This window comes from Pan paniscus, chromosome 10, assembly GCF_029289425.2.
Source record: "Pan paniscus chromosome 10, NHGRI_mPanPan1-v2.0_pri, whole genome shotgun sequence".
Lineage (NCBI taxonomy): Eukaryota > Metazoa > Chordata > Mammalia > Primates > Hominidae > Pan > Pan paniscus.
The window spans coordinates 20,052,524-20,176,437 of NC_073259.2; the positions used below are offsets into that span (position 1 = coordinate 20,052,524).

General features: G+C 40.9%; 1 protein-coding gene and 1 long non-coding RNA gene across 2 annotated transcripts; one reads left to right on the forward strand and one right to left on the reverse strand.

The window, feature by feature from the left end:
• Positions 1-4,109: 4,109 nt before the first annotated feature.
• GUCY2C (guanylate cyclase 2C) lies at positions 4,110-87,909 on the reverse strand. Its single transcript, XM_055095429.2, has 27 exons — positions 87,542-87,909; positions 79,118-79,230; positions 77,328-77,392; positions 74,218-74,433; positions 72,532-72,653; positions 70,834-70,930; positions 68,027-68,144; positions 65,800-65,935; positions 64,054-64,139; positions 60,902-61,013; positions 52,229-52,310; positions 47,764-47,869; positions 44,199-44,261; positions 43,206-43,277; positions 42,653-42,757; positions 36,482-36,568; positions 34,829-34,961; positions 32,105-32,242; positions 30,887-30,975; positions 19,640-19,731; positions 16,730-16,888; positions 12,977-13,169; positions 12,029-12,203; positions 10,199-10,297; positions 7,620-7,714; positions 5,859-5,935; positions 4,110-4,284 (listed from the first exon to the last, which is right to left on the reverse strand). The coding sequence occupies exons 1-27, from the start codon at positions 87,756-87,758 to the stop codon at positions 4,110-4,112; spliced, it is 3,222 nt and encodes a 1,073-aa protein (XP_054951404.1). The 5' UTR covers positions 87,759-87,909.
• Positions 55,844-61,170, forward strand: LOC134728432 (uncharacterized). The gene is made up of 3 exons (XR_010108813.1): positions 55,844-56,927; positions 57,089-57,243; positions 59,215-61,170. It is a non-coding gene; the product is annotated as an uncharacterized LOC134728432 (long non-coding RNA).
• Positions 87,910-123,914: the final 36,005 nt, after the last annotated feature.

Here is a 123,914-nt window from a genome sequence, read left to right on the forward strand (position 1 = left end):
TTTCTGTGTATTTGTAGAGTTTCCAAAGTTTCTCCTGTTTTTTTTTTCTTCTTTTTTTTCACATGCCCATGCCCACTGTGTCAAATTCTCCTGTTACTGATTTCTAGTTTTATTCCATTGCAGTCAGAAAAGATACTTAATATAATTTTGACTTTAAATTTATTAAGACTTGTTTTGTGCCTGCATATATTATCTGTCCTGACAAATGCTCCATGCACTGTTGAGAAAAATGTGCATTTTGTAGTTGTTAGGTGGAATGTTCTGTAAAAGTCTGTTAGGTACATTCGGTCTAGAGTACAGTTTAACCTCCATGTTTATTAATTTTCTGTCTGGATGATATGTCTATTGCTAAAAGTGGGGTGCTAAAGTCCCCTACTACTTTTATATTCTAAACAATCTCTCCCTTCAGGTCTATTAATATTTGCTTTACATTTTACCTTAGTATTGGGTTCATATGTATTACAATTACTGTATTCCCTGTTGCATTGACTCCTTTATATAATTTATTATATTATATTATATAAATTATTATATAATTTATAATTTATTAAATTATATATTTATTAAATTATATAATTAAAATTTATGTAATTTATTATATAAATAATATTATATTTATATAATAGCTTTATTTATTGTTTGTATACTATTCTTGACCTCGGTCTATTTTATATGATATAAGTACGGCTACTCCTGATCTTTTTGGTTTCCATTTGCATGGAATATCTTTTCCCATTCCTTTGATTTCAGTCTGCACGTATCTTCAGAGGTGCAGTTTCTTACAGATAGCATGTAGTTAGGTCCTGTTTTTCTTTAAACAAAAATTCATTCAGCTACTCTATATCTTTTTTTTTTTTTTGAGACAGAGTCGCACTCTGTTGCCCAGGCTGGAGTGCAGTGGTACAATCTCAGCTCACTGCAACCTCCACCTCCTGGGTTCAAGTGATTCTTGTGCCTCAGCCACCCGAATAGCTGGGATTACAGGTGTGTGCCAACATGCTGGCTAATTTTTGTATTTTTAGTAGAGATGGAGTTTCACCATGTTGGCCAGGCTGGTCTCGAACTCCTGGCCTTAAGTGATCCAATCACCTCAGCCTCCCGAAGTACTGGGATTACAGGCGTGAGCCACCGTACCTGCCCTACTCTATGTCTTTTAATTGGAGAATATAATCCATTTACATTAAAGGTTATTATTGATAGGAACATGTTTTCTGTTGCCATTCTTGTAAGTGTTTTTTGCATTTTTCTGGTAAATTTTTTATTTTCTTCCTCTCATACTGTCTTCCTCTGTGGTTAAGTAATTTTCTCTAGTAGTATGTTTTAATTCTGTGCTGTTTATTGTCAGTGTCCCTATTATAGATTTCTTTCTTTGTGGTTACTATGAGGCTTACATAAAACATTTTATAGTTATAATAGGTTATTTTAAACGGAAAAGAACTTAGCTTTGATTGCAAAGAAAAGCAACAAAACACACTATATTTTATCATCATTCCCCCTCCACGTTTTGACTTTTTGATGTTTTAGTTTACATCTGTTTATATTGCCTCTCAACCAATTGTTGTAGTTATTATCATCTTTAATAAGTTTTAGTCTCCATAATTAAGATATAATTGGTTTATATATCATAATTACAGTACTAGAGTATTCTGAATTTCTATTCTTACTTTTACCAGTGAGTTTTATACCTTCAGATGTTTTCTTGTTACATGTTAACATCCTTCTCTTTTAGACTGCTGGACTCCCTTTAGGATTTCTTGCATGACAAGCCTGATGTTGATTAATTCCCTCAGGGTTTGTTTTTTTTTCTTTTTTTGGTCTAGGAAAGTCTTTATCTGTCCTTCATGTTTGAAAGATAGCTTTGTTGCATACAGTATTCTTAGCTGACAGTATCTTTTTCTCAATACTTTGAGTATATATCTCACTGTCTCCTAGTCTGCAAAGTTTCTGCTAAGAGATTTACTGCAAGCTATATTGGGGCTCTACTGAATGTGCTTTTTTTTTCTCTTCCTGGTTTGAATATTCCTTCTTTATCTTTGATTTTTGATAATTTGATTATGATATGATTTGGGGAATTCCTCTTTGAATTTGATTGGTGACCTCTGAGTTTCCTGTACCTGAGTGCTATCATCTTTCTTCAGATTTGAAAATCTTTCAGCTATAATATTTAAAATATGGCTCTTTTCTCTCTCATCTTCTTTGGGAATTCTTATTATACGGAGGTTAGTTTGCTTGATGGTATCCTATAATTCTTTTTAATTCTTTTTTTCTTTTCTGATGGGTAATTTCATATGTCCTGTCTTCAAGCCCATTGATTCTTTCCTCTGATTAAATATGTTGTTGAAGCTTTATAATGAGCTTTTCCAGTTTAGCTATTTTATCCTTTATGTCTAAGATTTCTACTTTTATGTGTGTTTTTATATTTTTTTCTTTGTCAATTTTCTCATTTTGTTCCTGGATTGTTTTTCAAATTTCATTTAATTTTTTAAATCTATACTCTTTTGTGCTTCCCTGAACTCTTTAAGAAGGTTTTTCTGAATTCTGTCAGACATGTTACGGGCCTTCAATTATTTTGGGTCTATTACTGGAGCTTTGTTGGTTTCTTTTGATGGTATCATATTTCCCTAAGTTTTCACAATCCTTGTGTCTTTACATTGATGCCCACACATTTGAGGAGATGGTCACCTCTTCCAGCTTTTACAGGTATTCTTCGTGGTGGTAGACTTTTAGTGCTTGATGTTGTAACTTAGTCACTGGTCTGCTATTGCTTCCTGGTCTGGGGAAGCCTTAAGAGAGTGCTAGAATTTAAAGGTTGTTTAAAAGGAAAAAACCTTTTAGTTGTTTCCAAGTAAGAGGAAGGTTCCACATTAGCACCTGGGCTTTGTGGGAAATCTAACCAGGGATTCAGGCTTTCCTGTGGGTTTTGCCTAGAGTAGGACTGTTGCATCATCCAGTTTTCTCAGTATGGCATCTCTGCTGATTGGAGTACAGAGCAGCTGCAAGATCTGCATGTCAGTTTCAGCAATCAGCACCTCCACTTTTCATCCCCAGTTCACCCCTGGTGTTTCAGCCCACCTGGTACTTGCAATGGTTCATGAGACAGGACCAGAGTGAGCTTCTTGTGAAGATTCTCAGACTGGTAGGGAGATCAAACTTCCATCTCCAATTCCCTCCTTTTACCTTGTAAACTGTGGGTCTAAGGAAATTATCTGTGAGTGGTGTTATGCCAGCTTGGGGGAGGGGGTGGCGCAGTCTAAAATGAAGTGGGTATTATAATTCATAATTTACTGGTGAAAGATCAGGAGCCTGGAGACATGGATTACTTTATAGTTAGAAAAGTGCATGCAGTACAGGAACTTGACTTTTGCCTGGGTCCCATGCTTGGATCACTGCCATCCACATTGTTAATTGGACAAGCTGAAGCAACACCTCTGTATAAAGGTCAAAAATTCCCTCATGTGTAGCAAGTGATACTAACCTTCAAGGTTCTCACCCTTGAGCAACAATGCTAGCTTTGCCATACTCCAGTGTGAGTGAATGTAGTCAGTTTTTCAGTAAGCACAAGATGATGTGACTGATGTATTCCAGGAAAATGGGCAAAATAGGTAGAAACGCATACACAGTCTTGGGAAACCTTTAGCTTTTATTCTTGCCTAATATATAGCATATTTTCTGCAAAAATTATGAGTTAAATATACTTTAATGAAGATGGGTATTTAAAATATAATTATGACAATTTAAAAAATCTTATGAATACAGAAGGAAAAAGAGCCAGTAAACAAAAACGATAAAAACAAACAAACAAAAAATAAATGAAATAAGAATAAAATCTTCTCAAGTTCTAGATAGTCTATTCATTTCTTTTCTTTTCCAGGTAGAAGCTCCCTGGAACAACTGCTGGAATAAGGTTCCAGAGTGGAAGGTAGTTATTTCACTGAGAACACACATCTGATTCATGCAAGAAAGTCCATGTTCCAGACAGGGCAGCCAAGCCTAAGTACATTTCTGCTTCATTGAGGTCTCAGGAAAATGTAGGCTTTCAGGACACTTGAGGTCGCTGCCTCAGTGCAGCTGTATTTTAATTTGTGTGAGTCCTTATACCTCATTTAGGTTTAAAAATAGGTGCTCTCCTTGTCTGTGGTATTCAGCTGCAAGTATTCCAGAGTGCCTTTTTTATAGCTGGCTACCCGTCTGGGTTTTTGTCTTCTTATCCCTGCTGCCTGTCTTTTCTGTAAAGAGTTGGCAATCATGTCTGAAAATTCTGCTTGCAAACGCTGTTGATTCTCCCTGGAAACAGAGTGGGAAGAGAAAATAGAACTTCTCAGCAATTCATACAGAATATTCCTTAGCTCCAGAATAATCAGTTCAGTTACTCAGTTACTCTTTGAATGCCTATTCTGTGCTAGACACAGGAAATCCAAAGAATACAAAATGATCCCTGCCTTTGATGAGCTTAAAAAACTGTTATCTCTGCTAGGAAATTAGGCTTCAATTTCAAAGTGAAACAATATGCTGCTGGAATTTGGAGGCATGGTTGGGAGGATCTAGGTTTACATATTGCCACTGCAGGAAGGGGAAAAGAAGCTGGGAGGATGCTAGGCCCCTGCCACACAACCCTGAAAACTCATTGGTCCCACACATACTTAACAGTGTGAGTCTTGTTTGGGGAAGGCTTAGAATGGTGGAGGGGACCACGAGTTTAGAATGGACCTGGAACACTCCAAGTAAAGAGCCAGGTTTCTCATGCCCCAGGGAAGATTTGGGTTGTTTTGGCTTTTCTAGAAGGTTGCCATCTCTCTGGGTCTGCCATCTAGGCCTCTGCAAGACAGAGTTTCTCAACCATAGCAAAAGCCAAGGAAATGGCCATATGGCTGCAGTAACATGTATTGACAGGCAACTGGGTGACAGCTTGAGTCACCTTTAGGAGAAGTGAAACCTGTCAGTTAACCCTGAAACTTTGTCTTCCTCATCTCAGGGAGAACACAGACTTCATGTTAAGACCCAGAACCACAGTCTTGGGGTTGGGGCAGGTCCTGTTTTCATCAGGCAACTCAACAGAAAGATGAAGACAGGAGTGGAATGCAGACAGCCTCTTTGCCCCCAGTATGCTCCACTCTTGTCAGAACAAGACATGCATGACGTGAACTCTAAAGTGTCTTCTGTTCTCCCGAGCAAGCCTGGAACACAACGCTAGCTTTGCCATGCTTTATTGCAGGGCAATATAGTCAGTTTTTCAGCAAGAACAAGATGATGACTGGTACAGTCTAGGAAAGTGGACAGAATAGGTAGAAGCTCATACCCAGACTCAGGAAACTTTAACTCATTCTTGTCTAATATATAGTATATTTTCTGCATAAACTATAAGTTAAGTGTACTTTAATGCAGATAAGGCATTTAAAACATAATTCTGACAGTTAAAAATATCATGAATACAGAGCCAGTAAATAAAATGAAATAAATGAAATAACCAAATCTCCTCAAGTTCTAAATAGTCTGTTCATTCCTCCTCTTTTCCAGGTGGAAGCTCCCTCTTGGGATAAAGGATCCACAGTGGAAAAAAAAAAGGTAGTTTTATACTGAGCCCACACATCTGATTCATGGAAGCAAGTCTATGTTCCAGACAGGGAAGCCAAGGCTAAATACTTTTCTGTTTCATTGAGGTCTCAGGAAAATGCAGGGTTTCAGGATAATCCCCTTCTTGCAGTCTAGGAAGGGAGGTTTCTAAACCTTCTCATGTATAGTCCCTTACTTCTTATGCAATATATGCCACTTGTAAGGCATTTGCCAATTTAAATTGGCTATAACTAACAAAGCCAAGATCTCTAATTTCCTCCCTGTCCCTGCCACACCCAGAAGCTTACACAGTAGGAGGGGTTGGCAGGTTGAATTTCTGGTCCTTCATCCCAGTCAGCCAGTAGGTAGTCTCATTTCCTCTTCCCTGGTAAGACAAAAGAGTTATGTACCACGGAGGCCAAGGAGTCAGTTCAGTTGTAGACCACTGTTCCCATAATGATCCGTTTCTGTGACATGTTTCACTTCCGCATTTCTCATCAGTGCCAATATTTAAGCACATCACACATTCCTGTTATGATTTGCATTATCTCTAGACAGATTTTTATTTCCAAGTGCCTTTTTAAAAATAAGTTTCTCATTCAGCAGACATCCTTTTCTCAAAGTAGAGTTTTCTTTTTTTCCCCAAAAGACATTTTAAAATATCACTCTAGCAACATCACAAGAACTCTAACTTAAAAAGGAAGAAAATTCATCTACAATTCTGCTACGTCAACAAATCCAACTGGTTGTCATTGTCCATATTTCCTTCTAGCCCTTTTTGCAATAAAGTTTTGCTACAAAACTTCTGCTACAGTTTCCCTATCTTATTACAAACACATGTACATCACAATTAAGAACTCATTAAGTGGCATTTCTGGGGCCCATCTGGAGGCTACGGAATGTATGGAAATTTACTGGAATACTGGAAACTCTGTTTTTGCTAAAGCTGGTATTTGAAAAAGAGATACAAAATACATATGGCCCAAACACAGCCAGTGAACCACTATTTTTTAAAAATGAGTTTAATAATATATATCTATAATATATATCAATAATTTAAAAATGAGTGATTGATATATATGTATAATTGATATATATTGTTAAACTCATTTAAAAAAGTAGTGGTTCACTGGCTGTGTTTGGACCATAGTAATCCATAAACTGGTTCTATTTTGGGGTAAGTGTTCTTTGTAAAAAATGTATTTATGGAGGACTCAAAAAGCAAGTGTGATGTTAGGACACTTTTACGTAAAAGGAGACTTTTCCAAGGTGCAATCCAAATGTAAAGGCCAGAAGCATTATGGCTACCGGAGACAGGTAACTTACAGTTAATAGCTGGCTTTGCCAGTTGTGAAAAGATTCTAATAACTTTGGAAAAGCAGCCTGAGAAGCATTTGGAGACAACTGATGGCTTTGGAGGGCAGCTGTTTTAAATGTGAGGAACTGCATGAAGAATCTGGAATAGCGATTCTCAAATATTAGTGTGGTCACAAACACATTATCTTGTTAAAAATATAGATTTCTGATCTACACCCACAGAGAATCTTGCATAGTAGGCCTGGTAGAGTGTCCACACATCTGCATTTTAACAAGCTTCCAGATGAGGAAGAGGAGGAGAATGGGGCCACACCTTGTCATTCACTCCTTGTGATTCTAGAGCTTCCGAATAGTAAAGCAACTGGCAAGAGAGGTGACCTCAGATCATAGCAGCGGTGTGTAGTAAGAGTAGGGAAGTAAGTGGGGGGACAAGGGTTTTGATTCAAATTAAATAAGTCCTGGACCAGACTGTATGTAGCTCTTGTGTTTGGAGGAGGAACTGGAGACAAAAACTGGATATGGCAGAGGAAATGCTGGCAGAGTTCAAAATCTCAAAAGGGCTCTTTGGAGTAAAGGAAAGTTTTGAGTTCACATTTTTTGGTGGTCATTTCTCTTGCAGAGGATGGAGGGTGCTCATCGTGATGAGTACAGAAAAGGATTAGCATGCTCAACTTTCCTGGCCAAGTCTCAAAGGAGGTGGCCCAAGCGTGTCTGAGAGCTTTTCCTATGCATTGTCTCTGTGGACTCCTTACCTTTAAGTATGTTTCTCCTCTCACTTCATAAAGGAACTGGCACTCAGTTCTCTTCAGGATGGCTATGGTGGAGCCACTCACGTGAATTCTCAAAGCTGGAAATGCAAAATAGACAAATAAAAATCTCAGCTAGTACACGGCCTATTTGTTTCCCGTTGATTCAGGATATCAACAACACCTGAGACAAGAATCCTAAATCAAGAAGAAACAATTGTGGCTATTTTAATGAAAGAACACTTAAAAATAACATCAGAGAGATAAGAAATGGTATAGTTTGGATATTTGTTCCCACCCAAATCTCATGTTGAATTTTAATCCCCAGTGCTGGAGTCCTGGCCCCCCACCAGGTGTCTGGGTCACAGGGGTGGATCCCTCATGGCTTGGTGCTGTTTTTGCAATACTGAGTTGTCACAAGATCTGGTCGTTTAAAAAGGTGTGACACCTGCCCCTGCCACTCTCTTTCTTACTCCTGCTTTTGCCATATGAAGTGCCTGCTCCTGCTTTGTCTTTTGCCATGAGTGAAAGCTTCCTGAGGCCTCCCCAGAAGCAGATGCAGGCGCTATTCTTCCCATACAGCCTGCAGAACCATGAGCCAATTAAATCTCTTTTCTTATAAATAACCCAGTCTCAGGTTTTTCTTTATAGCAATGCAAGAATGGCCTCACACAAGAAATATAATCTCACGTGGGAAGAAAGAAGGCCTGGCATCAGTTTTCAGGGCCCTGAGTGATGTGATGGGGATCCCTAGGTTTTTCTCCATAGATTCTCATTCCAGCTCAGAGTAGTAGCCTGCAGGACCTAGTTTTAGATTTGGCTTGTAGTGCCAAGCTTGGGTGTTGGAGTTTGGTTTTGGGTCCCTGTGGAAAAGTTCCAATAAATAGCTAAAGCCTTGTGGGCAAGGTGAAGATTCGGGAGAGTTGAGGGGTCTTGATTTTCTCAAATTTCCTTCTTCTGGAACATTGTTATCCTTTGACAAAAGAAGTGGTAAGGGCACGCCCATTCACAAGTCCATTGATGTGTATCACCTTTCCCAATATAGGGGCCTAATAGCAATACCACAAACAATTACACAGTAAGAATAATGACAATCCCAAATTGTATACCTACCATGTACCATGATTGCTAAATGCTTAACATGACATCATCCCAAATTATTTCAGAAACCCTCTTGGCACGGTTGGTATTCCATTTTCAATTTATATCTTTATCTTTCTGAGGGCTAGAAGGATCAGGTAGCTTTCTCCTCAACTTATACTGAGAATGATTAACATAATTTCAATTGTAACCCAAGTCTGTCTGACCCCAACCTTATCCTTTTCCTTGCCAGCATGATTTGCCAGGACAAACTAGTATCACATTGTCAGTACACTACCAAAATACCATCCTGCCTCCTGTGGTTTTGTAAGCCCCAGGCATGTCTACCAATGCTTATTTTCTCTCTTCTATATATTTCTACTGCTACCACTGTCATCAATATTTATTGAGCATCTACTTCACGCAGCACATTGTGCCTCTACCTTGCCAAGCAAATGCAATATATTCCTTTGTATATGACAAATGCTTAGATTTTTCTTTACTAAAATCAATTCTTGGTTGGGTATGATGGCTCTTGCCTGTAATTCCAACACTTTGGGGCTTTGGGGGACCAAGGCAGGAGACTTGCTTGAGCCCAGGAGTCTGTGACCAGCTTAGACAACATAGAGAGACCACACCTCTACAGAAAAAATTAAAAAATTAGCTGTGCATGGTGGCACGCCTGTAGTCCCAGCTACTCAGGAGGCTGAGGTGGGAGGATCACTAGAGCTGAGGAGTTCAAGGATGCAGTGAGCTGTGATTGTGCCACTGTACCAAAGCCTAGGCGACAGAGTGAGACCCCATCTCAAACAAATAAACAAAAATCAATTTCCAGAAAAAACGAATATGCTTTGGGAGGCCAAGGTGGAAGGACTGCTTGAGGTCAGGAGTTTGAGACCAGCCTGGGCAACATAGTGAGACCCAGTCTCTATTAAAAATTTAAAAATTAGCTGGATGTGCTGGTATGTTCCTGTAGTCCCAGCTACTTGGGAGGATGAGGTGGGAGGATCACTTGAGCCCAGGAGTTCAAGTTTACAGGGAGCTATGATCGTGTCACTGCACTCCAGCCTGGGTGACAGAACGAGAGCCTGTCTCTAAAAAACAACAAAAAAAAGCAAAACCAAATAAGAGGGAAACAGGAATGTGAACCAGAGTGTGTAGTTCTTACCTTGCCTACTGATTTTTTTTTTAACTTTCATGAATCTATGGTAAATGCCATGACTATTCTAAGTAGAATATCCCCAGATTCATTGTATATGAGCCAAAAAAATAGAAATAGTCTAAAACTGAGCAAAAGTGGAAGAATAAAATAATTATCAGTAAGCAACAATGAAAGCAAATGTAGCAAAAGGTGGATTGACACTGGTTTGTGTTCAGCTAATGTGAAGAATTATTCTACATCTCACTGGCACTTTGTATCTCCTTATTGTGCATTTAATCTCACAGTTGCCCTCTGCTGGAAAACAGCATCTTTGTCCTCTGAGAAAAACAGTCTCCCTTCTTACGGAGGCCAGTGGATTCCATCCTAGAGGCTGTGTTGACCGTATCTCCAAATAGACAATAACGAGGCATCTTGATTCCCACAACTCCAGCAGCACAGGGACCTGAAATGAAGGACAGAAAGCAGGAAGTGGAGGCAATAGAAATTGCAGAGTAGAGTGAAGACAGGTAAGCCTCTCTGTATGGTCACAATCCTGAATACTTCCTGTCATGGAGAAGTAGCTGAGGATGTGAAATGTGAGCTGGGACTTTTGGTTTAAATGGATGAATCCAATGAAGCATCATTATTCAATGCATGCGATCATAAAGTATTTTGCTCTCGCAAAGAAAACGACATTTGTAGCAAATAGCAAGGCATCCAGAGATCCAGATCACTAAGGTGATTTTAAATAGAAGGCTCTCAGGAAGGATGAAGATGAGCCCCACTGCTTGCTTACTGTGCCAAACCACACAACCCTGAATTTCACACTGCTGGAGGGCACTGTAGATTTGAAGCTTCAATGGCTCAAGTTTGTTTTATTTTTATTTTAAGGTGGCATTTCTGGGATTGGTGCCATGACAATGGAAGACAGAAGACAAGACAAAGGCATAACTTTCCGTAAGCATTTCATGGACCAGGCGAATGCAGCTGGATGGGGAAGCCTGTTGCACAAGGAGGTTCCAACAAGCAGAACAAAAGCCCAGGCTAGACTATGCGCTGTGGCATATTAGGTAGGAAATAAGGGTTATTCAGTCATGTATTTGCATAGAATGACTGAGTGCAAGGTGTTAACAGTTTCAAAAGTTAAAGATTAACTCAAAAACGGCAAAGCTGAGTTTTAAGCAATGCCTGGCTAAAGATTCATCTAGATGACTTCTGAGTTCCTCTCTTACTATGTTTTTCTATAACACTTGTAACTCATCTCAAATCTTGATGTTCAAGGCTGTTGAATTAAACTAAGTTTGGCCTGAGGCTGCCTCTTAGGGGTCCCTACAAAACAAACTGCAACCTAGCTTGGTACATAAACAAACTAAAAGCCTAACTAGGGTATAGTTACGTTATAGATAGCTGAGTCTCAGCCAATCGCAGTAGCTGAGCTTCAGCCAGTCACAGGCTGTCAACTGATGGGACCTTGACCAAATCAGGGTAACACAGAGGTGTGACCAATCAAGTTGTTTCTGTCCCTCACTTCTGTTTTCTGTCTATAAACATTGCCCGCCCACCTTGCCCACTGAAGCTCTCTGAACCTCTTCTGGTTTTAAGGGCCATCTGATTTGAAAATTATTCTTTGCTCAATCAAACTGTGTTAAATTTAATATGCATAAAGCTTTTCTTTTAACAAGGCTATGTAACTTTCATGGTCTTTGAAAGTGACTCATGTACTTTCTGTATAACTGCAGTGGCAGGGAAGGGAGGGGGTATAAATATTATAGAAATTTCACCATCTGTTCTTTATTTCCCCTTGTAGATAATCTAATCCACTTAAGATACTATAATATTTTAGCGGGAAAATATATTGAAGTTGGGGGTGGGGAGAAAGGGAATGGGGAGGAAATAAATGAAATCATAGGTATGGTGATTTAAATAGGAGTCCAAAGCTTCTTGTTTTTGTACATGTTTGGTGTTTATCATGTCAGCAGTCAGTGGTGCCCTCAAAGGTCTTGTTCTTAGAGCTCTCTAGGAACTGGGTCTAAATATCTCAGGATGCATAGTGGGACCTCACATTTGGCAAAAAGAATTAAGAGTAAACATTATGTGAGGTTGATCACACTTGAAGACCTTTTATCCTTTCTGATTTAGTTGGTGCACAGCAGTACATATGGTTCCCAATTTGCTAAGATGCTCAACTCCATACCAGAGTGAACTCCAATGCGAATCCATATTGGGAGGCCAGGAAGATGCTCCAGCTCAAAGGTCCCCATGAAGCTGAGGATTTCCAAGGCCATCTTGGCAATGTCTATTGCATGCCGATTGCCATTTCTCTTAGGCAAACCACTAGCCACCATGTAGGCATCACCGATGGTTTCCACCTGTGGAAACAGTTTCTCATGAGTGCCTCTGCTCCTTTGAAAAGTATAGAAAGTAAACAGAAGCAGTTAATCACATGTCAAACACAAAAAGTGATTTGGGAACACAGTATGAGCATAGCCCTTTACACTTTTTCTGGGGCCAGTTCAATCAGTTCTATGCTGATTTCTTCAGGGTTTTTATAGTCCAGTTAATGGGTGATAAAATAGCTATAAAGGAATTTATCCCATAATTATATAAATTGTCCAGATGTGGTGACAGTTCTAGAAATGTTCAAATAAATTACCTGAATGGTTTTATGTAATTTGAGGAACACCCTTAGTTTCCTGAAAATTAATCCTTTAGCAAATGTCAACATACTATTTAACAGAATATTGTACTTTGTAATATGTAATTGTATACATTCTTGTAGTATGATTTTCTATTTATTATAACCCCAGTGTCTTCTCTGCTTCATTTGCAGTCAGCCTAAACACTGCCCATTTTTTGGAGGTGATTTAAGGTATGCCATTTTGTCTAAAGTTAATACTTCAAATTAATTCCTGCTGAACTTCCTGTTGTACCTTTTTTGCTGCTTCTTAAAGTTGAATGGTAATTTTGACTTCTCACTCCTCTAATCCTTCTACTTCTCTTCACTTTTAGCTCAGATTCAACCACCAATTCACTAAATGTGAAACTAGAGTGGACAAGAGTAGTAACAGAAACAACCAATTCAGGCTCTGATGACCTTGAGTTGTACAATTAATGGTTTCAGCCTGTTAGGTAATGTGGTTACCTTGTAGACATCATGATGATCAACAATGTGGTCAAAACTCTTATAGATGTCATTAAGCATGTCCACCACTTCCATGGGGGTGCTGTATTTGCAGATAGTAGTGAAACCTACAATGTCACTGAAGTAGATTGTAACTTCCTCATATAGTTCCGGCTCCACAAAGCCTTTCTCCTTCAGAGACTTTACCACTAGCCTAGATGAACGAAGGGAAAAAAAATGCCTTCAACTTCAGCAAATTTCTTCTTGTTTCACATAAATCTTTCAGATAGTAGTGATTGTCTACCAAGAATTCTAGGATTTGAGACTTCCAGTGAATTGAGTGAATCGGAAACAGAGAGGTTGTGTATATCATATACATGAACATATTACACAAATACACATATAATGCATGTTGTGAACACAGATGAATATAAGCAGGTTCAACATTAACTTAGTGTTTGATTATTAATCCTAATACACATAAATAGATAACTTTAATATCCTCAAAACTCTCATACATATACATACTTGTCCACTTTTTGCTTCTCTATTGATAATCAACTTCTTACAGATGTGGCTCTACATGCAGAAGCTGAGGAGAGTGTGGTATTACTTAAATCACCACAGGTATCAGATCTGAATTTCTCAACAAAGTTGATAGTTTTACTTTCCTGGCATATGTAACATGGCGTTGCTTAATATTACTATGAAATAATGATGCATTTAAATATAAATTTTGATATATTCTGAACCAGAGTTCATTTGACATTTTGAACCAGATTTGGGTCCTTTGTAAAGCAGAATCAATCATGTAAATAAATTAAATCATGCTAAAACTGTAGAAGTCAAATTAAAGCAACTTTTAGAATATCTTTGCTGAATGAGGAGCAGCATATCAGATTCAAGATTGAAGGAAGAGAACCAGAAGAAGGGACTCCATACTTGGTGTGCCAAGTTACCTCTTCATTGAGAAAAGGAAGTGAGGGCTGACATGAAGTGGGATGCTCCCTGTCTGCCCTTGGCATTACTTTGTAGTGGCCCTCAGTATGGAACCACTAGAATCAGAAACTGGAAGCTGGGAGGTTCCACGGAAGTCATTGAAAAGAAATCTTTATTTTTACAGATGAGAAAGTTGAGGTCTAAAAAAGTATGACTTCCCTAAGTTCCCACAGCCGATTAGGGACAGAGCCAGGGCTAGAATTCAGGAAGCCTTCAGTCCCACCCATCAGTCTTTTTTTGCATTACATTCCCTGCACAACCCAGGCCTTGGATATTCAGGAAGATGGTGAAGATTTGGAGGTATGCTGACTGCAACAAAGGAGGTGGGCTCTCCCAGAAAGAAAACAACCAATCAACCACAAAGATTTCTAACACTCATTTGGAGAACCTCCAGAGCATCCGGAGAAACCTTTTTAATTGGTGCAATGACAAAACTTGGAGCCTTTGAAAAACATTCCTTTGGTGTGGCTTGGATTCCTAGGGACATGACTGGAGTGGTTATTCTTGACATGCCCTGTATAAAGTGCATAGTATTTTGGAGGCTACATAGATGCAATGACAAAATTGGATATTCTGCCATATTTGCAATTCATTGTACTGCTTATATCTGAAAAGTCACATGAGTTTGGTGATACGGTTTGGCTCCGTGTCCCCACCCAAATCTCATGCTGAATTGTAATCCCCAATGTTAAGGGAGGGACCTGGTGGGAGGTGATGGGATCATGGGTGCAGATTTCCCCATTGCTGTTCTTGTGTTAGTGAGTTCTCATGAGATCTAGTTGTTTGAACGTGTGTGGCACCTCCCCCTTTGCTCTCTCTCTCTCTTCCTGCCATGCGAAGAAGGTGCTTGCTTCCCCTTCACTCTTCCACCATGGTTGTACATTTCCTGAGGCCTCCCCAGCCATGCTTCTTGAACACCCTGTGGAACTGTGAGTTATTTAAACCTCCTTTCCTCATAAATTACCTAGTCTTGGGTAGTTCTTTATAGTAGGGTGAGAATGGACTATTACACTTGGAAAATAGTGTGTTATCCGGAGAGAGAAACTCATGTTGTAAATAAACGAAGGAAGGGCTGGGAGTTAACATGATGAGCTTTGATAACAGGTTGTTGCTGACATAGATAAAATTAGTATACAGAGTAGATCTCTTAGAAAGTCTTCCCAGAAGAAAAAACTTCTGGCCAGGCACAGTGGCTCACACCTGTAATCCCAGCACTTTGGGAGGCCGAGGTGGGTGAATCACCTGAGGTCAGGAGTTCGAGACCAGTCTGGCCAACATGGTGAAACCCCCTCTCTACTAAAAATGCAAAAATTAGCTGGGTGTGGTGGCAGGCGCCTGTAATCCCAGCTACTTGGGAGGCTGAGGCAGGAGAATTGCTTGAACCCAGGAGGCAGAGGTTGCAGTGAGCTGAGCTCATGCCGTTGCACTCCAGCCTGGGCAACAAGAGTGAAACTCCATCTCAAAAATAAATAAATTAATTAATTAAATAAAATAATAAAAAAGAAGAAACTTCTATTTTAATGTATTTACCCCAAGGGGTACTATTCAAATAAATGTCTAAGTGATATCTGGTTCCTACATGCAATCTTAAGTTTATTTGCCCTTTGCTACACATATTTCTTTTTGATTCTTCTAGTTATTGCTCATGCATGTTTTAGTTTTATCTTGCGCATATAATTTTTACATAAATAACCAAAGTGAGTTGTGCTGAAGCCATGGTGTATTGTAGCTCTTCAAGAGACTTGTGTGATATAACCTTTGGAAATCCAATAAAAACATCTACCAACTAGTAGTCCAAGTGGCATATTGAACTAAGGCTAGGAAAAAAGCTGAAATGGTGAGCCAGCTGATTCAAACCACTTGAGTGACATTAATGGTTAAAACCACCGCCAATGAAACCCTGGGAAGGCAGCCAGATAACCAGGATATTGTTTTTGTCACAACTCAGCATTAAAGATCAGGCAAGGAGTTATGCATTATGTACCTAATATTTATGGAGCTGTGATAGAAATTATCATCCTTGAAGTGAATATGAAGGGTTCCCTACTGTTCCCAGGCACTCTGAGGGCTCATGGGTTCTGCCCTTCTATCACAAGGTTGCAAGACACCACTTGCCAAGTGTGTTCCAACTCCTTTCCCCCAAGCTGTGATCCGCCTCCTAGTTTTCTTGCAGGTGATTTGACTTTCAGAGGTTTGAGATTTTGAGGTCAGAGTTACTAAAGGAGATCAGGGGCTCCGGCTCGGGCTTCTTGGGTAGAATCCCAGCTCTGCCATTCACTGGGTGACCTTCAGAACATTACTTAGTAGAGTACAAACTGGAACAAGGCTTAGCAAAGTACATGCATTTTTTTTTTTTTTTTTTTTGAGACAGAGTCTTGCTCTGTCGCCCAGGCTGGAGTGCAGTGGCGCGATCTTGGCTCACTGCAAGCTTCGCATCTTGGGTTCACTCCATTCTCCTGCCTCAGCCTCCAGAGTAGCTGGGACTAAAGGTGCGCACCACCACACCTGGCTAATTTTTTTTATTATTATTTTTAGTAGAGGTGGGGTTTCACCATGTTAGCCAGGATGGTCTCGATCTCCTGACCTCATGATCCACCTGCCTCGGCCTCTCAAAGTGCTAGGATTACAGGCGTGAGCCACCGTGCCTGGCAGTACGTGCATTTTAAAACCAATAATCTACTGAAGAATATATAAAAGGAAACAAATCCTATATAGATACAATGAAAAGCAATGCTAGAGGGATTTCAGCCTCCACATCAGCAAGGCTTGCCTTACCTTGGAAGCAACATAAAGTTAAGTCTGTCAGCCCTGTCCCTCTCTGCCTTGTACAGCTGTGTCCTTTCCTCTACCAGATGTTCCAGGTTTCGAGAATATAGCTGTAGACGTCGGATCAAGGTATCCATATAGCTTTCATTTTTTTGGTCATGAAAAAGTCTGTAGGTAGTAATAGATAAAGAGCTCTTATATATTATTAAGAAAACATGAACATCCAATAAAACAATGGATGAACAGATCCAATAAAACAAATATGATGAACAGATAATTAAACAAAGAAAAATAAAAGCCAACAAACATAACAAAAAAACTCAACCTCATCCGGGCACAGTGGCTCATGCCTGTAATCCCAGAACTTTGGGAGTCCGAGGCGGGAGGATCACTTGAGGTCAGGAGTTTGAGACCAGCCTGACCAACATGGTGAAACCCTTTCTCTACTAGAAATACAGAAATTAGCCGGGCATGGTGGCACTACTCCAGAGGCCAAGGCAGGAGAATTGCTTGAAGCTGGGAGGCGGAGGTTGCAGTGAGTCGAGATCATGCCACTGCACTCCAGCCTGGGTGACAGAGTGAGACTCTGTCTTAAACAAACAAACAAACAAAAAGCCCAACTTAACCTCAGGACAAGAATGAGATTAAAAAAGGGAAAACAAATGTTAAAATGATGGTAATCAACGTAGGAGAAGGAGGAAATACATATAGTACAAAACCTTCCTGAAGAGCAATTTGGTAAAAATATATCACAAGCTTTAAGAATGCATATACCAATCAGCTTATAACTCTACTTCTGAGAATTATCCTAAGGAAACAATCATGAATGTGTTTAGAGTTAACAAAAGAAAAAGTCACAGTATTCTTTACAACAGCAAACATTTGAAAATAATCTAAATGTATAACAAAAGTGTGGTTAAAATATGATGGGACAATGGAACATTAACATTCTAATTTGTATCATAAAATACAAATTAGTATAGTTGAATACTCAGAAAGACACTCCCTCTGTATTATTAAGTGAAAAAGTCAGTTTATAAAATAGCAAAAATTATAATCTCAATTTTATTTTTTGAAGACTGGTGGTCACCTATTGGGAAACAGGTGACGTTTTACTTTCTTGCTTTCTTATTTGTATTTTCTAAAATACAAAAGAAACAATTTGCAATGAAGGAAAAATCTTTTAAAAGCTGGTCAAGAAGTGATAAATGAAAGTGTAGGAGAAGGACTAAGAAAAGCCAAGCTGAGCCTTAAATTATCTCCTCATTACAGAGAGCCAGGGTCCTAACTCTGGATTATTTTGTCAGATCAAGGAGACTTAGTGAGATGCCAGCTTTGTGTGACACTGGGAGGTATGACAAGCCTTGGTGCAGAGGTCAGGGAGGAGACACATTGAGTTCTCCTAGCATTGTGAGGATCAGAGATAATGTTCATAACATCTAAGGCACAATTGAAGGTGCTGAGTAAATAACAGTCATTTTACTATTACAAGAATAACAATCACTTCTGGTCTCAGGAGAAGATGGCCTGCATCATCATCCCCTGGGATGGGGAGAGATGTTTGTTAAAAATCCAGTACATTTTTGTGCCCTACCCGAGACCTATGTGACTGAAAATTGCTAGGCTTGGAATGAAGAAACAGAATCGTTTAACAAGTTCCCCAGGGAATTTTTACTTGAAACTGCCAGTACAGAGTCTAGTTGGGTAGAATGGATGTGGGAGCAGGTGTAAGAGATGAAGTTGGGTAATCTTACTCTAGGATGAATTGATTCAATTAAAACAGTTGCTCACCTTTGACTGCATATTTTAATCACCTGGGAGCTATTAAAAATCCTGACACCTGTATGTACCCCAGACCAATTACATCAGCCTCTCTAGGGTAAAACCCCAGTATCAGTATTTTTAAAGTTCCTCAGGTGATTCCAAGCTGCAGCCAAGTTTGAGAATCATCACACACATTAAAGGCTGAGTATCAAGGACCCAGTTTCTTCATGAGCATACATTTTATCAGTCACATATAAAGTCTCATCCGGACAGGACAGCGAGGAGAAAAAAAAAGGGCTAGAATTAATTATTATTTCCTGCTCCATTCCCACAACTGACAGCTTAGTTCTACTAATTAATGACCACACGTTCATTAACTTCACTCCACCTCATCTCCTCCAGCTCTAGACTTTTAGTCTCATTAAGTATCTGAGTCTTTTGACCTAATGAGAACTACAGAAAGACCTGGAAAAAATCATAAGAATCATCTTGTTCAATCCAATTTTTCTAACAAGAAAATTGATACCCAGTGAGGGTGTTTTGCCCAATGCCCCACAGCAAACTCTTATCAGATCTTAGTCTAGAAATTGGATTTCCTAACTCTTAATTCAGTGTTATTTTTCTCATTCTGCAGTGTATTAACTGAAAACATGGGGTATCTAGAAATTAATCTCAATCAGATAATTGTGTACTTTTCTCCCCCAACTTGAATTATGCTCTGATTCACGACATGTCTTAAGTACCTAGGGCCAAAGCTGGAGATTTTAAGACTTTAAGATCCTAAGAACATGCTGATGTTAATAATTGTCTAGGAGCTTTACAGATTTTCAGGACTCACGCTACACTTCTAAATCCTAATTACCCACAGAAGGACCCAGAAGCTCTGTTTTTAACAGACAAATTTATAATCAGCTAAAGTTTGTTTTTTAATCAGAAAAGTTTTGACCTTGAGTATTTAACTTTTCAAGTGATTATTTCCCTGGGAAAACGGTCTAATAGTCTCCATATCATTTTAATGTTATGAGGCAGGTGTTGGTTGCCACCTGGGATTTTTCACTGGAATAGACATTCTCATTCTTAGGTGCCACTGAATGTCAACTATAATTTTTTTAAAACCCTGAAATTAGTGAATAAAAGTAAACATTTCAGCAATACCCAAATATCTTGGCAAGTGTAGTCTCAATTTTTTTGAAATCTGGTCTCTTTTCTGGATCTTCCTCCCAACAGTTTTTTACAAGTAGGTACACCTGGAAGAAAGAAAAACGGGCAAATTAGCTCAGGGGATAGTAAACCAAATCAAGAGAGAATTCTTATTCTCATTGATGGGAGTGATTAAGGCAAGGAATAGTTTAAAAATATCTTCAACTCAGTACGGACAAGAGATCCCCAGCTCTCTGGTTTCTGTCTCAGGCGTGACCACCTGCATTATCTTATCCAGTTATTCCCTTGGGTGAAATTAATGAAATATGTGATACCAATTTAGATGAGGCCGGGTTGATACGGGAGACTAAGTGAATTTACAAGAGCTTGCAAGTTTTACGTTGGAGAGAGAAAAAAATAGTGAAGGTGTGGCAGGCCTCCATAACAACCGTTTTAGTACTGACTGAGTGGTTAAGTTAAATATTAAAAGCCAGTGCCCTTATACAAAGGCTGGAATGTAACAAAAGCCCACCAAGAGTTTTGCCTAGGCCTTTCCTGGGCCTTAAAACGTGACAAAATAACGAAGGAATTCTTCTTAACCGGACCCATTTAGGATTAAACAAGTTTTATTGGGGGTCTGAAGAAACTCCCCAGGCCTCCACAAAGAAGTTTATTGGGGGTCTGAAGGAACTCCCTAAACCTCTGTAATTTAGCAGGAGACAAGATAAGGGTAATCACTCCAGCACCTGGACTCCCTTCGATTAAGTAAACTTACTGAGGCTCCAGGAGAAGGTCTTCAGGACTCAGACCTTAGTTGTAGATTAAAAGAAGTTAATCACGTATGTCTTTAAATGAATGCATACTTACATGTAGACATATAGCTTAGAAGGTATATAAGCTCTGAAAAAAAATGTAATTTTCAGTTGTTCTGGTGATAATTTCCAGGCCTTCTCCCTGTAACTGGTTACAGAAATAAAAACTCTCTTCCTCCTCAGTTCATCTGCATCTTGTTATTGGGCCACGAGAAATATCAGCCCAACCCTCAGTTTGGTGGGGGAACAAAGGCTCAGTGAATATGAGGCAAATGGCTGCAAATGGAATAAAAGCTGTACTGTCCATGGTTCTAACTTACAGCAAACAATAGTATCACCTGGGGAGCATCTGCACAATTTCTTATGCCCAGGCACCACCCTAAGTCATTCTGATTTAATATATTTTGAAGTGGTCTTAGTAGGGTTCCCAGATTTAGCAAGAAAAATAAAGGACATCAAGTTAAATTTGGATTTCAGATAAACAATAAGTAATTCCTTAGTATAAGTATGTCGCAAATGTTGTATGGGCAAAGGGCAGTGGTAGATTTTTAAGCTCTTTGGTGATTATAATGCACAGCTGCAGTAGAGAAGTGACATGGAAAAAAAGGAGGTATGGAGGAAGAGGTAGGGAGACAGGAGGAAGCCCAACTGCTCATCTGCTACCACCTGTTTGCAGCTTTTTTTTTCTAAATCAAAATGTGTGGTGAAAACCATTTGTTTTAAATAAAGTTTGTTTTTCACTCTGGCTAAAAACAAGATCATAAGTGATACTAGATGCAATCCCTGTCCCTGTACTTTGCCTGAACAATTCCCTGGGAAGGAACTAGAGCCGCGGTATAGCCTGTGGTGCCAATATTCACCACTAGATGATGCTCCTGCCTTGGTAAGTCATCTGCTGACTACCTTAGAGCAGAATAGGCAGAAACAGCAAACTGGGCCGATCCTGTGCCACAGAGTGAAATACTGTCAGACCTCTGTCTCCATGGGTTCTGCATTCGTGGATTCAACCAAATGGGAATGGAAAATGTTTGGAAAAAACAGGATAGTTTTGTCTGTGTTGAACATGTACCGACCTTTTTTTTCTTGTCATTATTCCCTAAACAATACAGTACCACAGATATTTACATAGTATTTACATCATGTTAGGGATTATAAGCAATCTAGAGATAATTTAAAGTACATAGGATAATGTATGCAGGTTATCTGCACATGATATGCCATTTTATATCAGATCCTTGAGCCGCTGTGGATTTTGGTATCCACAGGGGTTCCTGGGACCAATTCCCTATGGATGGAGGGACGACTCTACTGGGTGTTTCTGGGGCATTGCTGAGTGATCTAGTTTCGACTCTGTATTCTGTTGGAATCAGTTACTTGACATGAAATTTTATTCCTCATTTCTAATTCCAGAACTGTCCAACTACACAAATGAATTAAAGATGATGCTGTTTTAGTGAATAAGGTTTTAATATTTGGATATACTCAGATTAGAAAAAAAGGGCTTGAGAAAGGATATGCTGATTGTGTGGAGGAATCCTGGAATTCAGAAAAGCAGGACGAAAGAAAGGAATGAGGAGAAGGCAGGGCTAGGAGCAGCTGTATTTCGGAAAGCTGTATTTCAACATACTATTACTATTGAAAAAGAAAGGGAAGGGGAGAGGTAAAAATGACCCACTCATGCCCTGCAGAGTCTGGCCATAAAACTCATCTGGCAGTGACTTTGTAAATGGAAGGAAAATGTTTCTATTTTTATCCCACAAGGAACAAAAGATGTTTTTGTTTAAAGACTATAAATATCTTTTTTTTTAATTTAAAAAAATTTTTTTATTTTTATTATACTTTAAGTTTTAGGGCACATGTGCACAATGTGCAGGTTAGTTACATATGTATACATGTGCCATGCTGGTGTGCTGCACCCATTAACTCGTCATTTAGCATTAGGTATATCTCCTAATGCTATCCCTCCCCTCTCCCCCTACCCCACAACAGTCCCCAGAGTGTGATGTTCCCCTTCCTGTGTCCATGTGTTCTCATTGTTCAATTTCTACCTATGAGTGAGAACATGCGGTGTTTGGTTTTTTGTCCTTGCAATAGTTTACTGAGAATGATGATTTCCAATTTCATCCATGTCCCTACAAAGGACACGAGCTCATCATTTTTTGTGGCTGCATAGTATTCCATGGTGTATATGTGCCACATTTTCTTAATCCAGTCTATCATTGTTGGACATTTGGGTTGGTTCCAAGTCTTTGCTATTGTGAATAGTGCCGCAATAAACATACGTGTGCATGTGTCTTTATAGCAGCATGATTTATAGTCCTTTGGGTATATACCCAGTAATGGGATGGCTGGGTCAAATGGTATTTCTAGTTCTAGATCCCTGAGGAATTGCCACACTGACTTCCACAATGGTTGAACTAGTTTACAGTCCCACCAACAGTGTAAAAGTGTTCCTATTTCTTCACATCCTCTCCAGCACCTGTTGTTTCCTGACTTTTTAATGATTGCCATTCTAACTGGTGTGAGATGGTATCTCATTGTGGTTTTGATTTGCATTTCTCTGATGGCCAGTGATGGTGAGCATTTTTTCATGTGTTTTTTGGCTGCATAAATGTCTTCTTTTGAGAAGTGTCTGTTCATGTCCTTCGCCCACTTTTTGACAGGGTTGTTTTTTCTTGTAAATTTGTTTGAGGTCATTGTAGATTCTGGATATTAGCCCTTTCTCAGATGAGTAGGTTGCGAAAATTTTCTCCCATTTTGTGGGTTGCCTGTTCACTCTGATGGTAGTTTCTTTTGCTGTGCAGAAGCTCTTTAGTTTAATTAGATCCCATTTGTCAATTTTGGCTTTTGTTGCCATTGCTTTTGGTGTTTTAGACATGAAGTCCTTGCCCATGCCTATGTCCTGAATGGTAATGCCTAGGTTTTCTTCTAGGGTTTTTATGGTTTTAGGTAAAGACCATAAATATCTTAAAATACTTTACTCACTATCTTCTTAGATTATTAAGGCTCAGGTAAAATGCTAAAAGGAAAAATAATTAGAAATTTTTCACAGGGCTTCAAGGCCTGTTTGAGGGACAATTACAAAAGCAAATGTAAAGAGCTTTTGCTCCATTTCCTTCAGAGGAAGGATAAAATGAGTGGAAGTACATTTCTCTATTCTTTTTAGATGTTGGCATATTTCCTTTTAAATCATTAGATGGTATTTATAAGTCTAGTAAGTATACCGCATGGACACCTTGTTCATTGAGCTTATAAAAATTGAGAATGACCCCTGCCTACTGAAGCCAGTGCCTGTACACACCACAGGGTGGGGACTGAAGACAGGTCTCAGGACAGGTCCACCTGGCTCACTTGCACCCTCCCAGTGCTTCAGCCTACCGTGCAGGGGCCCTAGAGATCTCCTAGCCCAGTCCACCACTGTTGGCACCTGAGTACATCTTCTGGGGACCACATAACCTGCTGCTACCACCACAGCTGGTACCCACCAGCATATACCACTTGTGGACCTGCAGACTGGCCTGCCAAGCCTGTCACAGCCACTACTAACACCAGTGCAGACTGCTTGGGAACCAGAAGCTTGTCCTATCATGGCTACTTCCACTACTCATGCCATGCCTGCTGCCCAGGAACCCGGGAATCCACCCACCAGCCTAGGCCACTGCTGCTACTGCTGGCACCTGAGGAAGTTACTTGGAGGCCAAAGAATTGATCTGCCTAGACCCACTAACACTGGTACCAGATAAGCTGTCCTGGGGCCCAAGGACAGCTTATGCTGGCACCAGTGCCTCCAAGGGGCCCTGAGGACCAGCCCACCTGGCATTCCAGTCTTCAACAAAACGTCACTACTGCCTCCACTAACAATGACATCCTAACCCATTAGGGAAATAACAGACCCACTCACAGATGAGTAAATTATGTGGAGACTACACTACTGCATGCACCCAGAATCAAAGCCAAAGTGCCTCACCCAACCAATACTATAGATACATCTTCAGGAAAAAAGTCCTCCCCTATGAAAGCAAATGTTAAAATTTGGAAGAAGTAATTGTTACACCAGATGCACAGATATCAACATAAAGACAAAAGAAGCATGAAAAAGCAAGGAAATATGATACCTCCAAAGAAACACAGTAGTTCTGCAGCAACAATTTCCAATGAAAAGGAAATTAATAAAATTCTGGAAAAATAATTAAAAATAATATTAAAGGAGCTCAGTGAGATATGGGAGAATACAGAAAAATAATACAAAGAAATAAAAAAAATTCAGGATATGAATGAGAAATTTACCAAAGAAATAGATACCATAAAAAAGAATAAAACAAACTCTGGAACTGAAGAAGTCATTCAATAAAACACAAGATACATTGGAAAGCTTCAACAATATGCTAGATCAAGCAGAAGAATTTCAGAACTTGAAGACAGATCTTTTGAAATAATCCAATAAGACAAAAATAAAGAAAAAAGAACAAAAATGAATGAGCAAAGCCTACATGATATAGACACCATAAAGTGGCTAAATACTTAAAATTTTTGGTGTCCCAAAAGGCGAAGAGAAAACAAAAGGAATATAAAACCCATTTAACAAAATAATAGCAAGAGATTTAGACATTCAGATACAGGAAACTCAGAGATCCCCAAATACATATAATTAAAAAAGATCTTCTCCGTGGCACATTATAGTCAAATTGTCAAAAGTTAAAGAGAAAATTCTAAAAACAGCAAGAAAAAAGCATCTGGTTACTTATAAGGAAACCCCCATCAGATTAACAGTGAATTTCTCAGCAGAAACATTACAGGCCAGGAGAAAAGGGATGAGGTAGTCAAAGTGCTGAAAGAAAAACCAAATTCCAGTTAAGGATACTATATCCAGCAAACTTATCTTTCATAAATGAAGAAGAAATAAAGGCTGTCCCAGGCAAGTGAAAGCTAGGGAAATTCATCACCCCTAGACCTCCCCTACAAGAAATGCTTCAGGGCGTCCTACGCCTGGAAGTGAAAGGATGTCATCTACCACCATGAAAACACATGAAAGTATGAAACCCACTAGTAAAGCAATCACACAAAGAGGGAAGAGAAGGGTCTCAAAGGTTCCCACTGCAGAAAACCACAAACCATAATGATAGACAAGGGAAAGAAAGGAATAAAGGATGTATAAACAACCAGAAACCAATTAATCAAATGAAAGGAATAAGCCCTTACATAATAATAACTTTGAATGTAAATGGATCAAAATTTTTCACTTAAAAGATATAGACTGGTTCAATGGATTTTTAAAAATGACCCAACTATAGGCTGCCTACAAGAAACTCATCTTATCTGTAAAGAAATATGTAGACTGAAAGTAAAGGGATGGAAAGATATTCCATGCAAATGAAAACCAAAAGCAAGCAAGAGTAGCTATACTTATATTAGGTAAAACAGACTTTAAGTAAAAAACTATAAAAAGAGACAAAGGTCATAGGTCATTATATAATGATAAAGGACTCAATTCCGCAAGAGGATATAACAATTCTAAACATATACACACCCAACATTGAAGCATACAGACATTTAAAGCAAATACTGTTAGATCTAAAGGAAGAAGTAGATTCCAATCTAATAATAGTTGGGGACTTCAACACTCCACTCTCAGCATTAAACAGATCATAAAGACAGAAAATTAAGCAAGAAACATTGGATTTAAACTGCACGTTAGAACAAGTGAACCTAACATTTACAGAACATTTCATTCAATAGCTAAAGAATAAACATTCCTGTGATCAGCACATGGAACATTCTCCAGGATAGACCATATGTTACGACACAAAACCAGTCTCAACATATTTATAAAGAACCAGAATTACATCAAATATCTTCTCAGGCCACAATGGAATAAAAGTAGAACTCAATACCAGGAGGAACTTTGGAAACTACACAAATAGATAAAAATTTAAAAACATGCTTCTGAATGACCATTGAGTCAATAAAGAAATTAGGAGAAATTATAAAAAATTAAAACAAATGAAAATTTAAACACAGCATACCACAACCTATGGGATACAGCGAAAGTACTGCTAAGAGAGTAGTTTATAGCAATAAATGCCTGCATCAAAAAATCAGAAAAAATTCAAATCTAACAAGGCACCTCAAGGAATTAGAAAAGCAAGAACAAACCAAACCCAAAGTTAGTAGAGGGAAAGAAATAATAAAGGTCAGAGTAGAACTAGACAAAATAGAGGTTGAAAAAATAATACAAAGGATCATTGAAATAAAAAGTTGTTTTTATGAAGAGGTAAACAAAGTCAATAAACCATTAGCTAGACTAACCAAGAAAAAAATGAGAGAAGATCTAAATAAACAAAATCAGAAATTAGAAAAAGACATAAAAACCAATTGCACAAAAATGTGAAAGATTATCAGAGACTATTATGAACAACTATATACCAGCAAACTGAAAAATATAGAGGAAGTGGAGAAATTCCTGGATAAATGCAATCTACATAGATTGAATCAGAAAAAAATAGAATACCATAGAATACATGAACAGACCAACAATGAGTAATGAGACTGAATCACTAGTCTCCCAACAAAGAAAAGTCCAGAACTGGATGACTTTACTGCTGAATTATGCCAAACTTCCAAAGAAGAACTAACACTAAATCTCTTCAAACTATTTAAAAAAATTGAAGAATAGGGAATTCTCCCTCATTCTACAAGGCCAGCAGTACCCTCATACCAAAACCAGACAAGGATACAACAAAAAAGGAAAACTATGGGTCAATATCCCTGATGAACATAGATGCAAAAATCCTCCAAGAAAAAAAATACTAGCAAACTGAATCTAACAACACATCAAAAAGATAATAAGCCATGATCAAGTGGGATTTATCCCCAGGAAGCAAGGATGATTTAACATATGCAAATCAATAAACATGATACATTACGTCAACAGAATGAAGAACAAAAGCCATATGATCATCTCAATCGATGCAGAAAAAGCATTTGATAATATTCAACATCTCTTCTTGATAAAAACTCTCAAAAAACTAGCCATAGAAGGAACATATCTCAACATAATAAAGGCCAGCCATATATCACACACCCACAAAATAATAAAAGCCATATACTACAAACCTGCCAATATCACACAGAATGAGGAAAAGCTGAAAGCTTTCCCTCTAAGAACTGGAACTAGACAAGGATGCCCAATTTCACCTCTCCTATTCAACATAGTACTGAAAGTACTAGCCAGAGCAATTAGGCAAGAAAAATAAAAGGCATCCAAATTGGAAAACAGGGAGTCAAATTGTCCCTCTTTGCAGATAATATGATCTTACGTCTAGAAAACCTAAAGCTTCACCAAAAAGCTCTTAGATATGATAAATTCAGTACAGTTAAAGGATATAAAATTAACATACAGGCTGGGTGCGGTGACTCACACCTGTAATCCTAGCACTTTGGGAGGCCAAGGACGGTGGATTGCCTGAGCTCAGGAGTTCGAGACAAGCCTGGGCAACATGGTGAAACCCCGTCTCTACTAAAATATAAAAAAAAAATTAGCTGGGCTTGGTGGCAGCTGCCTGTAATCCCTGCTACTTGGGAGGCTGAGGCAGGAGAATTGCTTGAACCTGGGAGGTGGAGGTTGCAGTGAGCCGAGATCACTCCACTGCACTCCAGCCTGGGCAACACAGTGAGACTCTGTCTCAAAAAAAAATTAACATACAAAAATCGGTAGTGTTTTTATATACCACCAATAATAAACTCAGCAGGAAAGAAATCAAGAAGACAATCCCATTTACAATAGCTACCAAAAAAAAAAAAAAAAAAAAACCACCTAGGAATATATTTAACAAAGAAGGTAAAAGACCTCTATAAGGAAAACTACAAACACTGATGAAAATGAAGAGGACAAAAACAAATGGAATGATATCCCATGCTCATGGATTGGAAGAGTTAACATCACTAAAATGATTATACTGCCCAAAGCAATCTATAGATTCAATGTAATCCTATCAAAATACCACTGTCATTTTCCCACAGAAATGGAAAAAACAATCCTAAAATCCATATGAAACCAAAAAAGAGCCCAAATAGCCAAAGCAATCCCAAGCAAAAAGAACAAAGCTGGAGGCATAACATTACCTGATTTCAAAATGTTCTATAAAGTTGCAGTAACCAAAACAACCTGTTACTGGCATAGGAACAGACACATAAACAAATGGAACATAATAGAGAACCCAGAAATAAATCCACACACTTACAGACAACTGATTTTCAACAACGGCTCCAAGAACATACAATGGGGAAAGGACACCCCATCTCTTCCCATATACAAAAATCAACTCACGATAGATTTAAGACTTAAACAGAGGACCTGAAACTATGAAACTATTAGAAGAAAACATAGAGAAAAGACTTTAGGACATTGGTTTAGGCAAATATTTTATGGCTAAGACCTCAAAAGCACAGGCAACCAAACCAAAAATAGACAAATGGGACTATATTAGACTAAAAGGCTTCTGCACAGCAAGGGAAACAACAGAGTGAAGAGACAACCTGTTGAATGGGAGAAAGTATTTGCAAACTATTAATCTGACAAGGATGATATTCCAGAATATACAAGGAGCTCAAACAACTCAGCAGTTAAAAAAATTCCATTAAAAAGTGGGCAAAACTCATGAATAAACATTTCTCAAAAGCAGATTTATAAATGGCTAACAGGAATATGAAAAAATGCTCAACATAACTAATCATCAGGGAAATGCAAGTCAAAACCACAATGAGCTATCATCTTACCCCAGTTAGAATGGCTATTACTAAAAAGCCAAATAATAACAGATGCTGGCAAGGATGCAGAGAAAAGGGAACCCTTACACACTGTTGATGGGAATGTAAATTAGTATAGCCACTATGGAAAATAGGATAGAGATTTCTCAAGACACTAAAAATAGAACTACCATATGATCCACCAATCCCCCTGCTGAGTATTTATCCAAAGGAAGAGAAATCAGTGTATCAAAGGATGCCTGCACACTTACATTTATTGCAACACTATTCACAATAGCAAAGATACAGAATCAACTTAAATGTCCATCAGTGGATGAATGGAAAAAGAAAATGCAGGATGTGTACACAATAGAATACCATTTAGCCATAAAAATAATGAAATCATGTCATTTGCAGCAACACATATGGAACTGGAGGTCACTATGTAAAGTGAAAGGCACAGAAAGACAAATATCACATGTTCTCACTCATGCAGGGGCTGAAAAAGTTGATCTCATGGAGGTGGAGAGAATAATGATAGCCAGAGACTGGGAAGGGTGTACGTAGGGCAGGGGATGAATGAAGAGAGGTAGGTTAATGGGTACAAACATACAGTTAGAAGGAATAAGTTATAATGTTTGATAGCAGAGTAGGGTGACTACAGTTAACAACAATGTATTGTACATTTCAAAGCAGCTAGAAGAGAGGACTTGAAATGTTCCCAACACATAGAAATGATAACTACTTAAGGTGATGGATCCCCTAAATACATGACTTGATCATTACACATTCTGTGCCTATGACAAAATATCACATATACCCCACAAATATGTACAAATATCAATTTAAAAATAGAGAATGAGGCCAGGCGCGGTGGCTTACACCTATTATGTAATCCCAGCGCTTTGGGAGGCCAAGGCAGGTGGGATCGCTTGAGGTCAGGAGATCGAGACCAGCGTGGCCAACATGGTGAAACCCCGTCTCTACTAAAAATACAAAAATTGGCTGGGTGTGGTGGCAGGCGCCTGTAGTCCCAGCTACTCAGGAGGCTGAGGCAGGAGAATTGCTTGAAGACGGGAGGCTGGAGTTGCAGTGAGCCAAGATCCTGCCACTGCACTCTAGTGACAGAGTGACAGAGCAAGACTCCATCTCAAAAAAAAAAAAATAGAGAATGAGATGTGTGCTTTAGAAGCCAGCTCATTCCTGAGTTGGGGAGTGGTGGAAGGGCATGGAGAATGTGGTAGGCTGAGGCTGGCTCCCAAAGACATGCTGCGTCCTAATACCTGGAACCTATGAATGCTACCTTATTTGGAAAAAGAGCCTTTGCAGATATAATTAAGTTACAATTCTTGAGATGAGGTGATTATTCTGTATTTTCTGGGTGGACCCAAATGCAATCACATATGTCCTAATAGAAAGGTGACAGAGGGAGAATAGACAGAAGAGAAACTGTGATCAAGAGGCAGAGATTGAATTGTGTGGCCATAAGATAAGAAATGTCAACAGCCATCAGAAGTTTCTGGAAGAAGTAAGGAATGGATTAGCCCCTTAGCTCTTCTGGAGGAAGTGTGGCCTTGCTGAACACTTGATTTCAGACTTCTAGTCTCCAGAACCGTAAGTGAATAAATTTTTGTTGTTTTAATCCATTACATTTATGGTAATTTTATAGCAGGCCAAGGAAATGAATACGGGAAAATATACTCACTTCTAGCTCTTTTTCTTCTGCTGTTTCCAAGAATAAATCTGGGCGGAAGGGTTTCATTCCGTTGGAATTTTCCACTCTGAAAATCTTCTCTGGTTGGGTGAGAAAAATTTAAATTACAAAGAAGAATACAGCATGAAGAAATGGAAGGAATTTCAACAGAAATCCAGTTGGTTCACTCCCCTGGATGGCTCTTAGCTCAGTGAGAGTGCTGCAGAGCCTAGACCAGCACTCAGTAGACAGGTGTTGATTCAATGAGGCACCCAGTGAAAGGGTCTCATCCCACTTATAACCAGAAGGTTACCTTAAGGATAGGCTACCGGGTGGGGCACAGTGCCTCAAAGCTGTAATCCCAGCACTTTGGGAGGCTGAGGTTGGGGTATCACTCGAGCTCAGGAGCTCAGTCTGGGCAACATGGTGAAACCCCGTCTCTACATAAAGTACAAAAATTAGCCAGGTGTGGTGGTGTGCACCTGTCGTCCCAGCTACTTGGAAGGCTGAGCCATGAGGATTGCTTCAGCCCGGGAGGCAGAGGTTGCAATGAGCCAAGATCACACCACTGTACTTACTCCAGCCTGGGGGTGACAGAGCAAGACACTGTCTCAAAAAAAAAGAAAAGAAAAGAAAAGAACAGAAAAAAAGAAAAAATGCTACTGTCCCTGTAAAACTCAGCTCAGGCACCACTGCCTTCAGTAGGCTGCTTCTGTCCATACTTTGACCCACCCTCTCCACATCCCTTAGTCACCCTACTCCCCACCAAACAGTTAACAGTTAGCACGTAATAAATGCTCAGTAAGTGAGGATTGAATGAATGGAATGAAGCATTTTCCCCTGAGAGGACGTGTGGCCAAAAACTATACATCTACCCTTAGTAAGAACTAAAATATGTATGTCATCCTGTTAGAGTGATCTAGTTTAGATGTTAAGCAGGTACATTCTCTTATTGGAATCAAAAGGAAAGAGGACAATTGTAAAGGAAGATTGTTAACAATAATACTGACAATAATAACACCTGGCAGTGTATGTTGTCTTATGCTTTTCAGTGCACTCTAATATTGAATCTTCCTTTTATTCTTATAAAATGCATAATGCAGATGGGAAATCATTAATTTCGCATTTGAGGGAATTGTGATGTGGTTACAGACAGATTAGGGTCTCAGTAAGCCTAGAAAGCAGGTTGGCTCACTCCCAGAGGGGACACATGAAGGGGTTTAGATGTACCATTCCGGTCCCGACAGCTCAAAGTGTAGAAGGTTTCTTTCCGCAGGATGATCTCCTGTGCGATGATCCCATAGCTGTACACATCTCCTTTCTGAGAGATGTTGGCTTGGCGGAGGTGCTCTGGAGCTGTCCACAGGTCTGTAAATGCAGCCATTGAGATTACAAAGTTGAGGGGGGTGAGTGGTTCATAGGCCTCCAACCTGCTTTTGCTCTCTAATTCCCTACACCATCCACTCTAAATATGGGTGATAGCTTATAAGTGGCCTTGAATTGATATGATTCCAAATTTTTTTTTTTTTAAATTATACTTTAAGTTTTAGGGTACATGTGCACATTGTGCAGGTTAGTTACATATGTATACATGTGCCATGCTGGTGCGCTGCACCCACTAACTCGTCATCTAGCATTAGGTATATCTCCCAATGCTATCCCTCCCCCCTCCCCCCTCCCCACCACAGTCCCCAGAGTATGATATTCCCCTTCCTGTGTCCATGTGATCTCATTGTTCAGAAATTTTTGAAAAATTTTTGCTAATACTGGTGATCAAAGGTAGAACACACACCTTTTAGACTAACTATGAAATGTTAGGATTTGGGTGAGGTCATATGGCAATATGTTATTTAAAACTGCTAGGATCATAGTCTTGAAAACTCTCAAAGTTTACCTGGAATGGGGTCTGATTGTGGTAAATGCTCAGTAAATATATGTTGAATGAATACAGTAGAATATGAGAGGTTGAGGAATTTAGTAGTTTATGGGACATATGGAATGAACCTATGAAAGCCTTCAAAATACAAATTTTGGCCAGTCGTAGTGGCTCACGCCGGTAATCCCAGTACTTTGGGAGGCCAAGACAGGTGGATCACGAGGTCAGGAGATTGAGACCAGCCTGGCCAATATGGTGAAACCCTGTCTCTACTAAAAATACAAAAATTAGCCAGGCGTGGTGGCGGGTGCCTGTAGTCCCAGCTTCTCAGGAGGCTGAGGCAGGAGAATCGCTTGAACCTGGGAGGTGGAGGTTGCAGTGAGACGAGATCACACCACTGCACTCCAGCCTGGGTGACAGAGCGAGACTCCATCTCAAAAAAAAAAAAATACAAATTTTATGTGTACTAAATTTATTTTATTTAAATTATTATAATTTATTAATGTGTATATATGCATATTTAAATATAAATTTACCAAAAGAAGATAAAGACAGTACATTAAGACAAAGAGACTATGGTTGATATTTTCAAGGCATAACATACTGGCAGCCTGCAACTCAGCTAGGGTCCACAGTGGCGTTTTTGCTGGTTCCCACAGTATTCTTAAAAAAGTATCGCATGTAATTTACTCACAGTTTACTCCTGTCCCTGCCACTCCCTAGTGTTTACATCTAGTTCACTCACTTCACATGAGTGCAATGCTGTATTTAGCTCCTATAGATACTCGAGTTTTGAATCCTTATTACACACCTTATTTAGTAATAACGGGCATGCAATTAATTTTTCTTCAACATGCTTCGTAAGTTTTTCAGGATCACCTAGCTCCTTATAAACTTTTTAAGACTTACCTTCAACAGTTTCAATGAAACATGTATAGATTCATGTTGTTAGGTGCGATAATAATGTTTATGATGATGCACACTTTCCTTATTTGGTTCTCTGTCCAAATGTACATCACCTTTTTGAATTTGTGTCTTGTGAATTTTTGTGACTTGTGATTCATGCATAGTTGATCAAAAAGGTTAGGGGTTGTAGAAAAGGTAAGTAAATCTACTTATGCTAAAATTTTAGGTAACTGATGCCATAGGTAGGTAGGTATAAGCAAGTGCTGTTTAAGATGATAGGATTTGACCTGTAATTTATCTGATTTGTGTCATGCTAGGTTATCTGATGACGATTTGTACTACTATGTCATGAACCATGCTTGGCACAGGTCTTCAATAAGAAATTATTAGATTGAGTTCAATATCATATTATGCTTGAAATGGCTGTGGATGTAGGGACAGAATTGCAATTTTCCTTTTATTAAGGAAAAACGAAAGGATTGCAAAGTTGAATTAGAAATATAATTTAGTGTTTGGATCTAGGTAGTATTTTAAGGCAACATGAGTTCTAGATATCTGAGTCTGTTTAACTGTGAGTCATAGTAAAGAAAGGGTAAATGTTCAACATGAAAAGCCCTTTATACTTTACAAATCCGTTTTCTTTATGTTATCTTTTTTGACTCTCACCACAATCCTGAAAGAGGTAAGAATATATTTTACTGGTTAGAGTTTTTTCCTTAACATTTCTTATTACCACACATAAATGAATGATGTCTTGAATGGGAAATGGGTCTTCTGGTTTGTACTCTACCTTCTTGGACAAATCTGAGTCTCAGTGCTGTCCTCTATAAAGGAAAAAGCTTAAATTAGATGATGTCTAAGGTCTCTTCCTGCTCTAACCTTCTATATTTTTTTCAGCTAGTTCTGCTCCCACAAGCCATTAAGTTATTCATGATTTCTCAGTGGTAGCAAGGGACACATGGATGAAGGAAATCCACAGAGGACATTTGTTTAACTCAGGAAATACTCATTGACTGACAAGTGTGAAGTTCTGGAGAATGAGCCCGCTCTTAAAGTCTCTTGTGGCTTTAAGTGCTTATCTTCTGATCAGTATTACAATTTCCTGACCACGCTACATGGGTTTGAAAAAAAAATCAGTTAGGAAACTAGTGAACATTTCACTCATTACAGACCCTTTTTTGGAGGTAAAATGGAATTACAGCCAAAATCAGTGATCTTCACCACCATTCTACTGTCCACTACGCAGTTGGTAGATTTCAGACGACCATGGACTTCTGTCTTACTGGAGTGCAGATATGACATTCCCTGTAATTTTTTAGATGATAGAAAAACAGAAATGTGACACACTTCAGCTGCTTGATTATTTAAAAGAAAAAAGTGACATTTGGAAACCATTTCAGCAGATGGTCACACCATCAGATTTTAATTTTAGTCCCACTATTTTTACCTTAACAATATTACTGAAGCCCTAATATTTGCCTACACTTTATATCTAGTTTCAAAGTCTGTTTAAATGACAGAGTAAAAGGGAATTGTCTAAAATATCTGCTTAGGTAGTTGTGTATAATATGAGGCAAAGGGTTGATTTTTTTTAAGTGTTTCTGTTTACCACTTATTTGGTCTGTGACCCTGGGTAGGTCTCTGGTCCTGTTTTACATGAATTTAAAATAAAAATATGAATAATAGTGCCTTGCTTTTCCAAAGGGGCAGGGTGCCAGGCTAGATTATTTCCTAAAGTGGAAGTGGTTTCATCCTATTTTGAAGCAATGTTTCATTCGTTCTGTTTCAAAAGGGGAAGCCTGGCCCCCGTGATGGCTCATGCCTGTAATCCCAGCACTTTGGGTGGCCAAGCTACTCAGGAGGCTGAGGCAGGATAATCGCTTGAATTCGGAAGGCCGAGGTTGCAGTGAGCTGAGATCGCGCCACTGTACTCCAGCCTGGGTGACAGAGTGAGACTCCATCTCAAAAAATAAAAAAATAAAAAAAGAGGAAGCCTGTTTTTGGCTGATGTGCTTCTCTTTTGTGGTTAGAGGGTGTCTCAGCCGAAGCTGATTTTCAGCCTGGATCACAGGAGTGACGTGTGTGGCAAATCAATTTTCATAACACATTTTTCAAACTGATTCTGAACCCATATAACTTTCAGGTGAGTTAAGACTGTATCAAACAGCTCCCTCTCACAACCAACTTGTCTTCTTTCTTGAATGAAGCCCTGGTTACTGGTGTCCACTCTGTTTTCCTATCACGTCTCAAAATATGCATGTCCACATTTATTATTGATTCCTGCAAGATGGTTTCCTGTACTTAAGATTTTCTCTTGTAAAGTTGAGGATTCAGTTGTCTTTTTTTTTTTTTTTTTTTAATGGAGTCTCACTCTGTCACCCAGGCTGGAGTGCAATGGCTCGATCTCGGCTCACAGCAAACTCCATCTCGTGGGTTCAAGCAATTCTCCTGCCTCAGCCTCCCAAAGTGCTGGGATTACAGGCTTGAGCCACTGCGCCCAGCCCAGTTGTCTTTCTTGTAGTTTTATATGATTTTGATTTCTGGAAAATCTGTGAAACTGCATGCTTCACACCCAGACTACAAAGAATATAATAAAATAATAATAACTAATAGATATATATTGAACATGTACTTGTACCTGGTCTTGTTATAAGCACATGCATTATTTCACAAAATCCTCATAACCTAAAATCCTACAACCCTATGACATAGCTATTATTATCATTTTACAGATGAAGAAACCAATGCACAGAAGGTTGAATAACTTGTTAGATCTGTTTTCTTATATTTAATTTTCATATTTTCTGTGTGTGTGTTTCTCTTACCTTAGCAATGTCATACAAGACAGAGATCTTAAACTCCCAATCCATGAATGTGCCATCAGGGTAGGAAATTGTGTCATTTAAAACTTCCTGAATAGGAAAAAAGAAGAAGAAGAAAAGTTGTTGCAAGAAAGGATATTGTGGAGAGACTATTATGAAACAAATAATGATCTTCAAATTATGAAACCTTAGGATCAGGAACAAATTGGAATTCCATTGTCCGGGATTTCATGAACCTGTTTTTTTTTCCTTTTCTGCATAAGAAGCATTGGGTGGTTTTTGCCACCTGGATATGAGCAGGAGGTACCCATAGCATCCCAAATTTCAGTTCTTCCATCAGACAGGTGTAGAGGAATAAGCAGCAGGCAGGGAGACTGCTTAACAAGTGACTGCCCTGCATGTTCTGTCTCATCTAAATTGGACCCATGTTTTAAAACAGGCAATTGCTATAAGAAAATTCCTTCATTAGGCTTGTGTTTTTACTCACATAATCAGTTATATAAATTAGCTTAATTGCTCTTTTTCTTTTTTGAGTTTACTAAGTCCTCTGTCAATAAGAGAGATCTTGGATTTTTTTGTGAATTGTATGACCTGGAATTTTCTTTGCTTTTTTTGTTTTGTTTTGTTTTTGAGACAGAATCTTGCTCTGTTGCCCAGGCTGGCATGCAGTGGCACAATCTCAGCTCATTGCAACCTCTGCCTCCGGGGTTCCAGCGATTCTCCTGCCTCAGCCTGCTGAGTAGCTGGGATTACAGGTGCATGCCACTATGCCCAGCTAACTTTTGTATTTTCACTAGAGATGGGGTTTCGCTACGTTGGCCAGGCTGATCTCGAACTCCTGGCCTCAAGCAATCTGCCTGCCTCAGCCTCCCAAAGTGCTGGGATTACAGGCACAAGCCACCGCGCCCCGCCTATATCTGGAATTTTCAAGTCACTATTTTAATATGATGATGGTTCTACCAAGTTGCAGGATTTTAATTAAGCTAATACATAACTGTTCTTCATGGTAGAACTCTAAACAGGACTCTAACTGATAATAGTTTCTTATTTTAGGAAAAAGCCCAGTTTGATTTTTAGTTTTAACTCAGGCACTGTACCAAGAATTTCCAAGGAGGGGTCTAAAGTCCTTAATCATTTCAGATAAGGCTGGTTGGGCTGTGGGTACCAGGCCAAGTTGACAGAGGGGAGTTAATGGGCAGACAGACTAATTCTTTTCTATGCCTTCTCTCCCTTTAGCGCACCATTCACCCATCCTACCCTGTTCTCATCTGCCAAATTGTAAAAAGCATATTATTCTGTTTTGATGATAAAAGGAATACAAGTTTACTATAAAAAATGTGGAAAATTTGCACAATATAAAAAAGAATATAAAATTATTGCTAATTGCACCATCTAATTTATTCTCATTCTGGTATTTTCTTTTAGTCTTCTTTAATGTAGATATGGAAAGTATATGTAATAAATATTATAAAAGTGGGATCATAATGTATATGCAGATTTATATGTTTTTTTCTGAGCAATTTTAATAGGTGACCTGCATATTTATTCTTTAAAATTATTGAGTCTTATCTCTAGAGCAGGGACTGTGTTAGTGCTGGGATTATAAGGGACCTGTTATAGGGTGCACAGTCTGGTGAAGGAAACTGACACTCATAAAGTAATCAGGCAAATAAACATAAGATTATAACTGTGATAAGTACGAAGAAAAATTGCCTAAAATCTGGGGATTTGACCCCTAAAATCTGGGGTTTGTTATGAAGATTAAAGATGGCTTCCTTCAGGAAATGGCTGTTGAGCTGAGATCTAATGAAGGGAGGCAAGAGTTTTGGGAAGAGGGAACAGCATGGGAAAAGAACCTTTTGTGGAAGAGAGAATGAAAAGGTCCTATTATCTCAGCACCATTTCTTAAATTACCCTTCTTTAGTTATATTTGTCATATACTTAATGGTATTCTTAGCCCACGTGTTTTTCTTCCATAAATCATCTGCTTGTTCATGAGCTGTCACTACACCACCTTGATTATAATAACTTTCTGACAAGTGGCCTCTTCATTCTCTTTTTTAAAACTGTTTTAGTTATTATTGCTCATATATATATGTGTGTATATATATGTTTTTCCTGATGATCTCTGTTAATTAAGCAAAGTCTTTGCCTTTGATTGCAAGTTTGTGGTTTTCAGAAGAATTTATACATTTTCAATGTGAATTTGTTGGTATAGGGTGTCGGTAAATCGGCTCTCTGTTAGCAACAGCCCTGATTTATAATATGCTTGCTGAGTACGATGTGAAATATTTCCACCCTGAATGATTTCAGCTTCCAAAAGTTTAACACTGACTGGCTGGCAAATTCTTGAATAACTTAACAATCAGCTCTGAGCTAGTACCAGCCAGTTCCAGCACATCATTCATTCCCATCTAAGAACTTGACTAAGTTCTGTTAAGATTTATTTAATGTCTTAGAAAACTTTCAGTGTTCTTAACTGATTCTTTGCATTTCACGCTGAGTATTTTCAAATAAATATTTTTGTTAAAAATATTAAGGAGGATTTTTTGAGTTGTATTTTCTGACCAATTTGGCTAATATATATGATATATACATTATATATGTAAATTATTTTCTGTACACTTATTTTGTTTCTAGTCATCATACAAATTTCTTATAATTTTTAGTATTTGAGGCTTTTGCATTTTCTAGGTAAACAATCATATCATCTATTTATTTATTTATTTATTTATTTATTTTGAGATGAAGACTCGCATTGTTGCCCGGGCTGAAGTGCAATGGCGGGATCTCAGCTCATTGCAACCTCCACCTCCCGGGTTCAAGCAATTCTCCCACCTCAGCCTCCCAAGTAGCTGGGATTACAGGTGCCCGCCATCATGCCCGGCTAATTTTTTGTATTTTTATTAGAGAGGGGGTTTCACTATGTTGGCCAGGCTGGTCTCGAACTCCTGACCTCGTGTCCCACCCGCCTCTGCCTCCCAAAGTGATGGGATTACAGGCATGAGCCACCGCACCTAGCCTCATCTTTAAAAAAAAAAAAAAAAAAAAAAAATCTATTCCTTTTGTGAAAGTTGTCAAAATCAGAATGGAGTCACAAATGTTGAAAAAATCCTGACACATACAGCCAGAAAAGGCCATGAAAAAGAGGGTTGTCATGCTTGTATCCTTCCTTCATAACAAAAACTATCAGAAAAGACTCTACAGAAACCTCAACCTTCCACAAAGGCCATCACAACCTCACACACAAAAAGTACGTATACAAGGACATCTGCCCAACAACTGCCTGTCCAACCTCTGACTGGCATCATCCTTGCTACTGATCTTTGTAACACAACAATTATGTAATCCTCTTTGTTTTTTTCCCCCTTAAAATCCTTTGTCTTCCTTTATCTCTCTGAATGTGCACATAATTTACGATGGCATATGTATTCCCATTACAATGTTCTTTTCCGAATAAATATCTTTCTTTCAGAGAGCCACTCTCTATTTGTTATTTATGTTGATACCTTCCAATAACTGTATATCTTATTTCTGTTTCATGCATTAGTGCTTTGGTTAGAACTTTCAGAAGTTAACTAATAGTAGTACAGGGGTGGGACTAGGGAGTCTTTGCATTAATACAGATGAAGTCAGTTGTTATTTTATGACAGACAGTCTTTGCAATGTTAAGGAAGTATTGTTTTATTTTTAACTCTACAAGAGTTGTTATGGGGGAGCCTAGGAATATTTCTGAAATGAGGTCTGAGACTTCTCTGACATATCACCATTTAATTGCTGTTTTCCTTGTTGAGAACAGGTTGCAAATACTAAACCTGGTTTCCTCTTCCCTGAGCTATGGTTTCACAGCTTCATTTCATGTGGATCTTACTCTAATGTCATCTTGCCAGAGAAGTCTTCCATGGCTATCATATCTTAAGTAGCATGACTCAGGTATGTTTGAAAGGGGGTTACTATAAATAACAAAAGAGCTTTTCTCACCCCCACCACCCAGTAAAAACAGGTGTTTCAGGAGCCAAGAATGAAGACAAAATATATTTCTTACTATTTCATAATATTACATTAGTAACAATAGAAGAAATTATAATTCCCATAGAAAGAATACCAGATTCAGCTTAATTCTTCTAACGTTGAAGTTTAGTAACAGTAGTTCTCATTATCTATACAAAAACTATTTTAAACTTAAACAAAAACATGAACATACTCCAAATTCATTTAACATTGAACAAAGTCAGCATAGGATTGAAACTAAAATCTATAGTTGTGAATATAGATGAAGAAACGTAATAAAATACTAGAAATGCTAAGCCAGTTGTATACACAAAAAGCATAACACAAATAATTGGATATGGTTAATTCTATGAATGGAACAATATTATTATAATGTACCAAATCAAAAGGTCATAGGAGAAAAACCACATGAGCATTTTAATGGATGATTAAAGTGATCATTTTAATTGATACTGATAAAATAAATACAAATTTCTAGGAATAATAATAACTATTTCAGGTCTTTCAAAATTAGAAACGTTTTTCACATGAGGTCTAGACCTCATTTAATTTCAATGAGACAGAAATTTTAGAATACCAATTAATAGAGCCTAGTCAAAGGGTTTCACGTGGCTTATTATTCCCTGAACCTGATTCAGAATTGGCCTAATTAAATATTTATTTTTTTGAAACAGATTTCATGATTATATTGCTTCTGAAACTTTCCCTTTTTAAAGATTACAATTTAATAGTCATGAAGTATTCTTTCACAATTAAAACATCTTTTCACTGCTTTTTTATTCCCAATTTTGTGTATTTGCATGTTTGTTTTAAAAATAATAACTAGAAGTGAAAGGCTTGTATGCTTTAATAATTTTGTTTTTTAAGTAGCAAGTGCATTTTAAAATTCTATCCTATTTTATTTGATTTAAAATGATTGATATTTAATAGTTTCCTTTCCTTATGTTATAGTTATTCTTTAAAGTTTGCATTAGATACTTAGGATTGGTTTATTATTATTATTATTCATTTATTTATTTTTGAGACGGAGTCTCGCTCTGTTGCCAGGTTGGAGTGCAGTGGCGTGATCTCGGCTCACTGCAACCTCTGACTCCCTGGTTCAAACGATTCTCCTGCCTTAGCCTCCCAAGTAGCTGGAATTACAGGCACGCACCACCATGCCCAGCTAATTTTTGTAATTTTAGTAGAGATGGGGTTTCACCATGTTAGCCAAGATGGTCTCGATCTCCTGACCTCATGATCCGCCCGCCTCGGCCTCCCAAAGTGCTGGCATTACAGGCGTGAGCCACCGTGCCCAGCCTTGTTTATTATTTTTAAAGAACTTTTACCTTAGCACCATTTTCCTCTTTGATCTTAATTCTCCTGGCCAGCCCCCTGCTCAAGATTTCTCTACCACATTCCATTACATTAGTCCCTCACGGGCTTGCTTTCCCTTCTGCTATACAGCAAATGAATTCTCAAAGTGTTAAATATAGTTAATGGCTTAATGTATCACTTTTTCCTTGTACCACTGTTGAATTTCATAGGGATTAATCCAAAGAAAGAGCCCTCAGATGTTAGAATAACAAGCATGAAATAACTTTTAAAAGAGATAGTAACATTTAGGGCTATGTTTTTTTCTTGGAGGGTAGATTTAAGTTTATACCGCATAGTATGAAAGCTAATATTCTTGCTTTTTTTCTTAGTTCCTCTGTTTGCTTTGGACTTGCTCAGTCCAAATACCTGACCTCATCTGGCAACTCCCAGATGATCCTCAGTCCAAGAGTGGAGTAATAATTTGGACAGCAGCAGAACCAAGAATGATGACCAAGTCTTCTAATGCTTATTTGGTGCTATCATAATGATTATCCATTTCTCTTTTAATACAAAAGCAAGTATTCATGTAAAATAAAATGTATTTGGAGGTAATCACTCATTTTTCCACTTCCATTCTCTGTTTACTCCCCTCCCCAAATCTATTATCTTTTTCCTGAATTTTTTTTTTTGCTTGTTGATAAAAACATAATAAGACTGAAAAAATCTCGGGGATCTAGTTTGGAAAGCATGTGACCCCACCAACTTTCCCTGATTTTCTCTAATATTATTTTACTCGGTAAATATTTTAAAAGGCCTGCTGAATATTTTTATATGATTAGAAAATTGGAAATGACCATGGTTTCTTACCCGGAGGGATCCTCTCTCACAGTATTCTATCACCCCGAAGATCATGGTATCAAGTTTCACTGTGCCGTAGAACTTGGTCAGGTTGTAATAGTCAATCTGAAGCAACTAGAAGAACATGTTTGTTTACAAAGCAAATTAGGCAGAATGGGGTGCCAAAGTAAAAATTAATATGCCAATAAAATGTGTTTTGTTTCAGATCTTTGAGAAGATGTGTTGCTCTTAACAAATTGAATGTCAGTACCCATTGCTTATCACACATTATATCAATCTCATTCAACAATCTTTCCTTTGTCAGTAAGAGGCCTTGAATACAAACTTTACTTTCAAATAATATCAGGTCCACTTTCCAGGAAACACTAGTAGATTTCCAGAATTTTTTACACCGTCAACCTCACTTTCCAATATCTCTTGGTAGAATTTTCAACAAGAAATATAGTCACCATTTCTTGGCCTGAGGGCTTTTCTGTCAGCCTCTTACTCCACCAGCAACCTCAGTGATTAGACGAAATGAAGTGAAGTTATTTCTCAAGGGTTTGAAGTAAGGGCTACATACCTTGTTCAATTCTATCTTCTGTTTTTCAGTGAAATTACCATCATTGTGCTTGAGATCTTTGAGAATCACTCGCTGCAAAAATCAATGAAATTTAGGAGACACTGTTGTGGTGTAACTCTTTACATGAATATTATAACAGTTTGTTTGTGTGTCTCACTAGACTATAAACTTTTGAGAGCAGTGACAGTATTTGATTGATTTTTTATTTTTATTTATTTATTGATTTATTTTTTAAAGACAGAGCCTTGCTCTGTTGCCCAGGCTGGAGTGCAGTGGTGCAGTCTCAGCTCACTTCAATCTCTGCCTCCTGGGTTCAAGCAATTCTCCTGCCTCAGCCTCCCCAGTAGCTCGGACTACAGGCATGCACCACCATGCCCAGCTAATTTTTGTATTTTTAGAAGAAATGGGGTTTTGCCATGTTGGCCGGGCTGGTCTCAAACTCCTGGCCTCAAATGATCCACCTGCCTCAGCCTCCCAAAGTCCTGGGATTATAGACATGAGCCATTGTGCCCAGCCTTGACTGATGTTTATATCCCTGGTGCCTAGTACCTGGCATATGGTAAGTTCAGTCTCGAATGTTTCTTTAAGAATGACTAAATGGAAGGAAGGCAGGTAGAAGGGAGGGAGAGAAGAAAGAAGGATGGAAATAAGATGCAAAGCTCTCATATGAGATTGTTGTATTTCTCAGCAATGAGCCAAAATATAATACTAGGGTTGCCCTGGACTATTCTGAATATCTTTGATATTTAATTTTTCTTCCTACACTCCACCCTTCCCCAACATTCTATTTGTCTTCCATTTTCCCCAGGATTGTGAGTTTTGTAACCCTTGAAGCAGGGCCCTGCCCATCCCTGTGAAGCTCTAAGAATAGCCCCTAGGAACAGACTGGGGACTCCCACCACTGTGATACTGACTTCAGGGGCCAGGGCAATGAGGGGTCAAAAGGCCCAGAGCATACCCCAGTGGAGAGTTCAGAGAAGTGGGAGAGGTCACCTTTTTGTCGTATTTGCACTGTCGTAGTCTCTGGATTGTATCTCGTCTTTTGTCATCATCGATCTGGCACAAGAAAAGGCTAATTATTCCAGAAGCTCCATATCTCATCCTACTCACTGCCTGTCAAAGGCTGAGAGGCTCTTCCAGGTGGGCTGCATCTGTTTCCTCAATAACATGCTGGGCAAGCAGGCTTCCAGAAAAACTGTTGTAATTGACTTACTCCCTCTCACTAATTGGACTCCAGCAACATGTTTCCAGGTATCTACTGCGCTTATGCTTAGCTATGGGTCTCCTCCCTTCCTCTTGTGGCCCTACTTCAACCAGGGATTTCCTTTGCTCCCTTCACCCCAACCCTGTTTTCGTGGGAATTGTTGCCTGTAGCTACAGATAGATGCTCTTGGGGAAGGATGCTGTACATTTGAGTTGCACACTCATGCCTAAAGGCCCAAGTAGCAATGCAAATGATTAAACTGGGCCAGGTGTCTAAGGGAAGCAGTCCTGTCAGCTCTGGGTTCAGCCCGAAGTTGCTAAATCATCTTATTTATCAAAGGAAGCTGGTAATAAGAATTCTTGTATGCTATCTCGTGACATTTGTATGTTGGCAATTAATTTTTAAAATGTCAAATATTGAACAAAACACACGCACACACATAGGCACTCACAACTGCAGGCCTCATATGGCTCTTGGCCTTCCAGTTAATGACTTCTGGTCCAAAGACAGAGAAAAGGTTGGGAACAATTGCATCTTTCGATGTGATTCTCATAAAAACCTGAGATGTGTTATTATCTTTGTTAAAATGTACCTTACAAGGCCATTTTGAAATGCGAGTGAAATGACTCTCTGAAGGTCCAAGGATGATGCCTGGCACATTGCAGACTGACAAATGTCAGTTATCATCATTTCATTTTCTTCTCATTTAACAAATTAAGTATAGAAGGGTTAAATAACATTAAATGTCACATAAAAAGAGAATGGCAGAACCTAGGCTTGTCTTCTTGCCTAACGCTCTTTTTATTATTTCAGACCTTGATGACATCATTTAAACTATTTGGACCTCAGTTCCTTACTGCACAATTCCAACTCATAGAAATAGCTGGGGGTTAAATGAGACAAGGTTTGTGAAATTCTCTTGCTAGCTAAAAGACTTCTCTTTTTACCCTCAAATGAATGATCATCTTGATTTTTTTTTTCTGTGTTACTCTCTCCCTTTGACTTTCCTGATTTCTTTTGTCTGGAATCTTTGGTCTGATATTCTGACCCTTCCTGTTCTAGCAGTGGGATGTTTGACTCTCTATTATCTCATCTCTTAGTCTTGCTTCCTTATTTCTGCATTCAGTGAGTATCCAAACTTGAACCACTACCTGTCTGGTTGTAGGTATTTTCCACCCTTGCTGACTTTCGGTGACCTTGGGTTTTCTCCATGTCTACCTGACTCTTAGCACCTGATGAGCTCTCTGTATAGCCAATTTCTGATCCACCTGCTTCCCAGCCTGTCTAAAACTCAGAGTAACAATGATCACATGATCAAAATCATTTTGAACTTCCCTCCTTTGAGTTTACTGTCCCAAAGACCTATTTCCTTGGTCAGGTGACTCATTCATTCCGATGAACTAATAAAATCTGTACTCATAAAAATTTTGTAAAGAAACTGACAAGAAATGGATGAATTATACTTCTAGGAATATTTATATTTTAAGAAAACATACAGTGACACATGTTTTGGGCTTACTCCAAAAGAGAAAATATGAAATATGGGGTTTTGAGGCAGTGGGGAGGTGCTTGAGGAATGACACCAAGGCTGGACTTGTGCAGAGGTGGAGCGTGTGGGAGCCCATCTGGGAGAAGATGAGAGACAGAGGTGCACACGCTCCTTCTGAAAGTCCCCTCTCCTCTTCCTAGTGTTATATTAAATAAGCAGGAGACCATTGGCATGAGGCTGTCTTTGTATTATGAGTTCCTATAAACTGCAACCTAACTTAGTATATAGGCAAACTGAAAACTAATTTAGGAGTCTATTTTTGTCACAAATGGCTGGGTTTCAGCCAATCACAGGAAGCTAACTGAACAGACCATGCCCAAATAAAGCAAATGCCTAGCTGTAACCAGTCAAGTTATTTGTGTACTTTACTTCCTTGTACAACCTATGAAAGCTCACTGCCCATGCTGCAGAGTGGAGCTTTCTGAACCTCTTTTGGTTTTGAGTGCTTCACAATTCATGAATCACTTTTTGCTCAAATAAATTCTATTTTGTCTGTCCAGTGTTTTTCTTTTAACACTAGGTACTTCCAGTTTGTCATTTAGGTCAACAAATTCTCTCTTTGGAAATTCAGTAGTCTTAAGGTCATTTACACCTGACTGTGAATTACTGTTAAATTGATTTCATCCTGACACTTAGCTGAGACAGATTGGTCTTTGTGAATAGAATTTTTCTGTTGAGGTTCAGAATGCACCAGGAGGGTCACATTGGAGCATGTCATATTTCTGAAAGAAGGGAAGACCTGGTCTTTGGATAGACATGAGGGGATTGGAGCTATTAGAGAGCAGCACACAGGACTTGGGGAGGAGGGTCAAGAGCTGGTAGAGAGGTTCCAGAGACAAACTTAAGCCAAATGCAATTTTATTCCTGCTGATTTTAAGCAAGGAAGCATCTCAAATCACACTACACTATCAGTTTGGCCCTACTCTGAAGGAGTCCACGAATTCCCATCTGTGGAGGTCTTGGGTCTCCATATTCTCTTAATACGCTTTGGTATAAAAACTAGGATAATTATATGGTATATGGAAGGTGTTACAATCTCTGGCTTTACAGTTAGACAGACTGCGTTTAAATTGTAGCTGTGTTCCTGGAATTTCCACCCTGCTACTTCACAGTGCTCAGGAGAAGATGAAATGGGTTAATGCATGTGGTGCATTATAAGTGCTCAGTAAGTGTTAGCTATTATTACTTGTCGTTATCTTACTCATTAGTTGTATGTGTCCCTGCACTGTTTCTTAAGCTTTTGTCCTTCAGTTTCCTCATCAGCAAAATTATGATAATAAAGCTTAATTTTGGGTTCCTGTGAGGAATAGATGAGACAGCATAGGTCCTGCATTGACTGTGCTAAATGGAGTAAGTTATTATTGGCTGCTGCTATTTCCTGGTTGAAGGTAAATGTGAGCAAATATAAGCAGAGGCCTCTTTCTTCAGGAATGAGTAAGACAAGTCATAGGCCCTTAGTATGGATAGATTAGCATCCAAGGTTTAGGGGAACTCAAATGCTCTGCCCATTCCTACATCCCTTCCATGGCAAATTCCCAATATGTGTATTTCTATTCTGGATAAGATGCAAAGAACGAGAACACACCATGTCTCAGCCTCCAGGGAAGTGCTCATTGGATTAACTAGTTGACATGTAGGAGAATGGAGAATCAAAGGGAAGGGAGAGAGCTGAAAATTACAAAGCATCTAAGTCTTGCTTTCTAGAACAACTATCCCTACTTGGCACATATCCTGCAATGCTACTTAAGTCTTGTCAAATACCTGCCAAATTGCACCCATTCTTCAACAGGTAAGGTAGGCTTTACCTTGAGGCTAACATGATTGGTCTCATTGGTCTCCAGAGGAAAGATATTTTCAGGAGGAATGTGGGACCATTTTTTCTGACGAAGTTCATAATCTTTTTTATATTTTCTGTGAAAGGAATAAAACTGGTCAATAGGTTTTTATTAATATCCATGTCATTCAGCTTCTGAAGACCGGGAGAAGTTTAGAACCCTGGTATGCTCAGGTAGATATGCGTGAGGGAAGGTAGCCCAATGACAGAACACCATGTCCTCCAAACTGAAAAGCGCTTACTGCCAGTGGACCTGCAAGGATTTCTGATGGGCTTTTATAGCAGTGGCCCTCAACCTTTTTGACACCACGGACTGGTTTCCTGGAAGACAATGTTTCCATGGAGGTGGCAGGGAGTGGTTTCAGGATGAAACTGTTCCACCTCAGATCAGGCATTAGATTCTCATAAGGAGTGTGCAACATAGATCCCCTGCATGCGCAGTTCACAGTAGGGTTCACGCTCCTATGACAATCTAATGCCCTGACTGATCCGACAGCAGGGGGAGCTCAGGCGGTACCGCTTGCTCACCCGCTGCTCACCTCCTGCTGTGCGGTTGGTTCCTAACAGGCCATGGACTGGGGATTGGGGACACCTGTTTCCTAGTCTTTCTTTTCTTTTCACTTCACTTTCCCAGGTTTTTCACTAAGGCAGTCCTTCACTATAGTAAAGGATTTAAACTGATGACATAGAAGGAGTGAGGAAAAAATACAGGAAAAAAATGTAAAGTTGGTGACGTTGAGAGGCAAAAATGTTAATTTTTAAACCAGAGAGAATACACCAGATCCCTAAATAAGCCAGTTCCTCTTACCCATCTGTGCCTTTTCAAAAAATATGTTTAAAGAAAATGGAAAAGTACAGAGAAAATGTAACAACACCTATCTCAACTACAAAATGTTAAAAATATATAGTTTCCTTCAGATAGTATCGGTCCCCAGATAGTGTAGGTTGGGGATTAGGCCCCCAACCCCTGGGCCATGGACTGGTACTGGTCCGTAGCCTCTTAGGAACCAAGCTGCACAGCAGGAGGTGAGAGGTCAGCATTACCACCTGAGCTCCGCCTCCTGTCACATCAGTGGTGGCGTTAGATTCTCACAGGACCGCGAACCCTATTGAGAACTGCACATGTGAGGGATCCAGGTTGTGCACTCCTTATCCTTATGAGAATCTAACTAATGCCTGATGATCTGAGGTGGAACAGTTTCATCTCGAAACTCCCCCCACCCCCAAAAATTGTTTTCCATGAAACCAGTCCCTGGTGTCAAAAGGTCGGGGACTGCTGGTATAGATGAAGCAGAATTCTTGGGCTATAGACGATGTACGCTTTCGACTTTGCAGATATCACCAAATTGCTTCCCAAAGCAGTAGTTATCAATTAATTTACCTTCTTATCTTGAGAATTCCCATTTTCTATATTCTTGTCAACATTTGGTATTGATAAACTTTTTTTAAACCTTTATGATGAAGGTGAAACAGTGTTTCATTATTGCATTACTTTGCATTTTCTTGATTACAAGTGATATTATCCTTTCAAATATTTTCTAGCTATTTAATAGAGTATATAGACTCAGAATTATATAGAATTATGTATTTATAATTTTGCTCATTTTTTCCTAGTGTGTATCTTTTTCTTATCCTTGTTAACTTACATAAGTTCTTAATATATTTTGAGAAATAAATCCTTTGTCCCTTTAGTTTTCAAATACCTTTTCCTAGTTTATGACTTCCTTTAACTTTGTTTTACAGAAAGTTTTGATTTTATTATGGTCATATTTATGTATTTTTTCTTTGACTTTTCCTTTTTTATCTTGACTGAGAACTACTTTCCTAAACTGAGATCATAAAGTCATTTTTATTGGACAGGCACAGTGGCTCACACCTATAATCCCAGTACATTGGGAGGCCAAGGTGGGTGGATCACTAGCGGTCAGGAGTTGAGACCAGGCTGGCCAACGTGGCGAAACCCTATCTCTACTAAAAATACAAAAGTTAGCCAGGTGTGGTGGTACACGCCTGTAATTGTACCTACTAGTGAGGCCAAGGCACGAGAATTGCTTGAACCCAGGAGGTGGAGGTTGCAGTGAGCCAAGATGGCGCCACTGCACTCCAGCCTGAGTGACAGAGTGAGACTCGGTCTCAAAAAAATAAAAATAATTTTAAAAAGTCATTTTTATTAATTTATTCTAAGTTTTGAAGCTTGATTTTCACATAATCAAACATTTAAAACATTTAAAACTCCACATAAACTATGCATTAACATTTAAAACTCCACAGAGTAAACTATGTCTTTGTGTATTATTTTAGATATATAATAATAATAAAATACAACATAATACAATATAATAATAAAAATAACTATTTTCATTTATATAATGCTTAGTATATGGTAGTTTGTGTGCATGTTCCATTTCTAATCCCTACAACAGCTCAGATGAAGAAATTGAAGCTAAGTTACCTGTTTTAATTTTGTTTTTTACATGTGGAAAGCCTACCTTACCAACATCATTTCTTTTTTTTTTTTTGAGATAGAGTCTTGCTCTGTTGCCCAGGCTGGAGTGCAGTGGTGCGATCTCTGCTCACTGCAACCTCCGCCTCCCGGGTTCAAGATCTTCCTGCCTCAGCCTCCTGAGTAGCTGGGATTACAGGCACCTGCCACAATGCCCAGCTAATTTTTTGTATTTTTAGTAGAGACGGAGTTTCACCATGTTAGCCAGGCTGGTCTTGAACTCCTGACCTCATGATTCACCCACCTCGGCCTTCCAAAGTGCTGGGATTACAGGTGTGAGCCACCGTGTTCGGCCACCAACATTATTTCTTAGCTGTCACATACTGTCATCTTTGTCATATTATAAGTTCTTGCTTGTATCTGATTCTGGAACTGATATTCTTTTCTATTGACCTGTTTTGTCCCTGTTTGCCTTTGCTTTTTGGTTATTTGACAAACTCATTCTCACCTTCTCAAGGCCATGCCTTCCTTAATGTCCCCTAAGCAGAAATGATTATTCTGTTTGTATGCTTCCATCTAAGTCTGAGTATTCTTCAAGTAAATGCATGTAAAATAGCATATTACTGACCCTAAGACCTGGAGGCAAGTAGGATGAATATCAAGACCTTAAAGGCTCTTGGGTTCTCAGCTCTGTACCCCAGGAGACTCTTGGGACCCAGCAGAGCCAACTGTCATTCATACTGAATTAGGGGATTTCTTAAATGGTTTGTTAGTTTTCTTGCATAGGCTGTTGTAATGGCAAACTGCATGTGTACCACCTGTCTGCCAGGCCCCCTCATGGGCATAGCATTGCACTGGCCATTAGGAAGCTCCATCTCTGCCTGCCATGTTTAGAGACAATGAGAAACACCTGTTATTATCTTTGATCTTGTGATTTACCCTATCTTAAAGTGATTCCCATTTAGATTTGCTTTTGGGGGAAAATTTTGGTTTCTTCTCACTCTTCACTAAATGGTCACCACACATTGTAGACCATCACCTGTATTTCTGAGCAACACAGTTACAGGAGCCAAGCGGTGTTGTCAGATTGAAGAAAATAGTCTACTTCCTTTTCTGGAGAAAACATCAACCAGTATATGGCAGGCTGGACATTCACATGAGAAAGTATAATGACACACAGACCAAAGTGTGTAATACACAGATAAAACTGTTGTCTTGTTTAGCTAGGAAATGCAAGTGAACCTGGTAATATAATACAGTATTATAAGTTTGGCATTTAACATATGCAGATTAGGATGTAGTGTGGTATTTACTCACTCATTTATGTATTCAATAAATATTTCTTAGTACACACAATGTCTCTGGCTAGGCATTTGGCAGACCCAAGTTGAGCAGAAAAATCATGGAACTGATGGTGAGAAGGCTTGAGTTCTAGTTCTGGCCCCACCGACTACCTGGTGATAAGACTCTAGAGAAGCCATTTGACTTTCTGGGTTCTCTTTCCTCAAGCTAAAATAGGAGATTTGGAATAAATTGTTTCTAAAACCTCTCCCAGTCTAAATATGTAATTTAATGAGTTTGATGTCTCCTACAATATACCAGCATAATAAAAATAACTATTTTATCTATATATGCTTATTATATGGTAGTTTGTATACATGTTCCATTTCTAATCCTTACAACAGCTCAGATGAAGAAATTGGAGCTAAGTTACCTGTTTAAGTTGCTAAGTAACACGCTTAAGACCACAGAACTAGTAACTCAGAGAACTGGGATTTGAGTTCAGGCATCTTTGTCTCCAAAGCCCTAATCTATTCACTCAATAATATTCTGCCCTTCAGTTAGTATTTGATGCAGAATGTCTTCATTATCTTAGGTCAGTCTGCAGGCTTCTTTGTGAATATTCATCATCATCAACAGACAACAGACCTCTCCCACTTTCCCTTCCTGCCTCTCTGGATACCGAACACAGGCATGATAGAGGCGGCTGTACCTGAGCATCAGGAGAGCGACGAGCAGGAGCAGCACCACAGCTCCAGTGAGGGTGAAGACTGCAATCATCAGGATCTGAGGGCCTGTGGCGGAAAATGCGTTAGGAAGGACCTTAGACAAGAGAGCAAAAGCATTTCCAAGATTCTAGCTGTACAATGTAATTTGGGGAAGGGAAAAGAGAATCCTTTAAAAAAATTTATCTTGTATTAATTTCTCTCTGGTAATATAAGTCCTGTGTCCTTACTCTCTGACAGCCTTATCTGGCATTGTACCCAGGGAAAGTGGCTTAATTTTGGCTATTCTGACAGCATATACATCTCTGTTCTTTCTAATAAGAATCACCAAATGTTACACAAACATAAAATAGTTTAGAGCACGTACAAAAAAGTTGGTGGTAGAAGTCTACCTGGTGTCCTTGAAACCAATATACCTAAGAAGGGTTCATAGAGGATGAGACATGTATTTTTTTTTTCTTTTTGAGACAGAGTCTCACTCTGTCATCCAGGCTGGAGTGCAGTGGCGCAATCTTGGTTCACTGCAACCTCTGCCTCTCTGGTTCAAGTGATTCTCCTGCTTCAGCCTCCCGAGAAGCTGGGATTACAGGCGTGCCCGATAATTTTTGTATTTTTTATAGAAATGGGGTTTCACCATGTTGCTGGCCATGAAATCCTGGCCTCAAGCGATCCGCCCGCCTCAGTCTCCCAAAGTGCTGGGATTACAGGCATGAGCCACCATACCCAACTAAGACAACTTGTTTTTAAATACAGAGCACATGCCGGGAGAAAAGTAAGTCAGTATAGAATATTAAGTGACAGTGTTGCATGCTGGTTCTTTCCAAGCTCTCCTGGGTTAGTGAGGGAAGTCAATGAAGAATGGGATTTTATTTACTAGAACACTAGTGGGTGGGTGGAGTTGTATAGATGGAGTAAGTTGAAAGACTCTCAGAAGAGTAAGTGGAATCCAGGAAAATGTGGATCCAACCCAAGGAAGCACTGAGGCAGTGTCTGAGTATACAAAGGAATACTCCTACACAGAGAAGGACAGCAACAAGAAGACTGCACCGGAAAGTCGTGGTTCATATATGCCGCAATGAATCCCTATTAGGAAGTCAGTAGGTTCAAGAAGAAAAAATGGAATAGATTCCAAGCAATAGACAGAATGTGTAAGAAGCTGGGAAGTGATAGGAGTATGGTGAAGAAGACATGTTTCTTTATACAGCAAGGAAAGAAAAGAGAAATCCAATCAGGAATTCTAAGGAAAAAATGTTCAAGGAAGGCATAATCCAAAAATGAAACAAAGTAAAATGTGCCCTGACTTTGAGAATTAGGTATTAAAAAAGGAGAGAAAATCAATTTTCCTTTGTGGTACAAAAGGGAGACATTGGGGCTATATAGAAAGATGTTGGCCGGGTGCGGTGGCTCATACCTGTAATCCCAGCACTTTGGGGGGGCTGAGGGGCCGATCACCTGAGGTCAGGAGATCGAGACCAGCCTGGCCAACATGGCAAAACCCCATCTCTACTAAAAATACAAAAAATTATCTGGCCGTGGTGGTGGGTGCCTGTAATCCCAGCTATTCGGGAGGCTGAAGCAGGAGAATCACTTGAACCCGGGAGGTGGAGGTTGTAGTGAGCCAAGATTGCACCACTGCTCTCCAGCCTGGGTGAAACAATGAGACTCCGTCTCAAAAAAAAAAAAAAAAAAAAAGAAAGATGTTATCACGGTATACAATTTAGCTTTATATAAATAATATTCACATAATGAAAATGTTTCCTTGTTTTCAACTTATAGAATCAAGTTATAGGTAAAGAACAGAGGTCTTTATTTTGGTTACCAAATAAATATTATCAACCCTGGCAAAGAAAAATATAGGAGAATTTTGGAGATGGGAAGGAGGTAGAAGAAAGAATTGTGGCACTAACATCTTCATCTTACAAAGTGGGAGGCAAGATATTTTATATACAATTGATAGGACAACACTAGGAGCTCATGCATATTAATTAAAATGAAAAAGGTGTTCAATAATTGTACCGACAAAAAAGATATAACTATATGGGAAGAAGTGAGAGAGGGCTAGCGAAGATGAGCTAAATCTTCATGTATCAATACAAAAAATTAATAGATAACTGCTAAAGCTTATAAATCAAGAAATAGAAGCATATTATTTAGATATGCAAAACAGTAAAAGCAGAAGTGACTGAGAGAGCAGAGATGCACAGAGGTGGGATCAGGTGCATTCACTTTCCATTATGAACACATCTGCTACTGGATTTTAAAATCATGTGTGTGAATTTTTCTTTTTATTTTTCTGAGACAGAGTTTTGCTCTTTTTGCCCAGGCTGGCGTGCAATGGCACGATCTCGGCTCACCGCAACCTCCACCCTCCAGGTTCAAAGATTCTCTTGCCTCAGCCTCCCAAGTAGCTGGGATTACAGGCGCACGCCACCACGTCCAGCTAATTTTTTGTATTTTTAGTAGAGGTGGGGTTTCATCACGTTGGCCAGGCTGGTCTCGAGCTCCTGACCTCAGGTGATCAGCCCACCTTGGTCTCCCAAAGTGCTGGGATTACAGGCGTGAGCCATTGTGCCCAGCCATGTGTGAATTTTTCTGTGCTAAAATATAATTGATGTAGGTGCCCCGAAAATGAGGTTTTAGGACTTCTTTATGAAAGCAGAATCCTAAACCTTCACACTGTATTCTCTATCATGACACCATAATCTAAACTCCTGGGGGCACAGTCCATGTCCTACTTATTCATTCCTGTTCATCCTTACACCTTTGGCACCCAGCGCAAGACCTGGTAAAGTATCAATAAAAATGGCTAATAAAAAATAATAGAAGAAAAACCTGGCCCTGGTCATCTTATTGCCTGAGAAGAGGCAAGGAGAAGGTGCTTGGACATTAAAATACATAAATAAATTCATATAGAAAGACTCCTGTGCCATTAGGGGTCTCATGTCATATGTATTTTAAAACTGTTTTTGTTTAATCATATTATGTCCTTCTGAAGTAGATGGTTTAGCTTGGGGTAAACACTACAGCTCCTTTGTATAAGGGCTGAATTTGAAGGGTTTATGCTTTGCAGACATGTGACTTTGCCTCTATTACCTTGTTTTGTGTTCATGGGAAATTTTCAATGGTGAAAATGTGAACTTTGGATTTCTACTCTCATCGGGGCAGAAATAAATTCATACTTTGGAGTTGAACTTGCATTATGGGCACATTTAACTGGTGAATTCTGTTTGTTACTACAATCACCACTTCCATCACTATCACCACTATTGCCACTCCCACCATTCTCACGCCCTAAACCCCAGAAAACGAAAGTGAGTACAAGAAATACATTTTCAACAGTGTAGATAATCCCACTCACTGGTCTATCAAAATTGCACATCCCCTAGACTAGAGTATAAACTGGAGGGAATATGGGGACTCCTCAGCCCACCTCAATTCTCTGCCTCCTACAGTATGAACACCTCACTGTATTAGATGTAATTATAATATTTATATATAGTATTTAAATATACTATTTAAATGTAGTCATTTTTAATTAAACATGCTTTTTAGTTTTGCCTTTTAGATAAACGCAGTATGACGTTCTAAATTCCAGGGTTAAGCTTCTGCTGCCTTCTGGTGGCTGCTGTAGTTATCACATTCTATTTAACTCATCTCACAATGAATGAGAGTTTATAACCTCAAGGTCATATGATATTACGGTTGGAAGGAACCTGATAAACTTCTTAATTTAACAGGGGAAGAAACTCACACTTAGAAAACAGAAATAAATTGACTGAAATTAACAGAGTATAGATGAGTGCTGGAGTCCAGAGTAGAAATAAATTCAGTTATCTCATGTTGTCATTCATTCATTCATTCATTTATTCATTCCAAGGCACTGTGCTGGGGCAAGGAAATATGAATAAGAATAAGCCCTGGGGGGGCGCGGTGGCTCACACCTGTAATCCCGGCACTTTGGGAAGCCAAGGCGGGTGGATCACGAGGTCAGGAGTTCGAGACCAGCCTGGCCAACATGGTGAAACCCCGTCTCCACTAAAAATATAAAAATTAGCCGGCCGCGGTGGCAGGTGCCTGTAATCAGTTCCAGCTACTTGGAAGGCTGAGGCAGGAGAATCGCTTGAACCTGGGAGGCGGAAGTTGCAGTGAGCCGAGATTGGGCCACTGCACTCCAGGCCGGGCAACACTGCGAGGCTCCGTCTCAGGAAAAAAAAAAAAAAAAAAAGCTAAGGAAAGCTGAGATTCCGGTTAAATCTTGAGGATGAGTAGATGTTTCCCACCTCTATGGAGAAGTGATAAATTCTATTCAGAGGGAGTAGCATAAATAAGGACACAGCGGCATAAATTTGCATGACGCTTTAAGGAAGTAGGGAGGAAGCTGAGAGCATGGGGGAAGGGATAGGTGAGTAAAAGATAAGTAGGGAGATTACGGGCACTTTGTGCTGTATTAAGTAACTTGGACTGTATTCTGTAGGTAAAGCAGAGTTGCCAATTGACATGTTAGCAACAGTGCAGTGACATGATTGGACTTGTGCTTTCTTTCTGATAGCAGGATGGGTTGGATGGAAGTGGGCAGGACTAATGCAGGAAGTCAGTTTGACGTCATTTTTGTGATACAGGAAGCAGATGCTGAGGACTTGGATGAGGACGGGCACCAAATCTGCATTGTCCATTGCTATTTCCCAGGTGCTCAGAACATTGTCTGGCATTAAATAAGTATCTTTCTTAAATAAATGAAAGAACAGGGATGGTGTAATCTCCTGGTGAAATGTTTTGTTACTTAGTAGCTGTGTACACACAGATGCAAGTTCCAGTCATGCATATCTTATTTCTATACTATTTCAAAGGTTGAGTTGCTGAAGCGGCTTCATTGTCTGGGGACATACCCATGGTTCGTCATCACGTGACGAGAAGATTAAGGACACAGACGCAAACACGGAGCGGGTCAAGTAGCGGAAAGTTTAATAGGCAGGAAAGAAGAGAGCAGCTCACCGGTAGAGAGGTAGGAGGGCTCTGAAGGGAAAAAACCATGCTTGTGGTGGGAAGCAGTAGGTTATATAGGGAGGCTTCAGGAGGCGGTGTCTGATTTATATAGGGCCCAGGGGATTGGTTTGACCAGTGTGCCATTTACATAGCCCTGAAGAAACTGGCCCTCTCACCCTAATCTTTTATTATGCAAATGCGGCCTCTACCTGGCTGGCGCCATGACACCCACACATGTGGCTTTACCCGGCCAGCACAATGACACCCCCACACATGGCTACAAAGAAAAGGGAGGGGAAATCGCTATATTGGGTGGACCTGGCTTTTAGTACAGCTGCGGGCATTCATCTACGCAAGCTTCCAGCTTGCTTATTTATGCTTGCAGCTCAGCTTTTCAGGCTGCTTTTTGCTAGAAAAGAAATGGTTTGGAGACTGTTTTCAATTAAAAGAAAAAGCCTGGCTGGGCGCCGTGGCTCATGCCTGTAATCTCAACTTTGGGAGGCCGAGGCAGGCGGATCACGTGAGGTCAGGAGTTCCAGACCAGCCAGCCCAACATGGCGAAACCCCGTCTCTACTAAAAATACAAAAATTAGCCGGGCGTGGCGGCAAACACCTGTAATTCCAGCTACTCGGGAGGCTGAGGCAGGAGAATCGCTTGAATCCAGGAGGCAGAGGTTGCAGTGAGCCAAGATTGCACCACTGTGCTGCGGCCTGGGTGATACAGCCAGACAATGTCTCCAAAAAAAAAAAAAAAAAAAAAAAAAAAAAAAAGAGTAAGAAAAGAAAAGAAAAAGCCTTACTGAGGACTCCTGTACCCTCACTACCTGCCTAAATAATTTCTTTTTAACTCCTATATTATTGCTTCATTGGTAAAGTTTAGAGCTAAATGTAGTAAGTAACAGTTAAGTATTGAAAAGCTCTGGCTAACTGAGGTTGTTAGTTAACTGAGGCTGAAGTAAAGTTGCTCAGGATAATATAACGTCCCTGTAGGATATAGTATGAATATTTAATGTGATCTGTTTTAAGTAAAGAGAACTCTCTCAAAAAGTACTTTTTGAGAAGTTCAGCACTTTAGAAATCACAGACCTATTGAATAACCAAAATACCAAAAAACTTGAAGGAAATACATTAAAAACACAAACCTAACTTTGTCACTGACAGTTATAATTAAGAAGAAAGAAAAAATAATTTGAACTCAAAAAGTTACAAAAGGAAGAAGTTGAGAGTTGCAGAAGCCCATGAGAAAAGAGATATATTTCAGAAGTCAAGTTTGGTTTAAAACTAGAAAGCTTGAAGATGGTTCCAGAAATAGTTTTAAAAGCTTATTAAATAAAACTCGACTTTAAAAAGCAATCATAGCAATAAATCTGAAGTCAGCTCAGGATTGCTTATTGTCTAGAAGAATGCCATCTTCATTCCACCCTCCCTCATTGCGTTAATCAGCTGCTAATACCTGTTGGATAAAAGTACAGGAATCATTTTGGACTTAATTTGACTCATGGAGTGAAAGAAAACTAGAAATGCAGTTATAGCTCTGACACAAGCAAGCCCTTCAAACCAGAAATGTTCCCTTTATATCAGATCAAATTTTCAGAGTTTCTGGCTGTAGAGTGGGGCTGGTATAAAAATATTTGTAGCTTATAATTTTTAATACTTTTTGAAAATAAACTAATACAGAGTCATTGTGGAAATTTTGGAAAATTCAGAAAAATAGAATAAAGCAAACAAAATCTTCCAGGATCCCATCAGTCAGAGGACACCACTCTTAACAGTTTAACATATTTCTTTCCAGTCTTATTTCTATGCATTGTTTTACAAAGTTAGAATCTCATTAAATAAGAAGCTGTACTTTTCTATTACTTTACATCATAAGTTTTCCCATGTCATTTAACATTCTTTGTAAATAATTATTTTTAATTGGTTGTCTGATGCTCCATTTGTGAATATATCATAATTTTCTTTTTTTTTTTTTTTTTTTTTTTTGAGGCAGGGTCTTGCTCTGTCATCCAGGCTGGAGTGCAGTGGCACAATCATGGCTCACTGCAGCCCCAACTTACTGGGCTCAAGTGATCCTCCCACCTCAGCCTCCTGAGTAGCTGGGACCACAGGTACGTACCTCTATGTCCACTAATTTATATATATATATTTTTGAGACAGAGTCTTGCTCTGTTCCCCGGGCTGGAGTGCAGTGGCGTGATCTTGGCTCACAACAACTTCTGCCTCCTGGGTTCAAGCGATTCTCCTGCCTCACCCTCCTGAGTAGCTAGGATTATAGGCACGCACCATCATGCCCAGCTAACTTTTGTATTTTTAGTAGAGACGGAGTTTCACCATGTTGGTCAGGCTGGTCTCGAACTCCTGACCTCATTATCCACCCACTTCAGCCTCCCAAAGTGCTGGGATTACAGGCGTGAGCCACCACTCCCAGCCTTAATTTATAAATTTTTGTAGAGATGGGATCTCACTGTGTTGCCCAGGCTATCTTGAACTTCTGGCCTCAAGCAATCCTCCCACCTCAGTCTCCCAAAGTGCTGGGATTACAGGCATGAGCCACCACGCTTGGCTCTAAATAATTTTATTGATGGTATTTCTACTTTTTTTTTTTTTTTTAAATCTTTGGGCTAAATATCTGTCCAGATTTAAGACTTTTTCTTAAAGATTTTTCCTAGTCACATGGAATTACCGCTCATTATGGCAAGCCCTGGCCAAGCCAGTCATGGACAGATTGTCCTGAGGCCTCGTTGCCCAGGAGATCCTGAGTGGCCCTGCCTGCTGCTGATGGTGAGTGTGCAGCTTGCACGGGTGAAAGCTGGCCAGGTCATGTTAGGGCTATTCATGACATGATAGGACCTAATCTTAAGTAGGTAGGTAACTATCATTGCAACCCAAATATGTGTCCAGTATGGGAACAGGGGAGACTGTAAAGGCCAGGATCACTGGTCACCCCTCAGCCTGATATGTCAAGTATTTCTTGCTGAAATACACAACCTTTTAGCTTATTGCAGTAAAATGTAAATGGAGTAAGAATATATGTCTCTGTGCTCATTTTTGCCAGTTGTCAAACCCGGTTTTCTGTGGAATAATTTATGTCAAATGGTAGGACATATTTTAAAGATAGGTATAGCTAAATTAGAATAAGAATGTTTTCTTTCTTTCCTTTTTTTTCTTTTTTTTTTTCTTTTTTTGAGACAGGATCTCACTCTGTTGCCTAGCTGGAGTGCAGTAGAACAAAGATAGCTCATTGCAGCCTCAACTTCCTGGGCTCAACTGGTCCTCCTACCTCAGCCTCCCAAGTAGCTGGGACCATGGGTGTGCACCATTATGCCTGGGTAATTTTTTTTTTTTTTTAGTATTTTTGGTAGAGACAGAGTTTCACCATGTTGCCCAGGCTGGTCTGAAACTTCTAGGCTTAAGCAGTCTTCCTGCCTTGGCCTCCCAAAGTGCTGGGATTACAGGCATAAGCCACCATGCCTGGCCAGAAATCACTGTTGAATCAGAACTATAATATCATTCATTGTGCAGGGAAGTAAGGACCACATTTACAAACCCAGGAAATCAAACTGGGACAGCAGACAAAACACAGCAAAAAGCACAGGCTAATTACATAAACAATAGACTTTACTTTTCTTACCAGGAAAACAGTGTCAGGGAGAGAAAATTCATTAGGGATATCTTACCCCGGCCTGTAATATCATTAGGAAGTTTAGAGTTCTTCCAAGTGAATGTGGGGCTCATATCCACAGGATAGGTCTTATTTACGTGGGTATCATAGGTCAAAAGAACCTTGTACTGTGTCAGGGCACAAAAAAGAAAAAGGATGAACAGTAAAACATTATAGAACAAATTATGGTGAGATTAATGATTCTACTCAATGACACTTGATTTCCATAACAATTCTCAGTGAAAAAAGGCAACTGTTAACCAGCCAGTTAGGATCATTTATTGATTCCCAGCATGAACACAGATATAACTTCAGATGGACCGATTAGTTTCCTATTTCTTTATGCTCATACACTACACCATTAACTCCTGTCTGTCCAGCACAGATTCTGTGGGCCTTTAGTGAATCAGTTCAAGTCTTTCATTTTTCAAATGTTAAACTAGAGGCTAAGAAATATTAAATGGCTAGCTCCAAGTCACATGATAAATGAAAGACTAGTGTTTTCCACAATATTAAGTTGCTTTTGAAAAAAGCTCTCAAGAAAATGCAGCAGAGCTAAAATCCATTATGTCATTTTGATACATATCAAGGGGCCCTGAAATAACTACATTTCTTAACTTCTATCCATTACTTAATTTTCTAATCTCTTCTATTCCTTGGCTCTAATATGCTTTTCTTGTACATGACATTAATTAGTTTCTAAAATAAAAGATTTCATTTTCAAGTAATTTGCCAATGGAAATATTAATATATCCTTAAATTACTGCTGCATATATTGAGTCAATTTTGTAAGGGAGATCTGAAAGATGACTGATATGGTTTCGCTGTGTCCCCACCAAAATCTCAACTTGAATTGTATCTCCCAGAATTCCCACGTGTTGTGGGAGGGACCCAGGAGAGGTAATTGAATCATGGGACCGGTCTTTCCCCTGCTATTCTCGTGGTAGTGAATAAGTCTCAAGAGATCTGATGGTTTTATAAGAGGTTTCCCCTTTCACTTGGCTCTCATTCTCTCTTGCCTGCTACCATGTAAGATGTGCCTTTCACCTTCCACCATGATTGTGAGGCCTCCCCAGCCTCGCTGGGGAGTCCATGAAACCTCTGAAAAAAAATTTTTTTTCTCTTTTTTTTGGAGAAGAAAAGGAGGTTTAATTTGACTTACAGTTCCACATGACTGGGGAGGTCTCATAATAATGGTGGAGGGTGAAAGGCACTTCTTACATGGTAGCAGCAAGAGAGAATGAGAAAGAAGCAAAAGTGGAAACCCCTGATAAACCCGTAGGATCTCGTGATACTTATTCACTATCACGAGAATAGCATGGGAAAGACCAGCCCCCATGATTCAATTACCTCCCCTGGTCCCTCCCACAACACGTGGGAATTCTGGGAGATACAATTCAAGTTGAGATTTCGGTGGGGACACAGCCAAACTATATCAGTGACCATCCTTTTAAATTTACCAGTATACCCTCAAAATGTTCTGGACAGCAAAGTTTTATTTTCTTTCTGCAACCTCTGCCTCCCAGGTTCAAATGACTCTCCTGTCTCAGCCTCCCAAGTAGCTGGAATTACAGGCATGCACCACCATGCCCGGCTAATTTTTGTATTTTTAGTAGAGACAGGGTTTTACCATGTTGGCCAGGCTGGTCTCAAACTCTTGACCTCAAGTGATCCGCCTGCCTCGGCCTCCAAAAGTGCTGGGAATACAGGGGTGAGCCACTGCACCCAGCCCAATGTTGTATTTTCATAACTTTACTCTTTCTTTCTTTTTCCTTTATATTAGGATGTGGCATATTGAATCTCTATTGAGACCTGTCCTGGATATAGATTATCATCCCTTTAACCTTACATTTTGAGAAGATCTCTGATTTTCCCAAATATACATGTTATATAGCACAACCGATGGTAGTACATTATTGAAAAATTCACCCGAATTTGCTTATAGAGAGAATAAATGCACAGAGCAACATTTTCCATTTTGAAGTATAGTTATGAGACTGACATTAGATCTCACACATTTCTGCCTCTCTCTGTGAAGATCATGGGCATCATCCCAGACGCAAATAACTCAGAGAGGAATGCAAGTACCTTTGTAATCGCTATTAGTAACTGAAGTATTGATGGGATCTTATGTTAAGGTATTCTTACGGAATGTATGCGAAACATAACATTATATTGAAGGTTCAATATAGTACCTAGAAACTACGAATTACATTTATGGAATGCTGCTAGCAAATTTCTAGTTTAGCTTTCTCAACCTGGACATCTTTTCTCTAGCTTTTCACATTTTCCATTGCAGATATCTTTTACAAAGCTGGGTTGATGTACACATTTAGTATATGACTTAGACTGTCATAACACTCACATTGGAAAATGAAAAAAAAATGAATAAATTTTATGTTATGTCAGGACCTGACCTCCTATATAAACCTTTTTACTGACCACTTGGTTGGCTGGAACAGTGGCTTTTATAGTTTGGATGGATACAACATTGGATGACATGAAGACAGGTGTTTTTTTGTTTTTATTTGTTTGTTTGTTTGTGATTAAATGCTGACCAGCCGTCAGTGGTGTGCCAGATAAGAAGCTATGCACTGAAAAGATGGAGAGGTGAGTAGACCACTTATTTTCTTTAAAGAACCTACTATTTGGTGAGGAAAAAAAAGTGAATATAATACGAATAAAAGCATAGCATTACAGGGCTGTTTATGTGGGGCTCAGGTTTACACATTTAATGATTTTCCTGAGAGTTCAAATGGAGATAACAGGGAATATTTCATTGAAATCTTTAGTTGTGAAAATGAGTAAACAATTCTTAGGAAAGACTTGTGATCCTCTCATTGGTATCCCATCAATAGTCTTTTTGTTATATTATGTAATTTATTCTGGGTGGATATTTAAAATATCTATACCTATCTATATGGATATAGATATAGAGGTATAGATATATTAATAGTAAATACAGTGGATATTCTGAGTAAGAAGTTTTATGGGTCAAAATGCTTAAGGAATACTACCCTAAGTGGGGCATAACTGTGAAGTTGAAATGAACTGTCTTCAGATCCTAAACATAATTTCTCTAATTCTTTTGCTAGTGCTCCTCTTCCAAGTTACCCCTCCTCACCCAGTCACAGCACCCTGAATTTTCTGATAAGCAGTGAGACATACTTTCTTGGTGTCCACAGAGGTATACAGAAGCACCATGGTACTGTCAACGTCCCCCCAGTCATCCAAGGTCACTGGACCATCATACCCTAGGGCAAGATCAGAGTATGTTAGAGGCCATTCTTGATTTTTGCCTGACAGATAAGTTGAATCATGACAGAGAATGTAAAATGGGTTCAAATAGCTCTGTTTCAAATTTACTGAAAACATTGTTGACATTAATAGTCTAATCAGATGGCACCTGGATTGGCTTCTTGGCCCAGAGATCTCTGGAGGGCATTTTTATGGGAGATGTATTTATTTAGAAAAAACAAAAAACCTTTTCATTGCATTTAGGGTGGCACTAAATGTAATGAGTCAATAAGTCCCTCGATTATTAGTGATACATTTTTGCTAAGAATATTTCCTGAACTCCTAGCATAGTGTATAGGGTCACTGCACAATCTTAACATAGATTGTAGGAAGATCAAAATTTTTTCACTGTCACTCGTTTGCTGAAGACATTGAATAAAATTACTTAAGTTTTCTGAGTTTCAGTTTTGTCATCTATTAAATAGCAATATAAGATAAAACTAGGTAAAAAAGTGATCAAATTAGTAACTTCACATGTTTCGACATAACAGTGAACATTTATTTCCTGTTTACAATATACCAGGCTCTGTGCTAAGTGATTTATATGCATTATCATATTATTCTTCCTGGAATATCATGATATAGAAACTATTATTATCTCCGTTATATTGGTGAGAAATAATTTATTTAGTCAGAGATATTAAGGGTCGTACGGCTGGTAGGTGGCGGGAACAAACATTTGTTTGTTTCCTAGTTAAATGTTAAGCCAAATGTTAAGCCTGTGCTAATCCATTAAAATGCTCAACCGTGGTCATGGAAGTGAGGAAATTAAGAATGCATATAAAGTGCCTGGTAGAACTTGGGACACATGGGATGACCAACAAATTACTGTGTCTCCCTCCCTGCATCTTCAGTGAAGCAGAAGTGATCTCTTCCTGCCATTGTCATACACCATAGCCCCTGGTGCAGCCCTCAGTCCTAATGCTGGGCATCTGCTGCCCTCCGAAGCCTACAGAGAAAGTCACTTACACTGCAGTAAAACAAAGGTTTCATAGAGTAAGACTCTGAGGCAAGTTAGAAAAGGCCACTATCATTTATCTTTGACTTAGTATACATTACATTTAGAGGAAAATTTCTTCATAGTCTCAGGATGAGATCTGGGAAATGAAAGACGGGAGTTTCACTAGGGGCTTGTAGGAAAGGGCAACATTGATCCATGCAGTTCAGGAGGTTCGTGTTGTTTTGGAGGGTATTATTTTGTGGAGTTTTGATAGCTAAAGGTTTTAACACAGGGTCCCAGATCCTTGAAGGATAGAAAAGGAGATATGGAAGGACCCAAATCAAACTGCAAATATGTATCCTCTTGTTAGTCTCCAAGCACAGTCAGGACATTACTGCTCAAAATGCCTTATGATGAGTTTTTTCATAAGTACAGAACCTGCGCTGCCTGCCCTTTTCTGTGACATCCAAAGATTCTAAAAGACTGAAGCATAAACCGGAGTTCAGTTATCAATAACAGCACCCTCAAAGTTTATGTAATGATGTTTGCATCCAGTTGAGTTCGAAGGGATTTAGCTGTGGAATCATCTATTGCTAAACCTTCTTTGTTGCCCCAAATCCACTCAGAAAGCCCATATTTCTTCATCTTGGGGTTATTTGCTCTTAGTAGACCAGTACCTTCAAAAGTGAGATTCCTGAAAGCATGAGCAAATTTGGGGGTGGTAATATTTTCTTCATTTTCAAGAAATATCTTCAGCATATGTCCAAAGAGCAGGATTCCATTCAAATAGGCAAGAGCAAAGTCTCGTTTTGTCTAAATAAAAAAGGAAAATATTAAAACGGGTCCTTCAAAAAAGAATCTTGTCTTGAGCCTAGAACAAAAGGTTGTTGGGATCAGCAGGGTAACTGGAAAGTTAAAGGGATATCAGGGGAATTGAAGGGATGTTATTAAAGGAGACTTTTAGAAAACTCTTCCTTGGAGGCCGGGTGAGGTGGATCATGTCTGCAAACCCAGCATTTTGGGAGGCTGAGGCGGGCGGAGCACCTGAGTTCAGGAGTTTGAGACCAGCCTGGCCAACATGCAGAAACCCCATCTCTATAAAAATACAAAAAATTAGCCTGCTGTGGTGGCACATGCCTGTAATTCCAGCTACTCAGGAGGCTGAGGCAGGAGAATCACTTGAACCCAGGAGGTGGAGGTTGAAGTGAGCCAAGATTCCACTGCACTCCAGCCTGAGTGACAGAGTGAGACTCCATCTCAAAAAAAAAAAAAAAGAAAAAAGAAAAAAGAAAGAAAGAAAGAAAGAAAAAAAACTCTTCCTTGGGTCAGTGTTCTTTATGATCCCATGTCACAATTCTGTCTTCTCTTGGAATCAATAAAATGAGGGAAGCAACTATAAGCAGTTATACTTCATTCCCATGATGAAAAACACACAAATGCAACCAGGAAAGGCAACATGAAGCATTTTCATAATTCTTATAAGATTTTATATAGAAATAATGTTAGCTTCTAGTTGATTGTTTTTATTAAAATGCAAAAGAGAAACCCAAAAATCAAAAACCAAAAACAATCCCTGCATTTAAGTATTCTGAATGGAACATGAGCAGTTTTGATTGGATGATGCCACTGAAATTGCTTTGAATAGAGTTCTGATTGGGTATTACTTCATGCCCCAAATGCCTGTCCTGGGAAAAATAATGGAGAGGGTCAGAACTGCTGTGCCTCAGCAGTTGGAGAATGGTGACCTTCTCAGGGCTGAGTGATGAATTAAAAGCCCTTGCTGAACTGAGACCAAGTGGGTTCTATTACCTCCGGCATGTTGGACTGCCCATTTGCAAAGAATCGTATTTTTGCTAGAACCATGAAGACGGTCAAGTAATATCCAGATATTACACTTAGAATTATATTTGCTGGAAAAATAAAACTTTCATTGGTTTCAGTTTCTTTTGCTGAAAACATTTCATGAGGTAAAAAGAATCCAGTTAACACCCAGCTCCAAAAGAGGATGCAGTCCCTAATTTTGGCACGGTTGTAAATGAGAGGACTTAGAACTTCTAGCTGGGAAAAACTGTGACACCCCAGAGGTATCCATCTTTCTTTGCAGCTTTTTGGGCCTGGCCCTTGACTTGCCATCCCAAAGTTGTTTAAGGTCATCAGCATTGCCTCTTCCTCCTCCTCCCATCCCAGCCTGCTCTCAATGGTTTGTCTCTGTGGGCAGAATGCATCTAATAGATTTAATCATATGAAAGTACAGGGACTGACAAAGCCCAATATACTATTAGAATCAGGAGCCCTGCATTATAATAAGGTGGCCATGATTTAGTGTTCAAATGGAGGCTCTTTTTTCTGCACAAATGCTAAACCAGATGGCATAGTGGAATAACAGGAATACACCAAAACTCTCCTGGGCAAATTTGGACAATGGTCAACTTAATTATAATGGAAGACAATGTCTTAACCTAGGAATATACATTTCTAAAGGTAGGATTTTAATATCAGTGACAGGAAAATTTTGCTTTAGGATGTAGGGAACTTTCCAGTAACCCTTGCTTTATTTTACATTATTTAATTTCTACCTCTTTTAAGTGTAAGATTGACCCTCAATTGCAGGACTTCTTCCTGTCTTTCCATATTGTTACTTTCATGCCAATGTTGCGGATGTGTCCACTGTTGGACTGTTCTATAGTCTAGCAGAGTGACCTATAGGTAAGAGCTTTGATAGGGATCCTGCTGTTTCAAAATGCTGTACATGTAGTTGGTTTCAGTTAACATTTGTTGAATGAATTAGAGCGCGTAAAAATAATTGCTCATTTTAGAATTTGGGTCCTAAATGGAGAAAAATTATCTTACCCTTGACAAAATAATAATATATAATTTATACTATAACATAAAATAATAGCTTACTGGTGATAGATTCCTGGAGAAAGAGCTATTTAGAAGGGAATTCCCAGGAGACAGCGTCAGAACAAGGACATTTTTCATATAGTCAGGGGCTGTGACATTGTCCTCAAAGTACTGGTCACTGTAATAAAAAGCACAGGTTCCTCATGAAAATTAGGAAAAATAGAGATGCATCTTCTACAGTTCACACAAACTATACCATCGTCCTTGAAAATAGTTTAAAACATTTTTTTCATTAATCTGCAAAACTTTCTACTTTCCCCAGATAGAATTGTTTTCTTCTGTGCTTGTTAGATTAAATAAGAGAATTTAAGCAATTGTGGTTAACATACACAAAAGGAAAAGAAAATCAGAATACAGATATTTCTTGATTTCTTTGAGATTTGGGGGGGCTATGGACATGTGAGCTCATGCTTGCTTTTAAGGCTTGGTTTATAGGTAGAAACTTTCTTTTCTTTAAATGCTTTTAACAATTTAGAGATACTGAGACATGGTAGAGAGAAATTTTATCACTAAACTTATGTTTTAGATGGTGAAACATAAGCATAAAAGACTAAACATCTTCTCTAACATGGTAAGCTTCTTGATATGTGGAACATTAGCTTATTGATTCTTGTATCCTCAACTCCTAGACAATGCCTGGCACATTGTAGACTCTCAGTACTGTCTAAGATTGCTCTGCAAATGCTATGGTTTATTTTTATTTTTACTTTTATTTTTATTTTGTTTTATTTTATTTTTAGACGGAGTTTCACTCTCATTGCCCAGGCTGGAGTGCAATGGCATGATCTCGGCTCACTGTAACCTCCGCCTCCCAGGTTCAAGCAATTCTCCTGCCTCAGCCTCCTGAGTAGCTGGGATTACAGGCGCCCACCACCACGCCCAGCTATTTTTTTTTTTTTTTGTATTTTTAGTAGAGACAGGTTTTCAGCATGTTGGCCAGGCAGGTCTTGAACTCCTAACCTCAGGTGATCTGCCTGTCTTGGCCTCCCAAAGTGCTGGGATTACAGGTGTGAGCCACCACACCCGGCCTCAAATGCTGTGGTTTCTAAGCTTCCTATTATTTGGAGGTTTGAAAATAATCTGGTATGTTTGAACTGCTGCAATTAGGCTGACCATTATTTAATGTTTTTATTTAAAAACTTTTTTTAGGAGACAAGGTCTTGCTACATTACCTAGGCTGGTCTTGAACTCCTAGATTCAAGCTATCCTCCCACCTCAGCTTCCCGAGCAGCTGGGACAACAGGCATGCACCGCTGTGCCCAGCATATTTAATATTTGAACACATCTACTATGTGCTGAGAACTGTATTGGATATTTTACTCCTATTATCACATTAATCCTAGAAGTACCCTTATGAAGAGGACATTTTAATTCTCATTTTACAAATGAGAAGATTTAATCTTAACATGCTAAAAAAATCCAAGAGTCAAAACAACCAGAAGTGTCAGAATTAGAATGTGAACACATTATGTCTAATTTAGTCTCATGAGCTTTCCAAAACATAGCCAGGTGTCCTTTGGGAATAGTGACAAAGGAATGCCAGCACTTTGGTGGTTTATTGAGGATTTCTGAAAGTAAAATTATACCAACCTGGCTACAGTAAGGACTCCTTCCAGGGGCAAAGCAGCTATTGAAATCAATGAGGTTCTTGGAGTGAAATATCGGTAACTCTGCCCTCTTTCCTGTACTTCTGTAGTTAAGAGTCTAGTTGGTTAATTAAATTACCTTCATGAACGTGTAGCCATCAAACAGGCCTGCAGTTCCTATACTTCATTTCCATTCATGCTGTGAGAAGTATCGTTAGTGTGGGTGAAATGATCAGGCAAATATGGGAAAGATCTAGACAGTAGCAGCCTCTTGTCTGAATACAGACAGGTAATGATTAATGGCCCAGTCAGATAAGTGAAGTCACGTGATCTGGCTTCTGGGGGCAAGGGGCATGGGCATGGCAGTGACACCTTCTTCAAGCCTAACTTGACTCAAATATTACCTTGGCACAGCTTGTCAGTGGGGTCTCCAACCATTTCAGATAATTAGCGATTAAAAAAAAGATGGGATGTGATCAAAGGTGCTCTCTACGCCCCAGCATTTTTTCTCTTTGGCTCAGAGAAATGTGGAGGAAAAGATCACCACCTAGTGACTACGCCACAGAGGGTGAGGAATAATTGTGTATATCAGACTCATACAACTGAAACTTCAAGCTTATCAGAGGTGGTTGAAGGAAAAGTAATCTAGGACCAAAGGCCATTAGCAACTGAAGGAAAAAAATGGGGCTGACATTACCAGGAACAATATTATTGAGTCTTTAGTTGATTTATCATTTTCTGGACAAAGACTTTAAAATCAGGCTAGAGGTCAGGATCGTATGTTTTTCCTTTCTTTCTTTTTTTTTCTTTTAATAGAGATGGGGTCTCACTGTGTTGCCCAGGCTAGTCTGAAACTCCTGGACTCAAGCAATCCTCTTGCCTGGGTCTCCCAAAATGCTGGGATTACAGGTGTGAGTGACCATAGCCAGCCAGGATTCTATGTTGACTGAGCAGGCCTCAGTCATAAATGGACATGTGGGTTCAATGGGGCTATAATAAACCTTTTATATTTACAAATGGTGAAGGTGTCAAAGGAATGCATCTCTGCTAAAGCCACAATTAGCTAAATAAGAATGACAGTGTGACAGAGTTCAAATATTATCATCATACTTAACCCCATAAGGGGTTGTACAAAGCAAGAGAAAAGAGAATGTGCCTCTGGAAATCCTTGGAATACTTCCTTTTTGAAAGGAGGAGGGTTTTTCCAAATGTTATACCTACTTGAAAAGATCCACTAGAATAATGACAATGTCTTCAGCCACTGCTCGGTCACCCTTCAGCTTGTAGAGGAACTCTGGACCACCACACATAATAATCACTGGAGGAGAAGGTAAGACAAGGAGAGAAATATATGACAGTCTACAGACAAACAGGCAGGGAACCAGTTGCCTGAATTTGAATCCAGTATGTTAATGTTAAATTTTTTAAAGATAAACTCCAATTCCTTAAATTCCTCCTTCCTTTTTTTTTTCATTTACAATTATAGAGTCAGAATAGAGCTGAATGGGATCTTTTTTAAAAAAATCATCTCGTCCATCATTCTTTTAATTTTATAGATTTAAGGAGGCTGAAGCCAAGACGTCAAAGGGTCAAAGAACTAGTAGATGACAAAGACAGCTCTGACAGTCAAGTTCAGTGCTTATTCCGTTATGCCAGGCTGGAGTAATTACAGAATATATTGTCATAGATAAGTGAAGTATACCTCACCATTTGTAAAAGTGGTTGAAAAAGATATTATAAAAGTGAGAACTGAGAAGAATTTATAAAGTCTCCCTAAGCAACTTGGGCTTTATCTGTAGCCTCTTAACTCAAAACTTCATCTTAGTAACTCCAATGCCAGAGTCCAGTCTGAAGTCTACCACTAATTTCTGCTAGCTATCCTGAATGCAGTTTTATGAGTGAGAGGAGTTGGGGGGGACTTCATTAGATCTTTTTAGATGCTGTGCCATTATGCTGCCCTGTTGAATTGTAAACTCTTTAGGGACATAAATACTTATATATTTCTTTCCCACCATATCTTGGTTAATGTTTTTGCAACTGGTAGGCCATTAATATAACAAATGCTTGATAATGGCAATAAATGATGATTTGAATATCAGGAAATCCACCAAGCAAGTATCTTTCCTTGTAGAAAATTCTCACAATGGATTCCTTTGCCCCTGACACATTCTTGTTTGTCAAGAGAATTCTGTGGAAAGTGCAACAAATCCCCTAATATCTTAGTGAGGATGACTTTTTTTTATTTGAATAGATTTTTGCGGGAACAGGTGGTGTTTGGTTACATGAATAAGTTCTTTAGTGGTGATTTCTAAAATTTTGGTGCACCCATCTCCCAGGCAGTGTACGCTGTACCCAATATGTGGTCATTTATCTGAGGATAATTTTATATCCAATTAGGCTTTCCTACTTGGTCTCTAGCTGGTAGATCACTGGGCAGGTGAGATACAGAAGGAATAGGAAAGTGAGATAATCTTTGCTTACGTTGTAATTTTGCATGAAGCTATGTAATCAATAAATTCATCCTCTTGGTCACCAGGAGGACTGGGGCTCAGAATGTGTGAAGATTGGTCACAAATCCAATAATATGTTGGATTGAGGTGAATTTAAAAAAAGAGTCTGCTGAGGGTGGGTCATAATATCATTTGAGTTTATAAAAGCCGGATTTTAGCATTATCGTTATTATGTTAATATAATTACTCAATAATACTTAGGTATTTTCTCTCAGAGGATAAGGTTTTTAGTCAATGAAAGGAACAATATAATGAAGTTGCATGCAATTATAGATCTCCCAAAATATACAAAATATGTATGAGTAAGGATGATAGCTCTGCAGTGGAGGATTTGTTGAAATGACTTATAAGGAGGTGGTAGTCATAAAGAAGAAGTTAGCAAAAAACAATTATCTTCATGTCTTCTTACCATTGCTTTTCCTGTTGTGGTCCATTAAGATATCCTGAAACTCCTTATCTTGTCTTAACACCACCTTAAAGCCGAGTTCGTGGGAGAAATAGGAAACGCTAGCCTCCAGAGCATTAAGGTACCTGGAATAGGAAAAAGAGAAACTAAAACAGCTTACTTCCCTCATGGCCTTTCATGCCTTTCACTTCTTATTTGCAGATCTGTCCTGGGATTTGTTAATCTAAAATTCATTTCTGCTATTAACACAATAGACAGCACACACCATGATACCACTAGTTTAGATTGTAAGATCTAAATTAGTGAAAGGATGGGGGAACTTTTAGGGATCTTCATGTGTACATGTAAATTGTTATCCCCATAATCACAGTGTATGTTCTAAACACACTCTAAGCAATTTTGTGAATATGTGGCTTGGTTACTTTGATTTAAAGTGAGTTGTCATGATATCTGACATTTGGTGAGTCATTTGTGATGGTTTCTGGCTGCTTGCAGGAAGAGGGTTCTACTCTGCTCTATAAACTAGTCCCATTATAGATAAGTTGAAACCCTTGAATCTACAGTACAAAAATTCAGAGTTGATAGGAATAATTTTCTGCTTCTGTTTAAACCTCACATTAGATACTGTGGGTTGATTCCTGTGGGTCCCTAGACGTGCATCCCTGGTGGTATCCCATCTTAGTCTTTTGCTTACTTAGATGGAGAAAGAATGCAGAATTAAGCAGCATCCTGGAAGTACAGGCAGCAACCCAGCCAGAAGATTTCCTCTACCACCTTTGTTGGAGTTGAATGAATCTTTCCATTTTATTTTAGTAATGATACCTGATATGGTTAGGCTTTGTGTCCCCACCCAAATATCATCTTGAATTGTTATCCCCATAATCCCAATAATCCCCATGTGTCAAGGGAGAGACCAGGTGGAGGTAATTGAACCATGGGGGTGGTTTCCCCCATGCTGTTCTCATGATAGTGAGTAAGTTTTCATGAGATCTGATGGTTTTATAAGGGGCTCTTCCCTTTTTGCTTAGCACTTTTCCTTCCTGCCACCTTTTGAAGAAAGTGCCTTGCTTGTCCTTCGCCTTCTGCCATGATTGTAAGTTTCCTGGGGCCTCCCCAGCTATGCGAAACTGTGAGTCAATTAAACCTCTTTCCTTTATAAGTTACCCAGTCTCGAGCAGTTCTTTATAGCAGTATGAAAACAAACTATTATTAATACAATACCCATTATTCCTGTTTCTCCTCTACCTCTAGTTCCTCTGAAGAAATGTGAGATCATTTTTTCTAACTAATTGTAGGTATAGGCAAGATACATGTTCTCTGGTATTGTTTCTTACACAGGAATGTGAAAACATTAACTCCTGGCTTTCATTTTCCTTATCTATAAAATAGGGATCCTATTAGTTGTTTTATTTTCTTCAGATAACGTACTGCAGGAAATCAATAAAACTGATGTGAACGTACTTTCAAAACAGTAAAGAGTGTTGCAGATGCAAACTATACTGATTATTTTTACAACTCTATATTTACTTAGTCCCGTTTGCTTTTATTTCTGTGTGAGAAAGTGAACTGATGTCTATACCCAATGCTGTTACCAGTGGAAGGTGCATCTGGTAATAACTAGGTGGCCTGCATGATCCTATGGCTTCTCTCCATGGCAAGTGCTAGTGAAATATTAATGATCCTGCTTACCAGAAACAGTCCTCAGTTTCTGTACCATTCTTGTAAACATACGAAGTGCTCCAGGAATAAGTTTTGAAGGGCAGATCGTTGGTTTTCCAAAAGTTAACCAAGAAGTACATCAACTTTCTAGCTGGAGACATCAGCCTGGTTAAGGTTTCTTTATAGTCACATGACAATCCAAAACTTCCAGCTGAGATCATGGGGTAGCTCAATTCTGTGTCAAGGCTATGTCAAGAGGTTGAGGAAAAAAGCCATTGTCAGTATTAACTTAAGTAGCACAAATAAGATCCCTCTTTAACCTGTTTCAGCATGTATGTATAAATGGTAAGAATGAAATCGGGTCATTAAAGCAGGTTTCTCATGTATATAGGTGTCTTTCTCATACAGCTAAGCTTAAAAACATTTATTGAGCACATGCTATGTTCTAAGCACACTCTAAGCAATTTTGTGAATATGTGGCTTGGTTACTTCGATTTATTCTAAAGTGAGTCATCATGATATCTGGGCTGGGATACAGGGGAAGTCGGGCTAAGAAAAAGGATGGACCACCACAGCCACCATAATTGTTGTAAAGCCAAAAAGATGCCATCTACACTTTGCCATGCATTGCCTTCTCCCCAGCTTGTTCACCTCGGTATCTCCAGTCATCTAGGCTTGTATGTAGATGCTTAGTATGTATTTAACGAAGGAAGGAAAACAGCATCCCCTTACATCTTCAGTGCTCCATCAAAAGGTTTTAGTGGGCTTCCTGCTTGCATCTCAAACTACAATGTTCACAGTCAGAATTCTCTTTCATTTCTGTTCCTCCAAACTGTTTTTCATTTATTTTAGTGTTTTGAGATTTTTTCCTTTATTTTAGTGTTTTGAGATTGCAAAGGCTTCTTTGACTACTTTCCATCTCTCACCCAGCATCATACCATTGATTGATTCTACCTTCAAATATCTTTGCAGTTATCCTCCCTTTCTATGTCCACTTCCTTCTTGCTAATCCAGGCCCTCCTTCTCTGCTGACTTTCCTGTCATCAGTCTGCCTGTGTCTTTCCTATACACTGTGGTCAATCATTCTTCTGAAAGTTGGCTGCTTCTCATGGCATTCCCAAGCTTAAAACCTTAGTGATTTCTGATGTGAGTCTCATTAAATGCAACTTCCTTCACCTGGACTTTCCTCCCATGAACTTCCAAATATGGTCCTACTTAATTTTCCTAGTCTTATCTCTATTATTCCCCTATACATTTCCTGAACTCTGGTTAATACAGAGTTCTTCATTTCCCTGCTTGTTTGCTTTTACACGTACTTCTCTCCCTCTGCCTGGCTAGAAAGCTCATCTCCTCATCTCTCTACTCATTAAAATTTTACCCATTCTTCAACATGCATACAATCGCATCTCCTTCATAAGTTTTTTTTCCTCCATTGAAGCTTAGTCCCCTCAAGCAGAGGTGACCCTTCCCTTCTGTGCACTCTATAGCTTCTCTTTTCTTTTCTCTTCTCTCTCCCTTCCTCTTTCTTTTTCTCCTCTCTCTCTTTCTTTCTTTCCCTCCCTCCCTCCCCCCCTCCCTCCCTTCCTTCCTTCCTTCCTTCCTTCCTTCCTTCCTTCCTTCCTTTCCTTTCCTTTCTTTCCTTTTCTTTTTCTCTTTCTCTCTTTTTAATAGGATCTCACTCTGACACTCAGGCTGGAGTGCAGTGGTGTGATCCTGGATCACTGGAGCCTTGACCTCCTCGGTTCAAGTGATCCTCCCATCTTGGCCTCCCACATTGCTGGGACTACAGCCGTGCATGACTACACCTGGCTAATTTTTTTATTTTTAAACTTTCTGGAGAGCAGAGTCTCACTATGTTGCCTAGGCTAGTCTCAAACTCCTGGGCTCAAGGGATCCTCCTGCTTCGGCCTCCCAAAGCCCTGGCATTACAGGCCGGTGCCACTGATCCCTGCCCTCTGCAGTTTCCTGTTTCCATTTCCCTGATGGCATTGATCTCACTGTGCCTTGTATTGGTCAGGAGAGTCCTTGTCACCTTCTCTATTTGGGTGGACAGGGGCTGTGTTTTACTTAATTCTCTCTACTCTGCCACAGCTAAAATGCTTCTTTGCACGTAGAAGGTCTTCATAAATGGTGAATCAATTTTTCCAATCCTCCTTTGCTTTTGAGCATACTCTGTAGCAATATTAGTAAGTGATCAGGTTAGATGACAGTTGGGAACAAATACAAGGAAGAGTAAGATTCTGGATCTGTCCGCATTTTGGTATGGAAGAGAAGCTGAAAAAGTGCTCAGTGAGCCTCAGCATCTGAGGCTGTTTGTAATGGTGGGTGTGAGGTGACAAAAGCAAACTTTGCAACAGAATTTTCAGAGGTCTAATGTTTACCCTCCAAAATCCATTGCAAGTGATATTCTGCACAGTTTTCTCTGTGTCGATGAAGCGTGATTCTTGATTCAGGGTCAGATTGAACAGGTACAAAAAAGGAACTTGAGCAGGATTTTGATTAGGGAAGGTGTAATTAGCAGAACAAAGTATTTTTTGGTGATAATTACATTGTGTAAAATGAATGGAAGAGATGAGGGTGATTTTCCCAGAGCCAGAAAAATATATTCATTCTAGAATATACTGAGAGCTTTGTTCTAAGATAGTAAGGGCACTGTACAAAGGACTTTAACATGTCATTTATATAATTCTCAAATAACATGAACTAAATATATTGTTATTTTCCCCACTTTTACCAGACCTACAGGATAGAACAGAACCCTACTAGTACCCTGGGGTGTTGCACTTTCTTTTGTGTTTCCCAACCCTCTACCCATACTTTTGTGAATATTTTATTTATTAAACGCCTCAAATTATCCAATTTCACTGTCTTTCCTGCTTTCTCTCAAAACTCTGACTTTTTACCCATACCATGTTTTCTCTCAAGGTCAGATGTTAATGACTCAACCTGAATGGCTACAGACATTCACTCCATGCTGAGCAAGGGAAGTTACCTGGATAAGAGAATGACAGTTATGGGGAGATGGCAAAATACTAGACCTCAACACCTCTGATTGTGTTGCCTTGACTAGACTGTTGTTTGATGAGTCCTTTAAGTTGCAATATCATGTCCTGACTTCAGTTCACAGTAGTATTACTTACTACATCTGGAAGGTGGAGTATGTACATGAGGGCCCTATGAGGACACAGCCCATCCGTTGTGCATTCTGTAGGAGAGAAAACAACAATGAATTCCTAGAACTAAGAAAAATACTCAGTGGACAGGAAAGAAGTAGCAAGGGGAAGGCTCCCAGAGGTTTAGAAAGTGGGGCCTCCCAAGATTCTCAAACTCAGAGCAGCATAGGGTGCCTTGGTCTGGACAAGGATCAACTGAGGCATGGAGAGGTTCGAGAGGGAAAACACACTACAGGGAGGAAAGGTATTTTACAAAGGTGAGCTGACTGGAGGTGAACCTGGCTTCCTTCTCAATGCAGGATGGGAAGAGGCAGAAGAGGGACTGGGAGGCTGTAGCATTAGTAGTGTCTGTAGGCCAGATAGTGGTGAGATGAGATTTGGAGGTGCTTTGAAGGGAGAGGGCAAGTTTCAGTTGTAGAGAGAACTATAAAACAGGGCTGAAGTGAGTAAAATGCTATGCAATTGATTGGGTGATTATTGATCTTATTTTCTCCTGTTTCTTAAGGGGAATCTGGTTGGGACCATCTCATCCCTGGTTTTGGAGAGCCAGGTTATACTTCTCTCTGTAGAGGCAGAGAAAAGCAGCATATATTTCTGAAATTGTGATGTGGAGTTTATTGAACTATGCTTGTGCACACCTTACCTTCCCAAGATTGAGAATCACTGCTGTGGTTGCCATTGTTCCTGATGGGAGTGTGGCCTGCCTGGTTGGTGTGATGTTATTGATTAAAGTTTAGAGCCGTGGCTCTACTCCCAGTGCTCTGCTGCTCAGACAGCTTTTTCTTTAGTTTCTGTATTAAGGGGGTGCATTGCACATCTGCTTGTCTCTAGAGAGCTTTTAACCCTCTTTATTTCCTTAAAGCTCTGGTTGGGATTGGGGTTTGGGGATTAGGAGGAGGAACTAGGCAAGAATCTCCCTCTTCCCATTTTCATCCTTTGACATTGAAGTTACTACTTTAAGTTAGGTGGCAGATTCAACGCTTAAGCAATTAACTATTATCTGATATATGGTGATGATTTGAAACAGATTTCTGGTGTGGGGCCTTGAAATATGTTTTTAAACATGATTTCTCAGGTATTTCTTGAGGGACACAAAGGCAAACCAGTTTATACTAACATTTAAATAAAGAAACTTAAAAACTGGCTGGGCGCAGTGGCTCATGCCTGTAATTCCAGCACTTTGGGAGGCCAACGGGGGCAGATCACTTAAGCTCAGGAGTTTGAGACCAGCCTGAGCACCGTGGTGAAACCCTGTCTCTACAAATAATATAAGAAATTTGCTGAGCATGGTAGCACATGCCTGTAGTCCCAGCTACTTGGGAGGCTGAGATGGGACAATCACCTGAGCCCAGGAGCTCAACCTGCAGTGAGCCATGATTATGCCACTGCACTCCAGCCTGGGCAACAGAGGGAGACCCTGTCTCAAAAAACAAACAAACGAACACCCAAAAAACAAAACAAAACAAAATTTTAAAAACAATTTAAAACAAAAGAATTCCTCTCCTTACAAATGAAAGTGTATACACACAGTACATAGCCAAGGCTTTCCTCACTTTTCTGGATTCATGGAGGGCCCCTGTCATTTAGGTAATCTGTAGGGGTAAAGCCAGAGTCTCCTGCCTGGTACTCGGCCACTCATTCAGCTATGTGGCTAGAGATGATGGGAGAGCTGCTTCATGGTCATGTGCCTACATTTCACACTGGGATTATCCTGTGCCCAGAGGCCATGAGCTGCATCCACAAAAGCAAATACTTACTGAAATTTTCCTGAGTAGGTCGAGGCCTTCACAGGTGCTACTCCGGCAGTCGCCTGAGTTATGAATCAGACCATCCGAATACATGAAAGTAGCATTCACAGTCACATTTAGGCCTGTCGCCCAGAGATGAGGGAAAATAGAACACTAGTGTTATTTTTCAGTAATTTATAGCAGCCATGAGATTGATTCTGGGAAAAAATGGATATCCATTTTCAGGCCTAGGAATATTTACATCCTGAGCCCTTGTTTTACTCCTGGTCACTTTTTTCCTCTGTGTGTCTCTGTCTCTCTGTATCTTTTCATCTCTGTTTCTCTCTCTCTCTCAACAGTTTTATTGAGGTATAATTTATCTATCATAAAAATCATCCATGTTGAGTTTACGATTCAATGACTTTTAGTAAATATATATATAGTTGTGCAACCATCCACACGGTCCAGTTTTAGAATATTTTCATTGTGTTCACTGCCCTCTTCATCTTTTCACAACCCTAGATGCAGCAGGTCTCCTGTATGGACTGGAGAGTGTTGGGAAGCAAAGACACAGACATTATGATAACCTGTTCTTTCATGGTCCCCAGGTGCTATTTGCTGCCAACTTGCAGGAGGCTGCAGTCTTCCTTGGTCTCTGATCTTTATCCATCCAGTCAACAAACAGTTATTAAGTTCCTGCTATGTGTCAGGCGCTCTTCTTTGCGCTCATGATACAGCATTGAACAAAAGTTCCCCCTTTCAATAGGCTTACATTTTCTTTGTGCGTTACACAGAATAATGCATTTCTGATAGGGTGGTCATGGAAGCCCTAGTGGGAGCTGGGACCTGCGTGAAGACTGAGCCATGCAACACATGGTTTCTCTGGTCAGAGGGAACAGCAAGGGCAAAAATCCCAGGCAGGACCCTTCTTGGCATTTCAGGAAGAACAGGGAGGCCAGCGTAGTCCTGACAGAGTAAGTGAGAGGTAGTATGGGTGAGATGTGAGGTCAGAGTGAGGCCACACCGTGCATGACCATGTGGACGTTAGTAAGTGCTTTCAATTTATTCCAGGATAAGATGTTTTGGAGGACTTTGAGCAGAGAAATGATATTGTCTGACTATTATTTTTAAAGGATATCTCTGGATCCTGATGCAGAGAATAGATTGTGGGGAACAGAAACAAATGCAGGGAGACTAGTGAAGACACGATTCATAACCTAGGTTAGATTGGACTACAGTAGTTGGAGCAAAAGTAGAGAAAAATGCTTGCATTTAGGATGTATTTTGAAGGTAGGAAATTGATAAATGCAATATGAAGTATGAGAAAAGAGGACTCAGAATAAGCCAATATTTTTGGCCTGAGCAAGGGGGTGAAGGGAACTCCTATTGACCAAGATGAGAAAGAGTGTGGGTGGAGCAGGTTTGCTAATGTGGAGTGTGTGGTGATGGAGGTGGACATGTCAGGTGTGAGATGCCTGTCACACTTCTAGATAGAGAGGACTCTAAGCAGTTGAAATACACCCATCAGAAATAGTTATTAATGCAATCATTCTTATTGATAAAAAGCTGTCACATCTGTGGCTCAGATTTATCATTCTTGCTCAAAAGGGGTGTCTTGGTCAGTTTTCTAGAAATCAAAGCCTGAGACAAAAGCTTTATTGAGTTTGTCTTACCAGAGTCCCATATGCAGTAAATAGTGGGATCTGAAATTGAAGCTCTGATTATCTCATCCCAAACCAATTGTACATTTCTGATATCTCAAGTGAAAACTCACGCATGAGGGAATGGCCTTTTACCAGCTTAGTGATGCACCAAAATGTTAAATCCAAAGTTTATCAATGGGTATGATTGTTTGTTCTCAATGAATCTTGCTGTATTACAATTTTTAGACCCTGTCTCTCCTGGAGCATTCAAGATACTGAGTAAATAGTCTATGAGAAAAATACCTGCATACCCTCAGGAAGTTCCCTGCAGCTGTACCCACACTTCTCACATGAAATGAAAACGGTTAACAGTCTAATTATCATCTATTTTTCCTAAAGAAGGTGCTGCAGAATTCTGTTTTCTTTCTTAGTAGACAGGGAAGGAGATTGTGTAACATTACAAAATTGCCAGAAAACCCCTTTGTCTTTAAAATACATCCTCTTACTTTAAATGTTTCTAATCAAGGATAAAGAAAACAAAAATGTGTTCATTAGTGTCCTAAATTAGATGAGAGTTTTGTTTGGATTTCACTCTGACTCACACATTTCTCCTCTTAGAAAGCAATACAAGAATTGAAAACAAGTTTCTCTTCAAAATATCTGTTTGGTCACAAGGATGGCTGGCCTTACTGACCAGAACACCACTCCTGGTGTTAGGCATTTCCTCTATGGGCTACTCCCAAAGCCAAAGTGAATTATGTTCATCCTGGCTTGAGGTCTTTGTATAATGGAGAACTCCCATATTTAGATGAAAGCAAGGGTCTTGCTGGCGATATCCCTGGGGACTGCTAGGCACCACGTTTTAGAAGGGAATAGCAGAACCATTTGACCACAATCTATTACATTTTGGTTCCTTCCAGTAAAAAATAATCAGGACAAATGTCTGATTCCTAAGCAGGGATGTTCTTTTTTTTTTCTTTTTTCTTTTTCTTCTTTGAGACAGAGTCTGCACTGTTGCTCAGGCTGGAGTGCAGTGGCGCGATCTTGGCTCACTGCAAGCTCCATCTCCCATGTTCACGCCATTCTCCTGCCTCAGCCTCCTGAGTAGCTGGGACTACAGGTGCCCACCACCATACCCGGCTAATTTTTTGTAGTTTTAGTAGAGACAGGGTTTCATCGTGTTAGCCAGGATGGTCTCGATCTCCTGACCTCATGATCCGCCCACCTCGGCCTCCCAAAGTGCTGGGATTACAGGCGTGAGCCACTGTGCCCGGCTGCAGGGATGTTCTTAAGTTTGCCAAGTCTAGAGGGAGTCTGGAAACCTCAGTCCACAGTCCGGCATTATGAGTGATTTCTTATGTGTTCTTGTACAAGCCATTTTAATTTCTCTCACTTAGTTTCTCGCATGTAAAATAAGGTTAAAACCAAGTTTGTAAAATGGGATAATTTTTAATAGCACCTTTAAAAGAGCAAAGCATGTCTATAATAGAAGTTGTTCTTCTGAACAAATAAGAATGTTTTTAAAGGTAGAGACTTGTTCTTTCAAAGAATGGAGGAGTCTTTGCACTTCTACAGCCACTTGAGAGATGTCTACCAACTTTGCTTTTTTAAGTTCGAAAACACTGATACTTTATTCAGTAAGAGAGCTGATTGAGAGATGTCAGTACTTTGGTAGGACTAGCCAAATAGGAGACTTCAATGTAATTAGACCAGTCAGAGATATCTAATGGAAGAGAAGTGGGGAGTGATGGGTTTAATAGCAGTTCACACTTAATTGAGTGTAACCATGAGTCAGCTTCAGTACTAAGCCCCATATGCCTTTTATTTAATTTTCATGACAACAGAAAGGATATAGAGAATTTGAAACCAGGAGAACAGAATGAATGAGGCTACAGTGGACCTGGGGGAATGGGAGAGGGCGTGTGAGGAACTGTAGAAAATAGGGTTGGAGAGGGTCTTGGAACACTGCAAGAGGAGTCAGAAAGTGATGTGGAGGGCAGCACACAGTCACATGAAGATGGCCACACTTGCAGCTCCTCTCTCTTGACCTCCTGTCTCTATGAGGGCTTTGTTCTGTCCTACCACCATGAGGGACAGTGAAAATGACACTTAAAAATCCAATGCTCCAGGCAGCCCATGACTGACACAGCTAAACTCAAGTAGAAACCCTGGCACAGTGCCTGGGAAAAAGGGAACCAACATCTGTTGAGTGTGACCTCAGACAAGTGACTTCCCTACTAGGCCCCAGTTCCTCATCCACTTGTTAATAGAATAGAGCCAGATGATCTCTTTCACTATATGCCTAGCTTTGGGCTGTGATTTTTTACAGGTATTATTTCACTTAATCCTCTCTGAATCCTTCAAGGTAATATTTTGTCATCCTCATTTAAACATGAGAAAATGGAGGTCTGGAGAGGTAGATTAACTTGTTTAAGGCTACACAGCTTGCAAGTAGTAGCGCAGGGATTTGAACCTAAGGAAGTCTAATTCTAGAACTTTGATATGCTGTAGAACAGCAGTTCTCAAAGTATGAGCCACTGAGGTACCCTTTAGTCCCTTTCAGGGGATCCATGAGGTCAAAGTCATTTTTATAATCATACTAAGACATTCCTTATTTTTTTCTACTCTCTTTCTCTCATGAGCATATGATAAGTTCTCCAGAGGCTATATCACATATATTATTGCAACAGATTGAATGTAGAAGCCAATATGAGAATATAGCTATCTTCCATTAAGCTTGACATTAAAGACATTTGCAAAAGTGTAAACCAGTCTTCTCACTCGCTTTGTTTTTTTTCTTTTTTGGCTTGAGAAATATAGGTTTTCTTTAAGAAAAATATTATTTATGCTAACAGATATTTATTTGTTATTTTTGATGAATTTATAAAAAATGTTTAAAATGTTTCTCAGTTTAGTTTTCAATACAATCAATACTGATATATGTAGCCACATAAACATAACTCTTCAGCACCCTCAATAATTTTAAAGAGTTTAAAGAGGTCCTAGGCCAGGTGCGGTGGCTCACGCCTGTAATCCCAGCACTTTGGGAGGCCGAGGCGGGCAGATCACCTGAGGTCAGGAGTTCGAGATCAGCCTGACCAACATGAAGAAACCCCGTCTCTACTAAAAATACAAAACATTAGCTGGATGTGGTGATGCATGCCTGTAATCCCAGCTACTTGGGAGGCTGAGGCAGGAGAATCGCTTGAACCTGGGAGGCGGAGGTTGTGGTGGACTGAGATCATGCCATTGCACTCCAGCCTGGGCAACAAGAACGATACTCTGTCCCAAATAAATAAATAAATAAATAAATAAAGAGGTCCTAATACCAAAATATTTGAGAATGGCTTCTATGGAGCATAGTATAATATGCTGCCTCTCAATATTTTACTTTTATGTATACTGCTTTCTCTTATTTTTAATTTGGTGGGGGTAATGTCTTCCCTTTTATCACTCCAGAACTCAAGTGATTTTTCTAGAAAATACTAAACATTTTTCAGACAATGACATAACTTCAAATCAAAGGTTTACTTTTAAAATAAGCCATTTCCCCCATGCTACTTTTCATCCTTTCCTACCGGCACTCTCTACCCCACAATGATATCTCATTCCTGGGAGGATGGATGGAAAGCTGAACAATATGGGGCGAGCTCAGAACTCTCTCTTCCTACCTGAGGGTTTAAGGATGGGGTTGGACCAACGTGGACCAACATGAAGCTAAAACCTTGGTGCTAGGGTCTAGGAGTGGGACCAGCTCAGCACGAGGGAGCACACACAGGGTATGGGTCATGTGATTAGCCTTGGAACCATACAGCCTCAGGGAGGTGATGTCATGAAGTCGAAGGAATCTCTTTTTTTCATGTTCTTTCCCACTAGATCCTGAATGTTCTTCAAGACCCTCAAAGCTTTCCTGATTCCTAAAAAAAAAATTGATCATTTCCCTTTGAACATCACATATAACGCTTGAACTTTTACTTTTCCTCAATGTAACCCTGAGATATATTGCCTTATAATTTTTCCCAAATAATGATGCTCAACATGTTTAGAACATGAGCTGTCTCTTCCCCAAAAACCTGTACCTTTTGTGTTTACTATGCATGCATATTCATCCAACAAAATGCACTAACAAATGTAAAAGTCTGGGCATCACAGCTTATTCCTTCATCTCCATAGAGCTCTCCACTTAAATGATCCATTTAACAACCTGCCCACTAATAACTGTATTTTACAAATGACTTGAGTGAAACTCGGAGATGATAAATAACTCACCTAATGTCACTCAACTGTAAATAATGGAGCAGGAATTCAAATTCAGATTGTATGCATCAGGGACCAAGGCTCTAACTAACATACTATTTAATTATTTTAGGTGCTTGGTAATGTGTTCTAGCAGTAGCAACAGCACAGAAACAATAAGAACAACTACATTAATGTCAATAACAACAACAGCAACAACTACCATTTATTGAGTTCTTACTATGTTTCAGTCAGTGAAGGAGGTACTTTATATGAGTTTTCTGATTGAATCCATATGCTATTCATATGGGGTAACTACCACTTATTCTAATTTATAGGTGTGGGAACTGAGGTTCCGAAAATTTAACTAGCTGCTTAAGGTCATACCTGTTGTGAATGGTCTGGCTGGAAAATAAATCAAGATCTGTCAGGTTCCAAATATCTGCTTCTAACCATAATGTTCCACTGCCTTGTTTTAATTAGAAACTTAGTTCACACTGGGTAAAGATATTACAATGGATTCCAAAGAGTGACCCATGTACTCCCTGGGATCAGACAGATGTGCGTATGAATTTCACTGCAAACAGACAACCTATATGACCTTAGCAAAGTTGTTAAACCCCTGCTGTGAAACCAGTGTCAACCACGCTAACCTCACAGAGCTGTGGTGATTAAAGAGGTGATGTAATTGAAGTACCTAGAACTTAGCTACCCCATGACAGGTACTTACTAACTGAAGAAACCAAGGCTCAGGGAGACTAACCCAGGATCACAGAGAGAGAAAACTTTGGGGCAGGGATCCCAATCCAGGTCCTCAAAGGACAAATCAAGTGTTCTTTCCATTGTGCCACACTGCCTCGGTAAATAAGGGGATTTTACTAAATAACCTCCTTGTTCCATTATGGCTCTAGATCAAATCCGTTCACTTATGTGTGAATCTAGTTTCAGAATTGGAGAGATGTTGTGTGTGCACAGAAGTAACTTATTATTCATATCTGAACAGCTGCCCTACTTCCACAGAATTTTAAATAGAGAAAATTAAGACATACCATCCTTAAAACCACAAATAACCATTAAGATGCATTAAATACTCATTGACTCAATAAGTCTATTTCTGGTAATCTAATCTCAGGGAATGCAGAAAATGAAAATGTTCATTGAAGTATTATGAAAATAGTAATGAGAAATTTAAAACAAATGAAATATCCTACATCAGAGAATTATTTTATATATATCTTATCATATATATCCCCCAAATTAGGTAATTTATATCCAGTGGATATGATACATACTGGATATTATAATATCTGGTGGATATTATATATCAATTCACATGATGACTAGAAAGGCCATGACGCTCTAGGAAAGTCACTTGTGCAATAATGTGAAGTGAACCAGAAGGATCCAAAACTGTTTCTATGCCATAGTGATCACCAACCACGTTCTTAAAAACAGGAAGCTAAGAAGCACATGAAAACAGACTGGAAACATCCAGGTGGCTGGGAATCATGGCTGCTTTTTTTCCCCCTTTATTTTACACATTTCATGTAATGTTATAAAATTTATTTTTATAACTAAAAGGTACAATGAAGAACTGCAACAATGAATTTGACTGCAAATGTTTTATATTAACTATGTCTAGTAATCACAGCCACAGGAAATGTAAAGAGTGAACAGACCACCCCCTCTCTACTAAAAATACAAAAAATTAGCCGGGCGTGGTGGTGGGCACCTGTAGTCCCAGCTACTCGGGAGGCTGAGGCAGGAGAATGGCGTGAACCTGGGAGGCAGAGCTTGCAGTGAGCCGAGATCATGCCACTGCACTCCAGCCTGGGTGACAGAGTGAGACTCCATCTCAAAAAAAAAAAAAGAGTGAACAGGCCAGAGACAAATGTCTTTCTCTGGATAAAAGGCCCAGAGAAAGATTTGGTGTCTATGTGAAATTGACTGTTTTAATTCATCTTCTTGATTAGTATCCCTGTGAAATCTTAGGTCTAGACCAAATCTTACCTCTGAGTACAGAAGGAAACATAATGCCTTCCTGGAACTGGGCAATAAACTGAGTTTATTTTTATTTATTTTCTTTTTGAAGAGATGGACTCTTGCTATGTTGCCCAGGCTGGTCTTGAACTCCCGGGCTCAGTGTCCCTCCTTCCTTGGCCTCCTAAATTGCTGAGATTACAGACATGAGCCACCACATCTGGCCTAAACCCAGTTTTAACTGGGACGTTTCACTGCCGTGAACATTTTACATTTCCTGAGTCAGGGCTAGTCCCAGAGCAAGGTGAAGTGTGAGTGAGCACAGCATAATAGGGTTCAAATTCTTCTCTCTAAGGAGCTACTGTCATGAAATAGAAAGGGGTTTAGGGACAGTCCTTAGAGAAAGTTGTATGATCAAAGAACACAAGGTCTTTGCTTAGCAACATTTTGTCCCCAGAGGTAGTAACAGAGTGGAGGAAGATTCTATTAACATTTTCTTCCCAGAGGTAGTAACAGAGTGGAGGAAGGTTCTATTAACATTTTCTTCCCAGAGGTAGTAACAGAGTGGAGGAAGATTCCATTAACATTTTCTTACCAGCATTTTGCAGACGTCCTCTCACTATTTCCAGCCCCTCATTCACCGCATCTTCCAAGTTTTTCAGGGGCTCTGCAAAGGCTGAGTTGTCCATCATCAGGACGCTGATTTCATAGCTGCCATTGTGGCAGTTCTGACTCACCTTGGAAGTCAAGGACAGCCACCCGGGCTGGAAGAGCAGTGACCACAAAGCCAAGTCCAACAGCAACGTCTTCATGACCCCAATCACGTTAGAACCATACTCCTTGTGCCCACTTGCTTTGCTCTGTTGGGCTTCTAGGGAGGCAGGGAATCCAGATGGACAGCCTCTAGTGGAGTCCCTCAGCCCACTCTTCCCCACGCTTCTCTCTGGTCATGCCCAACTGGTCACATGGGCCGTGGAACACAGCCTGCTTGCCAGTAATTAGCAGCTACATTATGGCAGGAGATAAACCAAAGTTCACTTTGTGTTTGCACCCAGAAAGGTCAGAGCTATAAACAGAGAGATTAGCTGGGCCTCACCCAATAAAAATGCAATAATTTGTGATGCATCACTGGGAAGAGGGAAAAGAGAAAGAGGGCAATACATCATATATGTAACAAACTTTGTGAAGTGGAAAATAAAGGTCAAAGGGCTTTAGGAAAACACAGCTACAATTGACTATTAGTGCTTAAGTTTTAGCTGCACATTGAAACGAAATCCTTAACTTTATATATATATATATAAAGTGTATATATATATATAAAGTATATATATATAAAGTGTATATATATATATAAAGTATATATATATAAAGTGTATATATATATAAAGTATATATATATAAAGTGTATATATATATAAAGTATATATATATATATAAAGTGTATATATATATATATACTTTAAGTTCTGGGATACATGTGCAGAACGTGCAGGTTTGTTACGTAGGTATGCACATGCCATGGTGGTTTGCTGCACCCATCAACCCGCCGTCTACGTTAGGCATTTCTCCTAATGCTATCCCTCCCCTAGCCCCCCACCCGACAACAGGCCCTGGTGTATGATTTTCCCCTCCCTGTGTCCATGTGTTCTCACTGTTCAACTCCCACTTACAAGTGAGAACATGCGGTGTTTGGTTTTCTGTTCTTGTGTTAGTTTGCTGAGAATGATGGTTTCCAGCTTCATCCATGTCCCTGCAAAGGACATGCACTCATCCTTTTTATGGCTGCATAGTATTCTATGGTGTATATGTGCCACATTTTCTTTATCCAGTCTATTATTGATGGGCATTTGGGTTGGTTCCAAGTCTTTACTATTGTGAACAGTGCTGCAATAAACATATGTGTGCATGTGTCTTTATAGTAGAGTGATTTATAATCCTTTGGGTATATACCCAGTGATAGGATTGCTGGGTCAAATGGTATTTCTGGTTTTAGATCCTTGAGGAATTGCCACACTGTCTTTCACAATAGTTGGACTAATTTACACTCCCACCAACAGTGTAGAAGCATTTCTATTTCTCCACATCCCCTCCAGCATCTGTTGTTTCCTGACTTTTTTAATGATTGCCATTCTAACTGGCATGAGATGGTATCTCATTGTGATTTTGATTTGCGTTTCTCTAATGACCAGTGATGATGAGCTTTTTTTCATGTTTCTTGGCCGCATAAATGTCTTCTTTTGAGAAGTGCCTGTTCATATCCTTTGCCCACTTCTTGATGGGGTTATTTGTTTTCTTCTTGTAAATTTGATTAAGTTCTTTGTAGATTCTGGATATTAGCCCTTTGCCAGATGGATAGATTGCAAAAGTTTTCTCCCATTCTGTAGGTTAAGCAGCAACTACTTATTAAGATTTGACTATGTGTTGAGCATTGGCAAGGCACTGAAGATATAGCCATGAACAACATAGATACATTAATGTCCTCATGGAACATGCAGTCTAATGGGAGAAGGCAAACATTAAATAATTATGTTTATTTTCTATTTTTATTTTTTAATTTTAATTTTTTAAAATTTTTCTTTAATTTTTTTTTTTGAGATGGAGTCTTGCTCTGTCACCCAGGCTGGAGTGCAGTGGTGCAATCTTGGCTCACTGCAAGCTCCACCTCCTGGGTTCACGCCATTCTCCTGCCTTAGCCTCCCAAGTAGCTGGGACTACAGGCGCCCGCCACCACGCCTGGCTAATTTTGTTTTTGTATTTTTAGTAGAGATGGGGTTTCACCATGTTAGCCTGGATGGTCTCGATCTCCTGACCTTGTGATCCGCCCACCTCGGCCTCTCAAAGTGCTGGGATTACAGATGTGAGCCACTGCGCCCGGCATTAATTTTAATTTTTAGGGGTATGTAGTAGTTGTATATTTTTATGGGATAAACAAATATATGAATAACTAAATTCAACAATGAAAAAAATTCAGAGTGCTATGAGAGCATTTTGCAAATTAACATAACCTTTTCTAGAAAGTCAAGGAAGCATCCCTGAGACAGTGTCCACTAGCTAAGACAAGAGGATAAATGCATTAGCTGAATGAAAGGTAAGGAGGGCATACCAGGCAGGGGGACAGCTTGTGCAAAGACCCAGATGTGAGAAGGGGCATAGCATGTTTGAGAAACTGAAGAGCTACAGCCTCGTTGGAGTGGAGAGAACTAGGGGATCAAGAGGCAGTAGAGGATGCCAGAAGAGTAGGTGGGAGAGGGCATGGACTTTCCTGTAAGCCAATAGGGATTTGGGACTATATCCTAAGAGTCAAGAAAGGGACATGAATTTTGAACAGACTGCTTAGACTTCCATGGAAGAACTGTCCTGGAGAGAGGCAGGCATAGGAACAGGGAACTGATGGGGAGGCTGTTGCTATAGACAAGTGAGAGCTAAAGAACGCCTGGATAAGGATGGTGGCATTGGAGATGTGTTCAAAAAATATCTAAAAGGTAAAATGTGGGACCAGCCTGGGCAATATAGTGAGATCCCATCTGTACTAAAAAAAAAAAAAATTAGCTGGGCATGGTGGCTCATGCCTGTCATCCTAGCACTTTGGGAGGCCAAGGCAGGAGAATCATTTGAGATCAGGATTTCAAGGCCAACCTGGGCAACATGGAGAGGCCCCGTCTCTATAAAGAAAAAATTTTTAAAAATTAGCCAGGTATGGTGGCCCATGCCTGTATACCCAGCTACTCAGGAGGCTAAGGCAGGAGGAGGATTGCTTGAGGCCAGGAGTTCAAGGCTGCAATGAGCTGTGATCATGCCACTGCACCCCAGCCTAGATGACCGGGCAAGAACCTGTCTCTAAATAAATAAATTAAATTACAAAAAAAGGTAAAATGGATGGGACTTGGTATTTGACTGGATTTGGGACATTAGGAAGAAGGAGGAATCAAAGATGACCCTGATATGCTCAGCTGGTTACTGAGCTCTAGAATTCTGGAAGGGGAGCAGGTTTGAGGGAGAAGATAATGACCTCTGTCTTGGGACATAGGGATTTTAAGGTGTCTGTGCAGTTGTGAAAACAGTCCCCATGGAATTTTGAGAAGAGAATCTGAACTTAAATGGGAGTTGGGAATTAAAATCAGAGACGTGTGATTGATCAGATAACGCCATTGTTTACAACACTGACTTGACCATTTATGGCAAAATTTATGTTTTGAAGTTAAAATTGTGAAAAATAAGTGTGTTAACTAGTACTATAACTCTTCCCTGGAAGCAGCTGCATTTGCAGTTACCTCACCAAACAAAATATATCAATTGTTGATAAGTTCAACCAATCCAAATAGAAGTAACCCAGCAAAAAAAAAAAAAAAAATTCTTTAACATTTAGACTGCAGCCACTCATGAGGACACTTGAGTGGCCTTTCAGGGACCTTCTGTTTCTCAGCTGATAGCACCTTGACACTGGGAGCTGCATCTCCCATTGCAGGAGGATGGACTCCTCAGGCCTCGGCTGGAACTGACTGTATGAGTGAGGATTGTGGGATTCTGCCTCCTAGGGCAGGACAGGGATTGCTTGATATAACACAAGTTCCCTTAACTCAGCTTAGCTGGTCTCACAGTCCAGCCCAGGTAAAAAGGGGATTACTGAAGCAAACACTTGGAAGGTAGTGTTGGAGTTAGAGGGTAGATTTTCTACATTACTGATTTGAACAGTTCAGGGAGGCTAAGAGAGGGAAGAAGAAAATGACTTTGAACCAAGGAGCTCAAGGAACTCAGAATCTAGTTATTGGACAGGTCACGTGTTGAGTATTGAAATCAACCAGATTGATAGTAGGTGCTTGCTGGAGAAGACGATCTATCAATGCAGCAATAGATGAGGGAGAACAATCAGGACCAATAATTGACAGTGACTGATGAAAAGGGACTGAGCGTTATGGTTAAATGACATGTGCCTCAAAAGAACAGAGATTGTGTTTTTATAAAATATTTTAAAATGAGGAAGCAGATAATGCATATAAAGGCTATATGTAATGAATATGTACAGATTAAAAGAATAAGAAAATGAACACTCATATATCCAAGTTAGAACCTAGGACCTCCGCACTCCTATGTCCTCTATCCCCGAAACATCATCCTTTTCTGCTCCCAATGTAGCCAAGAGGTGTAGGGAAGAGTTAATCAAGAGATAAAGAATATTGAGGCATTTGTTGACCATAGCATGGGTATTTCAGAAGGCACTGTTAAATGTTTGAGATAAAGAATGGGAAGGAAGAAAGATCAGGGGGAGAGAAAACAGTATGAGGGTGAAAGAATACTGGAGGAGACACGATGCCAAGGGCTGTTGTTTTGGAGATGGTTGATGTGGAACAGGATGGGTTCAATCCCGGGTCTCCCAGAGAGAGGACGGGACCTTCACAGGATTCAGCTTTGATACAGAAGAAAAGTGCTGTGATTATTTTATGGGGCAGGATAGGTTGTGGTGGGTGATTGACAGGACTGGGTGCTGCATGGGGATTTGTAATGGATGTCAGTAAGAATGGAATACCAGGCTGAAGAGAGGCACACGGCCATCACAAGGATGCTCAGCCTTTGCTACAGGTAACGATTTTCTGTGTGGCACATTGGTGGCCAAGTTTGAACTCAAACACGGTTTTCTAACTATTAATTTGTTGCTCTTTCCACTTCCTGTGGCAGGAGAAGGAATAGAATACACTGTTTTTATTTTTTAAAAATGTGGTCCAGAAATTACAAGTATAAAAGAAAGCCATGTGGAGGGAGTTGATGAGATAGATAAAACTGCTAGGTGCTTTGATTCAGCTATAAAGACAGTAGGTAGGTGCAGTTCTGGGAATCCTCTGATTATAGCATGTAACCAGGATCATAATTCCAAATGTGAAGGATCAAAATAGCAGTCCTTCCTGAATCCCTTAAGACAAATAGTGTGTCTTCTTTGTGTCATAAAACTATAAACATGCAGATCATAATTAAATGTAGGCAGGTTCTGCTGGGAGAGTTTCAAGAGTCAAAACCAAATAATAGAACATTTGAGTTGGCAGCTTTAGGAGACATATTCTTGGCTATGGTCTGAATGTTTAGGTCTCCCTCAAATCCATGTGTTGAAATCCTAACCCCCAAAGTGATGCTATTAGAAGGTAGGGCCTTTGGGAAGTGATTAAGTCATAAGAGGAGAGCCCTCATGAATGAGATTATAAAATCTGGGGCCTCTTTTATAAGAGCCCCAGAGGTCTTATAAAACAGGCCCCAGAGCGACCTCTCCTCCCCCTACCATTTGAGGACACATAAAAAAGGCAGCTGTCTCTGAGCTGGAAAGCAGGCCCTCACCAGACACTGAATCTGCCAGTGCCTTGATCTTGGACTTCCTCCATGTAGGCCCTGTGATGGGGGATGCAGCTCCCAGGGCCAAAGTGTTATCAGCTGAGAAACAGAAGGTCCCTGAAAGGCCACTAAAGTGAACTGATGAGTGGCTGCAGTCTAAATTTTATAGATTTTTTTTTAATGGGTTACCTCCATTTGGATTGGTTGAACTTACCAACAATTTGTATCTTTCGTTTGGTGAGGTAACTGCAAATACAGCTGCTTCTGGGGAAGAGTTGTAGTGCTAGTTAACACACTTATTTTTTACAATTTTAACTTTAAAACATAAAACACTTTCTGAAGTTTATAAGTCACCCAGTTTATGGTATTTTGTTATAGCAGCCCAAACAGATTAAGACACTCTTCAATACAGAACAAGATCCTTTAAAGATAAGGGAAAAGAAAGAGGCTGGGCGCGGTGGTTCACACTTGTAATCCTAGCACTTTGAGAGGCCGAGGCAGGCAGATCACTTGAGGTCAGGAGTTTGAGACCAGCCTGGCCAACATGGTGAAACTCCATCTCTACTAAAAGTACAAAAATTATCTAGGCATGGTGGCATGTGCCTGTGATCCCAGCTACTTGGGAGGCTGAGGCATGAGAATCGCATGAACCCAAGAGGCAGAGGTTGCAGTGAGCAAAGATCATGCCACTGCACTCCAGCCTGGGCGACAGAGCAAGACTCTGGTCTAAAAAAAAAAAAAAAAAAGGAAAAGAAATTACTCCACATGGGAAGGGGCAGCTAAGCAAGTCACCTGTGTTTGCCACTCTTTAGTTTCTAGCAACACTTTGGGTCTCTTTTATAGCCTTTCCACTACAGTGCCCTTCCCTCCGTTTGGCCTGTGCGAACACATGCATCTCCTCAGTCTATTGCAATCCTAGTCTTCCCTTGTCTCCTTATCTCACTGGAGAAACAAAGATGATTTTTCAAAAGGAATTTTACCAAGGAACTAATTGAACTAGAACATGAAAGTTCTGTGCTAAACACAGTGGTGGAAATTCTGATCGAAATGTATTAAAGCACAATGACTGCAGTAAAGTATTTCTTAACAGATGATTTAATAGACTTCACCAGATTAACAGAAATAGGCACTGTATGCTTGCAGTCAGTGGACACGTGCACTTTTGCTTAGTCCAGTTAAGTCGTATGCTTACTAAAGCTCCCTTCTGTTTGCACCCAAATTTGACAATTTATTATTTCATCATGTCCTTAATGAATGTAATTAAATGGTGATCTAATAAAATGCATACGTAAATTGTTGGAAATCTTAAACAAAGTCAAATTACTAAGAAAATTACCGTGGCAAGACTGTGTAAAACGCTGGAGAATACTATATAAAATCTAAAAAGATTCTGTCCTTAGAGTGCTTGTCAATTGTTTTAAAACATCAAACACTGAGGCCAGGGGTGGTGGCTCACACCTGTAATCCCAGCATTTGGGCGGCCGAGGCGGGTGGATCACCTGAGGTTAGGAGTTCGAGACCAGCCTGGCCAACATGGTGAAACCCCATCTCTACTAAAAAATATACAAAAAATTAGCTGGGCATGGTGGCGGGTGTCTGTAATTCCAGCTACTCGGGAGGCTGAGGCAGAGAATCGCTTGAACCCAGGAGGCAGAGGTTGCAGTGAGCCGAGATCGCACCATTGCACTCCAGCATGGGCAACAAGAGCGAAACTCCGTCTTAAAAACAAAAACAAAAACAACAACAAAAAACATCAAATACTGAAATAGATGATGCACTACGGGTGTGGTTTACTTACAAAAGCTGATTCAGAGATCCAATCAGGGCATCCGTGCTCAAAGAAAATTCCTTGGCCTGACTTCAATAGATGAATAAATGCACATGAATATGTTTCGAGACAAAACTTTTCAGGAATAAATTTATAATTTTTAATGATTCCTGTTTTAACTGATTTTTTTTTTCCTGTGAAAGGAATACTTACTGGTCCTCTTCACATAGGGTAAAATAATGTCAGATAAGTCAGGCAGCAAAAAGGATATATGATTTTGTAGAGTTCTCACATGGATTTGGATAGGCACGGTGGCTCATGCCTATAATACCAGCACTTTCAAAGGCCAAGGCAGGAGGTTCACTTGAGGGAAGGAGTTTGAGACTAAATGGATTTACATATGCAAACTTTCTGAGTTAGGCATAAATAAATATGAGCAATCCAAGAAGAAGGAGGTTAAGGGGAAAGATGGAGAAAAAGGAAGAGATAAAACAACAAAATGGCAAGAGGTGAAGAGCTACAAAGAAATAAATGGCCAGTGAAAAAGACATAATGGGAAGTGGGTTGAAGACTTTTAATAACAAGGATGTCAGCCGGGCGTGGTGGCTCACGCCTGTAATCCCAGCACTTTGGGAGGCCGAGACGCGTGGATCACGAGGTCAGGAGATCCAGACCATCCTGGCTAACACGGTGAAACCCTGTCTCTACTAAATATACAAAAAATTAGCCGGGCGTGATGGCGGGCGCCTGTAGTCCCAGCTATTCGGGAGGCTGAGGCAGGAGGATGGCGTGAACACATGAGGTGGAGCTTACAGTGAGCCGAGATAGGGCCACCGCACTCCAGCCTGGGCAACAGAGGGAGACTCCATCTCAAATAACAACAACAAAAAACAAAAAACAAAAAAGCAAAAACCAAGGATGTCTAAAATACATATGAAGTTGCTTTTATTTTCCATGAGGAATAATGCCTACTTCATTCATACAGCAGGTATTTATTGAGAGCCTTCTAATTGTTCTCAGCATGAAAGTTATAGCACAGACAAACAAATTTCTGCCTTCATGATCATTGTATTCTAGTGGGAATTTAAAACTGATAAAACATGACAATATAGTTAACTTTTCCCAAACCTTCAAGTCTGTGCCATATGCAGCTTGCCTAATATGTGGGAACAATGGAAAGGTGACCAGATCCATGTCTAGACTGATGGGATAAGAACAGGAAAAGGATGTCAAGATGATTCACAGAAGCAGGAGTTTAAAGTCAGAAAGGTGATCAGGGTAACTCAGGACTTCAGGGACTTGATCAAACATTCGTGTATTAGTCCATTTTGCATTGCAGGTATAAAGGAATACCTGAGACTGGGTAATTTATAAGGAAAAGAGGTTCATTTGGTTCATAGTTCTGCAGGCTGTACGAGCATGGCATCAGCATCTGCTCAGCTTCTGGGGAGGCCTCAGGAAGCTTTTACTCATGGCAGAAGGTGAAGGGGAAGCAGGTGTGTCACATGGCAAGATAGGGAGCAAGAGAGAGAGGATGAGGGGCCAGGCTCCTTTAAACAAGCAGATCCTCCATGAACTAACAGAGCAAGAACTCACCCATTACCATAGGGAGACCATTCATGAAGGATCTTCCCCCAGGGCCCAAACACCTCTCACTAGGCCCACGTCCAACATCAGGGGTCACATTTCAACGTGATATTTGCAGGGGACAACCATTCAAACTTTCATGCATGTCCGTGTGAAGAGACCACCAAACAGGCTTTGTGTGAGCAATAAAGCTGTTTATTTCACCTGGGTGCAGGTGGGCTGAGTCCGAAAAGAGAGTCAGCGAAGGGAGATAAGGGTGGGGCCGTTTTATAGGATTTGGGTAGGTAAAGGAAAATTACAGTCAAAGGGGGTTTGTTCTCTGGCGGGTAGGAGTGGGGGTCGCAAGGTGCTCAGTGGGCAGGAGTGGGGGTCGCAAGGTGCTCAGTGGGGGTGCTTTTTGAGCCAGGATGAGCCAGGAAAAGGACTTTCACAAGGTAATGTCATCAGTTAAGGCAAGGACCGGCCATTTACACTTCTTTTGTGGTGGAATGTCATCAGTTAAGGTGGGGCAAGGCATATTCACTTCTTTTGTGATTCTTCAGTTACTTCAGGCCATCTGGGCGTATACATGCAAGTCACAGGGGATGCGATGGCTTGGCTTGGGCTCAGAGGCCTGACATTCCTGCCTTCTTATATTAATAAGAAAAATAAAACAAAATAGTGTTGAAGTGTTGGGGCAGCGAAAATTTTTGGGGGGTGGTATGGAGAGAGAATGGGCGATGTTTCTCAGGGCTGCTTCAAGCGGGCTTAGGGGCGGCGTGGGAACCTAGAGTGGGAGAGATTAAGCTGAAGGGAGATCTTGTGGTAAGGGGTGATATTGTGGGGATGTTAGAAGAAACATTTGTCGTATAGAATAATTGGTGATGGCCTGGATACGGTTTTGTATGAATTGAAAAACTAAATGGAATAACAGAAGGAGAAAAACAGGTATAAAAGGTCTACGAATTGGGACGACTCGACGTCTGATTAGAGAGTGCTTAAGGAGATTTGGCATAGTCCTGCCAGCAAAGATTATTTATTTACTTCAAGAGTTAAGAGTGGCAGTTTGGGGATAGCACCAGGAGATATCAGCTGTGATGGCTTGGAAAAACAGTGTAAACTGGCAGTGTAAACAAGAGCAGGGCATGTATGAATAGTTGAGAAGGGTGAATAGGAGTATGACTAGACAGAAAATAGTAGGGATGACGTTTTTTTTTTTTTTTTTTTTTGAGGCACAGTCTAAGTTGGTCTGGTGTCTGGAATGAGACTGGGGCCTAATAAAAAGGAGCGTCTATACAGGACCTTAAATGGGCTGTACCTTGTAGCATTCTGAGGACAGGCCAGAATTCTGAGAAGGGAAAGTGGTAAAAAGTATTGTCCAGTCCTTTTTAAGTTGGTGGCTGAGCTTGGTGAGGTGTGTTTTTAAAAGACCTTTAGTCCATTCTACTTTTCTTGAAGATGGAGGACCATAAGGGATATAAAGGTTTCACTGAATACTAAGAGCCTGAAAAACTGCTTGGCTGATATGACTAATAAAGGCTCGTCTGTTATCAGACTGTATTGAGGTGGGAAGGCTAAACTGAGGAATTATGTCTGACAGAACAGAAGAAATGACTTCGGTGGCCTTCTCCGACCCTGTAGGAAAGGCCTCTACTTATTTTGAGGGCCTCTAAAAGTATTAAAGCAGCGGCAGCCACTGCACGCAGACATGAGGGCTAGGCTAAAACAGTAAGGTCAAGTTGTTTGGACAGAAAGGCTACAGGGTGTGGTCCTGGCTCTTGTGTAAAAATTCTGACTGCGCTAACCATGCCTAGGAAGGAAAGGAGTTGTTTTGTAGAAGGTGCTTGGGTTTGAGAGATCAGTCGGACACGATTGGCAGAGAGAGCACGTGTGTTTTTATGAGAATTATGCTGAGATAGGTAACAGATGAGGAAGAAATTTGGGCTTGATTGAAGTAATGGGGGCTGTCTGTGAAGCTTTGCGGCAGTACAGCCTAGGTAATTTGCTGAGCTTGATGGGTGTCAGGGTCAGTCCAAGTGAAAGCGAAGAGAGGCTGGGATTAAGGGTGCAAAGGAATAGTAAAGAAAGCATGTTTGAGATCTAGAACAGAATAATGGGTTGTGGAGGCAGGTATTGAGGATAGGAGAGTATATGGGTTTGGCACCACGGGGTGTATAGGCAAAACAATTTGGTTGCTAAGGCGCAGATCCTGAACTAACTTGTAAGGCTTGTCTGGTTTTAGGACAGGTAAAATGGGGGAATTGTAAGGAGAGTTTATAGGCTTTAAAAGGCCATGCTGTAGCAGGCGAGTAATAACAGGCTTTAATCTTTTTAAAGTGTGCTGCGGGATGGGATATTGGCGTTGAGTGGGGTAAGGGTGATTAGGTTTTAATGAGATGGTAAGGGGTGCATGATCGGTCGCCAGGGAGGGAGTAGAGGTATCTTATACTTGTGGGTTAAGGTGGGGGAATACAAGAGGAGGACGCAAAGGAGGCTTTGGATTGGGAAGAAGGGCGGCAATGAGATATAGCTGTAGTCCAGGAATAGTCAGGGAAGCAGATAATTTAGTTAAAGTGTCTCAGTCTAATAAGGGAACTGGGCAGGTGGGGATAACTAAAAAGGAGTGCTTAAAAGAGTATTGTCTAAGTTGGCACCAGAGTTGGGGAGTTTTAAGAGGTTTGGAAGCCTGGCCGTCAATACCCACAACAGTTATGGAGGCAAGGGAAACAGGCCCTTGAAAAGAGGGTAATGTGGAGTGAGTAGCCTCCGTATTGATTAAGAAGGGGACGGGCTTACCTTCCACTGTGAGAGTTACCTGAAGCTCAGTGTCCGTGATGGTCTAGGGAGGGGGCTTCCGAGGTGATCGGGCAGTGTCAGTCTTCAGCCGCTAAGCCGAGAAGATCTGGGAAGGAGTCAGTCAGAGAGCCTTGGGCCGGAGGTCCAGGGGCTCTGGGAGTGGCTGCCAGGTGAGTTGAACAGTCCGATTTTCAGTGGGGTCCCACACAGATGGGACACGGCTTAGGAGGAATCCCAGGCTGCGAGCATTCCTTGGCCCAGTGGCCAGATTTCCGGCACGTGTAGCCAGCTCCTGTGGGAGGAGGTTCTGGAGGAACGCCTGGCCGCTGCGTTTCAGGCGTTTGGAAGTTCTTGTGTGCTGGAGATGTGGCTGGGGTTTGTCTCACAGTGGAGGTAAGGAATTGCAACTTTTTTCTATTATTGTACACCTTGAAGGCGAGGTTAATTAAATCCTGTTGTGGGGTTTGAGGGCCGGAATTTAATTTTTGGAGTTTTATTTAATGTCGGGAGCAGATTGGGTAATAAAATGTATTTTGAGAATAAGACGGCCTTTTGACCTTTTAGGGTCTAGGGCTGTAAAGCGTCTCAGGGTTGCTGCCGAACGAGCCATGAACTGGGCTGGATTTTTATATTTGATGAAAAAGAGCCTAAACGCTATCTGATTTGGGATAAAGAAAAAGGAACATTAACCTTGACTATGCCTTTAGCTCCAGCCACCTTTTTAAGAGTAAATTGCTGGGCAGGTGGGGGAGGGCTAGTCATGGAACGAAACTGTAAGCCGGACCAGGTGTGAGGAGGGGCGGTGATAAAAAGATTATAGGGTGGAGGAGCGGAGGCTGAGGAAGAATTGGGACCTAGCTCGGCCTGGCGAGGAACAACCTGGGGAGGAAGGGAGAGGTCAGATGGGTCTGTAGAAAAGGAAGGTTAGAAAGACTCAGCGACGCTTGGGGTTGGTACTGAGGGGACAGGCGGGAGGGAAAGAAGGAAGATTTGGGACCAGTTGCACTGGGCACAGAGACTAGGAAGGGACTGATGTGTAAAAGAATGCCTGGACGTCAGGCACCTCAGACCGTTTGCCTGTTTTACGACAAGAATTATTTAGATTTTGCAGGATGGAAAAATTCAAAGTGCCATTTTCTGGCTATTTGGAACTACTGTCGAGTTTGTATTGGGGTCAAGCGGCATTGCAGAAGAAAATAAGGCATTTAGGTTTTAGGTTAGGTGTGAGTTGAAGAGGTTTTAAGTTTTTGAGAACACAGGCTAAGGGAGAAGAAGGAGGAATGGAAGGTGGAAGGTTGCCCATAGTGAAGGAGGCAAACCCTGAGAAAAGAGAGCATAGAGACACGGAGGAGGGGAGTGGGGTTCTTGCCCTCCAGAAAAGCAGAGAAGGGGTTGGGACACGGAAATAAGGGATTGGGGCACAGAGATAAGAGGTCAGGGTGTGGAAATAAGGGATTGGGGCGCAGAGATAAGAGGTTGGGGTGCGGAAATAAGTGATTGGGGGGTTCTTGTCCCCTAGGAAAGCGGGACTTGCCGCTAAGGGTGAAGGAGAAGGGGTTGAGGGGTACTTGCCCCTGCCCCAGGAAAGCGGGACTTGCCGCTAAGGGTGAAGGAGAAGGGGTTGAGGGGTACTTGCCCCTGCCCCAAGAAAGCGGGACTTACTGCTAAGGGTGAAGGAGAAGGGGTTGAGGGGTACTTGCCCCTGCCCCAGGAAAGCGGGACTTGCCGCTAAGGGTGAAGGAGAAGGGGTTGAGGGGTACTTGCCCCTGCCCCAGGAAAGCAGAGAAGGGGTAGATACAAGGAGAGAAGAGGTTGAGGTACTTGCCCCTTCCCCAGAAAAGCGGGACTTGCTGCTAAGGGTGAAGGACCAAGGCAGGCGTCCCTGCATGGTCTGACACCCTTGAAATGTGGCTGAATGATCAGAGAGGCCGTCCCTGCAATGATTAAACACCAAGGGAAGGCTGCCTTCCCAGTCCATGACCGGCGCCAGAGTTTTGGGTTCATGGATAAAACATGTCTCTTTTGTCTCTACCAGAAAATGAAAGGAATTGAAATTAAGAGAAGGGAGAGATTGAAGTGTGGCGCCAAGATTGAAAGGAGAAAGAGGTTGAGGGATAGTGAGGGAGGTTGGAGAAAAGAGTAAAAAGAGGCCGCTTACCGGATTTGAAATTGGTGAGATGTTTCTTGGGCTGGTCAGTCTGAGGACCTGAGGTCGTAGGTGGATGTTTCTCACAGAGCAAAGAGCAGGAGGACAGGGGATTGATCTCCCAAGGGAGGTCCCCTGATCCGAGTCATGGCACCAAATTTCATGCGCATCCGTGTGAAGAGACCACCAAACAGGCTTTATGTGAGCAATAAAGCTGTTTATTTCACCTGGGTGCAGGTAGGCTGAGTCCGAAAAGAGAGTCAGCGAAGGGAGATAAGGGTGGGGCCGTTTTATAGGATTTGGGTAGGTAAAGGAAAATTACAGTCAAAGGGGGTTTGTTCTCTGGCGGGTAGGAGTGGGGGTCACAAGGTGCTCAGTGGGCAGGAGTGGGGGTCGCAAGGTGCTCAGTGGGGGTGCTTTTTGAGCCAGGATGAGCCAGGAAAAGGACTTTCACAAGGTAATGTCATCAGTTAAGGCAAGGACCGGCCATTTACACTTCTTTTGTGGTGGAATGTCATCAGTTAAGGTGGGGCAAGGCATATTCACTTCTTTTGTGATTCTTCAGTTACTTCAGGCCATCTGGGCGTATACGTGCAAGTCACAGGGGATGCGATGGCTTGGCTTGGGCTCAGAGGCCTGACACAAACTATATCAGCTGGGGAGGGTTATTGGATCTTCTACAAGTATGAAAAGAGATTCAAAGTAGTCTTAGCTAGACAACAATGTGGAGTGAACCCAATGACACAAAATCATTCCTAGTGTTTTGCATCTAAACCTAGTGCTAGTGTCTGGGATGCTTCAAACTGACAGGCTTGTTTCTTTTCCTTGGTGTACCAGTGTCCTGGATTCTCCCCTCCCCCATTCCAACTCTATTCAATGCTTGAGCAGTGTCTTCCTCTCCCTCCTTCCCAAACCTTTTAAATACCGTGTTCTCTGTGCTCCAGAAAGGTTGGAGCAGGGATTGTTACACTTGTCAGGGATAGATGAAAAATCTGTTAAATTTTCTTCTGCCTCTTGGATTGGCTCTTCTGTCCAGGTGGTTGTGTTTACATACTAAGGAAAGTGTGTTTGGAGACAGTAGCAATATGTCTCAGCTATAATAAACTTGTCTGTGTGCTGGAAACACTTCCTGTTTTCTCCTAAATCAAACACAACATAAGGAACAGACACTGTTCACTCCCTAGGGTGCCAAAGCGTGGTTAGTTGGGCTGATATTTCAGTAGTTATAAAGAAACTCTGTATTATTCATAGAAAAGTCAGCTAACAGTCTTGTTTTTGCCCTTTAAGGCAGCTGAAAGATTACTTCCTTATGTAGGTTAAAATGATAGCTTAGAAAAGAAAGACTGTGATTATTTCTCTGAAGTGTAAACAGAGAAATGGTGAGTTTTGTTTATTGACGTATCCTTACTTATTGTGGTTAAAAAGGTAGGGAAAGCATTTAAATAACAGAATGGCATATCTTGAGACAAAGAGGAGCTTCTTTGAATTCTAGAAGACAGTTTTACACACACACACACACAACTTGGAGCTGGATTTGAACCTTGTTTTGGCTCTTTGCTTAGCATATGAACTTTGGGCAGGTTACCTATATTTGCCGATCCTCAGTTTTCTCATTTCTAAAATAAATTTACTTTCTGTCCTAACCAATTTTCCAGCTTAGGCCTAAGCTGTGACCCTTGCTGGATTTTGGACATGGGTAAGTGTGCAAGGCGATTGATGGGATCTGCTCAAACAAAATCCAAGTACCTGTGGTTCAAGAGTAAGTAATCCATTCTAAGAAAAACAGGCAAGCATTGACGTGTACAGATTAGCTGTCGTATTACTCAAATCTGTCTGCAGTTCAGCCCATAAATTCATACCTTAGTTTAAGGGAGAAAAAGGCCTGGAATAAAAAACTGGAAGAACAACCCAATAGGGCACTGACTGAATATTAAGACATAGATATCATTGCTTAGGGCCCCTCTACCAGGCTCCATCACATAAAGGGGAGGCTGTTGTTCCTGGCCTGGGCCCTGTTCATCAGGCCTGAGCACCACCTGATGAATGCTCATGCTCAGCGGGTCCATGGCAGTACCCAGCATACGTAGGCAGATTGGACAATGTTCAAAACATGCCCAGCAACTTCTAGAAATACAGGGTCAACAACAAGTGAAAATAAGTTACTACTCTTGCTATAAACTTTGCAGATCCCAGTGTGGGGAAATTTGGGTTCATTACATCAGAAAATGGTATCATAAAGTTCCTGGCACCTAGCTGAGTAGGTGCTCAACAAATGTTAATTATTGTTATTCTTCGATGCCTTTCTCTACACAGCAGAATAGATTACTCCTTTCTTTTTGAGGCTTTTGTACATTATAGATATTTCTTACCTAACATTAAAAATTTAATTGAAACTAATTTAATTGGAATTTTAAAATATATGCCAATTTTATTATATTAGAAAAGAATGGTAGTGGGAAGAAATTCTAGTGATATTCAAGAAATGACAGGCTAGAAGTGATTTAAAAATTATTTCTAAAACAAATCTTTAGAATCTATCACAGGAACAGAAGTTTAAGCTATATGTCTTTAGATATATCTATTTGTTGTCTGAAATATGTTTACAGCAAACCAGCAGAACATATCTGAAACAAAAACAGAATTTAAGAAATATAAAATGGTACATACTCCTTTTCATGTTATGCATGAGATTAGGAAAAAATAATTTCTCTAATGCTTAAAACTTGGCAAAATTATTCAAAGGATGAACAAATGTCTGATGGAAAGAATCAGATTTAAAGTGATAAGATCAACAAGGAGAAAAGACTTCTTAATCCTTCAAGATTGCAAAACCAGTTGCCCAAAGACTCATTAAATCAAATGTATTAAATGCAGTCACATTCCACACACATTATTTTTCTGTTAAAAATAGAAAGGAGTTGTACAGTTTTGCTGTTGGAATAATAAATTAGTTTTGATTTTGTAGTTATATGGCAAGAAAATAGGGTCTGGAGGCAGGGAACATAAGGCCGATTCACACTACAGCTATGACAAGAAATATCCTCTCCATAGGGCATACACTGAGTAAATGACTTTGTAACTTTACTTCATCCTCTTCATTTACATAGGGCGTACCCCAAGTAGAGGGTATTTAAACTCACAAAAACTCTGTAACAGGGTCTTTGAGCCCCTATGCTCAGGCCCGCTCCCACACTGTGGAGTGTACTTTCATTTTCTATAAATTCCTTCATTCGTTGCTTGCTTTGTTTGTGCATTTTGTCCAATTCTTTGTTCAAGATGCCAAGAACCTGGACACCCTCCACCGGTGACAGTTATATTTGTGTACTTTGGACCCAATACTTTTTCCCCTAGCTCTCAAACATCATGTAGGCTTTTAAAATTCTCAGAGACCAAGACAGTGATAGAGTGATCCTGATGAGTAAGGATGGAAAATAAACGGAGGCCAAGGCCATTTACAGCTGGCGCTCACAACATCCTTGTGAAATAAAAGGGGAGAGTATTTAAATTAAGGCATTTGCAAGAGAAGCAGAAGCTAAGAGTCAACAAAATACAAAGCTGTAAATTTTGGGGGAAAAAATACAATTATATAGAAAATGTGAATGTGGAGGCTAGTGAGAATTCTTGGAAAAATTCAGAAATTTGCAAGAGCAGGTTGTAACATAAACATGAAGTTAGCAAGAATGATAACTGATACAGGAGGTTTGGTTTTTAGCATGAGAACATGGAGGAAGTCAGATCATGAAGTTTCTGGTGTCAATTTTCTTGTGTCTTCTTGCTGTGTAACTGCCATGCAGAAGGCATGTAGACTTTTTACATGACCCCCACAGAAAAATTGGAGACAAAAAAATAGTTGGGCATTTGCTCTTAAAAGAAGGATGGTTAGCAATAACATAATAGTTTTACAGCTCAAAGTTTTCGAACCTAATTCTAAAAATGGAAGAAGTGATGACAGTAGTTGAGATGCAGATTTCAAATTCCCTCTCTTCAAGTTGAAGTGTTCCTGGAAATGGTATGCTCAGACAAAGAAAAAATAATTCCCAAATCAAAACATGTAAACAGCATGGTGAAGAAGATTGCTGAGAAGGGGGAGAGGGCTGAGGATCTAAAATGGACCTTCAGGAAAGTTCGACGCAGGAAAGTATGAAACTATTGAGACCCTCCCAGAGAACAGAGGGTTTGACTTCATCTGACTGTGTCTCCTCTGCTTGTGTTTGCTTAATAAATGTCTGCATGTGAGGCAGACAACATACAAAAATCGATACTTAAAATAGAAATGATTGGGCTCTAAGATAATGAAATGGCTCTGTTGTCTGAGGAATATACCCTGGTTCTTTGTCACGGTCGAGAAAGAATTCACAACACAGGCACACATCAGGAGTGGGTTTAGGAGCGGAAAGTTTAATAGCCAAAAAGGTAGAGAGAGAGAGAAAAGGCTTCTTCATGCTGAGAAAGCAGCTTGCCAAACAGAGGGTCTCTGGTTTGTGGCAGAATGAAATCGATTTTGTACAGAGGCTTGAGGAGGCGGTGATTGATTTTCATAGGGCCCAGGGGGATTGATTTGACCAGGTGTGCCATTTACATAGCCCGAAAAGACTGGCCCTGCCACCCTAGTCTTTTATTATGCAAATGTGGCTTCTACCTGGCTGGTTGCCATGATACCCGTACATGTGGTTTTACCTAGAGGCTGCCAAAGCACTGGCACACATGGTGTGCCAGGAAAAGAGGGCGGGAGGTGCCATATTGAATGTACCTGGCTTCCAGGTACAGCTGCCGGCATTTACATATAAAATCTCCTAGTTTGCGTATCTATGCCTGACTTTTCAGGGTGCTTTCTGTTAGGGAAGAAATCATTTGGGGCTGCTTTTTATTAAAAGAAAATTTCACCAAGAACTTTTACCCTTTCTGGCTGCCTAAAAATAATTTCTTAATAACTCCTGTTAATAAGAATTTAGGGAATCATAAAAAGGCCACTGAAATGAAAGTGGGAGAAAGCTCAAATGCTGTGAATTAACATCTGCCATTGATTGAGCACCTAGTGGGAACTTACCACTCAGATTATGTGTCAAACACCCAAGTCTGAGTAACCATAATTTGCGTTTCAAGTAAAAATCATTTCCATAAAACAGTGTCTATTTCAGCTTATGACTCAAGCAATCATACAAATAAGTTGTAGTGGATGAAGAATATAATGACCACTAGTGGAGTTTGGTGTCACTGCTTTGATTTGTGCTGAGGTTGTAATGCCTAAGGTTCTTGCCTAGCCACACAAAGAATTGGGGTGGCGGCTAACTGCGGCCAGTGATAGAGACACAGACCGAGAGAGAGAAAAAGCTGTAGACTTTATTGAGCAGAGTGAAAGTACAAAGCTTCTGGCCAGGCACAGTGGCTCACGCCTGTAATCCCCAGGACTTTGGGAGGCCGAGGTGGGCGGATCACGAGGTCAGGAGGTCAATAGACTATCCTGGCTAACAGGGTGAAACCCCCTCTCTACTAAAAATACAAAAAATTAGCCGGGCGTGGTGGTGGGCGCCTGTAGTCCCAGCTACTTGGGAGGCTGAGGCAGGAGAATGGCATGAACCCGGGAGGCGGGGCTTGCAGTGAGCCGAGATCACGCCACTGCACTCCATCCTGGGCGACAGAGCGAGACTCCGTCTCAAAAAAAAAAAAGAAAGAAAAAAGAAAGTACAAAGCTTCTGCAGCATGGAAGAGGTCCTGAAGGGGTAGCCACTGTTGATTTTGGGTGATTGCCTTTTAAACTCTTTAAGGCGGGAAATAACGTGCAGCGGGAAGATGTTACCAGAGCGAGAAACAAAGGCAGTAAATTATTTTGTGACATGTCTTAGCTTTTGAGGAAAACTGGAATTGCAACTTAGGTTTTATCTACTTTATGACCTTGCAGCGGCATGGCAAAGGAGACAGGATATTACAGGACTTTACGAAGTATGTTTACAAGGAATTGGAATTGGGAGTATTACTAGATAAGGTCTGCTGGTCCCAGAAAAACGGGCAGTTAACATTTCTTTTACTTTAGTTTTGGGGGAGAGGGAAAGGAGAGAAGACACAGGGAAACTTACAGCACAATTTTCGCTGTTTATAGTGTTATGCCCAGACCGTTTGTTCCCCAAAGAAGACCACCAGAGTCCAGAGTCAAAGCCAAGCGGCAAGGATCTTTACTACAAGTTCGAACCTGGTCCCTCCATTCCACCGCATACAAGAGGGCCCCGAACAATGCGAGTGTTTGCTTTTTTATAGCCTGAAAGTTACAGGGGAACAAAGGAATTCTTTTGGTTCCCGCTCTTTCAGTAAAACTTTGAATGGCTGTCCCCTCATCTGTCCCCTTATCGGAGACTTTCCTGGTGGTGTTTGTACTGGGCTTCTTTGTTTTGAGCCCGGGGGAAGTTTAAGAGATATATGGTGATATGTGGTGGGATGGGAGGATGGCATGTGTTTGTACTGGGCTTGTTTGTTTTGAGCCCGGGGCTGAGGAATGTGCCTGGCTCTTTTCATTCCCCCCCTTTCTTTTCAGGTATTTTTTTTAGAGCCAATCTTGGGTCTTATAAGTCTGATTCTGTTTCAGCGTTTACAGGTTGGTATTGGGCTCTGAGGACCATCAGTTGTACAGTGTTAAACCTTTCTTTAATGAACCGCAAAATTCTGTTAACAACACAAGGTCCTACGGTAAGCAGAAATAGTAGACTCAGCAGGGGTCCAAGGAAGGGGGCTAACAGAGAAAACATAGATGAGTTCCACCATTGGTCTGCAGCTGAAGCAAACTGCCGTGTTCTTACTTCTGTGCTTAACTTGCATAACTGTTGGACTCGGTCTTCCACGAGTCCTGATTCATTTATGTAGAAACAACAGTCTTCCTTTAGAAACATACACGTTCCCCCTTTTTCAGCAGTGAGTAGGTCTAAGGCCCTCCGGTTCTGCAAGGTTACCTGTGCTAGGGACGTGAGCTGCCGCTGGAGGGAGGCAAGGGACTCAGCTGACTCCTCCATAGCAACGGCAAATTGTTGGTACAGCTTGTTACTTTCTATAAGGGTGTGACCTAGGGCTCCCCCAGCCAGTCCGGCCGCCATGAAGGATGCAGTGAGGGAGATTCCTGCAATGAGGGGGAGAAATATGGCTTGTGCAGGTCTCGGTCTAGGGTCTGGGTGAATAACAGCACTAGTCCAGTTACCGGTATACCCTAGGAACTCGCCGGCAGTAAGTAGAGTTAACCGGGGAACTAATGTGACAGGAAGACACAGTAGGTTGGTAACAGAGGGGCTTGATAGGTTTTTAGATAATGTTCCATTACACCAGAAGAATATGCCTGACGGAGCCCTTAAGGTGATGTTAGGGGGCGTTGCAGTGATGTTGCAGAGGCTGGAATTAGTTCCTGAGAAACAGTAGGGAAACTTCTCTTGACTGGGGTTTAGGTATAGTGGCACGTTAGGGATAGGGGCATATGAGAGGTTTTGGTGGTTGTTAGCTTGGGCAGAGGTGGATGATCCCCATGGCAGGGGGACAGCGGTTAGCGGTGGATGCCCTAGAGTGGCACATAGAAAGCAGCCAGACAGGCTGTGAAGTCCTGTAAGGTTGGCAAGTTCTAATCCTTCTTGCAATAATTTTAACCAGGAAAAAGGACGTAAATCTTGTGTCAGGCGGTTTTCTTGTCGCTGGATATTTCCATGGACCAGGGGCCGTACCTGCACTAGACCCCGCCACAGATAGAGGTGACTGCTAGGCCATGTGGAGGCGGAGGAGTAGTATACAGCCCCGTGTTGAGGCGTGGTCCAGCGGGAGTTCCAGGGGTCTCTAACTATCCATGTATATGAAAGGTCTATATCTCGTCTGCGATGGAAGGGCCATCTGGGATCTATCTGTTCTTCTCCACCCCACCATTGGTATTTATGGATGTTACAATAGTTATAAGGGCAGCCGGCACTTTGGTGCCACCAATAGTGCTTACAGTTGTATTCAGTCTGATCATACTCGAAGCATATTATTGGTGCCACTGGTTTGGCTACTGGGAAATCGGTAAAATTTAGTAAAATTGGGCTATTGCACCCTGAGGAGGGGCAATCTGCACTGGCCACTAATTTCCCGGGCTTATGAGGTTGCCCAGGGTGGGTTTGGTTTTCATAAAGCCAGAATCTCCAGACAAAGGGATCAGGAGCTGGCTTTATGTTTTCCCCAGCGGCCACTAGGGCGACTAATGTTAGAGTTAGACTACCTAACTGCATGTTTGCAGTGAGTTATGCTGCCAGCGCAGGGTGAGTTTTAAGGGGTTGTTCTTAGCTCTGTCCACAGTCCACGTGTCCGGTGCTTCAGCCGCCGCCGCCGTGATTGGCCCCAGAAGGTCGGAGGTTGGGTCCACTGGCTTGACGTGGGTGTAGTGGATCCACGACGCAATGCCTTCTACCTTCAGGGCAGTGGGTGTGGTCAGGAGTACTTGGAGTGGTCCTTTCCACCTGGGCTCTAGGGTCTCTTGTCGGTGTCGCTTAACCAGGACCCAGTCTCCCGGCTGGTACGGATGGGGTGTCGGTGGGGGACTGGTCTCATATAGCTCTCTCAGCTTGGGCCAGATTTCTTGGTGAATTTTCTGTAAGGCTTGTAAGGAAAATAAGAATTCAGAGACATTTTCTGTTTCAGACTTAAGCAGGTCATCTTTTAAACTAGGAACCAGGGGTGGAGGTCTGCCATACATGATTTCGTAAGGGGTGAGGCCCAGTTTGTAAGGGGTATTACGGGCCCGGAACAGAGCATAGGGGAGAAGGACTACCCAATTAGCGCCAGTCTCTATAGTCAATTTAGTTAAGGTCTCTTTTAAGGTCCGATTCATCCTTTCTACCTGTCCTGAACTCTGGGGCCTGTAAGCGCAATGTAGTTTCCAATTTGCCCCAAGTATGGAAGCCAAGCCCTGACTTACCTTAGCAACGAAAGCGGTCCCATTATCTGACCCTATCTGGATGGGGAAGCCATACCTGGGAAGGATATCTTCCAGAATTTTCTTTGCTACGACCTGAGCAGTTTCTCTTTTGGTTGGGAATGCTTCAGTCCACCCTGAAAAAGTATCTACAAAGACAAGTAAGTACGGGTACCCGTACTTTCCTGGCTTTATTTCAGTAAAATCTACTTCCCAGTAGATACCGGGCCTGGTTCCCCTGACCCTTGTTCCTGCTGCAGCTTGAGATTGGGGGTATGCGTTGTTAAGCTGGCAGACTTTGCAACTTGTCACGATACTGCTGGCCGTCTCAGCTATATGTCTGATTTTGAGCTTGGAGCGTCTGATCAGGTCTATCATCCGCCGGGCCCCCAGGTGGGTGGTTCGGTGGATGTGTTCTAACACCTGTTGTCCTAATTTTTCTGGTAGGATGGTTTGGTCATTAGTATCAGTCCACCACCCATTCTGGATTTGTTTCAGGGGAAGTTTGTCAATCCACTGGAGATCTTGTTCTGAATATTCAGGGAAATATGGCAAGTCCCGGGGGCCCGGGTCAGGGAGCTGGAGTGCAAGGAGTTGGCTGGGAGCCTTCGCCACATTTGTTGCAGTTTGGTCTGCCAGAAAGTTGCCTTGAGCAGTTGGAGTAGTTAGTTTCTGATGCCCTGGGCAATGTACAATGGCTAATTTTTCTGGCCTCCATAGGGCTGTTAGCAGGGCTAGGATCTCTTGCTTGTTTTTTATCTCTTTTCCTTCAGCCGTCAGTAACCCTCGCTTCCTGTAAATGGCCCCATGTATATGCGCCGTTGCAAAAGCATATCGGCTGTCTGTATATACTGTCAGCTTTTTCCCCGCCCCTAAGGTAAGAGCTTGGGTGAGCGCTATCAGTTCGGCCTTCTGGGCCGTTGTCCCCGGGGGCAGGGGTTCCGCCCAGATTACCTCAGTCTCTGAAGTTACTGCCGCCCCAGCGTACCTCTGGCCTTGATGCATGAAGCTGCTCCCATCAGTGAACCAGACGAGGTCGGCGTCAGGAAGTGGGTGGTCCTGCAGGTCTTCTCGAACTCCGTGCACCTGAGCTAGTATCTTGGTGCAGTCATGGAGTGGGGCGTCCAGGTCCGGGTTGGGCAGCAGTGAGGCAGGGTTTAAGGTCGTTGGGGGCAGGAAAATTATCCTGAGAGGATTTAGTAGTAGTCCTTTGTAGTGGGTGAGCCGGGCGTTACTCATCCATCGATTAGGTGGCTGTTTGAGTACACCTTCGATGGCATGTGGAGTAACGACCCGCAATTCTTGCCCCATGACAAGTTTATGAGCATCTTGCACCATCAGAGCTGTGGCCGCAATCATTCGGAGACAAGGGGGCCACCCGGCAGCTACTGGGTCTAACTTCTTTGACAGGTAGGCAACTGGCCTCCACCAGGGGCCTAAGTTCTGAGTTATTACTGCCTTGGCGACACCCTTATTCCCATCCACGTATAAGTGGAAGGGCTTGGTAACATCAGGTAGTCCTAGTGCAGGCGCGGAGAGTAGGGCGGTTTTAATCTGTTGGAAGGCCAACTCGGCTTCGTCTGTCCAATTAAATGGCTGTTGCCCCTGTGTTGCCTGATACAAGGGTTTAGCCAGTTCTGCGAACCCAGGTATCCATAGTCTGCAAAATCCTGCCGACCCCAGGAATTCTCTCACTTGTCGGGTGGATTGTGGCCTGGGGATCTGCAGAACAGTTTGTTTCCGGGCGTCTGTTAGCCAGCGCTGCCCTCCCTTAAGCAGGTACCCTAGATATGTTACCTCTGGCTGTAGATGCTCTTTCTGTACCACTGCTGCCAGGACCTTGGTCATTTTTTTTTAGTGGCCTTAAATTGCTTTTCCTCTGGAGTATCTCTGTTATTGTAAACCCGCTGGGCTATCTGAAGGAGGTCCTGAATCCGCTTTCCCTCCAAGTCTTCTAATTTCTGGAGTTTTCTCTTAATATCTGGGGCTGCCTGATTTACGAAAGACATTACAACAGCTGCCTGACTTCCTGGAGCCTCTGGATCTATGGGGGTGTACTGTCTAAAAGCTTCCATTAATCTTTCTAAGTAGGTAGCTGGGCTCTCTGTCTTTCCCTGCAGAATAGAATATACTTTAGCCAAATTAGTGGGCTTGCGAGCAGCTGCCCGGAGACCTGCCATTAGAGTCTGGCGATAAAGGTGTAGCCGTCCCCTACCTTCTGCCGTGTTGTAGTCCCACGCCGGCCTGGTCAGAGGAAAGGTTGCGTTTATGAGGTCGGGGTTGGCAGTCGGTTGACCGTCGTCCCCCGGGACCAGCTTTCTAGCTTCTATCTGTATTCTCTCTCGCTCTTCCATGGTGAACAAAATTCGGAGGAGCTGCTGACAATCATCCCAAGTGGGCTGGTGGGTGAACATGACACTATCTAGTAAAGCCAGTAAATCTTTGGGGTTGTCTGAAAACCGAGCACTCTGAGTTTTCCAGTTATACAGATCACTGGTGGAGAATGGCCAGTACTGGAGCCTGGGGATTCCTGTGTCATCTGGGGGTCCTATTTCCCGAAGGGGTAAAGCCACCGTGGAGTCAGGCGGCTGAGGGGGGCTAGTCCGCGAAGTGTGCCCTCGCGTCCTCCCCGCCGGCCCTTCAAAGTTACTTTCCCTTTCAGTGGGCCCGTGTGTGCCGGCCGCCTCCCGTCCGCCTGCTCCCTCCCGCAGCTCAGCCAGGGGGGCTGGGGCCTGGGGCCCGGAGTGGTACGGAGGGGGTTCTGTGAACAGTGGGTCCCCGCTGTCAGGTAGAACAGGATGGGGAGGGGGCAGTTGGTTGCTTGGATTTTAGTGGTCGAGCAACCAGTGCCTTACAGGGTTCAGAGGCCAATTGGAAAGGGGACAGCCAAGGAGGTGGGTTCTCAACAAGGTCCTGCCATATGAGGATATATGGGATTTGATCTAAGTGGCCCGCACGCCCAGGTAGGAAAATCTTGGACTTTACCCTAGTGATGACAGCAAGTCGGAAGGTCCCTTCGGGCGGCCACCCCACATCAAAGGCAGGCCATTCGGAGCGACACAGAGTAATTAGCTTTCCTTTCCTGATTTCTATACCAAGATCATGGCCCCTTGCTCTAACTTCTTTGAAATTACTCGTAAGGAGAGATAGAGGAGTGCTCTGGGTATTACCCATCCTGTAATAATTTGTAGTCTCTTCCTGTAAAGGAATGTGGGTTTGAATCCCTGTAAAGGAAATCTGATCTGACTTATTAATGATATCTAATCGCAGGCGCACTTTGGCAGCCCTGGTCAGAGGCAGCTGCTGCCCGCCAAACCGGGGCAGCTCAGATCAGAGACAGATGCTGCCCGCCCAACCGGGCAGCTCAGATACGGCTGCTGCCCGCCAAACCGGGGCAGCTTAGATCAGAGACAGCTGCTGCCCGCCCAACCGGGCAGCTCAGATACGGCTGCTGCCCGCCAAACCGGGGCAGCTCAGATCAGAGACAGCTGCTGCCCGCCAAACCGGGGCAGCTCAGATCAGAGACAGCTGCTGCCCGCCCAACCGGGCAGCTCAGATACGGCTGCTGCCCGCCAAACCGGGGCAGCTCAGATCAGAGACAGATGCTGCCCGATCAACCGGGCAGCTCAGATACGGCTGCTGCCCGCCAAACCGGGGCAGCTTAGATCAGAGACAGCTGCTGCCCGCCCAACCGGGCAGCTCAGATACGGCTGCTGCCCGCCAAACCGGGGCAGCTCAGATCAGAGACAGATGCTGCCCGCCCAACCGGGCAGCTCAGATACGGCTGCTGCCCGCCAAACCGGGGCAGCTCAGATCAGAGACAGCTGCTGCCCACCAAACCGGGGCAGCTCAGATCAGAGACAGCTGCTGCCCGCCCAACCGGGCAGCTCAGATACGGCTGCTGCCCGCCAAACCGGGGCAGCTCAGATCAGAGACAGATGCTGCCCGCCCAACCGGGCAGCTCAGATACGGCTGCTGCCCGCCAAACCGGGGCAGCTCAGATCAGAGACAACTGCTGCCCACCAAACCGGGGCAGCTCAGATCAGAGACAGCTGCTGCCCGCCCAACCGGGCAGCTCAGATACGGCTGCTGCCCGCCAAACCGGGGCAGCTCAGATCAGAGACAGATGCTGCCCACCCAACCGGGCAGCTCAGATACGGCTGCTGCCCGCCAAACCGGGGCAGCTCAGATCAGAGACAGCTGCTGCCCACCAAACCGGGGCAGCTCAGATCAGAGACAGCTGCTGCCCACCAAACCGGGGCAGCTTAGATCAGAGACAGCTGCTGCCCGCCCAACCGGGCAGCTCAGATACGGCTGCTGCCCGCCAAACCGGGGCAGCTCAGATCAGAGACAGATGCTGCCCGCCCAACCGGGCAGCTCAGATATGGCTGCTGCCCGCCAAACTGGGGCAGCTCAGATCAGAGACAGCTGCTGCCCACCAAACCGGGGCAGCTCAGATCAGAGACAGCTGCTGCCCACCAAACCGGGGCAGCTTAGATCAGAGACAGCTGCTGCCCACCCAACCGGGCAGCTCAGATACGGCTGCTGCCCGCCAAACCGGGACAGCTCAGATCAGAGACAGATGCTGCCCGATCAACCAGGCAGCTCAGATACGGCTGCTGCCCGCCAAACCGGGGCAGCTCAGATCAGAGACAGATGCTGCCCACCCAACCGGGCAGCTCAGATACGGCTGCTGCCTGCCAAACCGGGGCAGCTCAGATCAGAGACAGCTGCTGCCCGCCCAACTGGGCAGCTCAGATACGGCTGCTGCCCGCCAAACCGGGGCAGCTCAGATCAGAGACAGATGCTGCCCGATCAACCGGGCAGCTCAGATACGGCTGCTGCTTGCCAAACCGGGGCAGCTCAGATCAGAGACAGCTGCTGCCCACCAAACCGGGGCAGCTCAGATCAGAGACAGCTGCTGCCCACCAAACCGGGGCAGCTTAGATCAGAGACAGCTGCTGCCCGCCCAACCGGGCAGCTCAGATATGGCTGCTGCCCGCCAAACCGGGGCAGCTCAGATCAGAGACAGATGCTGCCCGCCCAACCGGGCAGCTCAGATACGGCTGCTGCCCGCCAAACCGGGGCAGCTCAGATCAGAGACAGCTGCTGCCCACCAAACCGGGGCAGCTCAGATCAGAGACAGCTGCTGCCCACCAAACCGGGGCAGCTTAGATCAGAGACAGCTGCTGCCCACCCACCGGGCAGCTCAGATACGGCTGCTGCCCGCCAAACCGGGGCAGCTCAGATCAGAGACAGATGCTGCCCGATCAACCAGGCAGCTCAGATACGGCTGCTGCCCGCCAAACCGGGGCAGCTCAGATCAGAGATGCTGCCCACCCAACCGGGCAGCTCAGATACGGCTGCTGCCCGCCAAACCGGGGCAGCTCAGATCAGAGACAGCTGCTGCCCGCCCAACTGGGCAGCTCAGATACGGCTGCTGCCCGCCAAACCGGGGCAGCTCAGATCAGAGACAGATGCTGCCCGATCAACCGGGCAGCTCAGATACGGCTGCTGCCCGCCAAACCGGGGCAGCTTAGATCAGAGACAGCTGCTGCCCGCCCAACCGGGCAGCTCAGATACGGCTGCTGCCCGCCAAACCGGGGCAGCTCAGATCAGAGACAGATGCTGCCCAATCAACTGGGCAGCTCAGATCGCAATATAGATCAGATGAGAGCCAGGGGACGTCTCCCACCGGTCTCCGCTGGCCGTCCTATTGCGCGTCTGCGAGGACTGTGCCAGCTCCAGTTTCAGACCTCGCGAGTCACAGATTCGGATTCAGAACAGACACAGACAGACAAACGGAGACGAGCCAGCTCACCTATCAGTAGATTGATCCTAGCAGATCCGTTGACCAGGGGTCTGGTGGGCTTGGGGAATCCCGGACGGGCCCCCAGATGTTATGCCCAGACCGTTTGTTCCCCAAAGAAGACCACCAGAGTCCAGAGTCAAAGCCAAGCGGCAAGGATCTTTACTACAAGTTCGAACCTGGTCCCTCCATTCCACCGCATACAAGAGGGCCCTGAACAATGCGAGTGTTTGCTTTTTTATAGCCTGAAAGTTACAGGGGAACAAAGGAATTCTTTTGGTTCCCGCTCTTTCAGTAAAACTTTGAACGGCTGTCCCCTCATCTGTCCCCTTATCGGAGACTTTCCTGGTGGTGTTTGTACTGGGCTTGTTTGTTTTGAGCCCGGGGGAAGTTTAAGAGATATATGGTGATATGTGGTGGGATGGGAGGATGGGATGTGTTTGTACTGGGCTTGTTTGTTTTGAGCCCGGGGCTGAGGAATGTGCCTGGCTCTTTTCAATAGCTTTCTTGGGGAAGAAAACACATGCACAAATCCTGGTGTTAGGAATATTTTAAGCATATATCTTCAATATTATTTATCCAGGACTGAAGGAAGTCCTGATGCAGGAAATGAGTGAAACGTTTCACAGCTTTCTGAGCCCCTACTAGACCCAGGAAGCCCAACTGGCACCTACTCTCAAGGCTACAGTGGTTTTACCATTATTGCTTTTGTATGTGAACCCAGACATCTGAGACAGGTCTCAGTTAATTTAAAAAGTTTATTTTGCCAAGGTTGAGGATGTACCCATGACACAGCCTCAGGAAGTTCTGACCACATGTTCCCAAGGTGGTCAGGGCACAGCTTGGTTTTGTATATTTTAGGGAGACATGAGACATCAATCAATATATGTAAGAAGTACATTGGTTTGGTCTGGAAAGGTGGGACAACTTGAAGCAAAGGCAGGAAGACTCAAAGTGGGAAGGGAGCTTCCAGGTCACAGATAGGTGAGACACAAATGGTTGCATTCTTTTGAGGTTCGGATTAGCCTTTCCAAAGAAGGCAAATCAGATATGCATCTATTTCAATGAGCAGAGGAGTGACTGAATAGACTGGGAGGCAGGTTTGCCCTAAACAGTTTCCAGCTTGAGTTTTCCTTAGTGATTTTGGGGGCCCAAGATATTTTCCTTTTACACTATTAACATGAATGTCAATATAGAGGAAAGGCAAATAACATTTTAGTGTTCTTATGATACTGATCTCATTGATCCCTTTAAGTGTCTTGGGGACCCTCACCCAAGGTGAATATGAACCACACTTTGAGAACCACTCCTCTGCATGATAACTATCTTGCTCACATTGCAGATCTCATCTCCTATCACTCTCTGCTTGGCTCTCCAAGTTCCACCCACTAAAGGACATTTATATCAGCTGTTCCCAGAAAGCTCTGCCCCCTGGTGTCCTTATTGTTATCACATCTCAGCTCAAATGGCACCTTGCAAAGACACTTTCTGTGATCACCCAGTTTAAAGAGCACCCCTTACCCGTAGTCATTCCCTGTTACATTATCCTGCTTTATTTTTTAGAAAAAATTTTATCATTTGATATTAGTTTACTTTTTGAATTCAAGGAATTGAACTATCTTGTTCATTTCTGTATCCCTGTCTTTTAGAACAGTATAGTAAAAATTCAATAAATACTTATCGAATAAACAGATTTTAAAAGGACATGGAGGAATGAAAAAGAAAAAGTGAATATGAGAGTAATTTGAATAATATAAAGCATTACAAAGTTGTTTACTGTAGTTTTCAATATTAATCTCCTGATGACTATGACCTTCTGCTGATTATTTTCCATTTTTTAAATGTTATTATATTCAGACTTTAATATTCTCTATATAGCAATATGGAACTTGTATTATTTTTCCTTCCTATTATTACACTTAGGTGGAGTGCAAAATATTTTAAGGTATAGCAATATAATCCTCCTTATATGTAAAAAAAAAAGATTTCTTCCATTAGTGTCTTTAGAGGATAGTGTAAAGGTTAAAAACTATGGGCATGATCAATTTGGGGATAACTGACATCTTTAGTATATTGAATCTTATTATTTAGGAACATGGTATGTCTGCCCCTTTATTTACGTCTTTCTTAATGTATCTAAATGAAGTTTTATAATTTTCTTCCCAACTGTTTTATATATTATTTATTAGAAGTATTCATAACTAGTATATATATGTTTGTTTGACTATAAAGTGTATGTTGTATATTTTAAAAATAAGTTCCTGGGTAGAAACTTAAATTTCAAAATATTGATCTTGTATCTGATAACCTTGCTAAACTCTTTCATTACATTCTAGTAATTTCTAGATAAAATAAGTTTTCTATATATGCAAACATATCATCTGCTAAATATTCTTTTCCCTTTCTTCTCTCTTTATTATACTGTTTCAAATAGGAGCGGCGAGATTCTGCATCTTAGCTTGCCTAGGTGGGGAGGTAAGACAGTTTTTATATTCTTATTTTCCCTCTTGTCTTATCTACTGTTTTACCTAACAGTTTATATCTTGTTATGTTTCTGATTTTAAAGGTAATGCTTTTAAAATTTCACTACCAAGTAAGATATTTACTGTAGGCATTTAGCTTTTATTTTATTTTATAGTTTTAGATTCTTTTATCAGGATAGAAAGATTTTTTTCTATCCCTAGTTTTTAAAGTTTTTAATCATAAAAACTTTATTATTTAAACTTTATATTGATTTTTCTGCATCTGTTGAGATTATCAAAATGTTTTTTCAACTTTTTTTTTTTGAGAAAGAGTCTTGCTCTGTTGCTCAGGCTGGAGTGCAGTGGCATGATCTCGGCTCAGTGCAACCTCTGCCTCCTAGGTTCAAGTAATTATTGTGCCTCAGCCTCATGAGTAGCTGGGACTACAGGTGTGCATCACCATGCCCAGATTATTTTTGTATTTTTAGTAGAAATGGGGTTTTGCCATGTTGGTTAGGCTGGTCTTGAACTCCTGGCCTCAAGCGATCCTCCCGCTCTCGGCCTTCCACAGTGCTGGGATTATGGGCGTGAGCCACAGAACCCAGTCAACTTTTTATTTTTTAATAAGAAAATTATATCAGCCTATTTTGTCATGTTGAACTATTCATGGAATAGTTGCATTCATGAAACAAATGCAACTTGGTCAAAATATATTTATTTTCTTATTTATATATTGCTAGGTTTGGCTTGCTATTATTTTATTTGGATTTTTGCATCTGTATCTTGAGTAATGGTCCACAATTTGCCTTTCTCATATGAGAAAGAACTGCCTTTGTCAGGTTTTGGTGTCAAAGTTGTACTAACCTCATACAATTAGTTGATGAGTATTATTTCTTTTTCTGTTAATTAGAAGAGTTTATATAAGGTTGGAATCATCTGTTCTTGAATGTGTAAGGAGGATATGATTTTTTAAACAAACACAAAACAGTACAAATCATAGAGGAAATGCTAAGTTTTTCTTCTTACCTTAGAATTAAGAACTAAAAAAATTCACCAAATGCACTATAAAGTGAATGAAAATACAACTAAGAAATAATTGCAGTATGCATAATTGTCAAAGGACTAATATGTTCAGAGTATAATACAACTTTTACAAATAATAAGAAAACAATTGAATGTAAAATTTATCTGTATAATCTTATTTGAATCATTCTCCTCCTCTGTTCCACTCACGTGATGTAGGTAATAATTTTTATTACTTTTACTTTGATCATTATAGTTTTTTTAATGCATAGAGGAATATATATTCATGTTTTACCTCCTTTTATATCTAGTGACATTCCAATCTGTAATGTATGACAATACCTGGCTCTTCACAGCCTTTTTTTTTTTTTTTTTTTTTGAGACAGGGTCTTGAGTGGAGTGCAGTGGTATAGTCATTGCTCATACAGCCTCAATTGCCTGAGCTCAAGCAATTCTTCCATCTCAGCTTCCCAAGTAGCTGGGACCACGTCCATGCGCCACCACACCCAGCCATTTTTAAAATTATTATTATTTGTAGAGACGAGGTCTTGCTATGTTGCCCAGGCTGGTCTTCAACTCCTGGGCTCAAACAATCCTTCCACTTTAGCCTCCCAAAGTGCTGGGATGACAGGTGTGAACCACTGTGCCCAGCCTACTTCATAGCCTCTGATGCAGAATCTGCTGTTAAAATTTTTGACTTTTAGTTATTTAATAGGTGAGAAATGATATTTCAGTGGTGTTCCTATTACATTTATCTTAACAGTTAGATCAAGAATCTTTTCTCAATGCTGCTTGTTTGGTTGGGTAAAAGAAAATAATTAAAAATAAAATAAAAAATTGTTGTAAGTTTAAAGAATTCTCAATAGCTATACAACTTCGGGGTGAGACTGCACTTTAAAGATATATACTGCTGTCCTCTGGCGTCCATCATTCCTGTTAAGAAGTTATCTGTCTTATATAATTACTTTATCTTTTTTCTGTAGCTGCTTTTAAAGACTTCTTTTTGTCTTTTGGGTTCTGCAGTTCTACCACAGAGTTTCTAGGTGGATATTTATTTTTATTTATTCTACTTGTGATTCACTGATAATTTTGATTATGAGGATTGGTTTCTTTCACCATTTCTGAATATTGTCAACTACTAGCTCTTCAAATATTGCCTCATTCTCATACTCTCTATTCTTTCCTTTTGAAACTTCTGTTAGACAGAGAGGTATGCTTTCTCGCTTTATTCTCTATATTTATTCTCAACTTTTATTTTAGGTTCAGGGCATACATGTGCAGGTTTGTTACATGGGTAAATTGCATGTCACTGAGGTTGGGTGTATAAATGACCTCTCTTGTCATGCAGGTAGTGAGTATAGTACCCAATAGGCAGTTTTCCAGCCCTTTCCCCTCTAATCCTCCCCCTCTAGTAGTACTCAGTGTCTCTTATTCCCATCTTTATGTCCGTATGTACTCAATATTTAGCTCCCACTTATAAGTGAGAAATATGCAATATTTCAGAATTGCTTTAGCTAATCTAGGTCCTTTGGCATTCCACATTAATTCTAGAATAATATTGCCTATGCCTTTTAAAATATTACTGGCATTTTGACTGACATTACATTAAACCTATACAATTTGGGGATGATTGACATCATTACTATAGTGCATCTCCCAATTCATGAACATGGTATGTCTCTCCATTTATTTAGATCTTTAAAATTTTTTAAATTGACAAATAGTAACTATGCATAGTTATGGGGTACATGTGATGCTTTGATATGTGTATACATTTAAAATGATTAAATCTAGTAATTAGTATATATATTACCTCAAACATTTATCATTTATTGTTGTTAAAACATTCAAAATTCTCTCTTCTAGCAATTTTGAAATGTACAATACATTATTGTTAACTATTTTTACCCTACTATGCAATAGAACACCAGAACTTATTCCTCCTGTCTAACTGTACCTTTTTACCCATCGATCAACTTCTCCCCTTTCTTTCCTATCCTCTATGCTATCCAGCCTCTGGTAACCACTATTCTACTCTCTACTCCATCTCTTTTATATTCCACGTATGAGTGAGAATTTGTTTTACTGTACCTGGTTTATTTAACTTAACATAATGTCCTCTAGGTTCATTATGTTGCCACAAATGATAGGATTTCATTGTTTTTTATGGTTGAATAGTATACCATTGTGTATGTGTGTATACATATATATATCTATATATATCACATTTTTAAAAATCTATATATCAGGCTAGGTGTGGTGGCTCACACCTGTAATCCCAGCACTTTGGGAGGCCAAGGCAGGCAGATCATTTGAGGTTAGAAGTTCAAAACCAGTCTGGCCAACATGGTGAAACCCTGTCTCTACTAAAAATACAAAAAAAAAAAAAAAATAGCCAGGCATGGTGATAGGTGCCTGTAGTCCCAGCTAATTGGGAGGCTGAGACAGGAGAATTGCTAGAACCCAGGAGGTGGAGACTGCAGTAAGCCAAGATTGCGCCACTGCACTCTAGCCTGGGCTACAGAGCAAGATTTCATCTCAAAAAAAAAATCTATTTATCTGTTGATGTACACTTAGGTTGATGGTTGATTCCATATCTTGACTACTGTGAATAGTGCTGCAATAAACATGGGGTGTAGGTATCTCCTTGACATATTAATTCTATTTTTAAATTTTTCGATATATACCTAGTAGTAGTATTGTTAGATCATATGGTAGCTCTGTTTTTAATTTTTTGAGAAACCTCCATACTGTTTTCCCTAATGTCTGGTACTAATTTACATTCCCACCAACAGTGTATTAAAGTTCCCCTTTTTCCACATCCTCATCAGCATCAGCATTTGTTATTTTTTTATCTCTTTGATGAAAGCCATTTTAACTGAGATGAGGTAATATATCTCATTGTGGTTTTGATTTGCATTTCCCTAATTAGTGATGCTGAGCATTTTCCATATCCCTTTGGTCATCTGTATGTCTTCTTTGGAGAAATGTCTACTCAGGCTTCTTGCCCATTTTTAAGTTGGGTTTTGGATTTTTTGGGTTGCTGTAGAGCTGTTTGAGTTCTTTGTATAATCCAGATATTAACCCCTTGTCAGATGCATAGTTTGCAGGTATTTTCTCCCACTCTATAGGCTTTCTCTTTGGTCTATTTCCTTTGCTGTGCAGAAGCTTTTTAGTTTGATGTAATTGCATTCACCTATTTTTGCTTTTGTTGCCTGTGTTTTTGAGGTCTTATAAAAAAATTCTTGCTCCAGACAAATGCCATGAACCATTTCCCAGAGATAGATAGATAGATAGATAGATAGATAGACAGACAGACAGACAGACAGGTAGATAGATGTTTTGAGACAGAGTCTGCCATGCTGGAGTGCAGTGACATGATCTTGGCTCACTGCAACCTCCGCCTCCTGGGTTCAAGTGATTCTCATGCCTCAGCCTCCCAAGTAGCTGGGATTACAAGCACACACCATCACACCTGACTAATGTTTGTATTTTTAGTAGAGGTGGGGTTTCACCATGTTGGCCAGGCTGGTCTCAAACTCCTGACCTCAAGTGATCCACCCACCTTGACCTCCCAGAGTGCTGGGATTACAGGCATGAGTCACTGCACCCAGCCCATTTACCCTATATTTTATTCTTGTAGTTTTGGATCTTTTGTTTAAGTCTTTTTTTTTTTTTTAAGAGATAGGAACTCACTATGTCCACTATGTTGCCCAGGCTGGCCTTGAACTCTTGGGCTCAAGTAATCCTCCTGCCTCAGCCTCCTGAGTAACTGGGTCTATGGATGTGCACCACCACCTGGCTACATTTAAGTCTTTAATCTATTTTGAGCTGATTTTGCAGTTGGTGAGATAAGGATCTAGTTTCCTTCTTCTGCATATATATCCAGTTTTTCAAGCACCATTTATTAGACTGTCCTTTTCCCATTGTGTGTTCTTGGCACTTTTATTGAAAATTAGTTGGCTGTAAATATGTGCATTTATTTCTATGTTCTCTATTCTATTCCACTGGTCATTGTGATTCTTTTTTTTTATTCCAGTGCCATGCTGTTTTGGTTACAATAGTTTTGCAGTATATTTTGAAGTCAGCTACTGTGATGCCTCCAGCTTTCTTTTTCTTTGCTCAAGATTGCTCTGGCTATTCAGGGTCTTTTGTGGTTCCATACAATTTTT

Coding starts and splice junctions, on each gene's coding strand:
- GUCY2C (XM_055095429.2), bottom strand. CDS start 87,758: ATGAAGACGTTGCTGTTGGACTTGGCTTTGTGGTCACTGCTCTTCCAG. Junction 72,654..74,217: donor GAAACTGAGGACTGTTTCTG/GTAAGCAGGATC, acceptor TTCCTATTCCAG/GTACCTTAATGCTCTGGAGG. Junction 64,140..65,799: donor CAGGAATCTCACTTTTGAAG/GTACTGGTCTAC, acceptor ATCTTGCCCTAG/GGTATGATGGTCCAGTGACC.